This window comes from Fundulus heteroclitus, chromosome 7 (assembly GCF_011125445.2).
Source record: "Fundulus heteroclitus isolate FHET01 chromosome 7, MU-UCD_Fhet_4.1, whole genome shotgun sequence".
NCBI lineage: Eukaryota > Metazoa > Chordata > Actinopteri > Cyprinodontiformes > Fundulidae > Fundulus > Fundulus heteroclitus.
Window position 1 is genome coordinate 32,244,701 of NC_046367.1, and position 144,179 is coordinate 32,388,879.

Sequence of the window (144,179 nt, forward strand, 5' to 3'; positions counted from 1 at the left end):
CTTGGATTTCATTCCACTAGAAAAAAAAAAAAACTAGTTCCTTCATGCAAACGCTAGATGGCAGAGTCGAGTCGTAACCTGCAGCGTGTTAATTGACAGTCTACCTGGCACACGTTAATCGGTTTCTCTTTCAGGGCGGAGAAAACAAATCACAAACTCTGTTTTTTTTTTTCTCTCTCACCAAGGAGGAGCCTGAAGACACGCCGTCATGCACCAAAGTGGAGGTTGGGGCGGCATTATAGCGCCACGGAGTTTAACTCTCCTGAACACAGCCAGTCCGTGGGCGATGCTCACCCAAAGCCACGCAGGAGATTGAACGCCGATCACCAAAGTTCGCTGATTGCGCGGAGCGGCAGGAGAAACCACGCCGGTGCGTCCCCCGAAAAGCCACGAAGCTCCAGGTAAGAGCTCCTCGTTTTTGGGAATGCACGGACAGATTGCTGCAAGACTTCGGGGGGAAATTCCTGAGACACACTTTTTTTTATGCCAAATAAGCATGTGCTTTTACTGTAACACTGTAACGTGACCTCATAGAAACCAAATGGCACAGGGATAGGACTCGTTCAGATACTCGTTGATACTACAAGTTAAGAAAAAAAGTCATCAAAACAGCAACTACCTAAAAAAAAAAACTTAAAGGCCAGGTTCTGTGTTTAGAAATGTGAAATAGAATTGCAGGGCCTTCCTTTATAAAGTCAATGCGAGGATTCGTTTCCCTGCTTTTATTTTGCATGCCATCTCTAAAGAATATTCCAGGAGTGTGAAGCAAGCATCCTAAAGCCTTCTAAAATATGTGAAGAGTGCGTGTTGGTACAAAAGTTTTAGCCCAAGGAGGTAGAACGACGTTCACATCCCCAGTTCTATAGTTTACAGGCATCATTGACTTTGTGGCAGGGTTGTGATTTAAGATCCGGACGTGTGGAGCTTTGTTTTTTGGTTCGTTAGAACGTGATTTTAATTATATTTATATACACATTTTTGTATGAGTGAGTCCTTTTTTAAAAAGTTGTGCATTTGTGAGTGTTGTACAGCTTTCTGCTCTGTCTGCATAATTGTTTTCTTGGTGCCGCCTGACTGTCCCGGGCCCCCCGGGGGAAGTCCTGCCCGCAGACAGGCAGCTCAAGCCGGCTGGGGGACATGTCAGGTCCTGCTGCACTTCTGAAGTCTGCTCGCTTGCTCGGCTTTGAACTGGAGCTCCTGGTGGAGGAAATCAATCCGTCTCTATCCTCACTGTCTCACTGACTCCCCTGCAGCCACCCCCCCCCACCACCACCACCAGTGCACCTCTTCACTTCTGCCACAGTGATCTTTCAAGTACACAAGTAGAAAGTCAAAAGAAGACAGAGGAGGGAAAGAAAAAGAAAAAACAGGAGGGAGTACAATTCATCTTCAAAAGACGTTAATATGGTTTCTGGGGATTAAAGGGATGAAGGCAGGACAGCTGACAAAGCCGGTGGCTGTAGTTAGGATCATCCAATACTAGGCTGAAGTAAACTGATAATGTGTTTACTTACTCGCCCCTCTGTCACTAAACGCTGCTCGGTGTTGGAATTCACACAATGGCTCTATTTGTTTTGGAGTGATTTCATAGGAAGAAGAGAGAGAGAGAGGGGGGGGGGGGCGGGGGCTCTTGTGTGTTTTATTTTCTTGTGAAAGTGGATGTTGAGATTTATGTTGGATCACAGCTGATTTTAATCCAACTCAGCTTGTCCATTTACCCAACGGAAAAAAAGCAAAAAATAAAATAAAAAATAAAACCCACAATGGTGCTCTGGAGGCCTGCTGGGGTTAAATATTTTATAAAGCTTGACACATCTTAAGGAAGTTTCAGCTTTACGCACAAAGTTTACTGATGGAGGTTATTTAGCTAGGTGGGAGAATATATTTCCTCTTACATGTTTTGGTTGGAGCTGGTGCCTGCAGGGGATCGTCTGGTGGCGCTTACTTTGATTCTGATATGTTATTATTAACGCTTAGGATTAGTTACAGTGGCTTGTAAAAGTATACATTTTAAACTGTCCCGTTGTTTTATTGCATTACAATCTCAAACTTAAAGCCTCCACCACTGTTTAATGATGTTGTTAATAATAACAATCTTTGAATAAATAAAGGAGGAAGGCAGTGTTGTTGCCATTGCCTCCCTGGCTGCCACTTAGTGGCGCCACTGAAGATGTTGCCATGTATTTAGCTCCCTTTTTACCATCAACTCGGACCACCTTCTTTGTCCTGGTAATGAGAAGCATCTTAATAACATGACAGATAACTAATTTACAAATTTTTTGCCAACTTACAAAAAAAAAAAAACATGTTTAGAGAATAATTAACTCTGCACATCACTCTGTTGTTACCTGACAACATTCTTTCACGTGGCATATATATTAAACTATTTAGCTTTAGTTTCAGGTATGGCTATTTTCTTGTACTGATGGTCACTGATTCTTGAGATAATGCTTTATCACCCAACACTGTTTTAAACTTCTTCTCAATGTTATTCTTGACCTGTCTGTTGTTTTTTCCTTGGTCTTCGTGATGCCAGTTGTTCATTACTGTGCGCCAAGAAACCTCTAAAGCCGTCATAGGACAGATGCATTCATAGTGACTGATGCATTCTATTTACTTTTTTAAGTGACTGCTGACAACAGTTGGTGGAATTTATTTATTTATTTAGGCCTATAACAGTAAGAAGTGTTGACCACAAATGCACAGTACTCTATTTACAGATATTGTCTGAAAAATAAACTTGAAAATCACGTATCATTTGTTCTAGTATACAATGATGCACTTAGTTTATGACATTAAATCCTGATAAAATACTTTTGAAGTTTTTGTTTGCAAAGTGAAAAAGGATCACTACGTTTACATAAACAATTTGCTTTATTTATTTTTTTTGGAGATTTATTGTTAAATTACAAAGGAAAAAGTAAAAGTCTGCGGCCTTCTTCTGAGTTGACACACACTATGTTGCCAAATATAGCTGAAGCTCATACAGCTCAAGTGCAAGCCACCAGAATTGACAAAGACTCCTAGATAGGTGTCAAAACGTTTTCAGAAAGAACTGAGTGAAAGTCTGGATACCTCCAATTTAATTTAGTTTGCCCTTACAATGACCTGGATAACTGAGAACTTGCACAGACATATATTGCCAAAAGTATTTGTTCACCCATCCAAATATTCAAAATTATTATCTATCCATACATACATACATACATTTATACATACATACATACATACATGCATAACTTTCTGCTTATACGGGATTGGGTCACGAGGGCAAAAGGTTCAGGAGGGAAACCCAGGCATCCTCTCCTCAGCGACATCCTCCAGCTCATTCTACAGGTTCTAAAGGCACTCCCAGGCCAGACAGGATATATAGTTGATCCATCAAGTTCTGAGTTATTCCTCGGGCGTCTTGATCAGATGCTAAAACCACCTCAATTGACTCATTTCAATGCGGAGAAGAAGCAGCTCTAGTTTGAAGAATCTCATTTCAGCCACTTGGATCTGGGATCTTGTTCTTTTAATCATGATCCATACCTCATGACCATAGATTGGAACATGGATGGACTGGTAAATTGAGAGCTTTGCTCTTTGGCTTAGGTCTTTCTTCTGCACAACAGACCAAAGCAGTACCCACATAACGCTCCACATGTGAAAGTAAAATCTGTTGGGACTCTCTTTGGCATTAAGCAATTCTTAAAGGGCACATTACCACAATGTTCTCGGTCCGAATCCGCAGGTCATCTATCTCATACTTTCTAGCCCCAAAACATTCCAGAGTCGACTGTCAGTGGTGTTATCACAAATCGGAAGCGTTTGGAAATGAGAGGAACTTAGCCACACATAAAGCGAGGGTGCCGGGGCAGCAGATGCTGAGGCACATAGTGCGCAGACATCATCAACTTTCTGCAGACTCAATTGCTACAGACCTCCAAACTTCCTGCGTCGTTCAGATTAGCTCAGAAACTGGTGTAGCGTTTTTTTTTTTTGAGGAGCAGGGCTTGGCCCCTTAGTTCCAGTGAAAAGAACTCTGAATGTTTCGTCATACCAAGAGATTTTGGACGATTCCATGCTCTCAACTCTGTGGGAACAGTTTGGAGACGGTCCCTTCCTCTTCCAAAAGACATGGGTGACTGAATTTTGTGTGGATGACATTGACTAGCCAACCACAGCCCAATAGAAAACTTCTGGGATGAATTAGAGTGGAGACTGAGAGCCAGACCTTCTCATCCAACATCAGTAATAAACTTTACAGGTGCACTTCTGGAAGAATCGTCAAAAACCTCCATAAACACGCCACAGAACCTTCTGGACAGCCTTCCCTGAAGAGTTGAAGCTTTTATAGCTGTAACAGGTGGACCAACGTTACTTTGAACCCTGTGCATTAAGAACGGGATGTCACTTAATTTCATATGCGAGTTGAGGCAGAAGAGCAAACACTTTTCACAATATAGAGGTACGGTATATTAACTACTTTTGGCGAATGTACACAAACACGTTTTTTCCTCAAAATGAATTGCTTTCAATTTATGCAACTGGTAATGCGCTTAGAAGATCAGAATCAGTAATTAGAACAGATAATTGGCAATTTAAAGATTTTAACAATATCATTTTGCAAAAATGTTGCCCCTTTCATTTCAGCCTAAACAGTCATCAGTGTGGAAATTAGGTCCCTCTTTGTCCTAACGTCTCATCTGTCTGCACTTACCCACTCTCTATTCTTTACATTTAAGCTGTTAATATATGTGTTGTTGCCGATAATTTGTATCCGATTGCAAGTTCTGACGAGCCTCGTCCTGTGCAGCGGTGGGATCGGTGTGTTGTGCGTGAAACGTTGGCTTTCTGAATCTGAGCCTCTGACAATAACCTGCAGGACCAGGGTGGGAATTATGTGAAGCAGACAACTTTATGAGGATAAAACTTTGATTTTGCTTGAGCGGCACATTTAAGTAGGCTGATATTCGGAACGTTTCAAAAGAAAATAAAAGGTTTCTGTTTTCTGATCATTGTCAGAAATGTCTGATAGTCTGCTTGCCAGGTCGCGCAGGTATGATTCAACATTGTGAGAATTTTGACCTGGGTTGCTGTGTAAGACTTGATTTTACATAGAGAGAGTGAGAGACTTATTTGTTTTGCCTTGACACCACGTTTTTTTCATCATTAATTTGGTTTTATCGTCAATTTCTTTCTCAGGTTTCATCACTCAACTAGAAACCTGGTTGTGCGATGAAAACTACTTGGTTAGCAGCACACAGGTTTGGCATTACGCAATTAGTTACTTCACACTGTCTCTCATATCGACACCATTTGATTTGTAAATGCTTTTGTTTCGGTGACAGAAAAGGAAATAAACATTTACTGTTTAAATCAAATGACATTTTAAATAAATGTAATTTGTTGCTGAAGCTGGCAATAATCCACTCGGATGGAAGTTGTTGCCTTGGCTGCGTGACTAAACGCTCATTGTTCCCAGTCTCCAGTCAGTGACGGCCTCAGACGGAGCAGGGATTCTTCGTCGGTTTCCCTCAGGGGGTTCCGGAAAGTCTTAGGGAAACATGAGGGATAGCTGTATTTCATTATTTTCTGATTTATTATTTATGATTTCATCAAAGCACGATGTAGATTTCTCAACTATAAACAGAGACTGCAAGGATTAGAGCTGTGCAGACTAATCCGGTATCAGAAGTGAAGCCCAATCACACGCTTCCTAAACTGAATTACTGCTGATGGCCACTGTGCATTGTCTTGAAAACCTCTTGACGTTCACTGATTTCTGTTGCGATAACATGGATGATCTGCAGCTATCAGTGGGAGCCTACAGTTACACATGGTGGCTGATTTGTAAATCTGTAGATGTAGAGCTTGATTGACATTACAACCTGGGGTATTTTCTTTTTAGATATTTTCTGTCCAATTCAAAACGTTGAGAATATTTATGTATTATGTCATCCATAATATGTGCCAAACATGGATACTGTAGCCCAGGATTTGTTTTTTTTTAGGTTTTTTTACTTTCCATTATTGGATGCATCACACTTAGAGCATGACAAAGATGATAGCCATAGGAGTCATTTGGATTATTGAAGATTTACAGATAACGTGTGTGTTGACAAGCCATCACAGGGTTGAAACTCAAAAAAGCAGTTATTTTCTGATCAGTAAAAGCACCAAGCACAGCAAGATAGGGTTGACAATATCCTCCGCATCCTTCTGTGGAGAAGTTTTTAGTGCGGGAAGAAGACTCAGGTAACCATTTTCAGAATGAGCAGGGTGTAAAGTCAGAGGAAATACAAAAGGTATTGAAAAGGAAACTGGACTCCATCTTATATTTAAAGTTTATGGCATCTGCCAAGGGATTTCCATGAAAGCCCACCATGAGGAAGTTTTTTTTATTTTCTTTTTCAAATTGTCATGAGGAACAGTGTTTCCCCAGAAAACTGGTTAAGCCAGGTGATGCTATGGTGGGCCATTGGGTTTTTGTTGAAAAATTTTAAATGTCTTCAGGGAACTTGAAATTATGACTATTCAATTGTTGAATACTGTGTATTTAAACACCAGTTATAGAGTCTTACTAAAAGGCTCACTCTTGAAATATTGTGTTAACAAATAAAACAAAATCAAATAAAAATTAGCTGTTTGCACTTAACTTCAATCTTAACTAAAGGTATAGTGGACAATTTTTCCGGAAATGTAGATAAGAAATGCCCAAGTCACTTTACCTGCTCTTCCGCTCCTGAGGGGGATAGCATGAAATAATCTCCCAAATATGCTCTGGTCTTATTTTCTTCTCCTGAGACCTTCCTCTTCTTCTCATATATTTGTTAGACAGTTTGCTTCTTGTGACATTCTGCTATTTTCAAAGTGTACTGCGAGAGCAGTCGTGCTACAATGAACGGCTGAAACCGAAGCTCATTGGATGCATAAAAGCTAAAAGTGTGCTTGCGCATCAAGAGGAAACTTGCCAGGAACGAGCGCGCACATTGGCACTGTGTGAGCGTGTCACATTGATTGGCATGTGGGACACCCAATAGATAAGATAATTCCCCCGGAACTTGAAGCCATCGTCCACCATACCTTTAAGTAATCTGTGAATTTAAAAACAAGCAATGTAATGTGGATCACATTTACAATGTTTATCCCCATTCAGATTTCATTTATTACATTTTTTTTGCATGGTTGCAGCAGGGTAGGTTGATATGGGTTCCTTCTTTTTTTTTCTTGCCACATTTGCTTCCAGTGCCTTTAAAACTACACAAAGCATTACAAGGTGCAGCATTGCGTAACTCAAAAGGAGGAGCAGTGTTGCCACCGTACGCTTATTACAAGCAACTTAGGGTTTGCAAGTTTCGAGCAACGATTGCGATTTTTGGACTTGTTTTTGAATGTGAATTAGCTTATTTGGGTTTGGACATCCCGTAACATGAGCTAAATTGAAATGTCCCGTGTTTGTCACTCTTCGCCGTGTTTTGACTGCTGTCTATACGGTCTTGTATATACAAGCACAAGCACTACATTGCACTCCATGCCTTACTTTCCAAGACCTATATAAGAAAGTCGCACTGAAGCAGGCAGGGACCGTTGGAGACAGTTTTGACAGTTTGAATCCAGCATGTATACATGGATTTTTTTTAAATAAAAATGGAGGACAAGATCTATCTGTTGAAAAAATATTGCAGTAAATGTACCTCTGCTTCTGATGCAACATGTTAGATTTGGAAATGTTGGCTACCTTTTTTGAGAATATCGTAGTTGTTTTTTGACTGATGTTCACTGTAAAAGTAACAACACAAATCTGGCTAATCCGTGGTATAAGATGCTAAAGACATATTAAAACGTTAACACTGTAATTGATATGTCTTTGCTTTAAAATAATAGTGAAAACATTCCTTCCAGCTTCTGCTTAAACAAAAAAAACTGACTGAGGTTGCAACAATGGAGTGATACACAAGTCCAGTGCCTAAGACAATGTTAAATGAGTTATGTTATGAGATGGTTAGTGGGTTGGAACCAATTGAGGGATCCAGTTACTGTTGCTCCCAGATGAGGGATGTGGACAGATGTAGACTTTGGTTTCAGAATATTGAGTTTCATATCTTTGCAGCCAAGCACCTCGTGGAAGGTTGCCACTATTAGAAGCAATAGCTGCTTCTAATGGTTTTCAACTTAAACTCTTAAGTCTTTCCTTTTTAAAGGGTTATCTTAGAGCCCAGCTTTGAAGATCCTCCTTCCTTTGCATGTACATCCATCCATCATGACCACTTAAATAACTTAAATTATACCCCCCAATGACAAGCAATAGGAAAACCTTCAGGTGTGCCACAGGTGGTGTGAAAATGCACACCTGTGGCGTATAATAATGAATCTGGCCGGTGCAAGCAAACAAGCAAACAATACAAATCACTAGCAGATTAAATTTGCACACCCTTCTTAAAGAAAGTTACATTCTTTGTGTGTTTAAGGAAACATCATAAAGGATATATTATCCCAAACATAATTTGTATGGCTGAACGATCTGCATTATTTCTCCAGTTGCGGTTCGGTAGGCGTCAGCCATAGAGAGGGAATCCTGAATCCAGATGAATTCCAGGTTGCAGATTAGGCTTCCCACCTACAGTCAATGCAAAACAAATAGAGACAGACGAAGAGACGGGGAGAGAGACGTTCTGCCCCAGCTGAGCTAAAGAGGGGAACAAGGGATCAAGGAGAAGAGACGATGAAAGACTGATCACCGGCAGGCAGAGAATCAAAGGGCCCGCTGACTGACTGGAACTGCCATAGGTGTGTGATATGAGACGGAAAGGGAGGCAGTCTGCGTAGGCACTTGCTGTCTCTTTTCATGCTCTTTAAGAGTTTGTTTTTTTCCCCGAACACTGAGTGAAAAGCTGACGGTAAGTCTGTAATTAAAGCAATTAAAAGATGAAAGGAGACGAAAAAACATCACACACAGGCTCACGCAAAAACATATTTCATTTAGGGCACAGAAATTATTATAGGTGGTATTTTGCTTTAGTATAAAAGAAAAGAAAAGAAATATCTACATTGATGTGAAAGAACTAAGTGTGCATCTGATCTCTCAGTCGTCATTGTTGTGTTCTGGGCCAATGTAACCAAATGGTGAGATGATAAATAATATTATTACTTGGACTGTCTTTAGAGACTCCCTAGAACTTACCCATTAGATGTGAAAGCAAAGCTGTGATACGGAGCTAATAAAGCAGTGCAATGTAGAAAACCTCTACTTTATATAGTATTTCACAAAAGTTGGTAAATATTTTATTATATCTTTTTATTAGGACAAAACTGAAGATATGACACTTGGTATACAACATATCACACCGCCATTAATGTCTAAACCGCTCGCAGCAAAAGTGTGTACTCCCATATTTTTTCATTATGGTGTTACTGGGAAGTTTTAGTATCAACTGAAGTGGTACTTAAAAAAAAAAAAAAAAAAGGACTTTCGAATCAATGTTCCTGATTTGTTGGTGCAAATTAAAGATTCATCAATGCATGGTTTGATTCCAGTCGGAGTTCAGCTTGCTCTGATAAACCTTTGTGATGTAGCCGGGAGGCTGTGGAGTAAATTGATATTTAGCAGGGAGACGAGGGCCAGCTGTTGTCTGGGGTTTGGGTCTGTCTCTAGTGTTGGCAATCACATTAACTGTGGGTTTATTTATACATTAAACTTTCTGTAGCAAGTCAAATATATTTATTTACAGCTCATTAAGCTCTTCATAAGTGAGCCATGGTGGGTCTCTTTTTCAGCGAGTTTCGGCTTCCTGTGGGCCTTTCAAACACAGAGAAGGACTTTGCAGAAAGATATACAGCCCCGTCTCTCTTTAGATCTTTTTTTTCCCCCAATTAACCAGTTCTATTAAAATACGTTTCTAGGCATGCTTGTAGTTTGAATCAGCTAAAGGTGAAAGCGAGTGGTTTAATTTAACTGACAGGCCTGCAACCCCACAACCCCTGCATTTACAATCTAACTACCTCCAAATCATAGTAGAGAGACAAAGAGCCTGCAGCACATTCCTCCTTTATAGCGCTCACGTTGAAATAAGACAGCTAGGGCAGTTGGAATGAGATCGGACTGGCTAAATTCTTACCCTTAGTGGATAATGTTTGGAACATAATTAGTATTTAGGAGGAGGGTGAGAAGATTATCACCATTATGGAGGTAATGACATGGTATTAAACTGGAAAGGGTAGTGAAACTTTTTGACTGTCAAATCGTACAAATACCATCGATGGTAGCCTTTAGTGATTTAAAGAAGAAATAATTGTATTAAGCATTTTATTTGTTAAAAGAATAAAAAAAAACTGCAATGCAGAGCTATTAGACACCAACAGTTGATAATTGGTCCATTAGGAACGTCTTAAAAGAGTATTTAAAAGAATGTAAACAGCTGCTAACAGCAGCAGGAATCTAAATAATTTATTGAATTTTTTGGAAGCAGTGATGTTCTAAAGTCTAACAGCTGCTGGGAGGAAGGATCTGTGATAACGCTCCTTTGCGCATCTAGGATGCAGCAGTCTGTCACTGAAGGAGCTCCATGCATGGGGTGGGAGACACTGTCTAACGGTGACATTAGTTTTGCCAGGGTTCTTATGTCTCACACAACCTGCACTGGATCCAGGGGGCATTCTAGAACAGAGTTGTCCTTCCTGACAAACTTATCCAGCTACTTCCTCTCAGCTGTAGATAAGCTGCTGCTCCAACCAAATATATTATAGAAGATGGCTGATGCCACCATAGAGTCAGAAAACATTGTTAGGATCACTCTAAAAGAACTCAGTCTCCCTAGCAGGTAGAATCCAGTCCAGTTTACTGTTCAGTAAGTATGTTCAGTAGGACCTAAAATTCATTTCACGGTATAAATCAAATACCTTCACAGTAACGGTATGTATTATGGTATAGATTAAAGGTTGAGGTCTGCTGTTGGGTAAAAGGGAAAATGTTTTGGTTCCTCCCACGTTGCTTAACCACGCAGGTGTCTCTCCGCATATTCAAGTATGTGCTTCGTCTTCAAATGGTAAAGCAAATTGCTTTTATTGCCTTTGTTTGCTGTCACAGTCACTTGACATATCTTGCAAAGTACTGTTTTCTCTTCAACCTCTGATCTTTTAAACCTGAACCAAGTCCAAACTGCTGACGTAGCACCATTTTTTATACCAACTCCTCCAGCTCAGCTGTCTCAGTGCTTACAACCATGTTTAGACAGGTGCGATGATGTAACAGACAATAGGACAGTAGAGCGCAATTATCTACCTTTGGCCAACTTCATATCGTTTCTACAGTCTATCGCATATACCACACAGCCCTAGTATCCACTACTTCAATTTGAGTTATCTGAATGATCATTGATGTCGGTGTGATGGGTCTGCTTTGGTGGAAATCCACCTCCAGAGCTTTGGTTTTTCCTGTGTTGATTAGGAGATGGTTTCGCTGGCACCAGTCCATAAAGTCTGATGGAGTACAGACAGTCTGTCAGGAAGTACTCAAGGAAAGAAAATATAAAGAACCCTTACTCTAAAGAACTAATGCTGTGCTTCAGTTTTCAGTTCCAAGTTCGAAAACCAGTCAGGACATAAATATAAGCTAACAATGTATTTCTCTGGATCTTCTACTTTAAATTGCTATTGCAACATATTCACTGAATGAGGTTATAAAGTATGGGTTGAGATACAAATCGTCAGAAGTGCAAAAAACTTTTTTTTTCTACTTCCGCTAATTAGGCAGGAGTTATATTGGATTAAAAAGTCAGGGTTGGTCCCCCCCCACAATCCAAAAACATGACTGTTTAATCTGTCTCTCTAAATGTGCTTTAAGTGTGAGAACGTGTGTGTGAATGGCTGGTTCTCCTGCTTGTCTTCGTGTTGCACTGTTATGGACGACCTGTCCAGGGTGTACCCCACCTCTCGCCAAATGATCGCTGGAGACAGGCACCAGCCCCTCCGCAAATCAAAATGTTTTTTCTACCTTTCCTGGTGTGTTGTTTCATGGAACTGGTGCCGGTTTAGATGATAGACTATGATTATCTGATAAAGGGGAAATCCATAAAGTTTGTGGCTTCTCTCCTTTTCATGCCCAAACCCACTTCACTGAAATTCTCCTGCAGGTGAAAATTCTGATAATTAACCTCCATGATGTTTCATGACTAGTTTATACTTTATGCCCTTACAACATTGTGCAAGGTTTAACTTGAATGAAGTGGGATTTGGTTAAATAAACATACACTGAATTGTGAATAATATGAATATGTTTTCTTAGACGTGTTGAGTGGTGATAGTTACATCTCATCTTTTGTCACTGGCTCAAACGTATTGCTTTTTGCTGGTGTTGTGCATGCATGGAGAAAAAAAAGCAGGGCTTAAACGTTGTCAAACTGCATAACATGTGTTTGAGATCTTGTGCAGGTTTGGCAGGTTGAGCCCTGGTCTGTAAAGGGATAGAGTAATTGCCTTTTTAGGGTTTGAGCTCCTTACCAGTGCACTGATTATCTTCAAGACCAGCGTACGGCTGGAATGGATTATGTTTGTATGTGTGCAAGATTGTGTTTACGGCAGACTTGAGTTGATCCGGTGGGGCAAGAAGGCCAGTGATCAAATTGAAAGTGCCATCCTTGTTGGGTAAGCTGGATACAGTGACTAAATGCAATTAAAAACCTCATTTAAATAGAAAATCTTCTGTGTATTTACAGCTTTTTTCAATTTCATGCTCTATGACATTTTAGCCCAGCCTTGTCATGTGTATTTTCAGTGTTAAAGGTTTGGGTAAATTTAGGGGCCATGTTAATTGTCATATGCGATAGCAAGAATTGAGCTAATTGGAAAGGAAAAATAAGACGAAAAGCAATAAAACATTGTTGATGAAAAGCAGAGCTCGCGCTCCAGATGTGCCAGAATCCAAATGCAGATATCCGACTGTGTATTCTGCTAATAGGATTGTCATCAGAAATTGAGGTAGCTTTCATGAGACCACAATACATTGTCTAACTACATTTTTCATCATCCACTCTGTTTTAGTTCTTAGATGCCTTCCCTGGCCACTAATTGGGATAATGCCTAGTTGAGCCATCATTATTGGACTCTGTTATAAATACCCTTTTATAAAATTATGTGATGATGAGGAAAAGCCATTACCCAAACAATTCATCTGTAACGATGCTTAATGATATATAGGTAGTGGGACGCGGAGGATATATTTCCCACAAGAACTGATGAAGTGAATTAAAGTGGGAAGCCTGAGAGAAACGCACGGAAAAGCTACCTTGCTTGTCTGAAACAAACAAACAAACAACACCTATAATAATTATTTGTAAAAAATGTGTCTGAAGAGTAAAAAGTGAAAAAAAATGTCTGCAAAAAGATAGTTGTTGATGTTTGAATGGAAAGTGTTAAGTAAGTGATGGATTCTTGATCAGGGTTTCTAGATTACTAATTTTACATATCATTTATGTATTGGGATTAATATTAGTCTTATACTAGTAAACAGGCACTTGTTGATACTGACGTCCAATCAGATTAACTGAGGCTCCAATAAGCATGGCCCACCATTATTGGACTGTGACAGATTAGAGAAAAACTGCCTGGCTCAATGAGTCTTGAGTTTAGGCTTAGGGTTAGGTAACACCAGCCGTATGCCGGTTCTGTAATACCAGCATACAGCTGGTATTACATGGATGTAGTTTACGACTCGCAGTATTCACCTGAGCAGGATATGTCAGACATGTTGTCTAAATGCATTGAGTGACTTAAATACAAGCACAGTTGTTGCACATCCTCCTCGAAATATCTCACAGACTCCCAGTTACTGAATCTGTCTTTGGTGTCATAAAATTACGTCACATTTGTTCCAAAATCTGACATTACCCCTTATAGTTCATAGTTGTCTCTGACTACTTCCTGAGATGAATCCTGGCCATAATTTTGGTGGGTTCTTTCAGCCCTCTATTCTGCGGTGGGATTTTGCAGTTGCCAACAAGGCATAGAGATCATGTGTAGATCACAGAATGAAATGATAATCTAAATATGTTTATGATTTACCCTTCTGTTTGCAATCTTTGTGTAAATACAGCGAAATGGGGGTATTTTTGGAAGAAATTACAGGAACTGGTAGTGGTAGTGAGCTAAAATATCTTGATGGAATGGAGATAATATAGAATCATCCATATTTCATGGAATAAATTAGTGATATGTAAATTTGAAATTCTAATTTGTGCTCTTTTTTTGGACCAGTTGTTATGAGACCAGAAACAAATATTGCTCAGTCTTTACATATTTAAGATAGTCTCGTAAAAATCTTGTCAGGCAATTAGAGCTTCTGATTTGCAGTGAGCAACGAAGAATGATAATGTGGGGAATCTAGAGTATTTTCACTTTTCAATCTCTGAATTTCAGCTTTTGCATGCATTCATATCTATGCATTCAAATTAGCCTTTCTTATTGTTTGTAATACCAACCTCTGCTGCTTGGTTGCTGCTCTGGGATATTTACTGTCCCAGCAAATCTTATTTTCAGTTGGTTAAAAATACCTCTAAAACTAGACTCATGTAATGAAACACATTAAGGAATTACTGATACAGTAAGCAAAGATGATTTTAGGTCTTTCTTAGCCTTTTTTGTTGTTGTTTAAACTTTTGTGGTCGCCAAGTTTTTCTTTTGTATTTTTGTGATTAAAAGAATACATTGTCACCCCTTTGCTATGCACCATTTCATTCTGGATTTAGTCTGCTGTAATTAAACCCGAGTAAATGAAAAGCAGACACGAGGCCACAGCTAATGAAGAGAGCGAGGTCCCAGAGACGGCTCTGATTCGATTCAGCATTTGTTGTAAAGTAAAAACAGCATCCTAAAATAAACAAACTACTATGCTGAGAACTGTGCAGCGCGCTCGCTCAGATGACACACACACACACACACACACACTTGTTAAGGGCACGGCTAAAAACAGAAAGGTTATTTATTGGAGATTATACAATCGTTAGAAGATTAATACCCCTGGGGAGGCTAAAAAGGCTCAGGCTGACTTTCATCTCAGACCTGCCCCAACAGAGAGAGCTGAGGTTAGAGAGACAGGGTTGAAAGAGGTAAGCAGACTGTCAGAAGATACAGAGTCTTCAAACACAGTTAAGTGTTATGTGTGTGTGTGTGTGTGTGTGTGCACGGGTTTGTGTGTTCATCACTTTAACCCCATAATGAGTAGCCTTGAGGGGGTCCATAGCCATTTGGCAGCTCTTCATTTCCTGATTTGGGAAAAAAAAGGCATCATCAAGCCTTTTATCTCCTCAGTGACACAAAAATACATACACAGGCACGCACTCACACAGTACATACCGGTTGTGGTCTTACCACAGGGTTTTGCGCAATTAAGCCTATTTTGCCCTCAGAAGTGAACATTGTTTGCATTTACAGTCAGTCCATCGATGTGTGCATGCATGAGTGTGTGTGTGTGCGAGCATGTCTGTGTGTATATGTGTGTGTGTGCTTGACGATGCTGCAATTAAGCCAGATCAAACCACTAGAGTTGGAGCATTAGCCATCAGTTAAGATCTGAAGTTTCCGCCATGGAAGAGTGAAATCCGAGGTTTGGAGCCAGACAGACAGATTTTGACCTTAGATTGGAAATAATTGCAACTTCCTCTCTTCTGTTTCTCAAACACGCACACACCCAGAAACACATAGACATGTTTGATGCAACTTCAGGTGGATTTAGAGACCAACTTTTGATGTGAACTAATGTGAGCTAAGGATCCACAAAACAATTAACACTTTTAAACCATTGTATCAGCATTTTTAAACTCAATAAAGAACCTTCTCTGTGATGGTCGGGAAGAGATTGGATTGATTAATATCAACCGGTGCTGGTGTTTGTAGATGCTTGATGAGTGCATACAATCTGCAAAAGACCCCGGCTAGATTATTTCACACTTAAAAGGCTGTCGTGAAACATGAGATGCCACAGTCTTCAGTTGATGTCTAAAAAAAGTTTGCTGGAACCTTTTTAAAAATTAAAAGTAGTAGTTTCCTATTCCTCGATTGGCACAATCAGTGTTTCATCGTTTAGTTGTAATCTGCATTGGTAAAACTGGAATAGGATAATTTACAAACAGCTGGAAATCACTTTTTGAAGTAAAAATTAGGCTAACCCGACTGGGCTTTTAAACCTGTGTTGTACTGAACGTCATGGCCACCAGGGGGCGACATGTGTTGCTCAGTATTGTTTTATTTGCTACAACCCACATAATTCAATGTCTCATTATATCTTTACATACCCAAACTATTTTCTATTATTTTCAAGTGGTATATGATCATATATATATATATATATATATATATATATATATATATATATATACAGTTGTGTTCGAAATAATAGCAGTGCCTCAACAGCAGCAAGAAAATCACTGGTGTTATTAACATTTCAAACTCTATACCCCAGATAAGTTTCTGGGGGGTAAAATAAAGGTATAGAAAACCAACAAACCCAACAGGACAGCCATGCATACTGTGGATTCTGTGAAATTGAATGATTAACTGAAAAGGGTGTGTTCAAAAAAATAGCAGTGGTGAGTTCAATTAGAGAGGGCATCAATTAGGGACGGTATTCTGGGAAAAAAGGGTGTTAACAGGTGATCCGTATTTAAGGATCAAGACAACTGGCATGCTGGCTGTGCATTTGTCCTGAAAAAACAAGGAAAATGGGTCGTTCAAAACACTGTTCTGAAGATGAGCGTTTCCTAATAAAAAAATTGATTAAAGAAGGGAAAACATACAAAGAGGTGCAGAAAATCATTGGCTGTTCAGCCAAAATTATCTCAAATGCCCTGAAATGGGAGCAACAAACTGAAAAACGAGGAAGAAAAAGAAAGACAACCCCTCGAATGGACAGAAGAATAGCCAAACTGGCGAAGACTCAGCCAATGATGGGATCCAAGAGGATCAAGCAAGACCTTCAGTTGACAGTGAGTACTGTGACAATCAGAAGACGTCTTACTGAGGTTAACCTTCCAGCAAGAAGCCCCCGCAAAGTCCCACTGCTGAGAAAAAGACATGTGCAGAAGCGTTTACAATTTGCCAAAGAGCACATTGACTGGCCTGAAAAGAAATGGCATAATATCTTGTGGACAGATGAAAGCAAGATTGTTCTTTTTGGGTCTAAGGGTCACAGGCAGTATGTCAGACGCCCTGCAAACACAGAATTCAAGCCACAGTACTCACTGAAGACCATTAAGCATGGTGGTGCAAGCATCATGATATGGGGATGTTTTTCATACTATGGTGTTGGTCCGATTCACCGCATACAAGGGATCATGGATCAGTTCCAGTACATCAGGATCCTGGAAGAGGTCATGCTGCCATATGCTGAGGAGGAAATGCCTTTGAGGTGGACCTTTCAACAGGATAATGACCCCAAACACACCAGCAAGCGAGCAAAAGCATGGTTCCAGATGAACAAGATTCAACTGATGGAGTGGCCAGCACAATCCCCGGACCTTAATCCCATTGAAAACTTGTGGGCTGACATAAAAAGTGCAGTGCATGAGGCAAAACCAAGAAACGCTGAGGAATTGTGGAATACAGTGCAATTATCCTGGGCTGCAATACCTGTGGAACGATGCCAGAAGTTGGTTGACTCCATGCACCACAGATGTGAAGCAGTCATCAGAAACCGTGGTTTTGCAACAAAATATTAGTTTAGGATACTCAGCTAGGTTCACTTATCAAGAATTTCTTTGTTTGTACAGTACATTTTTGAGTTTCCAAGGAAAGATGGCAACACTGCTATTCTTTTGAACATGCCATTTCTTACTTTATTTGAAATATTATTATTATTATTTAAGTTTTGATGACTTTGCGCAATTGTTTTGCTTTGGAATAGAATGTACTGTGTCCCCAATGTATCTGTGTTCATTAAAGTACAATTTCTTTGAAGAATTTTGACATTTACTCATTTTTCTAAAGGCACTGCTATTATTTCGAACACAACTGTATATATATATTTAATTGATATATGTTTTCAAGCCATAATTTCTGGAGTAATATAAAGTGATGAAGCAACAAATATCTGTATTAGAACAATAATGATTTATCCACAGTAACAACATGCAGATTATATACTTTATGCTTGCATAAACTTGCTTTTCATAGTTCAGATTATTTTGAAGTGGATATTGTTAAGAGATTATAACTAGCCAAAGTCTTACTTGCATTAACTAACTCCTGTAGCATTGTCAATGTCAAAATATTTTTCTTTGGGAGAAATTTGCTTTGGAAAGAGGGTTTTAATGCAAATTGCATTCAACCATTACTATTCATAGATAAAGAAATACAATTATTCCTTAGAAAAATAGCAGTAATCCATTAACAAAAAAACAGCATACACTAAAAACATTTCACTAAAAACAATTGGTTAAAATGGGTTGATGGAAAACAGTAAAAACAGTTCCAAATGCAGTATCCTCCTGGTTAAAAGAGCACAAAAGTAATCCATGCTCCCCCTACGCCCTTCATACATGATAACAGAACCAAAACGGCTAACAAAGAGTTAGTTAATTAGAATCAGCGTGGGCTGGCTCATACTAAAAGAGAGACTGATATAATATAAGATTTTAGCAAAACTTCAGATTCTAAGTAAGAGTTTCAGGATAGATCTTCATCCAAATACCAGTGTGCAAATTAATATTGTTGCTATCTGTAATCCAACATTTGTTAGCTGTTTTAAGCATACAATAAGATATTGAACTGATTGGGCGGCGTCTTGCTGCAGTAAATGCTCACTCCTGGCACAAATGACATGTGCTTGATGGCAGAGGCCCCTGCACATTTTGGAAGCAATATTATCGCAATCTGGTTACCTAATATTGTGTGACCCAAACCTAAGTATTTATTTAATGAAATTCAGGGTAGAGTGGCTGCTTGTGGAGAAGAAACTGCTTTTATATGAGCTTGAAGAAACCATTACCAGTTCCAGATGACATATAATAACTGTTCGCTTGCCATTAGTTTTTCTACAACAGAGTTATTTTTAGTGAAGTAAAATCTGTGTCTTGCATCACTGGTATGTCATATGTACGTGTTTTACACCTGTTGCCCCTTCTCATTCCTGTCTTTTGAACTAAATTTTATGGATGAAAGTTAACCTTTGTTTAGCTAAATTAGTTTAGTATTCACAGATTGTCAGCAACTATTTTGCTTGTGCTTATTCTTTATTTATTTTTATTTTTTTTGCCTCCGGAATGGTTTAGTTTTCTTAAATGTTCTCAAGATGGCGAGGGCAAAATTCAGTCTCTGAATACTGAAACCATAGATTGTGCTCATAAATACTATTTCTATGAATGCATATATTTGTATAAAAGAGTGGTTTTTAAAACTACAGCCTATGAGATTTACATTTCCACCTTTTTTTTTTTTGTTTCAAACATGTAGATTATGAGAAAATAATTCTAATTATTGCTCCTTTGGTATAGAAACAGATCTGTCACAACATGTACAAGCCAGACTGAAATTTAACATTTAATCCAACAATCTTTTTTTTTTTTTCTAAAACAATATAAATGTCTAAAAATAAATAATTTCTCACCAAAATCACCCAGATAACATAACAGTGACTAGTCAGGTATTTTTAAACCTCTGTCAAATGATATCACTGGCATCCATATGAGCCCTTTTTGGCCAGCGGTGATATTTGCTCATAGTTATGACTCAGAAAAATGCCATGGGCAGCTCTACTGCGATTACTTGTTTATTGGCATTGACGTGATGCTAGAGAACAGCTCAGTGCTTTTGGCCACACACATGCACAACATTCCCACTGACAGCACTACTGTTGGCAGGAATGTTTCACTTCAGGGATTCACTGATTGATAATAATAGTTTAAGCACAAGAGGCTGCAGGCAGGGAAGGTTCATAAGAACTCAGTGAGAAGAATGTGCATTTGCTGTCATTTCATGCGTTTTTCTTTTCTCTTTATTTTCTTGCCTTTCAGGGAGAAGACACAAAATGTCACAGAGCAGAGATCAGAAGAAGTTCATCTTCCTGTCCTTAATATTGGTAAGTTGTTTGCGCAGCTCTTGGCCTCGCATGTAATCAACTTTCTCCTGCTCCTGTGCTCCGATGTTCACTCCCATGTTACATTTTCCTCTTGCCCAGTCAGGCTTTGGTTCTCAGGAAACTCGTGTCTAATCGCACCCAAAGTTGATCCTACATTTGGCACTGCATCATCCAGACTTTGTGGCGTTATGTCCCAACAGCATGCGTAACTCTTAGCCTCTTGTAGCAATTAGTTAATCTTAGAGTTTTGCAGAAAGCAGCTATCTTTAAAATCCGTGATGCTCTGCTTGTTTCGATGTTGAAACCCACTGGCACGGCTCCTGACAGGCCCCCTTCGATTCACCCTGCCTCCTCCGTTATGCTCTCTCTTCTTGCAGAATAAACTCATCAAGTCTGAACCACAGGATGTTTTTTTTTTTTTGTTGCTTTGTTTGTTTTGTTTTTAGTGCAGACTTTCGGTTGTCTAAATGAATGTTTCAGAAAAATCTGTGACAGAGCTGTGTGTGTGTAGAGATGGTAAGAGGAAGACGGCTATTCCCAACGCTGAAAAAGTTTGAAGAAAGAAGGTTAAACTGCCATGCAAAGTTATAGGAAGCAGAGGTTTACCAGTAGCATCTCACTTAGTTCTAAAGCGACCCTACTGTGGGTTGAAAAGCCAAAACGGAGAAATGTTTCCTGTCTTTAATATTAAATTAAACATAGACATTTGCAATAAAGCATTACAAAACCCTACACAGTAAGAACATAAATCCATCCTTTGTTGCAGTAGCATATTCAAACGTTGAAACATATGCACATATCCAACTTGAAATTTGAGTACATTTATCCAGCAGATTAAGACCCACCATTAAAAAACTATTTCTTTAACCAAAATAAAAAATGCTTTTATCCAGCCGCATTCTGCAGCCCTAACACTAGATGCCGCCAAATCTCTCCGCACCTCTCCTTTTGTTGCTCCTGAGGCTTCATTCACACCAAGTGCACTCTCCAGGCATGTAAACCTCCAGTCAGTCTGTTTTGGATTTGGTTTATATTATTATCAGGTTATCTGGCCGGAGAAGAATAGACTCATACACATAAATGAGCACTTGTTCAAACAGGTCTTCAGCTCACTGACAGGATATGGTTGCGAGGGACAGTGGAGAACGAGGGAGATGTTATTAAAACAACAGAGAAAAGACAGAGAGGCTTAGTCATGCGCTCATTTATTTTCCCTCTATCATCTCTGGACTGCAGATGATTGTTAAAAGTCAGTTAGTTTGTTTGGAAATGGACAAAGTATGCTGGAAAGGCTATAAATACCAGCTGCTACTTATTACGTTGAGCCACAATGACACAGTACCGCACAGCGCACACACATACACACAGTCACGTTTCCACTACTGCAGGGGACATTTCATTAACTTAAATCTTCTGAAAATGTAGCCCGACTCTAACCAAAACCACAACTCGCAGAAACCTATTGTTAACACAACCTTAACGCCAAAAACCCCAACCTTTTTTTTTTTTTTTTATCCAACCTTCACAAGAAAATTTAAAGATTATTGTTTTCGTGGACTTTTGGAATCCAAACATGAGGTACATTCCCACCATATAACAGCGTGAACACATCTGCATCTGCACGACGGGAGTAAAACCACCCCACCGGCTCTGTTCACACAACCGAATGCTGCTGTTGTGCAACCTTCTCATATAGAGCTCACAAAGCAGACAGCGATTTAAAAAAAAAATAAAAAATCTCACATCGGGATATGATTTTATTGTTGTTTATTTTCTGTGCTATTGTATTTTTTTGTCATTTAAATTCAGTTTGCCGATTGCTCGGGGTCCCAGTTCTGTTGAATATTAAATGCATTGCCCAGTGCTGTTAGTTGATTTCACAGGCCACAGGTCACTCTGGGATGTTTGACTCATACAAACTAAAACCTCGATACAATTTTTTATTCATAACCATCTGCACAAAAAAATAACAACAACAACAACAAAAAAGATAGTCCCTTCATGGTTTGTTTTTTCATTTTATATACAGAAAACAAATCCCAATTTGAAAAGCAAAACACGAGATATTTATATATATAGATATATCTTGTGTTTTAGATTATGGCTATGGCCAAATTGATTCATGCTGAATTTAGCTGAACCAAACAGCTTCTTGATTAGGCGTATCTTATAAAAGCTATAAAAGGGGCTAAGCCGCCGCTTAAAGCCACTGGAGTGTTTTTAAACTGGTATCTTATGGAGGGGTAAATAGGAAATGGTAAATAGGAAATGTACAGACGCTGCAGTTAGCTGATTTATTCTTACTTTAGCTATCATATAAACAAAAGATAATACAAAAACGGCCTGCTGCATGGCGACAGCAGTGGTCACAACCGATTTGCCTTTTCCGGCGAAGGACATCGTTTCCAATCTTGTATAGACTTTACACACATTGACTTCTACAGTTATTATTCAAAAATGCCTAAATTAGGACTCCAACCGCCTCCAGTGTTATCGGAGTCTTGGTGAACGCAAGGTGCAGGAAGGCAGAAATTGGAAAACTTTGTGTGCAACTTTAAAAAGTGACGTGCACCCTTATGCCCCACCAGAGAGGGCACTGCCCTGAAACGTCTTCAAAAGATTGTAAGACTAATGAGCTGACCCATGTCTGTTCAGGAAAGGCGATGCTTGCTGCATTGCTGCAGTTCTCTCACAGTGTTTCCTACCGTGCTCTTCACTGTGGGTGGTAAACTTGGGCCCTTGTCCAGCCTTGTTTGCGCAAGTTTAAGCAAGAAGCTGTTTTCATGTTGCCATTTGCCGACTTAAGAAGATCAGCGCACATTTACATTACTTTCCCAGGTTGAAGAGTGGCTGAGAGAAATTGGCCTGTGTCACTTCATCATAAGACCCCTGGGAAACAGAAATTGCTTGATTAATTAAAAGACATTCTGAACAACTTCAAAACGTTACAAAACACATTTAAAATTGCCTAAGCTAAGTTTACAAAATAAAGAATGTTATTTATTAATTATTTGCCATAATTCTGGTGCTGCTGATTTTCCAAAAATATTTTCTTTCTTTAACAAGTTAAAAATCAGGTCCTGTCCATTTCCAGTTATTCAAAATTACATAATCCAATCAATCAGATTCATACCATTGCCATCAAATTATATACAACAGGCAGGATTAGAATGGGTCCGTTGGATCGAAATCATGATACAAAAATTCAAAATCAGTTGATACGATCATGCCATTAGGCGAACCATTATCTCTTTCCTTAACATGCATACGACACATTTAGTACATTCAAAATTATCTGATCAAATACTACAAAACGCTGTCTTCCTAATTTCGAGTATTTCTCTCTTTGGTTGCAGTAGGGCCACTAATGCAGCTCTGATCACCTCCGAGTCCAGCCTCAGGTGGTGCTTGTCAGTCTTTTGATTCTGCCAGAGTGTGCTTTGCGTTAATAGGAGTGTCTCATTTGTGTTTGCACAAGCTCTGTTTTGCAGCTTTTTACATTTGTCTCCACTTAGCATGTTCTCCACCTGCCTGTCTCTGCGTTCCCCCAGGTGTCTCGTCTGTTTGTTAGCGCCGAGTACTCCAGCTGCGGAGAGTACGAGTTCTTCAACCAGACCAGCAACAGCTGCCAGGCCTGTCCACAGTGCCAGCCGGGACAAGAGCCGCATATGGTGGGAGCACTCACAAACATGCAAAGATGATTGAGGGGATCATAATTGCGCAGCTTTTACCGTGTTTTTTTTTTTTTTTTTTTTTTTCATGGGCTTAGACTCTCCCGTTTAAAGTCTTCCAGGAAGCTGGGGACAGGAAGCTTGAAGGATGACCAACATTTAAACTTCTAAATACCAGAAAAAAAAAATGGAAATTATGACCCTAGCATGTGTCAGTTTTGCTCAGACCACCCACAATAGACACAGACACGTACGCACGCGCTCATAGCTGTACAGTGAAGGGTACCTTAATTCAAATGCACAATTCCTTTATGGTTTATTGCCCTCATTTACTCCGGTGTGAAGGCATGCATTACGCTGAATGATTTGCAGTAGTCCCACAGTGATTTAGGGCTCGTCAGTCAGTCTGCAGACAGCCAAAGTAAACACAGAGCAGATAAATGCTTGAGTGGGCACCCCGGGGTGCCACACCCTCCTCAAAGAGACAGTCAAGAGTGAACATGGAGACGTAGTATAATTATTTGGGGACTGCAGGAGTATTTCTTTGATTTAAGATGTAGTTGTGTCCTTTTATGACACCTGAATGTGCAGATATTGTTTTATTTATTTTTTTGACTTTAGTGGCTTATATTTGACAGTTCCTGGACGGGAAATGGGTGGAGAGAGAAGGTTGCATTTCCCTGCCCCTGCGTCACCACCGCCCCCATGAATATGCACATTTTAATGGATAAATCCATGACAACCCAGATACAATTCTGCATTTTTTTCCCTATTCATCAAATAAAATAAGTAGCGGCTAAAGGCATCAAATCATAGCAGTTGTGTTTATGAGCACATGTAGAATCCCGTTTTGGTTAAAGTGCTGCACAATGATAAGACATGAAACAGGGAACAGTAAAACAGTGAAAAAAAAAAAAATTAAGCAGCATAATAATGTTTAAATAAGAAAAAAAAATCCAGTCTGGTTTAATCCCGGAGATGAAAAAAATATCATTAAGTACTTTCTTTGGTAGCTCAAACACTATTTACCTATGATCATTCATGGAATTATATAATTAAGCAAGAGAAATATTTTTGGGTCAGAGGTGACAAAACCTAAGCTATTCTGTCATGATATGTTGGACTTTGAGTTTAGTTTGAGTTTGAGCTTTACATTATACCCATTTTATGTAAGTTTAACGAATCAGAGCAGAGCCCAGAAGTCAGAACTCGGTTGTTGGAATGATGTCACACCAAAGTTGAGCTTTTTCTAGTTGCAAGTAGGACAGCAGCTATGCGCAAAGTGGGATTTGCACATAGTTTAGATTCTTTGTACTATTTGCAATAAAAGCGGGAATAAAAAAAAAAAAATTCTGTGTTCTCCAAAACTAAAAGAAATGGCTCATAACTATAATACTTTGTGTGTCCCTGTTTTAATGAGGTACAAAAAGTGGAAATAAGCAGATTATTTTCGCAATTGTTACATGGTTTTCTATACACAGCGGCCATTATATTAAATCCGAAATCTGGGTTTACCAGGGACCTCTGACATTCCGAGTTGACTTCTGTTTTTTGTTTTTTTTTTGCACTTGCAACAATACATTTCCGACTTCCTCGTAGAAATTGAATGCAACATAAGCTTTTAAAGTGGGAACCTATGAGATAAAATAGAACATACTACTTAAACATGATCTCATTTCTGTCCTTTAAAATTAAAAACTGAACAATTATTCCCACTGCTAATTAAATATCATATGAAAATATATTAATTTATAAACAAAAGAGTTGTTTATAATATTTACTTCCTGTCACTTATATTTTTGGAAACACAAACAAGCAATAATGGAATGAAAACCCTCTAATTTTACAAAAAACTTGAGTTACTTTGCTACTGTCTCTGGCATTTCATTAAAAATACATTCAATAGTTGGAACATAATGATGGAAAATCTTAGAGGTTAGAAATGGTTTTTTTTCTAAACTTGTTGTGTTGGTAACCAGCCTATACAGGATTTATTGCTGTGGCGCACGCAAATAACTTTTTTTTTTAAACAAATGATTTATTTATCTTCAAAGAGACATCAGATATAACAGATCGGGCCCAGTTTCTGACATAAAAAAAAAAAGTATTTAGAAACGTTCTCAACTGTGTTTGACAAGTTTCTGGACAGGCCAGACAATTTCTCTCTCCAAAGAATTTAAATGAAAAACATAAATGTAACACAAGGTTATTGAACAAGAATCATCATCTAAATAAACCTTAATTTTCCACATGTAGTTATTTCTGTTTTCCACTCTTACTCTTTTAGGTCCTTATATGCTCACATTGACTCATCTTGATAAATCAAGTGCTGGCGCAGATATAAACACCATCGCTTTTCTGTGAAAAACTAATGTTTTGCAACTGAACTCATGAACTGATTCTTTTCACACTCCGTTTCCAATACCCAAAAAGCAGACCTCATTGTCATTTTTGTGCTTGCTTTAGACTGATAGAAAAAAAAACTGCTGCTTTTTGAACCTCAATTTCCCTTTTCCTTCAATCATACAACCGTACATGCATCATACATAAGTACTTCCCTCGACAATGTGATGAGTTCCAACAAAATGATCCACTTCTCTCTTTGGAGAACGGGTCAGTGAGAGAAGTCTGCAGCAAGCCCATTGGTAAGGAGTACTGTAGCCACTAGTAAACAACATTTTCCCTAAAAAAGCAGAATAATGAAGCCCCCCCCCCCCCTCCCCCTATTGCACTTTCTCCAGCTGCTCTGATCCTCAGTGTGCCACAAACTTTAATTCACATGTTCTTTCATTTCCCTGAGGTTTTCTTGCATGTGGGTGAGAGTGTGTCTTGACATGCTTTTAATCAAGGGACAACCATCCTCGCAGCAGAAACTTCACAGAGAACATGCCCACACACACTTAGGCAGATAAAAGCCACACCGTTACAAAGGCATCGCAGGCTCCCTTTAAAGGGGTTGCGTTCAAATTTTGATGTTTTTTTTTAAGATGAACGTAAACACATTTAAATCAAGCTAACATGTCCTCTTCTGTTGATTTAGTGAGTGATGCATTTCAGCTTACATGTTGTGTTAAAGCCACTTAGCATCAGAACTGGAGCGCCTTGCCAAATTATTCCCAACCTCTTAAATGTTTTTATTTTTTGTTGTTGTTTTTTTGTCACATTTTAACCACAAACCTCAGTGTCTTTTATTGGGTGCATAATTGTGTAGTGGAAGAACAAGATATATGGTTTTCACATTTATTTACCAAAAAATATGAAAAGTTGGAATCAGCCCTCCTCCAACAAAGTATAGTATATACTTTGTTGAAGTATATTCCGCTGCAGTTACTGCCGGAAGCCTTCTGGGGTTTTTGCACGTCTACAGTTAGAAATCCTAACATCTCTGGCACAATTTCACCAACTTCCAAAGTTCATGAAGCGGGTCAAATATCTGGGGAGATGAAAACTTAAGCAACACTTAAAATACTTGGAACCTATTTTATTCACAGACCAAAGTGTTTTGGCTTGTGGACTTCTTCCGGGTCATTGCAAATCAGCAAACTAGTGTTCAAATAAAAACGGTACAATACAGTTTAATAGTTTTAAATAAAAAGGTTACAATACAGAAAAAAATCCAATAAGCTAATCACATATTCACACAAAAAAGTTTGGCCATAGATTGTTAATTAGATTTAGATGTGGGCTTTGACTAAACAATTTGAAAGCAACAACATGCTTTGATTTAAAGCCTTCTATTGTTGTTCCGCTGGAATATAAACCTTTTATCTCAGTCTCAACTCTGTCAGTCGATAAACCGTCCCGCCTGAAAAAAGCCTCCCAACTGCGTGATACCTCTGCCACCATGTTTCATTCTTTAGGTGGTATGCTAGTTTTCTGCCACAGATAGCTTTTCACATTGCGTTTCACATAGGAGAGATCACAGTAAAGGACAAATATATGCCTCCGATTGGTCCATAAAATCCCAATAAGATACATTAAAGTTTGTGGTTGTAACATGGCAATATTTTAAAGAGTTCCAGGTGGATTATTATTTTGTATACTCCCGTGTGCCCTGGCAGTTTAAGCTGCACCGCGACTTTTCTTTGATTCTACCTGAGGCCTTATCAGTCATTTGCCATTCATGTTGATTTTATGTTACATCCCTTCCCTGCCAACTTTGAAAAAAACCCATGTAAGAATCTCACAAAGGCGTCTGCTTGTTGGGTTTTGTCCATCTCCAGAGCTCAAAGGAACATTCAAAATGCCCACAAATTTGCTTTGAAAAGACGGAGGCTTTCAATCACTCTGGAACTGCTTTAAGGCAATGAACAGAAGCAGAGACACAGTGAGCCTGCAGACAAAAGATCCAAGTTCAGCTTTAACGCAAACTGACACAATCCTGCTGATAGCCCAGTGCACAATTACGCTGAAAGGGCGAGAATATTGAATTTCTTTTACAGCCACCCTACTCTAGCCTACAGCTAGGAGGCACAGGCCTGTTTAATAGACAGATGAAAGTAAGAGGGAAATTAAAGATGAAAGAGGGGGGCAAAGAAGGGAGAAAGAGTATGTTTTTGTAAATTCAAGCATGTGTGATTTTGTGTGTGGCCCATCCGGCCTCCCCTCAGAGAGGAAGCGTCATTTGAAGAAGATGGATGCTAGAAAACAATACGAGGAGTTGGTCATCTTAAACACTACCATGCATGGAAAACTGTGCACACACACACACACACACACACACACACACAGTAGACCTCTGTGACCAATCAGATTTCTCCCCTGTCATCTTAGAAGAGTAAAGCCAGATTTGTGCTAAAGACTGATCTGGAAACAGATGGGTGTTTTTAAGTGTTTACAGTGCACATTTGAATTTGTCTGTCCACATCATAGTAATGAATAATTCCACTGATGGGAAAAGCACATTTTGAATGACGTTAGAATTCATTTTTTTTTTTATCAAACAGTTTCGGATGTCTGCGGGTATTTAAAACGCATACATGTTTTGCAGACCTGTGGTTACGGTGTAAAGGACGAGGACTTTGCATGCGTGCCGTGCCCGCAGGGGAAATACTCCAAAGGAAAGTATGAGATCTGCAGGCGCCACAAGGACTGCGATGCCCTCTACAAAGCCACTGTCCGTGTGGCAGGGACTGCTGAAAGTGACGCTGAGTGTGGACCGTGTTTACCAGGGTAAGGCACACTGATGACTAAACCATTGGCGGCAACTTCAATATCCAAGTCGCTCCAGTGACCCCGGTACTGTTGATTTGGGACCCCTGACTGCATATTTTAAACCCAGTGTCACTGATTTGGGTTTTAAGTTAGACAGTGATTTTAAATCAGATGGTCAGAGCGGAGCAGTTGTTAGATCATGTTTTTTATCACTTAAGGCAGCTGGCAAAATTTAAATTCTTTCTGTCAAGACAGCTCCTTGAAACAGTGATCCATGCTTTTATATCATCCCGCCTGGATTGCTGTAATGGACTCTATGTTGGAGTGAATCAGTCTTTGTTGTTTTCTCGTCTACAGCTGGTTCAAAACGCAGCTGCGCGTCTGTTAACAGGTATTCTAAAGACGGAGCATATTACCCCTATTCTGGCCTCACTCCATTGGTCACCAGTGCATTTTAGAGTTCATTTTAAAATTCTTATTTCCGTTTTTAAGTGTCTGAATGACCTTTCCACGCTGTACCTCTCTGAGCTTCCTCATCCCTACTCGCTCACTTGGCCCCTAGAGAAAACTCTGGGTTTTACCTCAAATGGAGACTGAGATTCACTTATCAGGCTCTTTCTCCTCAATACTAATTTCCAGTTTGCTTTACGGTCCAATCTGCCAGCGTACATTTTGATTTTACGGACCATAACACCTTAAAGACAAAAAAGTGCCTCAGATTCTTTCATAAAGGTAGTAGTTTTGATTTCAACATAATATGAAATGCATCAAAGCAAATGTCCCTTCCTTTTACCTGTCTTTTATTGAACTGAAAGGTGCATTAAAGTATCCGCTGTTGGTTGAAGTACTCACATTGTAACTTCTATGCATTTAATGAACAGGAAAAAAAAATATTTTTCATCATCTGATCTGCCAATCACCAATCATGCAGTTCTGGTTATGCTTTTAGTTTGTTAGTCTTGTTCCAGTTAGATAATTGTTTTCCTGCCGGCCTGTCTTCAGCTCAGTTAGTGAGTTTATTTTGTCATATCTGTTCGTTCACCATGTTTTGTTAGGTTATGTTCCCTCCTGTCCCAGTCATGCCTTTGCTCTCTCTCCCCCTCAGACTAATTACCTTCATCTCCTTCACCTGCGCTAGTTGCTTCACCTGCCTTTCCCTCTGTCTACTCTGCTATTTATTCCGCCAACTCACGCACACTCGCCGTCAGGTCCTCCGTTATGCTCCCCTGTTCTGGTATGCTCGTTGTTCACTTCCTGGTCCTTGTTTTCAACCTGCCCATACTTTTAGGTTAGCTGTTATATTTATAATAAATCACTTGCATAATTCATCATGCTACTCCCAAGTACATACCATATTCTTACATCTCTAACCCTTCATTTATTTCGGTTTAGCTACGATAAACTCAGCAACTATTTTTTAAATATTGTTTACAATATTGCACTCGGCAATGCTATACGGTGTGTGTATCTTCTCTTGTTTATTGCATTTCCACTACTTATGCTGAGTACTGCCCCCCTGTGTTTTTGGAGAATACTGCGCCTACGTCCATGTCAAGTATATAGTCTATAGCACTTCTGTCGGCTCGCGCACAGTCCACACAGACCTGCGTGACAACCTAACGCGCCAGTATAACTCAGCCTTAACATCTCTGACCTACTTTTCTTGCACAGTTTTCCCTCTGTCAAATAAAAAAAGCCAAAAAAAGAACAAAGAATTTACCTAGCAGCATGGGTCATCCACTCTTAAAAAAGAAATTGTAATCCAACTACACATTTGTTTTTGTCGTAATTTTTTTTCCACTCAGGATTAGGAATTGTTAACTGTGTAGCATGCTCTTGATGTTTTTCAAGTTAGGCTTTTTCTATAAATATTTCACTGTAAATGTTTTGCTACTTTCTTCCTGTGCAACTTGCTGCACTATAATCCCTATGCAAGATCCCTCCATCTCTGCTTTACAATGAAAGAAGCACACTTTTCATCAGACTTTAAATCTGTTTTGCCTCCTAAACAAACCTTTCTTCAGGTAAAGGTGTATTGGAATAGACTCTTTCATGTAGATCATGTTTGTCCAAATGTTTTTTTTTTCCACAGTTGACAGGTATTATACCATTCCAACATCTGTAAAACATTGCTTTCCAAAAACTAAAGCCAACTGTCTCTCAAAGTTGTTTATGTTCTCTACCGGTCCTTCCAGCTGTTATTTCCCATATGTACTAGAAGATTGAAGGAAATAGCCTCCTGACAAATGTTTAGTAAAGCTTCTGCTTGCTTTGACGGGACTATATTTTATTTTTAGAGTAGCCAATTACTTTGGGAATTTAGGATATGGGTATACACGAACAAATAAACTGTAAATTACAAAATTTACAGTTTTAGCCTTGAACACGGTTTTAGATTCCACAAAACATGTGCCCCAAGTCTAATACATCATATAATTTGTGTGATTAAAATAACGAGAAGGTTCTACTGTGGAATTGGGAGCCAGAGAGCATGGAGCCCTTCAGATCAGCACAATCATGTTAATTAAATCAGCCACACCTAAATAAAATTACTCCTTAGCAGTGATGGTCATCAAAAGAGTTTAAACTTTAAAAGCACCCAAACATTATTCTGTTATTTCACTTGTCTTGAATACAAGCTTTAAAGTTAACAGGATATGTCCTGACTTGCTCACCACCACCAACTAAATCAGGATGAGTTAGGGCACTGATGCAGAATCTTGTGGAAGTCTCGCCTCAGGACTAAATTTACCATGTGAGAGGACACCTTAGAAATAAATAGCAGATTGCACGAGAAGTGCCAACATAGGCTAGCCTTACATTTTTTCAGGTCAAAACCATAAGATTAAAAGTTCATTGGGATTTTTTTGTGATAAACTGACCCAAATTAGTCCATGATTATGAAGTGTAAAGAAATTAGTACATCGTTTTCAAATGTTTTTGTAAATAAGTCTAAAAAGTGTGGTATGTGTGCATATGTGTTTAAAGCTTTAATCAGAGTAGCCCATGAGGTCCTTGTTAATTATGGAGCTGTTAAAAGCCATGTATAAAACCAGGATCCCCTGATGGTGGCCTGGTTTTATTGTAAGAACCCTTTCAGTTTTATTTGCAGCATTTTTCCTTGACTTAGAGTCTCTTGCTTTGAGTAAGGTTAACCCTCTTTGTGAAGCAAGCAAGGGGGATTTAAAAAGAGGGTCATGCATAAACATGACTTTGTAAATCTGACACACTGAAACCATATGGATTTTTTTTGTATGCATGGAGGTTTTGTTGAAAATCAGCATTGAAATATTTTCAGTGCTTAAACCTTCTGGATGACTTACATGGACGGTGTCCATCTGCATGGCTTCATCCTTTTTTTCATGTGGAAAATTATTCCCAGAGTAACAGAAAGATTAAATTATTGGACTTCAAAGTTGCTCTACAAAAAATGGTGCTCAAAACAAACTTGCAACTCCATTTAAAGGACGTGAGCCCCAGTAACACAAATAAAAGTGGAGGCGCTCGCCTTCTGAAACGATATGGTGGTCTGTCAAATGTTTACATATTCTTATTGTCAATAATCCACTGGTGAATGGCTTGGATTTTGAATCTGTATCATCAAATTAAATTCTTTGTCACAGTGGATGAAAAATTTGAGCTTAATGGATGAAGAACAAGAAAAACACTGCAGCTTACTCTTGATCTCAATACTTCAAGATTAGACATAACATTGGAGGCCACATGTATGGATGGTTGATGAAAGCACATTCTTTCACATCCATCTATTCTGATTACACAGGGTCCAGATCTTGTATTTTCTGAATTCAGCCAAGAATACATGGTAGCTCAGAAATGTTTTCTGAGGTTTGACTGAGAAAAAATGCCCCAGGGTCAAAATGACTTCCTAAAATCTCTAAATAGGAATAAGGAATGAGGAGTTCAACTAACACAGCATAATTCTCAATGCCAATGAGGTCACTAGCCTATAATGTCACTGCTGATGTAAACTGAAGGACAAATAAGAGATAATCCTACACTCAAAAATATTGCATTTTTAAAACCAACAAACCTGGATCTGGTGCATGCAAAACTCTTTTTTTACAGTGTGAACAAATATGCATTTATTCAGCATCATTCCTGTACAACTAATTTTGCACAATATTCTTTAGTAATCAACTATAATGGCAGGCTAGGTTTCTACCTTTGTCTGCTCTAGTTTTCAGCTTTAGCCTATCTCAACCATTTATAAGTGTTTATTATTAGCCACATTAGCCTCCAGTGCCTTTAAAACTAAACTAAGGTGCCATGAAGGACAGATTTGTATAGTGATTGACTAATAGTTGTTCTATTCACATATCCTCCAACATGAGCTGTAGACCTCCTACAGAGTATCAATGACCTTATTGGTTGTTTCTGTGATTAATGTGTTATTTTACTGGTTTTTCAGATTAGTTATATGGCCTTGTCTGGGGTGGTTAATAGTTAAGTACTTCCACTTTCAGAGGATGGACTGAACAGTGCCCTGTGAGATTTCCAAAGTTTAGTTTACTTTTTAATCAAGCTCTGCTTAAAATTCTTTGCGACTTTATTCCTGACCTGTCTGATGTGTTCCACTTCTATAGAAAGTTCAGCGTGAACATTTATGGAAGTAGAGATGTTTTACTTGTGTTAAAAAGTGAAAGAGGAGTATCAACACTTTATTGTTCAGTTAAAACAGAAAAAAACACACAACTGTTCTTCCGTTATTGTTTCAACATAAACGAGGAGAATCATGTCTGTTTAAACTCCATTCATTGCTGCACCTTCTCAATAAGTAAACAACTCTGTGGTCGTTTCCAGATTTCTGTCTGCTTTATTCTTGGAAAACATATTTTGTTTCTAGATAGGCCCACATGAATGGATGAAATGAAACAGATCCCAAATGTACCTTCCTGCTGCTCTGTTAACAGAAACTGCACAGGAATTACTGATGGCCACAAGGCAAACTGTGAAAGAAGCTGAAACAGCTCCTTAGAAGGTGGGGTTTAAACCGAGCTCTGAGTGGACAGTGCTGTGAATGGATCATCCACAGCCCAGATGGGCTTTGTTATTTTTTTGCGTGAAGAATGCCATGAACAGTCAGGGAAATGCGTGTGTCACACGGTCATTGCGTGAGAGTTGATAGCCCTGGTCATGAAGTAATTTCTTCACTAGCATTCTCTAGCAAACATCTGAAACCTTTATAGCACAGCGGAATGTATACAAGATAAAATTTTACACTGTTGGATTTGATCAACTAAATAGGTAACTTCTGGAAGCAGTTCATTGCACTGACTTTTACCTGGGGTTATCAGAATAAAGGAGTGCTGAATGTTTCAGATTTTCGTTTGAAAATATTAATATATAAAATCTAAACATTTTGATGATAATGCACTACTTTATGTTGGCCTATGACAGAAACTCCCAACAAGGAAGGTTGTGGGTTAAATAATGTAACAAAAATATGGAAAAAAGTAGGGTTATGAATACTTTTGCGAAGGACTCCAGCTGAATTGTGTTCTCATGCTAGGCTGATCCAAATGTTGAAGGAGCTGTAAGTAAGCATTTACTATAAAATCCACCTAAATTGTTCTCATTTGTCACCTGGGATGGAAGTAACATTCCTCATAAACAATTGGTCCCCTCCATCAACAATGTCTTTCTCCTTTCAAACCTAGTGGTACGGTCCGGAATGACTTTGGTTCAGAGTGTAGGCGGTGTTTACTTCCTGGTTCCTCAGCCAATCATGTGATAGTTCACAGGGTTCCCAACACAGAGCACAGCATTTGGTATTTTATGTTGGCAAAAGAGCAGCAGCCTGCTAACATGGAAGCCAGTAAGAGAAGCGGGCCAGAAATAGAACACAACACAACATCAGAGACACATCCTATGTAAGTAAAAATTCACAACAGCAACAGACCATTTAAAAAACGGCATATTAGATTGTTGTGATTGGCAAACTGGTGTACCAATTTGAGCCGCAAGGTGTCAGTATTACTTATAGCTCCTTTAAATACTTTTTAATGCTGGGTGATCAGTTTTGATTTATTCAACTTACTTTGAGCTGAGATGTGCTCACACGCTATATGGCGCACCTGCAGCCAACTCCAGCTTACCTGCAGGTTGTATGCCTGCTGTATGAAATGCGGACCTCGTGCCCTCAAGTGTAAAAAGATCTAATAATGTTCATCTATTCTGTACCTTGGCATCTTTCTTACCTCTCTTCCCTCTTTTTTTCCTCCTGTACAGCGTGACCTTTTCATGACTGATGGCATTATCTGTACCAAGCCATTTTTAGTGCCTGCAGGGCGTCAATTATGCGCACTTTTCCACATAGTCAAACTTTTCACCTGAGTTCCTTCTCCATACTCATGCACCGAGTAAGTGCAGAATGTGGAGAGGTCCCATCAGCTGACTGTTATTTGTAGTTTTAACATCAGTTTTTGCAGTTCTGCATATTGTTTAGTGGTAAAATAAAAGATTGGTTGTGAAACACAAATAATCATTCAGGCTTTATCATTTGATGTGGTTACATTTTTATCTTTTCAAGGTATTACATGTTGGACAACAGGCCCAGGAACGCCTATGGGATGGTTTGTCACTCCTGCCAGAACGCACCGAGCAACACTAAAGAATGTAAGACCTACTGTTCTTGGCATATATATTTAGATTACTTCTGTTTCCTTGCAAACTAATTTTTCTACCACGGTCTGTCTTCCATTCTAATGCATCAAATGCAACAGGCTAACTGCTCTTACAAGCAACACATTTGGCTTCCTCTACATTAGAGGCTACTGAATATGAGGTGTTTGTGCACACATGGAAAGGAAATAAGCAGGACAGGTTATGCGGAAGCAGATGTTGAAACTCAGGGCTAAGTTTGGAGAATCAGAAACAGCTGGAGGTCGCAGGTTTTGATGAGCTTTCCTGGACCCTGTAGTAACTATTCGACCTTGTGGGCAAGTTTCACTTACAAAAACAAGAGTTTACACATCACCTTCCCTGCTGGTCCTGCTGTGTTTCTAGCTCCTCATGGGTGTTTGACAGCTCATCGATAACATCACTGTCTGACTAATCCTCCTGCATACCTCCACACTATCTGCACATGGATCAGTGTGTATGCGCATGAGTGCAAATCCAGCTCAAATGTTGTTGCAGGTTTTTAAAGCATTGCACACACTTGCAGAAACCTTCTAAAATGTGATTGCTTTTCTTGAATTTGTGGACACGTTTCATAATTCCAGTAGCAGTTTGACATTTTTCTTTTACTCAGATAAGTTTTCTGTAAAGTCACCAGTGTATCCTGTTGGGTGTGTTGTGTATGTAAACTTTTTAAAACTGTGATTGCTTTTAATGTTGGGTTTTAGATAAAACTTTCTCAACACTTTTGCATTTACGTATGTTACAAGTACAAATCTTACTATATTGTATTGGGATATTTTATAGTAGGTCAACAAGTTGTACAAAATACTGACATGGCAGGAATGGGGTTTTAAATTTTTGCCCCTTTTTCTGTGGAAATCACTTTACTCAGATTTGATGGAGAGGGTCTAATAACTTAATTTTTCAAGCCTTACCTCTCACTTTGGATGGGATTTAACTATAGACTTTGACTAGGTCATTTTTATACATAAATATGCTTGATCTGCACCGTTCGCTTCTGGCTTTTTGTTTAGAGACATTGTCTTGCCTGAAAGCGAACCTCCACTTTTGCTGGCTCTAAAGCAATTTCTTTGAGGACTACTACCAGTACATAATTATGTGTATCTTGTAATGATTATTTTTTAAATAACATCCTCGCAAAATGCACTTACGTTTTTGGTTATAAAATTACCAATCGACTGAAAAAAATTAGAGGGATTAGATCTTTGTCCCAAGAAACAGTAGTTGCATTAAACCTCTCTGTTCTCTGGTTGTTGTCCTTGTTCTTGCATAAATACCACTGCCAAATTGAGCATGTGTATGAACCCGAGATTTGCTGAACCTCACTTTTTTTCTGATTGTTTGAACAACGATATTTATGGACCTGTAATTGCTCAACGTCCCCCCACAGTGCAGTTAAAGAATCCGGAAATGAATGTTATTGCTATTGTGTCATATTTAATGAGTGTGTTTTGAAAGATGAAAACCCCAAAAAGCGGCCTGGCCCTGCAGAGAAGGCGGGTGGGAAGCAAAAGCAACAACACAATAGCACAAATAATGTCTTTAAATACATTTTAATCACACCAGCTCCATGGCTTAGTGTCAAGTTTACGAGGCAGATAAAACTGAGTTATTACTTGTGTATTTCATTAAATGTTATTAGTAAGGCCTTAAACATTGCTTGTTAAAGCAAACACTGCTCGCTCAGAAAACTACCTGTTTTCTTCCAAACTGAATTCCTTTTACCAGGAAAGTCAAAATCAATTTCCCTAAAGGGAAGATACCAAATTGTCTGAGATCCGAGTTTTATTTGCTTTGGGTGATGGCGGGCTGACACTTGCTATGTAATCTGTAAATTACCCCGGCTCCTGCCTAGTTCTGCTTGTGTGCTAATTAAAATTTTGGTGGGTATGAGAACGGTGGATGATTAGCATGTTTGTGCTTGCCTTGATGCTACTCTTTGGCAGCTTGTGGTCTAAAGCTGTAGGCACTGCTCATTTTCCACTTTCTCCTCCTAATTTATATAGCCTCCAACATCCAAATCTGTAGCTGAATACATTAGGTGTCATGTCACCTTCAAAACGGAACATGTCATTCTACAAAGTTAACTCCTGCTTTCTACTAGCTAAAAATAACAAAGCCTTTAGCTTTAACTCAAAGGGCAGGCATCATTTTTTATAACTTTTCTCTTTGAATTACGTTCATGGCTCACAGTAGTTAAAAATGTTCATGCCTGAAGACAAGAACTATGTAATAAAAGCATAAAAGAAAGGGTGTGAGCACAAAGCGGTCCATAATGCAGTGGAAAGTACCAGTAGATTGAGGACATTAAGTTTTGAATACTAATTTCAGGCTTCAATGTGTAATACAGTGTCAACCTAAGACAAAAAAAGTAATAGCAAAGACTAAAGCTCAGGTTTAAGTTTATAAAATCACATTTTATTGGGTTTTTATCTGGTGGCCACTTGGTAGGCAGGATAAATATTATTTGAGAGCAGTAGCTTGGGCACACAACAAACCAGCACCCTATGGGGGAGATATAAAAGAAAGAGATAGATACATTTTTATTGGTAATTGTAATTATACATTCCAACAAAATGTCTTCTGCATTTAATCCATCCCTTAGGAAGCAGTGGGCAGCTTTTCTTTTTGCAGCACCCTGGGAGTATTCTGGGGCTAAGGGGTCTTGCTTCGGGTCCCATAGTGGCAGTTTGCGCGTTTTGAACCAGGGACTTGCAGCATTCTTAGAATGCAAGTGCACTGCTCTTGCTCATGAGGCCAACACTCCCCCGTAAAAGTGCTCTGTTACAGCCAAGCCTATATGTAAGTCACCAGTAGACAATGACCAAATGTGACAAAAACTGTAAATAGTAAATACTTGTATAGCGCAGTCAGTCACCCATTCACACCCTGACAGTGGTGAGGCACATTGCAGTCACAGCTGCCCTGGGGCAGACTGACAGAAGACAAGGCAAACTTATTTATAAAGCACTTTTCAATAATAAAACTATTCAAAGTGCTGTACATAAACAAACAAATAAACAAACAAACAAACAAACAAACAAACAAACAGAGGAGTGTCACAGAGGAGGTGTAAACTTAAAATACTAGAATACTAAAAACATTCAGGTAGATGTTGCAAATTGTGCGCCTGTCTTGTGCAGGTGCTATTACTCTGACCACTGACATCTCACCTCAACGTTCTTCAGACAACTGTGTCACCAGAATGCTTCAGATTAGGGGGTTGTGCAGTGCTTGTGTAAATTGAGTCTCATAATGTGTGTATGTTTTAGTTGAGAGGATAAAACTGCACAACATCAAGGTAGCTGTGAAAACATTACATCATGTAGGACGTTGCCTTTTGCACCACTCAAACACTATAAATCCCCATAATAGCAAGTTGTTTGACCCTAAATAGTCACTTTAAACCAATACTACACATGTGGCAGATAGAAAGAAAGTTTACAGCTGCAGTAACATGTTTTCTCTATCATTTAGCTAATAAAATTATATAATGCCGTTAAAGCTAATCACTTTGGCTAATCACAGTAAAAATAACGGTGAAAGACACACTTTATACTCACGATCAACCCCTACGGTTGTCTCATTGGTCTGTCCAAGTCGCTGCTGTTACACATGCTACAACATCCTAAATATACACATGAAGGTGCCTGGCTTTGAAGATTCTGATTAATCTAAGTTTAGTATTTTTAAGATTTCTTGTTTTTCTGGCTCCAAAAAGATATTTGTCTGTTCCGTCCAACTGAGTTTCTTTCGGGTATAAGTCCCTGGTTCAAAACACGCAAACTGCCACTATTTGCAGTGTGTTTTCACCCAGAAAGAACATGATTAGGAGCTCAAACCACAAGACACTAAAGAGAATTTCAGTCCAGACTCATGTCCTTATTCAGAGTGGTATAAAAACATACCCCAAGTTGATGCCTCCAGCCACAGGCACTGGCGCATGAGTTTGTATGTGCTTATGTGGTGACACGAGGCCCGGAGACCACGGGAAGTGGCGAGGCACATGTCAAAGAGGCCAACAGTATATCAGCCTGGTGAAATGAAAGACTGATTAAAAGGCGTGATTTATGAGCTGCTGGGAGTTTACAGCTCCATTAGGAAAGAGGAAGGAGACCTGATGAAAACTCCAGAAGGCCAAACCAAAAAGGGAGGACTGGGAGCAATATATTGACAGATGGAGTTGTGAGATCCGCATTTTGTCCACACTGCCCAATAAAAGAGTTTGTGTGCTGCAATGGGAGACCGTATCATAGTGAAACATCAACTTTAACATCTGCCAGTGCCAATAATCTGCTTCTGTGAAATGTTATTGGTTGTGAAACGATGTCAGACAGCGGTATTTAGGGGAAGAAATGTCAATTAAATACGATGCCAAAGCTAACATACCATCACTGGGGTATGCTGGTACGTGAATGCAATCGGGAATTTACCATAGTGGGCTAAATATCTCACTTATATCAATGTCACTGTCAAATCTGCTGCGTGTGTCTGTAAAGGCAGCGACCCTTTTTGAAACTTTTAAAAAGCTTATCATGTGAGTCATATAAGTTTGAATATGAATCTAAAAATAAGGTCGAGACTTATCTCAGCTTCCATGCGTCCTTCCGTTATCCACCTTAAACGTCAGTCAATGTTTGTAAACCCATATGCGATCCTGACAGGTGCTTATAGGGTGCCTGCGATTAGTGGAACCCCTTGAAAAGGAGAGTAAAAGTACAAAGTAAGCTTTATACATGCCATGTGATTAGATTTTGTAGCTTTTATAGATATGGTTTCAAATGCTGCTTATAAACACAGCTTGAACATATTCTGGTAAACAGAACCGCAGGATTTTGAAATGTTGAGATTATTATAGCATTTATAAATACCTTGGTGACTGTATCAATTGGCTAAAGTAACTATAGCCAACTATTAAAAACTTCAAGAATGTTTTTAACATGCCACACACACACAGAGAAGTAACTAATGCCTAAAAAATACCTCTGAGCTTAATCTTGCTATTGTAAATTATATAAAAATAGAAGGGTTCTGCTGCAGTATGCAGTCTAATCAGCTTGGGAAATCAAATGATAATGAAGCAGACTAAAGTCAACAAGATAATTGTTCATCTAAACCTCCTTTATGTATGATTTATAAAGTGTAGCAGATGAGATCAGTGTTTGTAAATTTCATTTCCATTTCTAACTGCAGTTTATATACACCATCACAAACAGGCTTTGTTAATGTCATTGCAAACTGGTTTTTATGAATACCAGCTGTTTTAGTAATAAGACATTGCATATTGTGTCTGAATGCAGTTGCAAACAGTGGGTTGTCCTTTCATAAACACAGCTGCAAATGGAAGGCAGAACTTGGATGGTGGGTGTGCTCTGACCCATGATTTCTGGCCACCAAGAGGCCCGAGGCCCCCTTCCCACATCCGTCTCTCGGTTCGCATATTTCACGATCTCTGATCTGGCCATGAAGACATCTCTCCCGCTACGCCATTTGTCTGGTTGTAAATAAAATTATACACAATCTCCTGAAGTGAATAGTGCACAGAGGGGGATTGAGGTCAAAGAAGAACCAGTAGAGCATTGGCCCAGGGTTTGACTGTGGGGGGTTGTTAGAACTTTTAGGAGTAAAAAACTACTTTCTTGGAAAAAAATCTTACAGTCCTAAATACTTTGATTAAAACACAAAAGGACACTGTTAGTGGATTATTGTAATATAGATGATTTTAATTGCAGATGTTGCAATGAAAGCCTGTACAATTAAACTATATACATGTGGATATTTGAAAATGGGAAGCTTATCTGAGGTGGAGAGGTCTGCCTTGGGTTTAACTTAATGCCACAAAAGTCTGGAGATGCTGGATTTCTGATGTAAACAGCGTTCCTTTGCTTGAGGCACATAACATTCACTATAGTTATATTTTAAGGAGGTGCATTCCTACTTTACTACTCTAACTACACCGTTTCACTTTATGTGTAACTTTTACTGTTTTTTTTTAAATGTACCATTTAGCATTAACTATCCCCTTTATTCTCTCTCTTAAAATTAATATGCTTTCAGACTGTACCAATAGGGCCCACAACCTGACAGAAACAACATCCTTAAAGAAAGAAACTAAAGTATGGATAAAGTTGTGTTGTTTATCTCATACTAAATTGCCACCAAGCAAATCCATCCATCCATCCATCCATCCATCCATCCATCCATCCATCCATCCATCCATCCATCCATCCATTGTCTTTATCTTACCATATTGGTACTCCAGCACGTACACCCATTCATTAGAGAGGCTCCAACCTGCCATTACTTGACCCTTAGAAACACTCTTCTCCTCTCCCACTTAGACATTGAGGGTTCTGGGCAGTCACACGGAGGGGGTGCGCTGGCAACAGCTTCCTTCCGAAAGGGGGGTGGGCTGTGCCGTGCATCCCCTTCGGCGCTCCCAGTTTTTAAACGCACTTGAGAACAACATGCAACAACACAACATTTGAGCAGGCGTAGGGAGGGTCGGGGTCTTCTGCACACCCCCGTTCTCCGATGGAGGCAAGGAGTCTGGGGCCTGGAGGAGGTGCGGGCCACTGTGTCCGGGGTCTTGGCGGGGGGCTGCGGTGTGCAGTCAGCGACCTGCCAGGTCTGGGGCTGATGCCTCCGCTCCCCCCAGGGGACGGGGGGCAGGGATGGCAAGGGCAAGGTGGGGGGAGGGAGTGGGTTTATTAGGTATTTAGGGGGAGGGGGGGGCTCTGGCCGGGTGGCTCGTGCGGGTCGTGTTGGCCCGCCCTCTTGGGGGGGCCCGGTCCGGGGGGCGTCTGGTCGGGGGCCGGGGCCGGGGGTCGGGCACAAGCAGTCGTATAGTCGATTTGGGGTGACCCCCCCCCCTTTGGTCAGTGTTGGATGTGAGTGTTATGTGGGAATGTGTGTACAGCGTCTTTTTTTTTTTTTTTTTCTTTTTGTGTGTGTGGCGAGTGGGGCACAAGGGAGGGATGGGGTGAATGAGTTTTTTTTTCCAGGTATGGGTGTGGTCCGCTCCCTCTCCCAAGAACATCTCAAGTCTCCGATAGGTGCGGAGCCCATCCCCCCACGTCCTGCCCTCCTCCACTTCGTTGGCGGGCGCCTCGGCCCCCTGGCGCATTAGTTGGCTTCGGGTTTGGGGCGGGTTCCCGGGCGTGCGCCGGCCCGCTCCTGGCGGCCTCTTCGCGGGGCCTGGCCCCCCGGGGGGCGGCCGGGGCCCTCGTCGCGGGGGCGGGGCGCCCCTGGGGCCTCTGGCCCTCAGGGCCCATGGCCGGGACCACTTCAGCGGGGCTGGCTGCCGGCGGAGCCCACGGGCTCGTCTCCGCGGCTCTTGAGGGCGTCGGCATTGCGGTGGCTGGGGGATTTCCTCGGGGTCGTCTCTGCTCCTTCCTTGGGGGGGGGGGTTGCAGATATCCTGTGTCGGCCCCTCCTGGGCGACCTGCTTTAGGGACCCCTTTGGGAGTCCGGGGCTACGGGTCCCCTGACGCCTGCCTCTGTGCTCGGGGAAGGTGGCTCTTTGGTTCTCCACAATCACTATCAAGCTATTTCTGGATAATCTTCACCTAAACTAGTGCACTTTCACATCTCCCACAGGTGCTGGGTCCCAGGTATTAAGTGTTCACTTATATACAGTAATCTTATAATTTATTTATTTATTTATGTTGTGTCACTTTCTTTTTTCAAATATCACATTACACATGTCAGCTTACATAATAATATATATGATTTAGCAATGGCATCTAGGTGTTATTCGAGTGTATCTGTTGCTTTATGTCTGTTGGTTGTGCTGTTCTTTTTGTGTCTCTTTCCAGGTGATGGAGCAGACAGAGGACGTTTTATCATTCTCTTCCTTTTATCTCCTCTTTCTTTCACCTCTACTCTTTTTTTTTTTTTCTTTTCTTTCACTTTTTGTTCTTCCTTTACTCTCCCATTGTCATGTCCATATAATTTGAAATTCTCCTTGCAGGAATCATAATAAAGCTAAAAAAAAAAAAAAAAAAAAAAAAAAAAAAAAAAAAAAAAAAAAAAAAAAAAAAAAAAGAAACACTCTTCTATCCCAGTTCTTACAAATTGCAACCACCCCAAAGGTTTGCTATTATAAAAGGCATATTGCCAGTCTTCCCGGCAGCCAAGGGACTCCAAAAACATTTCAATTAATGCATAAACAGTCAAATACCGGGACATGTAACATGTGCTTATGTTTTTTTTTTACAGGCATGCAAACCAGCAAACCCAAAGTAAAACCACCGATTGATCCTGGGAGCACTACAGTCTTCCCTCATCGACATAAAGGTATGAGCAAACTTACTTTGAAGATATGTGTCTTTGAGTGGTTTCTGATCATTCAGTTTTTTGTTTTTCTTCTTCTTTTTTTTTGGCACCCATGTGTCTATTATTTTATTGCCTGCCAATTTAGAATTACCCGGACAGGGTCATCTAGCCACAGCACTCATCATTGCCATGTCAACCATTTTCATCATGGCCATCGCCATTGTTCTCATCATCATGTTTTACATCCTGAAGGCCAAGCCGGGTGGGCAAGGTGAGTTAAGCGCAAAAAAGGGATTTGCACGAATTTGTTTTAAGTCAAAGGCTTTTGAGTTTTACGCCATTTCTCTCTCTCTCTCTCTATCTCTTTCTGCCTGTCTGTGTGTGCGCAGCATGTTGTTCTGGCCAAGTTGTAAAAGTCGTGGAGGCTCAGACCATCAAACAGGAAGAGAAGAAAGATGTCCCTGGTGAGACAGGCTACACAAACATCCCCCATGAATGAATGGCAGACTCTGTTTTTGCTCTTTTTAATGTTCTTCCTTTGCCATGATCGGAAGTCTTCAGTTGTAAAACAAAACAAAAAACAAAAAAAAACAAAGGTTTGCCTACATGGAAACTTGTATTGTGGTTAAAAACCTCAACCTGGCTGTGATTACCCTTTGTCATGCTTACATGAAAAAAGGGGTAATCTTATTACATACAAGTGTTCATGATTTTAACCTTTCCCACATTCCTGCCCACAGTCAATTTTGAACACATCACAGCATCGTACAAAATTTGATTCTGATTTCTCAAAACCCCGGTTGTCTAAAAAGACCTTTCACCGATCTGACTGACTGAATCGTTTTTTTTTTTTTTTTTTATCTCTTCTCGTTTCTAATGTGACCACAAATTCATTAGGCCTTGTTCACCCATGGAGGGCGTTTTGCTTGAGATGGAGTTATTAACGTTGAATCTTTAATGGTCCATTTGGTGTTTATAGCCAAAGTCTATTAGTGTCATATATTAGACAACATCTGGAAGGAAACGTTGCTGCAGTGGGTTGAGTGATTTGGCATTCCTCAAGTCTCCCCATTTACACGCACAGGTTCCTTAAAGCTGTGCTGGGAGGGACTTCTGCCATGGGTAATTCTTGAATGAATGTATTAATGATGCATTGATTCATAATTCAGCTAACCTACTGTATATCTAAACAATTACTGACTGCAGCAGCTTTTCTAGCATGTCTGACTTCTGTATTTAATTGTTGTATATGCTACTGCTTCTGTAACGATCTTTTGGCGGATCTGAAAAAGCCTCTGACTGAAGATATTCTCTTGTTGCATGATAGTATGATGAAAAGGATTCGCAGAGTCGTCCGTAATGGTCTTCATTTTATGAAGAATCCTTATAGACTTGTAGAAGATATGCAGCATCTGGCTGCAAACACTGAACAACCTGGGCTTCCTCAATAAGTGCAGTGTTCTCCGGTTCAGTTTGTTGTTCAGTTGAACATCGAGGTATCTCCTCTTCCGACACCTCCACTTCTTCTCCCATCATGAAAATAGTGTTTGACCTTTTCCTATTTCTTCTGACACCTATAATCATCTGCTTTGTTTTATTCACTCTCGAAATGAGACGATTGTTACCACGCCATGCCCCCAAGCAGTCCACCAGCTCTCTGTACTGAGCTTCTTGTCTGCCTCTGATGCATCCCACAGCTGAAGTCATCTAAGTTTTTTCAGAAATTGAAAGGGCTCTGTCTTATACTGGAAGTCTAAGGTGTAAAAAGTATAAAAAGACCTTTGAGTCTCACAAACCGTGGTCTGTTTGTCAGGGAGTCTCTGGTCAAGGCGACTGTTGAGGCCTCCACCTGAGTCCTCTGGAGTTTCTGACAAAGCAAATCAGGCTGAACTGTGTTAAATGCACTGGATAAATTAATTAACAGGATCCTCACAGCGCTGCCCGCTTTGCCCAGATGACAGTTAGTTTGTTGAAGCAGGTATCGTTGTAGTATTGGTCAACTAGTAAAAGTAGGATACAAACTTAAGTTAAACTGAAACTTAGTTAACTGACAGTTTTCTGTTTTACCCTGTGGCTGAGTTGATACGCTCACTGAGGAATACAAACCAATGTAGAGATGGTAGACTCACTGTCTTTTATTCTAGACACACTTTATGAATGAAGATAAGGCTGACTGAAACAACATCTTAAGTTATTTTCAAAATTCCAAATAGTCAGGTTGGATTCGGCTCCAAAATGAAGCCTTATTGAACATTACATTTACTAACTTAGATGTTTGTTTCATATTTAAATAATTTGAATGGCTAAGACTGAATTCCCTCCAGAATTCCTCTTTTTTTTTGTAATTATCTTATTATTGTCAGAGGTTATGGCAAGGCATTACCATATTTCTCAGATCTCCCAAGAAACAGTAATAACAAAATAAAACAGGACAATTTAAACTAACAATAATAATTGTTATTATTGTTATTATTGTTTATTTCAGTGTCTCTTTTCCACAAAGGCAACCTACTTCGAGCATACTTTAGTAAACGTTTCGATTTGTAAGTTAAGGATGTGATCTTTTCCATTAGAAATATATGACCCATTGTTTCTACCCAGTCTCTGAACGTGGGAGGTTCTGGGATCAACCAGTGTCTAGTGATGCTTTTCTTAGCTTAGTGCCTATTGATGTTTGGGGTGATGATGTCCGATTTACCTAAGATAAATCCTCCAGAATTCCTTTTTACAGTGTTTTTATTGGTCATTTTTCTCACAATATTTGCACACCCCGTGTGTGGGATGTCACTTTCTTCGTGTGTGTGTGTGTGTGTGTGTGTGTGTGTGTGTGTGTGTGTTCTTACGCACCTATACAACAGTGGACCTTGGCGTGGTTACACAGTCACAAAGAGGGGACTACAAAGCAAACAGGGGACATTTTTCAGGTCCCCTGTTTGACATGCTTTAAATCAGGTCCAAATCATCTCTAAATCCCTTTCGGACATTTTTTTTAATTTTTGCAAAGAGTGGACCTGAAAGTGTGTGAGTGTTAATGACTATACTCAGCAGTGCCTCTGCTGGATAAGGCATAGTTTAACAACTTATTCACACATGTCGTTTACACACACACACCATTATAATATGAATGGGTTGTGGCCCAAAGGAGTCTTGTAGACTGTAGAGGGTCAATTATGCAAATTACTTAAGAAGGAAGTCTCTTGAAACATAGTTTGATCTTTTTTTTTCTTTTCTTGTGTTTTAGCTAAACTTTGTATTAAAATAAAGCATTCAAAATCAGAAAAGTAAAATTGATTTTGATTCTAAAAATGTCAACAACAAGAAATAGAAACACGACGAGGATAGAATCAGAGATAAAATATTCAGTGAATACCTTTTGTATTAAATAATTATTCAAGAATAATGGCACATCTGACTTTGGCCACAGCTTTAAACCTGCATTTAGAAATGCACATTTTAGATATTGATTCCAATTCCAAAAACAGAGATCACCCTTGTCCTGTGTGGAATAATAGAAGTCCACTGTTTGCTGGTACACAATGACACAAGTTCCCTTTTAGATAGCATGGGGTGATACTGACTCTACCAATTGTGTGAAAATAAAAAGAAGCTAACCTACCCCTATAAAACACTATACTTTATTTGCGAAAAGGCATTATTTACACAATATAAAGGCTGAGTTTTAGTAAATGAGAATTAAGTAAGATACTTTGTTACTTTTTATTATTACAAGTATTTGGCATCTGTCTTTACAGCTTTAAACATGTTTAGTCCTACAGTACTAAAATGACAAGTTTTCACAAGGACTTGATGTCAATATTTTTTTTAATTGTATTTGTGTACTTTGGTATACATGTAGGTTTTTTGGGTTCCTAGCATTGATGCTCAAAATGTCCAGTATAATTCTCAGTACTTTTGGAGCCTGTTTCTCTTTGCTGTTATTTTGTTGTACATACAGTATTTTACAGCTTTCCAGTCTCTGTCATTATCCCTTAGAATCTGATTTTCATCTATGCATCTCTGACAGTGCACTTTTCCAGGCATCTTCATTTCTTTCAGGAAGTCTTTGAAATGGCTTTCAACAATGTCTCCCTCAGTCTTTGACCAGGGCCTTCTGGATTTTCCTGTAAACAAATCATTAAAGTTACTAAAGGTATGGATAAATGAAAGTGACATATTATGTCAACAAATGTAAAGAGATTACATATGTACATTTTTCTTTAGTCAATGATTTAACATACCTTTTTTAATTTTATTAATGCCACCCATTTTGTTTTTAGAAATGGCTGCCCCTTCTTCAGGAGGTTCTTCCTCTGAGTGTACTGGAATAACAAATATGGCAATATTTATAATTGACTGAAGTGGTTTGATTTTTATTTAACCAGGATATGGTTCCATTGAGACAACATTTTTCCAATAGTCCTGGCCAAGAGGCATCAATAATTATATACAGAAAAAGTTATATTGTTGAAAGAAAACAACAAACTATAAAAACAGGTACATTTTATTTAAATTAGCCTCAAAACCTTGTTGCTTTGAACTAAGAAAGGTTCAGTTAATTTTAATGAAGGAAGTTCTATTAGGAGTGTGCTGAATGATCAAGAGTCTTCTTGCCCAACTCAGTCTGGGCAAGGGACAGAAAAAAGCAGCAAACTGTGAATGAAAATTATACTAGTCGGAATTTCTCAGTGCAATTGGAGTACAGATATAGGATGGCAGAAGTACAAGAAATGCTTTGTAAATGAATGTTATCCAGTGGGAATTACTACCACCAGACAAATCAGGCCACCTTCACACTGAATATAAATCACAAAGGGGTATTGTCATTTTTCAGTTTGTGTTGAACCTTAGAGAAGAGAGATAAAGGGACTCTAGCATCCTAAGACTTTGAGATATACAAAAGATCTCCATAGTCCAACACAGACATCCAAATTACAGTAAAAACTTCCTGTTTATCCACACTAAAAATTATTTCTAGGGGCTCGGCTACCAAGTCAGCTGACATTAAATACAAAGACTCTATTAAATGACATCCCTTAGATTTTCTATTTTCCAAAAAATTGAGTGCTTCAAGTACATCAACAGCAGGGAAAGGTGCCAAATTTTAATCCTCACCAAACAAAACTGGATAGGTTTTCTTTTGTTATGATGCAGCAGAAACAGTCCATTTGGAATAAAATAAAAATCCAAATTGTATAAAATGCCTGTGAAAGAAGCAGAAGGGGTCCTATATCACCCAACAGTTAAGATAAGATAAGATAAGCTTTATTGATCTCACAATGGAGAATTATTTTTGTCACTAAAGGAGCTGCTCAGCTCCTCTACAGTCTGGTGCAGGGGGTGGAAGGTGTTGTCCATGATGGATGTGAGGTTGGACAACACCCTCCTCTCAGCCACTTCCTCCACAGAGTCCAGAGCGCAGCCCAGGACAGAAGTGGCCTTCCTCACCAGCTTATTCAGCCTCATTCTGTCCCGCTCTGTGCTGCCAGGAGCCCAGCAGACGACAGTGTAGAGAAGAGCTGAGGCCACCACAGAGTCATAGAAAGTTTTTAGCAGGGGCCTGCTCACACCTAAGGACCTCAGCCTCCTCAGGAGGTAGAGGCGGCTCTGGCCCTTCTTGTATAGAGCGTCGTTGTTATGAGTCCAGCCCAGTTTATTGTTGACGTGAACACCCAGGTATTTGAAACTCTCCACAGTTTCTATGTCCTGCCCCTGAATGTTCACAGGTTAGTGAGGTGGGGGTCTTCTCCTGAAGTTGATTACCATCTCCTTGGTTTTGCTGGTGTTTAGACACAGATGGTTCTTCTCCCACCAGTCCACAAAGTCCCTGATTACCGACCGGTCTTCAGCAGCCTGGGGGGTGGGATGCCGTCCGGTCCAGAGGCTTTCCTCTGTTTCAGCCTCGTCAGCTGACCTCTCACCTGCATTGGCGCGATTGTGAGGGGGGAGGCAGGCAGGGCCGAAGGTGTGGATGGGTCGGTCGTTGATAAGAATGGCGGTGGGGGTGTGTGGTAGATCTCTGGAGGGCTGGTGGTTGGAGACGTGTGGGGAGTTGATGGCAGGAAGGGGGCCAGTGTGGGGGGAGTCAAACCGGGTGAAGAATGTGTTCAACTCATCAGGTAGACGAGGTTGTGATCTGAGCGTCCCAGTGGGGAGAGGGGGGCGGAGGTGTAGGTGTTTTTAACATTGGTATAAAAAAGGTCCAGGGTTTTATTGTCCCTTGTTGTACACGTCACGTACTGGGTGAGCGTGCAGAGGGTGGAACGGAGGGAGGCATGGTTGAGGGAGTTATGCAACATTAATGTTTGGAAATTTCTACATAATAAGATTATTGATAAAGGATCATGAAAGTATCAACTCTTGACAATTTTTTTGAATATATTATTACATGCAGTGGAAAATATTAGACATATAACATACCGTTTTGAACTGATGGCAATGAGGGTTTCTTTGTGCCACAAATTTTCTTTGTTAAAGTAGATGCGTTTTCTTCAGAATGTGCTTCCTCCAAGTGTCCTTAAAAAACAGAGGGGAAAAATATTGTGGTTGAAAGTGATTTATTTTCTAACATTCCTCACTACATGCAATGACATTTTTAGAGTGATATCATTCATACTCATGTCAACTGATGGCAGTGATGATTTCTAGCCAACAATTTTTTTTGTTGAATTGGATGCATTTTCTTCAGAATTTGGTCGCGCTGAAATAACACAGACAGCAATTTTTATAGTTGAATAAAGTAATTTACATTGTTAGTGTTATACACTGCATGCAACCTAAGATCTTGCCTTCTTGACATGTGGTAGTACTCTGCACAGACTGGACATCTGCATCTGAGTCGCAATACTCCTCTTGAGCTGCAACATGTTTATAAATACTCATCCCTCAGGTTAGTGCCAGTCATTTCTTGGTGAATACTGAGTATACTCTCTAAGTTATCCATCTCATCTGTTGTTTGTGTACTGGTATGTGATGAACAGAGTATGTCCTGTGAAAACATTGGAAGAATTCATAAATATTAGGGAGGCTGGTATTTAACAGGTTCTTGCAATATCTCTCACATTTCTCTCCATGTATCACTGACTGACTGTTAAATAAGTGTTATTAATAGGTGGCAAATAGGTCCTAATAATTTATTTTTATATATATATATATATATATATATATATATATATATATATATATATATATATATATATATATATATATACTGTATGCATTTAAATCAGAATGTGTAGTTATAAATATATTTTTCCACATGGTAATCCAAAGTATCTGATAATTTTATTTTTATGCATCCATAAAGATTTGTATTTAAAAAGTAATTTGACAAGCTACAAACAATTTGATAAGTTCCAATTTTTTTCACACAATTTACAATTTTTGTGTTCTCTAATTACATATATGAGTTAAAATTCTGCTGTGTGTCTATCCAAATGCCCTTATTGAGTAGGTACACTTTAGCCAAAACAGAAGTGCATCAGTGGTTACCATGATACGTTCTGCTCAAATAGTGCAGTCAGTAAGGAAGAAGATAGGAAAAGGAGCCTGAATACTTTGTGAATACTAGTCTGACTAGTCTGCCAGTCTGTCGCAGGGCAACACAGAGACAAACAGGACCAACCATTCTCGCACACACTCACACCTAAGGAGAATTTAGAGGAGCCAATTAACCTAACTGTCATGTTTTTGGACTGTGGGAGGAAGCCAGAGTACCCGGAAAGAACCCACGCATGCACAGGGAGAACATGCAAACTCCATGCAGAAAGACCCAGGGTTGGATTTGAACCCAGAACCTTCTTGCTGCAAGGCAACAGTGCTAATCTCAGCACCACTGTGCAGCCCAGATTTTATACAAGATTATACAAAAATCCTTTATACAGACACAAATTCCTATCTATAAACACATAAAGATAAAATTCTCACATAGTTTGGTTCACAATGTGGAAAAACTGCAACTACATATTTAAATTTAGAAAGCACAAAATATGAGTGAACTTTGGTCCCTAAGAGTCATATTCAATAAACATGAGCAATTTATACATTACAGTCAAATCTCTGCCAATGATAAGTATTGTCATACAGTAAATAGACGTAATTGTACACACCACTACTTGGGACTTGAAAAAACTTACTGTATGTGTATCTTGTCCTTGGTTTTTTACTTCATGGTGTTGTTCTGTTTGTTCTCCTGGAACATTTTTCTGCTCTGACTGGATCTGGAATGAAAAACACACATTATCCATAGTATTGCAGCAAACAAGAAAAGCACAGCAAAACATTTTATATAAAACCATGCATGAATGCATCCTTACCATTTCACCAATGCATAATTCCTCTGGAATGTGACTCAGGTGAGTGTCAGTCATTTCTGGGTAAACACAGATAACACTCTGTGAGATGTCTGTGAGATCTTTTCTGGTAGTTGTGGACTGCTATGCGATGAATGGAGTTGGTCCTGTAAAAACATTGGTAGAAATCAAAGTACATACTATTTACCAAATACCATTTAGGCCCCTGACTGCTTTGTGTAATTATCAGTTGTATTTTCTGTGAAAAAATACCCTGTAAATATCAAGTCTGCTATATATTATGTGATGTTACTTTAAAATGTGTTTATTTTTTATTTACAGTAATTTCACCATGGTAACACATTGTGACAACAAAGTTTTCTTGATTCAGGATTCCTGACATGCTGTGTTTAAAGACATTTTTAAAATCTAGCATTTTAAATATTTTTTTTAGTTCATTACAGGTTTCTACTTAGAACATTGATACCACATCTCTGTGTTGAAGGGGGTGGTCACAGTTCTGTAGCAGCACAGCCATTAATCACATTTGCATCAGAACAACAGGCCTGCAAACATGTTTGCACCTCACCCCTCCCCCTTCCCATTCCAGCATGCTTTCAGCTCAAAACAGAAAATAAGTATTGGCACAATGGAAGTATACAATTGTAAGTTTCTGTAAAACAAAAATTTACAAACTAGAGATAAAAACCCCTGGATGGAAAAAAAAACTTTTATGGTCTAATGTATATAATTAACAAATTGCAAAATTATGTTTCCTGACACTCCTAAAAAATTCAGGTGAAAACTAATATTAAATAGGTCCTCTGGATGCATTTGTCTTTATTGAAATGTTTTATCTCTTTTCCAAGACACTTCTTACGTCTGTGGGGTTATTGATAAACCCAGCCTTGTAAGCAGTGGCTTTGATTTCAACAAAGTTTCAACAAAGAAGAACCCATCCAGAGGACCTAATCCTTGTAATTTTACTCACAAATGAAGGTACACAAATACTGGAAATCCTATAAAGCATTAACTTACATTTTTCCACAGTGTTATCCAAAATGTCAGATGATTTTATCTTTCTACATATATACAGACCTGTACTACCATGACAAACTATGTCTTTAGAACATTTTGGGCAAAATCTTACATGGCAATATATCACATACTGTAATACTAAGCTGGTGTACAAGGGCTGAATTGAAATGTTATACCTGTATAACACAGAAAACTCCAGAGAGTCTGATATACTAATTTAACAAACATACCTTTCTCCTTGTTGATGAATCTTTTGTAAAATGTGTCTTTATCCCTCCCAGAAGAAGTGAAATGCAAAGCTTCTGTTTCTGGACAAACCCTTTTATGTCTCATTTTTCTCTAAAATATTTAGGAACAATCACATGGCAAGTGGTTAACTAGGGAGAGTTTGTAAAAGATAACAAAGCGATGTATATATGATAAAAACATTCATTAGAAGTTAGTTAAAATGTGAACCTTACCTTGTTGTGGTTTGACAGATGTAGATAAAAAGTTTCAAAAGTAACCTAGGTAAATTTGCCTACCTATTGGAAGGCAAGATGTATACATAATAAGATTAAAATGGCTGCAAAAGGAGAAAAAACTCTCAATTGTGACTTTTGTCGCAACTGTTTCACAAGCCTCAAAAGAAGAAATTCGTCTTCTGCCCTGAAAATATACCCACAATCCTGACAACTTGCCTGGACAAGGATTGGTTTTTAGAAATGTGATGTGGATGACCATGACTGGGAACCTGAAACAGAGGGCTCCAATTATGAGGAGTTATAAGTTAATATCTAATATATTTGTAGTACATAACATTTAAATTTTTTAATCGAATATCTCTAAAATTTCAAATCCTAAAAAAAACCTAGAAAAACAGAAATTCCAAACCCATTATTACCAACTGTTAGTGAATCTGCTTGTCTGGATTGGTTTCTAAAAGCTTTAGTCTTGTAAATGTTTCTTCTTTGGGATGGATGTATGGATTGGAATGAAAACACCAGCACATTTCCCCTGTGTTTGGACGTAAAGAGTTGTCTTTTAATAGACCCCTTGCAACCACGTGACTCCGTTACCCAGAACCCCTTGCGTGGCGGCCATATTGGTTGGCACGCCATTTGACGAAATGACGAGTTCTCCAGGTATTTTTCTTCTTTAGATAACGTATCACAAGATCGTTTTAAGAGTAAGTTGATGGTTGATGGTATCAGATTGCCAGATCCACACAGCAAAAGCCTGAACAGACGGAGCGAGTCTGTGAAATGCTGGCCAGGGGTTACGTACCGCGATACAGCTGCTTTATAAACACGGCAGGCCAGTACGGACAAGAGAGCACGAAAGCCATGAAACCACTGGACGGCTGCAATTATTTTATATCAGGAAAAAGGCTCCAGCAACCCCCGCAACGCCATGAGGGATTAAGCGGGTCAGAAAATGGATGGATGGATGTTCAGACATGTTTGTGTAACAGCAGAAAGCAGAGAGGAAGACCCGCCCGGTAGGTTAAAAAAACATCACTCACTACGGATTATTTTGGTGTTTTTGTCTTGTTAAAATGGGTGGGGGTGTCGGCGACATTGCAGCGTAAACATAGAAGTACTAGCGCCCGTGAACGGCCGGAGGGGAGGTGGCGATCGTTACACTGGCCCGAGAGCCGCCGCTGTCTGAAGCAGCAGACAGCGGCGGCTCTCCGGCCCGTGTAGCGATCGCTACACGGGCCGGAGAGCCGCCTATGCCGCCGCGGCTGCTGCCTCCGCCGCCGGACAGCCGCCGCTGTCTGCTGCTTCAGACAGCGGCGGCTGTCCGAAGCTACACGGGCGGCTCTCCGGCCCGTGTAGCTTCAGACAGCCGCCGCTGTCTGAAGCTACACGGGCCGGAGAGCCGCCGCTGTCTGAAGCAGCAACAGCTACACGGGCCGGAGAAGCCGCTGTTGCTGCTTTAGACAGCGGCGGAGGGGAGGTAGCTATCGCTACACGGGCCGCTTCTCCGGCCCGTGTAGCGATCATCACCTCCCCTCCGCTGCTATTTAAGTAGAACAATGAGCAGAATTAAGTTGTATTTACCGGAGATGAAGTGTAGACTGCAAATTCTCTCGTAGTATGTTGGCTCCCCCAGTCCATTGGGAGGGTCTGCCTGCGCTCTTTTCATTGAAAATATCCAATACTTTCTTCTTTCCTCATCCTTCGGTAAACGACAGAAACGTACATCTAACGATTTGGAATGCCTCTCTGTGCAACCCGGAGCACAACAAGTCATAGGCATTGCTTAGATTCCAAAAATAAACTAACTAAAAGTACACTCTAAATCACCCGTTTTGTCATGTAGTAGACGGGCTGTCAGGCTAGCCTGCCCACCAAGATGGAGGCGCGCACCCCCGATCACGTGACTGTGACGTCAGATGCAAGGGGTCTATTCAGGAATGGTCCTTCGGCACATCAACATTAACATGCCGATTAAAGTACCCTACCTAAAGGTTGCTATTGTTCAGCTGGAGTACTGTGACGGAGGTTGTGGTCACCTGTACCAGAGTGTGAATTGCTTAGAAACTGACTTGATTTTAGACTCTATGCATTGAAAGCTCAAGTCTTAAGCCTCTTCCAAACCTTTTGTTTGGAGTTTTAAACAGTTTGGTCTATATCGCAGTACTGACAAGCAAATCTAAACTTATATTCTTATTTTGTAGTGACCTTGAAAATGTGGCAAATCTTTGCTCATTAGCTCAACAGAAGTTTATCATTTCCGAAAGTTGCTTGAGAACCCTGTTTGCAATTTGTGTTGTGTTTAGGAGCCAGCATAGTGACAATGAAGCAGGTTAGGGGTACTGTTGGCTGTTAAAAGTGTCTGTAAGAACACAGAGGCAACTTGATGGTCGCGGCTGCCACCATGCTCAGTGGGTGTTACCCAAAAACTGCCATGAACCTTTTCTGGCATATAAATATCTCCATTTATAAGATGAAGACATATTTTATTCTGTAGCACAGCTATTTGATAACTGCCATCCAAAAACTTTGGAGCACCAAGCAACAGGCCTTGATAAAGGCATAAATCAAAACATGGCAGCTACTCCTTAAAGAATATTAGGATAGGATAATATAATAATATGGTCATGACTTCAACAACACATCTAGCACACTTTGAGCATTGCCTGCCATGAAAATCAAGTTTAATTAAAATTGCCTATTTTCTAGACATCTACAAGAAGCTTGCTCTGGTGGCTAGGAAGCCAAAGAGTACTTTTATGATGCTGTGGGCTTGCTCTATTTTGGACCACCTGAAGAGTCCCCGCTTCATTCTGGAGATCAAGCTGTAGATTCAGGTTCAAACTGGTAAGGTTAAACACCCATTCCTCCCACATAATCTTTTAGCATTTCTTTGTAATAGGGTGTGGGCGTCATGACGTAATGGCGTACCGTGCATGTGACCTCACCATCTCAAGAGCAACGCCCCTTGCCGCTTTGGTAGGACAAACAGGTAGAGAGCGCCCGTAGCCACCAGCCATTACACCATTACAGAAACAGCGATATGACCGACTTTGCAGCCGTTAAACTTTCGCAAGACGATGTCCCAGGCGCACGGTTTACTGGTCGAACTGTCGAAGAACACACCAAGCTTCAGCTCAAACGATAGCTTGAGTGTCGAGGGCTTAAAAAGACTGGAAAACGGGCCGAGTTGATCGAACGGTAAGTCGTTGTTGTTTTTTTCCTGCTCTGCGTTCATGGTGTCGTCTGCCGTTTTTTTTCTGTTTGTAATCACCGTCCAGGAATCGGTATATGTTGCCAATAGGTAGCTACAAAACAACTGTTTACATCTCAGAATCTTTCCCTTAAGAAATTCCAGCTGTACCTCTCCAGCTGAAATGATGACAAAACAAACAATCATGGTCAATTTAGGGACCTAAACCAATATCGCGAGGCAGGATAGACACGCAGACATGACAAAAGTGTAACAAAGGATGGCTCATTTCATCGTGAGCTGTTCGATGTATGATAAGATTTAAGCTTCAATAAAACACCAAAAAACTCTTACCTGTTCACTACTTGATGTTGCTGGAATTGGGTCAGGATGTTCTTCGGTTGGGCCCTTTCCTCCAACAAAATGCTTGCTACATATGTACGTCAATTTGGTAACTTTTTCCGGGTTGAACTGTTGTGTAGGCCGACCGCACCGGTGTACCCAGCGCACACATTTCTCCTTGGCAGTCTTGAATTTCGGGAAATTAATGGAGAAAACATCCTTCATATGCGGCCGATCAGCGTACCTCGAGTCGCTGTTGCACGTTCCATAGCAACAATGTTTAAAAACCATGGTCTTAGACTTGGAAAAAGCAGTCGTTTTACCGAGTAAAACCAAGGGTAACGCACAGCTCTTTTACAGCGAAACAGCAGAGGACACATCAAGCTTGCCCTACCGCTTACCACGTGATATGACGTCTCGTGATGTCACATTCTAAAAATAGCATTACTTTGCGTGGCCGCCATGTAGATTGCCTCCTTTACCGCTACTCAGACTGCTGGCTATGACTACCGCGTACTGTACTCCCTTTGCTGTATTGTGGGCTGTAACAGCGCAACACATGATCGCCATGGGAAAAACATAGAAAATGGGTTAACTTTCCACCGCTTTCCTGCCTGGAGGCGCAACCACGGAGTCGTCAGCTCGCTTGGATCGTGGCTTTAAGACGACCGAACATAACTTTCCACAGTATCCCAATGTCAATGAGAGTGTGTTCCCTGCATTTTCATTCTGGTAAGTTAAAGATGCACGGTTTTATTTTATAGCCTACATTGTTTCTTTCCTTCAACCGCGACACCACATACATGCACATAAATACTAAAACGGCAGCGGGAAAAGGCTCAAATATATGAGAAACCCGGAGGGTTTAGGGAGGGTTGGCAGTTAACGTTACTAACTACACCTTTGAAACACATAGCAGCCAGTTAAAAGTACATTACATGCGTGAGTGGTTGTTAGCACTAACGGTTAGCAGTTACTAAACTAGCAGGTGCCAGAGCCTGTCAGAGCACAGCTTACCTTTGTACGAGTTACTGTGTTCCCACTGTTTGCTGGCTTTATGATCTGCAGCTCCTGAACCCATCCATTCGTGAACTGCACATGAGACTCCAAGGACTTGTAGCTACGGAACTGTTCTGAAGTATAGGTGCTCACACCACAAACAAGGTCAAAATTCCAGTCCCTGGCTTCTCTATTTAATGTGTCCCGGTAAATTCCAGATCCTTTTCAGGATTTAAACATCTTTTTTTTATCTATTCTTTCTCAACTCTACTTCTACGTCTCTTCGTTCAACGTTGTCAGAGTTATGTTAACGTTCGCGTAGCCATCAACATGGTCGCCACGTGCCACAATGCAATGCGGAACCCAAGCCCTATAGATATGAGAAGTGCTGTCATTCACTGCTTGACTGCTACTCTTGCTAGGGGTGGAGCAGCTGATATAATTATCTCCACCCACAGAAAGATGCACTATTGAACTTTTTGACAAAAATTTAAAAAAAGAGGCAATCTTGTTTCAGGCTTTGGAAATCAATCCCAATAATGTTCATTTTATGCTCTTCCTGGTAGATCAATATTTTCAAATTTGATTTAAATTCTTCCTTAAGAGAAAACATGTTTCATTATGTACCGGTGAACAATATTTCTGTACTGCAGATTGATGAAAAAATACATTGTAAAACTGATTTTTTTATATTAATAAAATACTATACAATGAATCGTGTGGCTGACCATTTTATTCAAAATATTTATTTAGTACAAAATACTTTTGGCTCGGGGTTATGTTTTTCGCTGTAAAAATAACAGGTCATATAGAATAGTTATATGAATTTAGGATTTTGGCTGGATTGTGGCATGTGACTATCGCTGTAGACCATTTAAATGGGGACTTATATCATTATGTGCCAGCCAACAGTGGACTCCTTTCATTTAATGCCATACAAGAGGAGACTGTCTATTCTGTAGGCCTAAAGGAAATTTTAATGACAGCTTGACAGTACAGTAATGCCTCATATATTTATTTGGGTAGCACTTTATTTGAACCTTAATACTAGTAATAGAATATACTACAGCTGTGTGTGAAGAGAGTGCTTTATTGAATGAAATTTCTTATGTTATTGTCTTCACTTTTTTCATTCATGCTATAGTTTGGATGGCAAATAAACTTCTTACTGAAAGGATACCTACTTAACTATTTCCTGAAATTACTATATAAATAAATCACTTTAAAATCAGTACCTTAAACATGCCCAAATACCCTCAAGAAAGTGTTATGGCAATGTGGTTAAAAATAGTAAAGAGGATCTATTCAAAATGTTTACATCACCATTCCACACATACAAATGGCAAATGAAAGCTGGGACTTATAATTATTATGCAAACCCGTTTTTTTGGCAGTAAAATATAAAGTATTATTGGCTGGATTTTGGCATGTGACTGTCGCTGTAGACCATTTAAAAGGGGACTTATATCATTATGTGCCAACCAACAGTGGACTCGTGTCATTTAATGCCATACAAGAGGAGACTGTCTAAACTCTAGGCCTAAAGGAAATTTTAAAGACAGCTTGACAGTACATTAATGCCTCATATATTTATTTGGGTGGCACTTTATTTGAACCTTAATACTAGTAACAGAATATACTATACTTGAGCCTATACATTATTATAGACATATATTATCAAGTTGTGTGTGAAGAGAGTGCTTTATTGAATGAAATTTCTTATGTTATTGTCTTTAATTTTTTCATTCATGCTATAGTTTGAATGGCAAATAAACTTCTTACTGAAAGGATACCTACTTAACTATTTCCTGAAATTACTATATAAATAAATCACTTTAAAATCAGTACCTTAAACATGGCCAAATACCCTCAAGAAAGTGTTATGGCAATGTGGTTAAAAATAGTAAAGAGGATCTATTCAAAATGTTTACATCAGCATTCCACACATACAAATGGCAAATGAAAGCTGGGACTTTATATTTTACTGCAAAAAAAAAACGGGTTTGTGTAATAATTATAAGTATTATTGGCTGGATTTTGACATGCGACTGTCGCTGTAGACCATTTAAAAGGGGACTTATATCATTATGTGCCAACCAACAGTGGACTCCTGTCATTTAAAGCCATACAAGAGGAGACTGTCTAAACTCTAGGCCTAAAGGAAATTTTAATGACAGCTTGACAGCACATTAATGCCTCATATATTTATTTGGGTAGCACTTTATTTGAACCTTAATACTAGTAACATAATATACTACACCTGAGCCTATAAATGTATTATAGACATATATTATGAAGTTGTGTGTGAAGAGAGTGCTTTATTGAATGAAATTTCTTATGTTATTGTCTTCACTTTTTTCATTCATGCTATAGTTTGAATGGCAAATAAACTTCTTACTGAAAGGATACCTACTTAACTATTTCCTGAAATTACTATATCAATAAATTACTTTAAAATCAGTACCTTAAACGTGTCCAAATACCCTCAAGAAAGTATTATGGCTATGTGGTTAAAAATAGTAAAGAGGATCTATTCAAAATGTTTACATCACCATTCCACACATACAAATGGCCAATGAAAGCTGGGACTTTACATTTTACTGCCAAAAAACGGTTTGTGTAATAATTATAAGTATTATTGGCTGGATTTTTGCATGTGACTGTCACTGTAGACCATTTAAAAGGGGACTTATATCATTATGTGCCAGCCAACAGTGGACTCCTGTCATTTAATACCATACAAGAGGAGACTGTCTATTCTGTAGGCCTAAATGAAATTTTAATGACAGCTTGACAGTACATTAATGCCTCATATATTTATTTGGGTAGCACTTTATTTGAACCTTAATACTAGTAAAAGAATATACTACACTTGAGCCTATACATTTATTATAGACATATATTATCAAGTTGTGTGTGAAGAGTGTGCTTTATTGAATGACAATTCTTATGTTACTGTTTTCACTTTTTTCATTCATGCTATAGTTTGAATGACAAATAAACTTATTACTGAAAGGATAACTACTTAACTATTTTCTGAAATTACTATATCAATAAATCACTTTAAAATCAGTACCTTAAACATGTGCAAATACCCTCAAGAAAGGGTTATGGCAATGTGGTTAAAAATAGTAAAGAGGATCTATTCAAAATGTTTACATCATCATTCCACACATACAAATGGCAAATGAAAGCTGGGACTTTATATTTTACTGCCAAAAAACGGGTTTGCGTAATAATTATAAATATTATTGGCTGGATTTTTGCATGTGAATGTCGCTGTAGACCATTTAAAAGGGGACTTATATAATTATGTGCCAGCCAACAGTGGACTCCTGTCATTTACTGCCATACAAGAGGAGACTGTCTAAACTCTAGGCGTAGTAACAGAATATACTACACTTGAGCCTATACATTATTATAGACATATATTATCAAGTTGTGTGTGAAGAGAGTGCTTTATTGAATGACATTTCTTATGTTATTGTTTTCACTTTTTTCATTCATGCTATAGTTTGAATGACAAATAAACTTCTTACTGAAAGGATAACTACTTAACTATTTTCTGAAATTACTATATCAACAAATCACTTTAAAATCAGTAACTTAAACATGTCCAAATACCCTCAAGAAAGTGTTATGGCAATGTGGTTAAAAATAGTAAAGATGATCTATTCAAAATGTTTACATCAGCATTCCACACATACAAATGGCAAATGAAAGCTGGGACTTTATATTTTACTGCAAAAAAACGGGTTTGTGTAATAATTATAAGTATTATTGGCTGGATTTTGACATGCGACTGTCGCTGTAGACCATTTAAAAGGGGACTTATATCATTATGTGCCAACCAACAGTGGACTCCTGTCATTTACTGCCATACAAGAGGAGACTGTCTAAACTCTAGGCGTAGTAACAGAATATACTACACTTGAGCCTATACATTATTATAGACATATATTATCAAGTTGTGTGTGAAGAGAGTGCTTTATTGAATGACATTTCTTATGTTATTGTTTTCACTTTTTTCATTCATGCTATAGTTTGAATGACAAATAAACTTCTTACTGAAAGGATAACTACTTAACTATTTTCTGAAATTACTATATCAACAAATCACTTTAAAATCAGTAACTTAAACATGTCCAAATACCCTCAAGAAAGTGTTATGGCAATGTGGTTAAAAATAGTAAAGATGATCTATTCAAAATGTTTACATCAGCATTCCACACATACAAATGGCAAATGAAAGCTGGGACTTTATATTTTACTGCAAAAAAACGGGTTTGTGTAATAATTATAAGTATTATTGGCTGGATTTTGACATGCGACTGTCGCTGTAGACCATTTAAAAGGGGACTTATATCATTATGTGCCAACCAACAGTGGACTCCTGTCATTTACTGCCATACAAGAGGAGACTGTCTAAACTCTAGGCGTAGTAACAGAATATACTACACTTGAGCCTATACATTATTATAGACATATATTATCAAGTTGTGTGTGAAGAGAGTGCTTTATTGAATGACATTTCTTATGTTATTGTTTTCACTTTTTTCATTCATGCTATAGTTTGAATGACAAATAAACTTCTTACTGAAAGGATAACTACTTAACTATTTTCTGAAATTACTATATCAACAAATCACTTTAAAATCAGTAACTTAAACATGTCCAAATACCCTCAAGAAAGTGTTATGGCAATGTGGTTAAAAATAGTAAAGATGATCTATTCAAAATGTTAACATCAGCATTCCACACATACAAATGGCAAATGAAAGCTGGGACTTTATATTTTACTGCAAAAAAACGGGTTTGTGTAATAATTATAAGTATTATTGGCTGGATTTTGACATGCGACTGTCGCTGTAGACCATTTAAAAGGGGACTTATATCATTATGTGCCAACCAACAGTGGACTCCTGTCATTTAATGCCATACAAGAGGAGACTGTCTAAACTCTAGGCCTAAAGGAAATTTTAAAGACAGCTTGACAGTACATTAATGCCTCATATATTTATTTGGGTGGCACTTTATTTGAACCTTAATACTAGTAACAGAATATACTACACTTGAGCCTATACATTATTATAGACATATATTATCAAGTTGTGTGTGAAGAGAGTGCTTTATTGAATGAAATTTCTTATGTTATGGTCTTCACTTTTTTCATTCATGCTATAGTTTGAATGGCAAATAAACTTCTTACTGAAAGGATACCTACTTAACTATTTCCTGAAATTACTATATAAATAAATCACTTTAAAATCAGTACCTTAAACACGCCCAAATACCCTCAAGAAAGTGTTATGGCAATGTGGTTAAAAATAGTAAAGAGGATCTATTCAAAATGTTTACATCAGCATTCCACACATACAAATGGCAAATGAAAGCTGGGACTTTATATTTTACTGCAAAAAAAAAACGGGTTTGTGTAATAATTATAAGTATTATTGGCTGGATTTTGACATGCGACTGTCGCTGTAGACCATTTAAAAGGGGACTTATATCATTATGTGCCAACCAACAGTGGACTCCTGTCATTTAAAGCCATACAAGAGGAGACTGTCTAAACTCTAGGCCTAAAGGAAATTTTAAAGACAGCTTGACAGTATATTTATGCATCATATATTTATTTGGGTAGCACTTTATTTGAACCTTAATACTAGTAACAGAATATACTACAGCTGAGCCTTTGAAGTTATTACAGACATATATTGACAACTTGTGTTATAACAGAGTGCTTTATTGAGATATTTTAAAACAATAAGTTATTGTTTTCACCTTTTTCCTCCATGCTATAGTTTGAATGATACATTATATTTATTAGACAAAAAGATAACTATTTTCTGACTTGACTACATCCATGAATTACTTTAAAATTAGTACCCTAAATATGTCCAAATAGCCTTAAGAAAGTATTATAGTCCTTGCTTAAAATTAAAATAAGCACACTGGTTTTATAAAATGTTATATATTTGAAAGACATTATTTTGTTGGTAATACTGCAGCCCTTGATATCAATGCCAAATTACTTCTGAATTACAGTTTAAGCTTTATTTATTTGAAGTGATAGTGGTTTTTTATAAAATGCTTGGATCACAGAGAAAGGTAATCATTCAATAGAAGAAACTGGTGCACAGACAGATCCACTGCATTACAACAGAGGCCCCCTCTTGGATAAGTAGATGTCGTTTAAGAATCTAAGTCCCCTCTTTGCAATTTCTCTAAAAAGTAAAAAAAATAAATTTGAAGGTAATATAGTGTGAAAAGATCTTACAAGAAAATTTTGTATGATATTTATTTTACAATTAAATAACTAGAAACACATGTCCCCACTTGACAGTTTACACTGACAGTGCACTGTTTGCTAGATAGACGTGTATGTGTGTGTGTGTGTGTGTGTGTGTGTGTGTGTGTCTGTGTGCCGTAGGCTGACAGATATGCAGAGTGATGAGTGTATCGTGATGGAATGTGAAGTTTCCAAAGCTAAAGCCATATGTTGCTTTAGGCGCCATTTCTCCTGACAATGATGCTCTGTTCAATTTCACTTCCAGACTGACTGACTAACCACTTACATGTGGTGTGAAGAAAACACACACACACACACACACACACACACACGCTAATAACTGTAGCTGCAAATTTAATATAACTAAGAAAAGGAAGAGTTAAAGTAACACAACGGTGTGGTTGGTCGATTTTTGTTAAAAAGGCTAAACGTTCTTACCTAGCGTTGCATGTTTTTGTGTGTGTGTGTGTGTGTGTGTGTGTGTGAATGCACTTTGGATGACTGGTGTGTGTATGTGGGAGGGCAGCCCATTGCTGGGAGCTCTACCGGAGCTGGCTGTCAGTCATGTAGACACAGACATAATCAGACTGTGAGATGAAAGATGCAGACGCTTTAACACACACACACACACACATCGCACACCCTTTGTTCCATCTCAGATATTCACTCACCTCACCTTACTGCGGCAACTGTTCCTTCCAGATGTTGTCGAATATATGACACTAATAGACTTTGGCTGTCGGTCCCCATCAGTAGCCATGATGTCAGTGTCATTTAGTTTAACACATACCATAATTATATTCTACATTTATTCAATTGACGTTATTTAGTGCGAAAAAGGGCTTAGCCTGAGGAGTTGCTTCTGTTTCATGTTCTAACACAGGGATGGGCAACTGGCGGCCCGGGGGCCGCACACGGCCCTCGTCATCACTCAGTGCGGCCCGCGAATGGATCAATAATAATAATAATAATAATAATAATAATAATAATAAAAAAAAAACAAAAAAACTTGTAATTATATATTCGACCGATAGGGGGCGCGCCGTACCCAAACAATAGCGGGCACGGGCCGCTTTGCAACAGCGAGGAAGAAAGTCAAGAGCCATGGCCACTAGCAGTGGCATAAAGGGAAAACTTGACCGAGAAAGTCACATTTGTCAGACAAAATGGGAAGAAGTACGGCAAAGGTTTTTGCGTTCTTTAGAGGTACGGCTGATTTATTTGTTGTGGTCTCTTGCAATCCACACACAACAATAAACCGTGAGAGCCAACGTGAGTTTTGAAACTGCAAAGCATCTACACAGCACCGCGTTTACAGACCAGTGTGATGCATTCGCGAGCGTCAGAAAGCTATGGTGCATTCAGGAGCATGGGACATTAGATTTTTCAGAATAAAAAGCTAACAGATGTGCATAATCAAAAAATAACAGAAATACAATTATAGAGCATTCAGTATTGTAAGAAAGCCCACACAGTTACTGGATAGACACGTCATTGTTTGAGTTAAGTTCTGTGCCGTTTTATGCCTCTTTCCTTGTAAAGTTGAAATGTCCCATGCTCCTGAATGCATTGATGTGGAGGAGTTTAAATTCCTTTTTTGCATTTTTTTTTTTAAAGGAAACGGTTTGTATTTTGCTTAAGGACATATTAAAATGCATTTATATGCAGAAAATAGTTATATGTTGGTGCAGTAAACATACAGATATAAATTCATCTAAACTTTGCTCTTATTAAGAATAATTTGTAGCGTATTTCATATCCGATTATTTGAAGTGCGTGGTCATGTGGCCCTCCAATGGTCGTGCTGAAAAAAATTTGGCCCTCTTTATCATGGAAGTTGCCCATCCCTGTTCTAACATATCCTAATATTTAGTTGAAATTGAATCTAATGGGTGTGTTTCATTCATAAAACTAGCACTTTTTGTTCATTTCTAATTATTTTGAATTCAACATGTTTTTTTTTTCTCACAGACAACGTGGTGATCTTCTCAGAGAAAGATGAATACGACAAATTGAAGGCATCTCCTCAGAAGACGGTGAAAAGGTGAGAGAAATTCCTGATGAACTCCCTGACAGAGATTAGGTCTTAGTGGTCGTATGAAATGAGAAGCCAAAATCTACTAAATTAAAGCTGCTGTAACACCTTATTGGGTCCAAAACTTACAGCCACATATGCTGCATGGTAGTATCTCTGTAATAAATGATACATTTACAGGTACCTCCTGATGGAGGGTATAGTCAGATTATTAATATTATACAGTTTAAACCGGATATTTCCATAAAAAACAATATTTTTTTGTCACTGTCTGATATTGAATCAAACTAAACGTAATTTGTTTCAGGTCAGTCATGATTACTCAGATTATTTCCATTTCCTCAATGCAAGAATAATGAGAAAGATGACGTTTTGTTACTGTCTTTAAAGTCAAATAGCGTAACATATTTGTTTGTAAAGCGCTTTACAAGAACAAAGGTCAACAGAGTACTGTACGCATACAGCTGAAAATAACTGTACAATTGTAACGTGTTGTTTACCTATACTTCATTAGTATTTGGTAGAATTTTGGTGTCTCCTTCCACAAGTTTCTCACAATAGTTGAACTTTGTTAACCATGACAAACCTGCTGTAACCATGGTCGGTACAAACCTACCTTGGGAAGCCTTGGTCACACACACCTTTCCAGCTCTGCACATGGGACTGAGATCAGGGCTTTGTGATGGCTACTCCAAATCCCTAACTTTGCTGCTTTTAAGCCACTTTTAGGACTAAAATGGCAGTATATTTAAGATGATTCGCCATTTGGAAGCCCAACTCAGGCCACAGTGACTTTCTGGCTGACGTCTTCAGATGATGCTTCAATATTTCCACATGATTTTTTACTCATGAGTCTTTTTGGCAGCAAAACACACACAACATGATGCTGACAACCACAGACTTCTCAGTTGGGATGGTGCTCTCAGGCTTTCAGGTTTTGCCCTTTTTTCTCCAAATATAACTTCATTTCCAAACACATCCATTTTAGTTTCATCCGACCACAGGACATTATCTCCAAATGAAGGTCTGTCTTGCCGAATGCATTCTCAATGTATAATCTGGCTTTTTAAAATAGGTATTGGAATAATTGGTTATTTCTCTTTGAGTAAGAAAGAAGCATGCAATTTAGACTTCTTCCTGAGAGGACTTCCCAAATGGTTTGCTACAAACCTTATGAAAGTAAACCTTTATATGCCGTAGTGTTCTTGGTGGGGAAGCCAAATTGTAGCTATTTTGGCCAATACTCGGTCACTCCCTGCCATGTTTTGTGATAATATGCCAGTGAACAATTCATATTTTCAGCTCTGGTATACCGAATGACTGTAAGTATTTAGCTATTTTCACATTCATAACATGTCAGGCATCAATCATGCTAAAATATCATTACTATTTCAATTCTGATTAAAAAATATATATATACTACTTGTATACTTTATATGCAAGTAGGGATTGATCCCACAAACCTTTAACTGTATAACAAATTCAATCTGAATGTGTACATCTTCAGTTTTCTAATCCATTCAGATATTGATAAAATTACTCAGCACACCATAATTCATCCTGTTCTGCCTATTATTAAACTGCCAAAAAACAAGCCTCTGCAGTAGTTGTGTTGCTGCCCCCTGGGCATTTCTTCCTTTGTCTGTGAGTACACACAGTTATATGTACTTGCCTGTGGTAACATAATATCAGTTGACTTTTTTTTTTCTTTAGAAATTAAGTAATAAAGCAGACACACCATTATGTGGCTTTGGTGCTGCCTATGAGGTAAGGCAGCACATTTAAGCCCCGCAGCCTAGAAAAGATGAGAAAGGGAGGCAGTTGCCAGGGTGCATAGGGCTATTTATTCAAAGCTTCACATAAAACCACCATCAGGTGAAAGCATGTCTCCGCAGACAACAAAAGAGTGATGGTTTTCTCACCGTCCTCTCTGCATACCCCTCAACCCTCCGTGCGAGGACAATGCTGCTTTATAGGCACTGGTGAATGCCCAGAGGAGGAGTGTGGAAGCGAGTGTGGAACTCTTCGCGCTGGTATTCCAATTTGTTTCATTTTGCAAATGCTTTAAGTATGTCTGCTTTATTTGTTTTTTAAAAGTAACAGAAGGGCAGTAAATTAAACAACAAATAATGCATACACACATATGCAAGCAAACACATTTCCATCAACGGCAGTCAACGGCGTAGTAAAGCAACGTGCCAGAGGCTGTGCTAACTCACCGCATTAGTTGCCAGAGAGGGTGTTAGATATCTGGGGAAACAATGGCATCTTGTGCATAGGTGTGTGTTTGGGAAGACAGAGCATAGACATGGAGACAATAGCATTCAGTGTGCATCTCTGTCAACTGGGTGCTTTTGCAAGAAAATCCAGGGTAGAGGGAAAGAGAGAGAGAGTATCGGTGATAAAATTTGAATATATGGGATTGTGTTGTAAAAGGAAGGGTTGTTTTCGGAACGGACATGGAAGCAAAACAGCATCCTCTGCCATTTGTTCTGTGAATAACAGCTGCAGGGATTTACAGATGTGTTGTAACAATTAGGGATGCCCAGATTTTGCGGGCAATTTACAGTTGTCCAATTTTTTTTAAACCTAAGACATGCCTATGTTCATTATGATTTCTTTGTAGGAGCAGCTCTAAATGATTACAAAGAACTTGTCTACTATTTGCATAAATTGAAAACTGAACAATTTCATTTGTATGTGCAGTGAAAACGATGCATCGTCCGAGAACGAGCAGCTGTTGAGTCGCAGCATCGACAGCGACGAGGAGCCGTCCGACAAGCAGGGATCGGTCGAGAGCAATTCGCCCAAACACAACTTGTGCCTCGTGGACCTGGGCAACAAACCTGACCTGTCTCTGCTCTCGCTGGGACTCCTGGACCGTGGCCGCACATCCAACGGTGCCCCGGTGGTTGCAGCCAGCCATGCCATTAGCATCCAGAGTCCCAACCACATCAACAGTGTCAACCACATCGCTTCCAGCAACCACATCAGCACCATGAATGGGATCAACAACAATAAAACCCCAGGGGTAGGAAGATGGAGATTTTGAAAGACTGCGCTGCAGTTAAAATAGGATTACGAACAGATTTACAACTCGGGGTCCCTTTAACCTCATAAAGATGTTTTTCTTTTTCTTCTTGAATACCACACAGATGCTACAAAGTCGGAGGAAAAAGATATTAGAGCTGTATGCTAGAGCCTGCAACGTGACCGAGGGTAAGTCAGACAAATGAGAAAAGCTATCTGCCAAGCCTTGTACTTGAAGCTTGCATTGCTTTGGAAAAAATATTGATATCCCTTGATGTTATTTTTCATATTTTGTCAAGTTACAATCATAAACCTCAATGCATTTTATTTAGATTTAAAAGTGTTGGGCCAACACAATGTCCATAAGTATGCACTATATAGAAATATACACCAGTAAATCTGTATATACCTCTACAGAAGTTATTAACTTTCTGGGGTTCAATTCCCAACCATGTTGTTTCTTGTCCACGCCTTCTCTCTCTGCCCATTTATTATCCAACTGCAGTGATAAACAGCCACACGTGCCAAAGGTCTTTTAAAGTATGTGTTTGAAGGCTTTTCATATCTAAGAGATTTGTGCCACTTTTGGAGAGTGTTTATGCACAGCAATGTTTAAGTCTTGCCACAGATTCTCAATAGCATTCAGGTATGGAGATCAACTGAGCAATTCTAGTACAATGTGCTTCGATTTTACCCACTCCATTGTGACCTCCTCCTAGCTAAAGGGAAAGGTACAATTTTGGTTGCATTTGGCCTATTTTGCCATATCCTCGACATGTGTTGTGGCAAACTGCAAACAGGCTTTTCATGGCATATTCTCAACAATAGCTATCGTCCTAGAAATTGTTTGGAGTTTACAGTTATTAGTTGTCGTGTCAACACATTTACACACATGAGCTGTGAATCTCTGCAGTTGCTGCAAAGCCATCATGGACCTCTTTGCTGCTTTATGGTTAAAGCTCTCCTTCACTGTCAGCTTAGGTGGATGGCCATATCTTATTATGTAGCAGTCAAGTCACACTCTATGTATTGTTAGATGGAGGACTGAACAGTGCTCTTTTTCTTCAGATATTATTCTATATCATAAGCCTGCTTTAATTATTATTATTTTTTTACCATTCTCTTGTGTTTCTTGAACTTCATGGTGCAGAACAGAACAGGTGGAATTATACTGAGGACAAATCACAGACAGGTGGACTCAATTTACCACCTGGGTACCAACTGGTTGCTTGTTTTCAGATTTGCATATCTAAAATGAAAATATGTTTAGAAAGACAATTTTAATTTTTATTAACAATCATGCACTATTAGTTGAGCTATAAACTTAAAACCCCAATGAAATACACTTCATGTGACACAATGGAAAAAAAGTCCAAGGGGTAGGAATACTTTTGCAAGGCTAATTTTATATTTGCTAAATTAGGTTTGTTTGCTTCCCTTTTTTTTTTCCGTTTGATTAAACAAAACTCAAACTCACACCTCTGTCCCCTCCTCAGGCCTGAGCCCCACCGAGCTTCCTTTCGACTGCCTGGAGAAGACCAGCCGCATGCTCAGCTCCTCCTACAGCAGCGAGGCGGCCGTGGTGAAGACGTGGAGGCACCTGGCAGAGAGCTTTGGCCTGAAGCGTGATGAGATCGGGGGCATGAGCGACGGCCTGCAGCTCTTTGAAAGAGTTAGCACGGCCGGCTACAGCATCCCGGACCTCCTCACTCGGCTGGTGCAGATCGAGAGGCTGGACGCCGTCGAGTCTCTCTGCGTGGACGTGCTAGGAACCAGTGAGGTGGTGGCAGTGGCTGGACGGCAGAGTATCAACAGCTTCCACAGCCAGCTGGTGTGTCCTTCCCAGTGCACATCTCCCTCCCAGCGCTGTGCCAGTGTCTGAGTATTTGGTGGAGCAAAGACTTGAGACAAGGAGGTCTTTAAGTACACATTTAGTGTGTGTAAGGACAGAGTTTGCTCTGACGTCATGGAAGACATTGCATACATGTGTACATGCTACCCCATCACATGAAGAATGCCAGTGGGCGTCTTGTCCACATTCATTTATCTTTAAAGAAGCTAAAAGTCCAAATAACTCAAATTAAATGACTTTTTTTTTAAGTTTTTGCTGCAAAGTATGAGAAAGGTGTAAAAAAAAAAGAGAGATATATGTCTGTTTATTAGTGCAGAAAAAATGTTAAATCTGCAATTTCAGTATGGTTCTGTTCTGCAAGAATTGAATATTTGCATTAGTTTTCTGTTTTTCTTTCATTAGCATGTTGTTTTCCCCAAAATGTGGAATTGTATGATGCTGGAAAGCCTTTGCGCTGGACGCAACTTCACAATCTATTTTCAAATGCTAAGCAATGAGATATGATTTTTATACAATTGCATTTCCCTAAATTAGTACAGTATATCATCAAAAAGTTAAATTATTCCAGTAATTCCATTCAAAAAGTGAAACCTGTATATTATATAGGTTCATTACACACAAAGTGATATGTGATATATATATATATATATATATATATATATATATATATATATATATATATATATATATATATATATATATATATATATATATATATATATATATATATATTTTTTTTTTTTATATATATAGCATTTAATTCAGGTTTTTTTTTTTAATACTGGAATGTTGGCCCACGGAAAACTGTACCCATTAACCATATAGTATAGGCACTATACTATGTGCATGAATTACTGCAGAACATGGAGGTAATCAGTCCGTGGCTTTGCTGACGTATTAAGCAAACAGCTTAGCTTTTCTAGCAGCATTAGCTAAACTGCATTGTTGTGTCTGGTGTCACTTAACTTTCTCTTGACGATCTTCCATAAATTCACGATGGGCTGGTGGCCAGGCCAGATTGCTACACCATCAAGCACAGCCCCACAATGGTCATTAAAGCTCTCTAAAATTTCCTCGAAGACAGCTTTGCTGACTTTGTGCTTGAGCAAACACAGTACACCAACACCAGCAGATGATACAGCTCTGCAAATTATCACTGATTGTGGAAACTTCACACTGGACTTTATGCCATCTGGATTCCGGGTCTCGCCACTCCTACTCCAGACTTTTTCCCAACATTTAAAAAGAATAGTTGGGACAATGGATTAATAGTCTTGTCATTTTTCTCCTAAACCCAGATGATTCACTTCTGATATTATCTCTGGTGGAGGGGGGCTTTAATTCCTTATCCTAACAATACTGTAATTATTCCTGTTGCTAACCCTTTAGCTTGAACCACACTTTTTCCCTGAAACTCAACTATCCAGCATTATGCTTTGCTACTACACTGTGAACAGACTGATCATCACATTTCAACTAAATCGTAGGTGTTAACTTGCATAAAGCCACACTCATCTAAATTAACAGAAAAAATTAAAATACATCACTATACAATACATGAGTTTTACTTCTTGAATGGAATCGCTAAAGGGAAATTCACATTTTGAGGAGATTCAAATTTTACTTAGATACTTCTGTATTAAAGGGTAAAATTTAAGGGCACATTTATTTTTTATTTTTCCCTGGTTCTCCCCCAGGCGCTGATGTGTTTTCTCATGGTCTTTCATTTTTGAGAGGACATCCTAAAACAATGATATTGGGACTGGGCCATGGTTGTACTTTGCCTGAACTTTTGGATGTGTACCCAGACCTCGCGGTTCATCCAGCACTTGATGTAACCAGACGCTTTTGTCCGCAGAAAGAAAGCCACCCAGTTTGACCGGAGCCTTAGTTAGCATTCATAATTGCTCCACTGACCGGGCTGTCACCACACAAGGAAGGAAGGAAGGAAGGAAGGAAGGACATGTATCTTTGCTTCTTAGGATGCAACCCCTAGGGCCAGATGGAAATGCTCAAACATCAGCCAGCTCAGCATACACTTGATAAAATGACTTTGGGCATCTGGCGAGGCCAAGGTGTTATGTTGAAATATCAATTGTGGATTTATCCTCTGATTAAAAGGCAATGCAAGCATGCATATGTAGCGCATGGAAAAGTTAAACCCACCACCTTAAAAACAAAATCCCAGAAAACACGGATTCATTTCTAGCAACTCGTTTAATGTTCAAACAACCTGGATGAATACAGTGCTTTGCCTGTGACCATATGTACGCAACTGTCTACAATCTTAACACACATTCACAGACTCTACCACTACAGCTACTTCCTCAACAGTGACCCAGGCTCTGACCCCCACCTCCATAACTGCCTGTTAGTCCACTTATAGCCCAATCTTGTGGTCTAGCATTGCCGCCATCCCTAATTATTTGGCGTGTGGCTCCCCATGCCCCTAATAAGCTGAAATGTTGTGGTTTACAGAGCGGGTGCAAAGTGCCTGTGATTTCCAGCACCTAATTAAGCGTTTAGGGCCACTTAGCTGCTTAACACCCCGGAGAGCAGCAATAAAAATCCTGCAAAGCAATGCCAGGACAGATGAATGGCCTCACTGGCCCCAGGGTTGCTGCGTTCGGAACGGTGTGGTGGAGGCAGCGCTGCGTTTGTCTTTCACTGTCTGCTCTTATTCAGCTTTTGTGGCTGGCTCAGTCATGCTTAGACAGGACTTTTAGCTCCCCTCGCCCCTATGGGACCAATAGACTAAACAAGAACAATATGCAGTTGTGTGGGTTTTGAGAAGCGTCTAATGCTGGTTAGGTGGTGCGTTCATGGTCCAGAAACTGCGCTTGTGATAAGCATCAGGGCAGCTTTCAGTGTTCGTGTGTAACACCTAACAGCCAAGGTGTTCATTATTAGGGAAGTTGTCTGCAATTGTATTCATCGGGTTTTGTATCAAAAACCCACCAGAGAGTTCCAAAGTCCTAGCAATGCCAAAAACTGCATTGATCTCCATTCTTTGGAATGGATAACCTGATCTTAACCTGATCCCTGGTGTTGCCTGAATAATGCCCCTATTACTGTTCTGCACAGAGGATTTCTTTTCCAAAAACATTCTTTTTTTCTGGCTATATCGTACGTTACAATCAGGTGCTTAACTCTTGTGCTTATTACTGCACATGAACTATTATTTTAAATATTCTGCTTCTTCAGGACAGCCTTTTGGTGGAAAATTGTTCATCCTTTTTATTGTTTTGGACACATTTGGGAAAGCGTTACCTGTTAAGAGTTTATTCTCATAAATTTTGCCTGACATATTTTATAATGATATATTATGCAGAAGCCATTCCTGAATATCTTACCTCAGTAGCACATAAAGCATAATTCAGTGTGTAGAAACACAAAGTGTTGTTACGGAACCAAATTGTAACTGTGTATATATAAATTATTATTGTACATAAAGTATACCTTATTAAAGATATATGGTGTAATATGCATTTTTCTTAAGCTAATTCTATTTTATTCATACTTCAATATAAATTGAAGTATTAATAAAGTGAATACATTTTATTCACTTACTTTATGAATTCATGAATAGATTTGGCTCATACTTTATCTATGAATAAATAAAGTATGAGCCAGGGTGTGTGTGTGTGTGTGTGTGTGGGGGGGGGGGGGGGGGGGGTTCTATCTGAATTTTTTTTTTTTTTTTTTTTTTTGGAAAAAAGTATTAAATTAGGGGCATGTTGCAGCAGTAGCTCTGTCCATGGCTTTGTCCACAAAAATGGCACAGTTAAACACAGAAGCTTTGAACTGGGTGTACTTGCTATCTGAAGGGACAACAAAAATGGTACAGGGTTAATGGCAGGAAGAGCTTAATCAATGGCTTTGTTCAAGAAAACAACTAAACACAGAAGGAATGAGTAAGAGGTACTTTATATGTAAAAGAAAAATACTCTACACCTAATTATTGGCAGCAATGGTTCAGTTAACGACTTTGTTCAGAAACGATGCACAGCCAAAAGGATGCATTGAGCCAGGGGTGCTTTCTTGTCAAAAACAAACATGCACAGTGGTTCTATGTGAAGGGGAAACAGAGCAGCTATAGTGCATCAATGGCTTTGTCCAGGAAAGAGACAGCTACACATGGAATAACTGGGTCAGGGGTGCTTTCAATTGAAGAAAAAAAGTTAACACATGACAACTCATCAATGATTCAACAATGTTTATCGTGAAACAATTGTGTACATCTTGCTACCTGTGTGAAAAAGGAGAGATTAGATAGATTCCTTTATTTAACCATGTAAAAAATCAAAACTATTAAAACCCCTTTCCCAAGAGAAACCTGGCCAAAGTACAGTCACAACAGCCAATCATGCTTTTTATTCATTGCCCCATAAGTCATTTATAAAAATAATAATAATAATAATTCCCCCAGAGATAAAGGAGTTCTCAGTGTCAAGTGTTTTTGTGCATCATTCCAGGTCGATGGGAGAGAGAATTTAAAAGCCCTTTTTCCCGCTTCAGTTCTGACTCTCTGTGTCTGCATCAAGATGATTTCCTTAGATCGCAGGCCATATCGTTCAAAGTTTCTACACAAATACAGACATAAATATTGTAGATAGAAGTCCAAGAATAGATTTGTAGATAATAGTCAGCCAGTGGGAGAGCCTATAAGCATACAAAGATGGAGAATGTGCAGTAGCATTTAAGGAGCAATGATGTACACTATAGCTGCAACCAGTGACAAAATGCAATGCACAATAATAAACACTATCCAATTTCTTTAAAAACTGACCTAGAGCTTGCATAAAAAGCAGGTCTATATAGTCCAACAAAGGTAAAAAAAAAAAAAGTATAGGTGGATATTCTCTAACTTGCAAAGAAAAACATGATCGATTTCTAAAAACAAAACACAGTTTCAACTTTGAAACGAGTTTATGGATATGCAGTTTAAAAGACAGATTCTCATCAATTAAAATGCCTAGATATTTATTAGATGTGATGATTTGAATTTCGACCCTATGCACAGTTGACAACCTGGGAAGGTTAGAAGGAAACTGTTTACCATTAGAAAAAGGCACTTTGGACTTCGATTTATCTGCATTAAGCACTAACTTAATACAGTGACAAAAACTGACCGTAACAGTTCCAGTGATTTTTGAAGCCGTGAAAGAGGAACTGTAGAGTACAGTGTCATCAGCATACAGAGGAGACGTAGTATCAGATAAGTTGTCACAAAAATAATTTACATGAATTTTAAACAGCAGTGGCCCAAGTATGGATCCTTGAGGGACACTGTTTACAATAGGGGGGAAGAAAGAATAGGACCCAGTACGCTGGACACACTGTGTCCAACAATGTGTCCAACACACAACTTAGAGATCGGCCAATAGTTATCAACTACTGAGGGATTTGCAAGGGAAAACACATGCAGATTTACATTTCCTCTGAATTTCATTTTCAGAAATTGCTAAATTAAAAATATCACATAGAGGTTCTGCTATAAAATGGGCAGCAAACCTCAAAAAGAAGGGCTCACGATTATCAGGCCCAGCAGGTTTACTTTGATCCAGCTGCTGTACGTGTACGTCTACGTCAACTGGAGTCAGAGCTAATCCCTTGGCATTAGCAGGTGGTGACTGAATATTACTTCTCTAATTGTTGCATTAATGAGGATCCAATGACTCAAATAAGGTTCCCAAGGACACAAAGTGCTCCTTAAGATAATTAAGAATATATGGTTTATCAGCTAGAGTGTGTGTATCTTTCATAATGTAAACAGGCAATTTTTCATCAATCTCATCACCAATTGAAGACTTTACTGCTTACCAAAATTCTTAGGATTCTTTAGATTCCGAGTAGTTTTGTCAACAAAATAATCATACTTAGCCCTTTTCACAAGAAAAGTAAAACTATTTCTGAGTTGTTTGAATATCAGCCCGTCATCTTGGGATTTAGAAGTTCTGGCCTTCGCCCAGGCAGCATCCCTTGCTTTGAGGAGAGAGGACAATTCAGGGCAGGACCAGTTCTCATGACTTGAGGAGTAGGTGTTGGACCATAAAGCAGACAATAGCCAGGAATCATCATGATGAAGTGTGAAATGATATTTTAATGAGTCAACTGGAACAGAACAAAGGAATCAACACGAGTGATGAGGGTTGCATAACAGAGGACCTACCGCTGAATGAGACTAAACTGGTAGACTATAAAGGGGAGAAGACGAAAGGAACAGCATCTGGCAATTTACACAGGTTAGTGGAATTAAGGGAATTAGATTGAAGGAAAGATAGTGTGATGATCTGACTGAGGCACAAGGAGAACTGAATCTAAAGGGAATGTATGAAGAATTACTAAATAAAGCAGAAAAACCTACCTAACTCAACTGAGAATGGGCAGGCAGGAAAATTAGGAATAAAACAGAAACATTTATAAACTACTAAAATAAATAATGAACAGAGAACTAAAATAATGACAGAAACAATACTTTACAGGTAATTAACATAACTCATCCCCAGGAGTGTAAAACTAAATTAAAATGAACAGAAACTAACAGACTAATAGATAAGTAAGGTGGAAAAACATAAACCAAAACTGCGGGTTCCTTGGTAACACAGAATAATCAAAGTCCTGGGAATAATGGCAATCATACAAATTTGGCTTGAGCTAAGTCCTTGATTTGAGGTTGCAAACAAATCATCTTTGACACATAATGATTTGATTCTACATACACTTTTTGTCGACTTGATTTACTCTGTTGTTTTATCTGCCGTGTCTATAATTACCAAAGCATAAATCTAAGAAGCAATTGATTGGATATAACCAAAGAGAAATGTGTTGGCCGTACTCACACAACAGCAGCACATGTAGAGTATCTGTAGCATTTATCTACACATTTTACCATCTTTCATCACTGACATTTGTCTGCCTTCACTGCTGGCACAGATAGTCCTAATGGCTACATAATCTCTAGTCAATCAAACATTTAACTAAAGGGTATTGAATGTGACATCTTAACTGTTATAATCATCCAGATTGAAGATGACTTCATAGGAAAAATGGTGCAGGGCAGGATTAGAAGACTGCAATTTATTTACCCATAATATTTTCCCTTGAAACCCACTTTGATCTCTTTCACTGATGTGCTACTACATTAGGGCCAAGTTACTTCTTTATTGTGCTACCTTACTTGTACAAGGGATCAATTTCATAGAAAACTAAGTAGTTACATGACTCACTGTTTCTAAGGAATAGCAAATACAAATTTTGTAGATTCTTCTTCTGATTCTGGAGGAACCTCTCTGACATTTCTCATGCTCTCATCTAATCTTTTTGCTAACGGCTCCTCCAGTGGCAGATGTCACCTTCGCACAAAGCCCCATTATCTATCTTTCATGCTCTGAAGGGTGTGTGCTGTGGTTGTGCCAGAATTCCTAAAGCGTTAGCTAAAAAATTAGGTGTGTGAGCGGAGATCGTAAGGTTACTTCAGAAAAGCTCTTTCTGTTCGTGAAAATATTCACCCATGCTGCTGTGAGGCATCGGCTTAGCAGTGATGATGATCGAATTTCAAACATTCAGGATTGCCCACAAGTTGTTCTCCCTTGAACTGTCTTGTCAGTCCTGGCAAACACACAAACGAAGCATAAATGTACATCTGCAGGGTCTGCTTTTTGCTTCTTGAAAATCTGCCATGGTTCTCTTTCATACAATTAGGATGAAGTTACAGTCTCTTTTGGGCAAGGATCCTGGAAGCTAATACTGCCACCAGTCTGCAACACCTACTTGCACACAAACCTCCCTGTGGGTCAAAAATCTGATTTTATGTAGTTCACTTCAATTAGATGTTTGTCTAGTTGGCGAGAATACCATTGTGTGAGATGGCTAATTACGTTCGCGAGACATACCTGGGGCACAACTATGCATTTGCTGTTTCAAAGTTATTAGCTGAAGGAACATGTTTAAAAATAAGGTTTTCCACAAATCATAATTTTATGCATTTATCCTTACCTATCCTTATGTCTGCCTTTCTATGTGGTTAGATCTATGTACCTGTTTTTCAGTTGCCTACTAATTAAGTCAATAAAATGTTATTTATATAGCACCAATTCACAAAACAGACAGTCATCTGCATTGTCCATGGGCTTGCAGCAATCCCTCATACTGAGCATGCATGTAATGATAGTAGAGAGAAAAAATCTCTTTTAACAGGGAGGAATACCTCTAGCAGAACCAGGCTCAGCGTGAACGGTCATCTGCCTCGACCGACTGGGGGTTAGAGAAGACAGAGCAGAGACATAAAATTAGAGAAGCACACATTGATTCAGGAAGCCTTTCTATGTTATATGGTAATAGTGGATGATCTGCCTCCTGGATGATGTCACAGCTAACAGAATGCCAGACCAGGTGTACCTAATATGGAGAGAAAAAAGAGTACAAAAAGCTAAAAGTTGAAATAACAACAAACATTGCAAATTGGAGAACAGTAGGAGAACTCAGCAGAGTGAGAGAAATACATCTTGATGTCCTCCAGCAGCCTGAGCCTATGGCAGCATAACTACAGAGATAGCTCAGGATAACCTAAGCCACTCTATAAATTTTATCAAAAAGGAAAACCAGCCTAAACTAAGCCTATTCTTAAAAGTAATTGGACACTACTTTGTGTTGGTCTAATATTGAAATGCATTAAAGTATGTGATTTTTAACATGATAAAATGTGGAACAAGTTTACTGATTCAAACTTTAAAGATTCCTTTGGCATGGTTGTGTGTTTATGCCACTGATCACATTTTTTATTGGTTTGATGAGCCACAAACAAGTAAATATAACAAAATCAGTCTGCTCCCAGCTATTATTGCAATCACAGACTGGCAAAGGTGGAAAACACATCTCCTATGTCTGAGGACCATTTAGGATAAGGTAAAATACCCCGGCTAAAATCAAGAATGACAGTTTGATTCAACAATTGCAAACCAGAAGAAAAAAAAAACGGGAAAATGAAGTAAAAACAAACTTGAAGACGGAAACTGTTGTATTCCCGGCCTCTGCACCCTATAAAACCGCTGACATCTGGTGCCACTCAGCTCCATCACAGAATTGTTCGTATACAGCCAGGTATTTTACCAGACCCTTTGCGTGCTTAGTGCATTACCCAAGTGGCATATTTATCCCTATTGCGGCTGCTGAACATAATATACATTTGGTGGTCTGCCGCATGGGATTGCTGATTGACTCGACTTTATGGCTTCACTGAACTGGAAGCGTTGATGTTCCCAGCAGTCGGCCTCCTCCCAACTACCTAATAACATTTTAACAAGGTACCCGCCAGACCAGAACGAGGGGACACTTTAGAGTAATTTTCCGAAAATCTGGTCGACTCAGGGAACCCGAGCATAAGTCAAATCAACAAATTATGCTGCGTTGTGATGCTGTCCAGAGTGCGCTGGCAGATTTAAGCCAATTAAGAACCACAGACCAGACACACCTACATGCAAGCTGCAGTCTGGACGCAAATTAAGCAATGAAAGTAAAATAAATCAACTGATTTCATTTCCTGCAGCAGACACATTAGTAACAAAGCCTCGTTTAGATGACAGAACACAGTCAAGTCTGCTTCAAGGGCCTACTGTGTACAATCAGACTGGAAGGTGGTGGAAGTAGTCACACCTCATGATCACGTAATCAAGTACATTTGATTTGTGGTTGGGATCTACCTACCCTTTGACCTCCCATGGAAGTGTATGCAGGTTTTTTTATTATTTGGGTTTTGTTAAACAAAGTACAACACAGAGCAACATGACATCCTGTGCTTCAGATGATTTGTTTAGCACATTTGAAGAGGTGTTGAGGACAATATAGTTGGAGGACGATCATTTAATTTACCCTAAACAAGGCTGTCCCAACTGGGCCTCCCTAAAATATAAAACAGAAATTAATAGCATTTTAGGGATTTTAAAAATATAAAAAATAGAAAGCCTACATTAGCCACAATTAGTAGTTTCATTGTTTTCCTAACTGAAAATTTTAAGATACATTAGGCTCGACTTTGAAAGACGTTTTTGTAAAACAGAATCACCATTACCACACGAGTGATAAGGCGCATACAACAGCAGAGCAACAGTGCCAATTGTAAATATAAATTACTTTTTTTTTTTTGACATAAAACTTTTTAAAGTAAATATGGTAAATAAATGTTCATTTACTATGCGGAAAGAAATGTGTGAAGTCTCTAAATTTCCCTCAGAAATGTTGCTATGCAGTAAATTTATGGGATTTGAAGGAGTAAACAGGTGTAGAAGGCCGATTTCTCCTCCCTGCAGGTATATGCAGAACGAGGGCTTCGGGGGCAGGAACAACCCATGGCCTGGGACAAGGACACAAAACAGTTCAGGCCATTTGATACCAACTTTAGTGTTGTCGGCAACCAGATCACAGATGTGACCCAGATCATTGTTTGTGAGCATAAAGTTCCGAAAAGAAATAATGAGCAACGTACCACAAAGTTTACTTTGTGACCATCTTCTGTCAGTATCTGTCTACATCCACAAATTGAATTACTAAATAAATCAATACCTGCAATATTTAAACTCGGAATCGGTAATGATGACTAGCTGGTGCAGCAACTTAGTATGTTTAGTATTAGAATTTTAGCCATTGGAAGAAAAAAAAGATTGTGATTCATTCATTCAAAATCCATTTCAGCCATCTCATGTAAAGCATTAGGTTGAGGTAGGGTTTTGGAGCCAAATACATGTTTGTTGTTAGGAAACTAATTCTTGATAGACTTACAGAACTTATGGGGCATGAAAGAGAGTGATCTGGCAATAATGTTTCGATAGCTGTGTTGCTGTAATGCAGTTAAACCCTTTTGAGTCAAATAGACTGTGTTTTCTCTGTACCTTACATTTTACACAACCAATACATTGCCCGATGTGACAAAGTTGTGCAGAGAAATTGAAGCTGTGACGCAGGCCTGTGGACTCCAGAGAAAATTATTGTGGTCAGAACTGGAGCAAAGATGATGATGTCATGCAGCCTGCCTCTTATCTGTTGCTTCTTTGTGCTGGCTGGCTGTTTTCCACCTTCTGCTCTGCTCCACTCAGCCAATTGGGTGAGCAGCTTCACCTGCCGCTGTTCTAATTACCTGCAACTTATTTCACCTGTGATTCTGCCCATAAATACCTGCCTCTCATAGCCAGCCTCTGTCAGATCGTCCCACTGCCAAGTGTTAGCTACTTTTCAGTGCTTGTGTGCACCTCCTGCCTATCCCATGTTGCTGTGTGGATCCTCTGCTTGCCCTGTCCTCCCTGGATATCGCATCAGCTTTTGTTTCTGGTCACGACCTGGACTGTTTTTTTTTTGTTTTTGTTTTTTTATGTTTTGGATTCCTGTCTCACCCACTGAACTATTCTGCCGGTCCAGTCTGTCATCCTGTCATCCCCGCTAGAAGCAGCCTGCCATCAGTTATGGTAGTTATCCTGCTCACCTCTCTGACTCTTGCCCACCATCTTCCTTCTTTTGCTTTTGAATCCTAGATATTTTTAATAATTTGCCTCTGTAGTGAATTACAGTCAGATCAGGCTTGTTCCAAGGGCTTTTAATATCTTGAGCAGGATGCAGGTCCATTAAGTCTCCAATGCCACTGCTCTCAGGGAACATTTCCTGACTTCCCATTATTCACTGAACAAAATCACCAACTAAACATGGTGCTTGGTTGTGGTCCACTGCATTTGGTAAAGAAACTGTTGCCTTATTTTGAAAAGAGCAAGTTCCTCTTCAAGTAATCCACTTTGACCTTTTACTGGCAAAACCTCCTTTATCCTTATTTTGATCCATCCATGAGGACATTTTGTTTGAAAATTGCTAAACCATCCATATTTTAGCAGGGATATTTACACTGTTTGGGAAAATGTATTTTAATCCCCCCCCCCCCCTGTACATATACAATTTTCTCCAGCTACTTAAAAAAATGTATAACCATAAATAAGCAAAACTAAAGTATTTTAGAGGCAAGCTGTACATAAACATAATTTTTGAGAATTGTTCTTCTGCATATTTTCCAGCCATAACAAAAGACATTACAAACAAAGTGATTTGGGGTAAGATTAAATTGGTCAAACTAGGATAAAGCTGGTTTCTGGGTCTTTTAGACCGAAAACAAAAAAGAAAAACCCTTAAAATACCGATTCAGCTCGTTTCTGCATGATGTTTAATACTATAATCTAAAAAATATAACAAGTTTCCATTTTTATCCAAGGCAACGTTTATTTTCATATGCAAACAGTTTCCAACAATCTGGCATCACTTAAACATTTGTAAGTCAAATATTTAAAGCAGGTTTTCTATTTACTTTGGCAGAACTTTCATGGCCGAACTTTAACTGCATACATCTTTTCAGTCAAGGCCTCCAAAAAACAAAACACACACACATTTTATATATATATATATATAGTTCCAGCTTTATTATGCACATCTTAATATTGAGAACATTTCTACCAGATTGTAAAAGGAGATTCTTAGATTGTGAAAGTCTGATGAATACAATAAGCTCTAGTATTTTACAGCATTACCTTTTCTCTTTATACGCTGCAGTCACATTTCTGCCCTTGATATAAAAAATAAAACGGTTCTATATACATGTAACACGTTCCAAGCTTTGAGAATTTAAATTATTCATAATCTAAAGCGTTTTCTTAAATTTTTCAGTTAAGGAGTTTAAAAAAAAACCTCACCGTCTTTAGACTTTTCTCTAAGCAGGGGCTTATGGATGTGTATTTAATTTAGAAATTGTTGCTGGTACCTTAAAAAAAACTCTTAATGCATCCGTTTTGAATTTAAGCCATCCCAGAAAAAACCCAGCGGTTTTCAACAAGTACCTTTTAAATACCAACTATGATTACTCCTAGCCATCTAATCTCATCCGTCAACCAGCAATGTGTCTCACACTGAGATGATCACTGTCAACAACTAAGCTGCGGAAGAAATAAATAGGAGGCCTTTCCTTTATAAAAACCATATGGATTTCAGCACTTTATATGCCATCCAATCTTCTGATCTTTTGATGTTTTCAATGAAAAGGTTTCACAGTCACAACTGCTTGTGCTGCAAATCTGACGTTTTCTAAGATCACAGAGAAAGACATCAGAAAAATAAGGCAGATAGATAGATAGATAGATAGATAGATAGATAGATAGATAGATAGATAGATAGATAGACAGGCATTGTCTTAGAATACGTGCGCTGGATTAAACTGCCACCATAAAATACAATAAATACACATTTAATACATATAGCCTACTGCTCAATCAAACACATATTGCATCTGCCATATACAGTATATTCCAAACCAGAAATAAGCCACCAGATCATACAGGAGCATCGTCATACTATCCTCACACTATATTCCTACCTTATGAATTAAACTGATGGAGCTAGGGACAAATGACTATTTTAATCTATTAAGGTTGCAAAGGGGAACTCTATACCGTTTGCCTGGTGGTAGCCATTGGAATTGTGAATTGAGAATATGTGTGGGATCAGATTGTACTCTGTTCAAGTCTAAGGCAAGGCAAGGCAAGTTTATTTGTATAGCACATTTCATTACAAAGACAATGCAAAGTGCTTTACATGATTCAAATATAGGAACAATAATAAGGCAATACTCTTCATAAATAGACTGCAACGAGCAGTTATCAGTCCTCCCTATAACCCTCATTGCAGTCTGGACCAATAATTAGAGTTTAGACTTTAGTTGCACAAAAAGGTTCCCATACCACACTGACATGTCATACCTGACGAAGCTTCCCAGTACGGCCTGATAAGCTGCTGGTCAACCTTGAAGACCCTGAGTCTACATAAAAAAAACAATCTCTGCTGTAAGCAGGAGCACGACATATTAACGTGAAATTTCCAGCTGAATTGATTAACTAGGTGGACACCCAGATATCCGCAAGAACAGACCAAAGGCATATTTCACAAAAGCCGAATTTGGAAATCCAGGATAGGGGGTAAAGCCAGGCTTTTGTCATGATGTGATCAATATGTCTTAGCTTTATCCATTTCAAAAGCCCAATCCATGCTCAGCAGGTCCGACTATGTCAAGTCAGGTGTAAGTAATCCAGCTAAAGGCGTGTCCCCTGCTGTCTACAGAAGACCCTGAGGTTGAGCCCAGATTCACTGATGGATAAGTTGCGAGCACCAATCTTCAAACCAAATAGGCAACAACTTTTGATGGAGCCTTATGAGGAACGCAAGCACACCAGACTCAAGAAAAGAAACACTGCTGCTATTATAAAGGAAAACACATTTCTTTGGAGCTATTGCAACAAAAAATGTCAAACCATTTTCTCTGATCCATCCGGTTCTAACTCTAGAGGGCGCTGTTTTACTGGCCCATAACTCCTGAGTCCTGAAGCAGTAGATCAGTAAGGAGGGATGAAACTTTGCAAATCTATTGTTACCTCATATCAGATTATAATAGTGGCATTAATTAATACAAATATCGTTTGCATTTAAAACACTAAGCATAGACTAAAGCAAATTAAAATAAGTTAATCTAGGATATCTGATATGCAATGAAATTTCTTATTTGTGGTAAAAAAAAAAAATATTTCCTTTAACAGGAAAGAATATGTTTGGATTTATTTATTTTTTTTCTGGAGGAGTCTGTTAAACAGCAGTTGCAGAATTTCGTGGAATATGCACCATGCAAACCACAAATTGGAAAGGGTATAGAACAGGATTTATTTCAGATTATAAAAATTACACCACATACATTTCAAAACATTTCATGACTACTGAAGTTAAAGCTACGGGCCTGTAATCATTAATATTGGATGAGGGAGATTGTTCTGCAATCTGTTCCGCAATCTAGTGCTGTTTGTTTTCGGGCTTGCTATTTGCTATTCTCTGCTTGGCTCCATTCCATTAATTGAAATGAGCTTCACCATGGACTCTGCCTTTACCCCTGATTGTCTCCACTGGTTCCACCTGCTGGTACACCTTTAAATACCAGCCTTTCTCTGACAGATTGTCTTCACGCCTTGTATGAATTGCTGTCCAGTGTTAGTGCGCATCCTCAGTTCTGATCAGTTTTCTTGTCTTGGATTCCCAGTTTGCCTTGCCCTTGCGCAATATCTCATAAGCCTTCTGAGTCTGGACACGACTTTGAACCGTTTTGACCATGATTCTAGTCTAGCTCTTTGTTCCTGTCTGCCTTCTCCTGCCTGCCATCCTGTGTATGACCCTAGCTCGCATCACAGACCTGCTCTCTGCCTCCAGCCTTGTCTGCCTGTTATCTCCTGCTGTGAGTAGCCTGCTCCTCTCTGGACATTTTCCTGCCTGCATCTGACTTTGTTCTTGTTGTGTTACTTTCAAAATAAACCTTTTACACCGTCTTTTTGGTTTGAATACCAGGTTTTCTGACTTAGAGAGCATTATATATTGTACAATATATAATCTGTTATTGTTTCAACACAAACATTAATTTCCAAATGGGTGGAAAAATGTCCCAGTCTGTGTATAATAAAAGAGCCCTGGAGAGTCTTAACGATAACCTCAGACGACGCAGACGCTTTCTTGATCTGTAGCTTGCTGCTTTAAGCAAAGATTTGTATATAGGGATTAAATGCACTGTTTTGATCAAAGGCGGAAAGCGGTGGATTTGATGTAACACTGTATGCATTTTTTTTATTGTTTTCATAGCATTTATCTAAAATGCTGCTTTCCCGGGTAGCGCTTTTAACATACTGTTCATGACCAGGGATAACTCTAATTTACAATTGTGAAAATCAGCTATCATGAAAACTGGGGCTTCAGGAGAATGCGTTATTTGGTGCAGGACATACAATTTTATATATTCACCTCACGGTTAAGAGAAGATAATGTGTATGTTTTTCACATCTATGTTTTTTTTTTCACTTTTGCTCCAAAGAATAAATGCAGTGAGGACCAGGTGAAGTCACAATTGCCAACAGTCCTTTCACCTGCTGGTCATTTGAAGGCTAACACAGCTGCTTCTGACCATAGTGGACAAATAATATCAAGTAGCTTTCAAATACCAGCTGTGATTACTCCTGGCAATCGGAACTCATCCATCAACCAGCGATGGGTCTCAAACTGAGATGGTTAATGTCAACAGCCACAGTAAGTTCTGGTAAAAATAAATAGGAGGCATTTTCTTTATAAAAACCATATGGATTTCAGCACTTTACATGCCATCCAAATCTTTTGATTTTTATCATCAAAAGGTTTCAGTCAGAACTGCTTGTGCTGCAAATCTGACATTTTCTATGCCTTTTAATCATCAGAAAAAAGAAGACGCAAAAAAAAAAAATCACCTTAGAATGAGAATCAGAAACAAACACACTAAAACATTTAAATTGTCAGCTTATACCTTATCTCAATAAAATGCTTTAAATATAAAAATCATTTGATAAAACAATGCATTTACAGAGGAAAGGAAAACAAAGTGGAAATGTGTGTCCTCTGAGGTTGTTAAGGATGAATATAAGGTTCAGGGGCAGAAATGTTGGGTCAGTTTTGTAGTTGAAGGCGGATCGAAGAACGTTTAAAGAAAGAATGGTTTCTCCAGGGGAAAATTATCAAAATAAAATATTCACAGTCAAACATTCAGACATTTACAATACCAGGAAAATGTTTGGACTCACCTTCTCATTTAGTGGTGCTTCTATATTTTCGTTACTAACTCTGGGAACCCCTTCAAGACAGTTGGGAAACCTTTTCAGGATTTCGGCATTTCCTTTTACTAACCTCATGAGGCTATATAGAAAGCGCTATAAGACGAATATCTAAAAAAATAAGTCAACTTTTTTGGCAATAAACTGTATTATTGTATCAACCATATCCTGGTCATTATTTTGACAAATTAGTGCATATTTGTTGAAATCCTGCTTTTGAGTCTAAAACCATTAGTGTGGCACCCTCCTAATGTTAAACAGTGGTCTTGCATTGAATTTAGAATCCTTATTGCTATTGGTTCAAATGTTTTTGTGATGCAATTTGGACAAACTGATGTCAGTAGCTCTGCCACTGTGGGTTTATGACGAGACATTTTAACATTTAATCAGTAAGTTTAATTACCATTAAAGATATTTATGACATAATTTTGACTCTTCGTAATGCCACTGTAACTAGTATGAATTTTGATGTAAGATATAGCTATTGCCAGTCTGACTATTCAAAAATAAATCACAGATATCTATGATGACAAATTACATACATGGCAAAATAGTTTGAACTGTACTTGGCAAAACCGAATTACAGATATTTTGAATAAGAGTTTTGACTAGGCAGAATGATATTGCATATATCCATAATTAATATCCACTCTAGCGATTAAATGTTAAGTGTCTTGCCATAGAGCTGTCTCACAGGCAGACAGCTGCTGCCCTGTCCGGAAACCCGTCTCCACTGCCTCAGCAGCACCGGCTTCAGGCATTGCTGAGTCGGCACCTTGAGCCAGTATTGTATGTATCACTATAAAAAATATAAAACTAAGTGTCATCAATACACTGCTTTTCAGAGTAATAAGGTGGAAACAAGGTGACAGTTTTATTGAAAATGCTCTTCCTTGTTCCAAAACATTTACAGGAAATCAATTCTGATCATGGACACTCATACTCAGTTTGACCATTCTAATGTATGGTACATTTCTTCAATTCAAGGCAACTTGGACATGGCTGATGTGCGTGCACACACACACACACACACACACACACCAGCTACAACAGGATGTTGTGAGTCATCAAAACGAAAACAAAAAGTTAGAAAGCCTTATATGATCAATTCAGGGAGGCCTGCAGCTTAATCACAACAAACCAAAGACATTTCTACTGTTGCAAGCCTGAAAAGAATGCAAACAAACACACACGGGCAAGTTTCAGTGAACCCAGCAGTCAAATCTACAGCAGGAAGCAGTTTCGCAGATAGGGAGGTATTGTTTACCAAGAATCAATCAAAACTAGTAGAACACTGTATTAGCCTGGGCTGTCCACTGCTTTTCTGTAGAATTTAAATAAGATGTGTGACTTTTATGTTGTAACCTTATTAAAAAGTACGTTTTATAGTTTGAGTCATGTTTAATTGGAAGCCTTTAGGTGTGAACCCCTTTCCTTCTGTTTCCAACATTTCCATTTCCCCCCTCATTACTACTGGCAAACAATATTAGACTTTGCTTTGAACCCAAACACACAGTTCAGGCCCTAGTCGCTACTGACATATGGTTCTGATTTGCATTAACATATAGCTGTTAAAATGACACGGTTACTAACTCCTCAGAACTCTAACTTGCATGAAAACAAACTGCAGATGTAATCTAAACCTCATCCACCCCCCCATCAAGCCTTTTTTCTCTCTCCATAAAACAGGCAGAAAGAGGGAAAAGTTCAAGGTTTTAATGCACCGACTTCCAAATCTTCTTGCCTGACCAGTACTTATGATTGATGTGAGCTCAGACAAACCCTTACTTACCACATGTGGTTTTCATGTGGGGATGATGTGGAGAGAAGCAGCAAATGGGGATGGGATTGATTGAAGTAAATAGTGATAGTCAGGACAGTCTATAAATCTGACGTACAAAAGGGGAACACATTGGCGATGTCACTCACAAACAATTTCCCGACGCAAAGTGAATCACACAATTTGAGGGAACGTAAATGGAAGAACTGTGGCACATGTGGATAAAACTGGATTTTTTTTTTTCCTCAGCTGTTAAAGTTGTCTGTTGCTGTTTTAGTATGAGTATAATAATAATTTAAAAAAAAATCAGGATCTGCAAAGCAAATATTTACTACATTTGTTCAGTTAAATATTTGAAGCATGTGTCTGTGGGGCATGCAAGGTGTTCATTGTAGCCTGCAGTGCCCTGCAAAAAATCTTTATACTATTTTCAAATTTTGTCACATTACAGTTCCACATTTCGCATTGCTTAAGGCAAGTCTCAAATTTCCATAAAGCTGTATTTCAATCTAAATTGTGTTAAATATGTCCTTAGCAACTGTAGTTGGAAAAAAAATATGCAGTTCTCTCTATTTAAAGACCTTTTAATACGGTCTTTTATATCCATCCAATTATCAGTATTTTACTCAGTTTCAGCATGGTGTAAGCTGTTTCTACAGTAGGGTTTTGCAGATTTTTGAGGGCTATTTATCCTATCTAATATCTCACAGATCTGGTCTTCGTGCTTGTCAGAATGCCCCTAAGCCTCCACTCATAGTTATATAAAAGTGCAAGGGAATATTAGAACCAAATATATTTTTTACTTACTGTTCAGTAAGTCACTGTACAACAAAATATCCATTTGTGCCAGGAGCCTGGCACAATTACACTTCCTCGCTGAAGACAGTCCTCCATAATGAATGAGCAGGCCTCAACTCTCCTCACATCTAAATTTGTTATGAAGACTGTAAATTGCCTCGACAAAGACGTCAGATAGAAAAGGGGAATATAAAATGTGTTTAAATACTTTTTTAAAGACCTGTATTAGATTTAGTATGAAAGTCAATCCTTGAGGTTTAGCACTTTCAAATGAAATGAAAAACATATTTGCTGAAATCTGCTGAAATGTTAGTTGGGCTCTAATAAATCAATAAAGATAGAAATTGACACAGCTTTCTCTGCCACGTTTTTAGAAATAGGACCAAAGCGCAAACTGCGCGAGCTGAAGATTTATTAAAATAATGAAGACTTACAAGATGAAGGGATATAAGAACCAGGTAAAGATGAGACCAAAAATGTCTCGAACCTAACAATGAATAGCTACGTTTACATAGACAAAAGTAAAACGGAATAAAGGGCCAATCGGAATAAAAATGTGTCATGTAAACAAGTCAATCGAAATATGGCGAATGGATTAAACGCAACCGGAAAGAAAATGTATTACAAATAAGAAGGGTGGCTTATGCCAACTGATAAACCCATCGACATGTAAACGCTTCTCAGGATCAAGTTATTCCGATTGTGGCACACTGACCCGAGTGCTCATGTGCGCCTAACATAAACGTAACGTATTTTTGCATTGTTGGGAGAAATACAGCAGGAAGCAAAACAGTCATGGTTCCCGATATGTTTCTATTCAAAACATTACTATAACGTTATTCACTAATTTGCACATCACCGGGGCTCTGGCCTGTAGAAATAATAATTATAAATGTGTTTTTAGTAATATCTTTTAAGTGTTAGTGTGTAGTGTATGTGGTATGTTTTAAAGGGTTTTAGCGTGGTGTGGTGTGTTGATTGGTTTACTTACCTTCTTGTGTCCAGGAGTCGTTTAATGGTTTTAGAATTGTTGGAGAATTATTTATTGTAATTGTGTTTGATGTAGGATTTTGTCTACTTAATTGATGAGTTTATTTTTACATAACTATTGGTGGGTTTTGAATGGAGGAATTTTACATTGGTTTTAAAATAACTAATGTTTGTACATCCCTGGTGGTTTTACCTAGTTGGGTGTGACCCCTTTAAAAAAGGTAACTAGTTCATTCAGGGTGAGAGAGTGTTACCTGCTGTTCTGCTGCTCTCTGCTATTAGGTAACCATGACTGCTATACCTCCATGCACATTATTGTTTTTTTCACTTGCACTTTTTGGATTATTTTTTGAGCTTGACCTTTCCTTTTTTTTGCCGGTACCAACACTGGTAATTCCACCGCACGTGCCAGCCCGACCGCATTGATCCACACGGTGGGATCATGTTGACATTCAGACATCACCAAAGCATGTTTTAAGGACATTATTAAAAAAAAAAAACTGATGCTGCTTGTGCAAGAAACTTTGGGAACTGGCTCTGGCAGCTCTTAACAGGATCTGAAATGGGCACTTAATCAAGTGTGTGGGTTTGATGCAGATGCAGCAGTCCACCCCAGAAGCGGTTAGTCAGTGGAACAGCAGTCCTGAGACAGTCCAAGGTCATGCACAGCCTGAACAGAGATTGGCAGAGGCTTAGAGGCACAATCCAACAGGCTGAGCTACAGAAGGACTAGGCAAGGAGGCTGTGTCAGGCAATAGGCACAGGTCTCGTCCAGAAACCTAGAAACAGCTGGAGAGTCCGACAAGGGCGAGGCAAAAAGGCAGAAATCCAAAAAAAAAAACTCAAACATGTCACTCACAGGTAGACAGGCTAGGAACGCTGGATGGTCTACTCACACAAAGCTTTTCGAGAATCTGGCACCAGAGCTCAGGAGGAGGCAGGCCTAAATAGCGCTACACACAGGTGACGCCAAATCAGTAATCAGGCAGAAACAGGTGCAAGCAATCAGGAGAACTTGCTGGAACAAGTGCAGAGTGACGTCAGCAGCCAACAGCAGGAACAGAATCACAACAATCTCTGTGAACATGACAAAAAGAGCTCAAAATGGTTATTTATACAGTAACGTTTCAACCGTAATTAGAACCTTGTGCAAGTCCATCCTGTGTGCTCGGAAGACCAACAAACGTGTATAATACTGCTCTGTTTGCTATTTTTTGTTGATCAGCAAAGTTGTTCTTCTGTGTTTTTTTATAAAGAACGTTGATAGCTGCACATGTCAGAGTGTTTTTATTCTGAATAAAGCCAGGTGCATATACAAGTACGTTATGATAAGATTAATTGATTTTGTGCCCATATAAATGAAATAATCCAATTACCATTATTATTTTTCTGAATACATTCCAATCCGATTGTGAAATTTTGTGCATGGAAATATACCTGTAGCTAATATGGCTCAACTAGTGAACTATATAGGGGAGGAGATGGAAGCAACAGCAGATGGAGTAAATTACACAGGTGTGAGGAGTGACACAGTAAGGCAGAAGGAGAGAAAGGGCAATAAACTGGCAGGGGCAGTAGGAGATTTGAATCTAACAGGGAAACATTTGAATAGCGAGAACTAAGGATGAGTTGGCAGAAAATAAGGATCTAACAAAACTACTAAAACCTAACATAATGGGCTGCATAAAATGTCTCAGCATATTATAGTTAAATAGTTTTCCTTTTAAATAGTCTCTAATATTTCTTCAGCTTAAACACCTCGTTGATAATAATCAACATTGAGTTGTTCCTGCAGTAACACGTTCATACAGAAGAATGTTGCTGTCTATGTGACGTGGTCACACTTGGTATGATGCCGTTCCTCATCTATAAATAAAAATCTGAACTTTGAATTTCCAGCCAGTCAGTTGATGATGAGGATCACTCAAGCTACTTCGATTCACAAACTAATATACTGCAGCTATGTGCTGTAATTACGTCCGCTTAAAGTCTACTGCGGGCAGCAGAAACCCACTCCTTCAACCCAAATGTATTAGCAAAGAGCAGCATTGCATAGCTACATTTTTATTTATTGTTTTCAGATTCCAAAGCAAGGACCCTCCCGAACAAGAGAAAGAAAGCAGTATACGCGAAGTATCAAGAGAGCAGTTATGTAAAATTTATAGAAGGACCCAGCGGAGCTTCCGAATCCCTCATCTGTAGTACTCGTCCACTACTCCACATGTCTGGTCTGCACTTTGGCCTTAATGGCCGTCATTCTTCTGCTGTCTCCTTTTTGAATTAGAATCCCATTATAAATCAGAACACCCCAAATGTCCAGAGGGGCTCGATTTATATACGACATGTAATAAAACAAAGCTACATTTGGGTTTTGCATTTCTGAGCTATGCTTCAACTCATGACATGCACCTGCATTTAATTAAAAAAGTCAGCAAATAAGAGGAAGAGGACTCATCTCCCAATTAGACCTAATTCAGTAACTTGTCAATCCTGAGGAGGACAGAAAAGCAATCTGGAATGCAGACTGTGGGGGAAAAAAAAGTCCATATAGACATTTCAAGGGAGCTATTGCAAGCATGTGAAGATTATTTCAGCAGAGGCTTCCACAAAATATGTCAGGATATGTAGAGTGAATCAAGGGAATATATTGAGATTTATGATGGAGGGAGCCATGAAACAAAAAGGAAGCAGGAACTGAGGACCCTTTGCCATTTTTAAATATGATTTGCATCAGAGCCAGAAATCTAAACGCATCCAAGCAGCTGTATACAGTTTTAATCCTGACTGTGTATAAAACCCAGCAATGCCCATTCCACATCTTATTACGGGCTTTTCTGATGGTTTTTCCTCCCCTTAAACATTAATCAATATTGGCAGTTGTGGGCTGCATTTCTTGGGCTATTGAGTTTCCAAACTTTATTTCTGATCATCCATAGTGAGTGTGTAAATGTTGTGGTGGTGGAACAGTGGGTGTTCCAAAATGCTCCAAGATACAGTGTCAGCATGCTGATGTTTAACATGTGTGTTTACCATGGCCATGGTCTTGGTTAGGCTTTGTTTAGTAACCTGTCTCTAGAAATTTATATGACAAACATTTCTGTTTGGACCTTCCACCAAAAATGACTAACAGAACAACACAAGAGTTGAGCCATACAAAATTAAATGTTGGCAATGATAAGCTGTGTATATTAACATTAGTCAAGGCACCCAGGAGCACAATACAACAGATGAAAAGAGCATTTGTCACTGCAAAACAGCCTTTTCTGATTTAATCAGATCTGTCTCATCAAATTTCATGTTTTTTTCCATTTCATTTATTTTAACAGGGACACTACAACTAAGACATTGTTACCGGTGGGCAACTGATGCAGCGTGCATAGAGCTTCTGACAGACTAATCAACAGCCACCCTCCCTGGTCAGGCTTTAGATCCGGGAAAACAAATTTAAAATGTATAATTGTTTGTGCTTGTACAAATTCAAATCCCAATGCAAAGGTGTAATACATAAAAAGAAAACACATCTCAAAAATAAGATTATTAATGTTCACAGTGTTCATGTTCTTTCAGCCAATGCTTCAGTTTTTGGTGGAAAAAAAAAAGTCCTAAATAAATTTCAGGTCCCATGCATCATTCTAGGTTCTAAATTTCGTTCAAATCATTCTACACTTTTTTTTAAAAGAAAATAAAAAAGTTGAACACAGTTTTTTTTTTAACATTTTAAAGTAGAAATGTATTAGAGTTTAGAATATATAAAGCAATGTTGTAGGGTCACAAGTCATTGCAATACCATCATTTTTTTTTTTAGCAGTTGATGTTACAGTTGAGTAAATGCAACATTCTTTGTACTCAGACAGACACTATTTGTTGAGCCTCAAAGTAAACATTAAAACATTTGCCTAACGCCAAAGGCATACCTGCATGCCACAGCTCTGATGTGGCACATTTTATTAAAGATAAATGTGTGTATTTTATACCGTGTTTGAAGGATCACTGATTATCATCGGGTAAAGATGGAAAACATCTAATGAATGGACCACCATTCAACAGTATCATACTTTAGGTTTCGTGATGTAGTTGTAAAGGGACTATTGCTATATTGACATAAATGTTAAAGTTGACTGTGTTAAACCCTTATATTAGGCCTACAATGTACTGTAGGTTTAAGGCAAAAGAGAAATGCAAGACAGAGATGTAAGAAGCTTTTTAAAAAGAAACTGTATATTCAGCGACATTTTCCACAACATGTCTGGAGTTCATTCAGACCATGAGAGAGAGAGAGAGAGCGCAAGACTTTAAACAGGAAGCCTTAACGAAGTACAGCAAAGTTTCTCCGTTTCGTCCTTAGACCTTCCAGCCTGTTATGGAACAACATGGATTTAGAGATCCTGGCAGCCTTTTAGAAATCACAGTGGTAAGATAAAGGTCAAGAATCCTGTAAGAGACAACACATGGAAACTGGTGTTTTTTTAACGCTAATACGTGACAACATAAAATGCAAAGGCCTGTTCAAAACTGCAAATCTGTAAGCGTTTCTGCCTTGTTTAAAAATAATAGTTAAAACTCTGTTTTACTGCAGGTGACTCAAGTCACAGCGTGCAAGCGCCACATGACAGCAACTCCTGTCACGCGGCACAATGAAGGACGACAGATTGCAAGTTTTTGGCATTAAGGTGCTTTTTTTAATGAACTTCTCCTCCATCATTATTATTAGACTCAGATGCTGAAAAGAGGACAAAGAGGAAAACAGTGGTAAGTGCTCATGGCTGGGCAAAAAAAGCACAAAAGTCTAGCACGAGTAACAGGAGGCAGACTGCACAAAAACAGGCAGGGTGAAAATTACTTAATAATAAATAAGCGACTGCAGCAACCTGCCCAAAAGCCTACTTTTACAGAGGTACTCACACCTGCTGATGATTTATTAATCAAGGGCATTTGATTAAGAACACCTGGCCACTACTTTAGCCCTTAGATCCTGTGCGAGCAATAATAGAGAGTTTTTCAGACAAAGTTTCTTTCTGCTTGTTTCATGAACCATGACTGTGTGGAATCTGCTGAGTGTTTTGCTACATTTAAGCTTAGATTGAAATCATTTTAGAAAGTGGTAAAGACAATTTCTGTTATGTCTCGATACGTAAAAAAAAAAACAGAGTTAAAACGGGGTCTCCATTCATTTTAATATGAATACATGTTTTGGTTTGTGAGGAAAAGAAATATATCTCTAATACTTAAATGACCCGTAGCTCATACATATATAGACTGCAACGCTCTGCCGGACAGTGTATATTTTATTTTTTTTTAGAACACTGTCTGGCCAAATATTGTAGTCATTCTTGCCGCAGCAGGAATGCGGCGCTACACAGCGTGAAGCTCCACTGTTATATTGCAACTTTAATTTGAAATGTTTGCTCTTAAGTCACCTTCTGTGATGGTATGTGGTTGGAAAGAATATGTGTGTTAAGACAAGCACTTTGGGAAAGATGCCAACTCCTGAAGGGTCTAGTCTGGAGCCTGCGATGCAGCATGTCGGTGAATCCGGCTCTCTGGACTCCAGCGATGCTGACTTTGCCGTAGGATTTAACTTTTCTTCCACAGTTCAGCACGGAGTAGAGAAATCTGTCAAAAACACGCCATAAACAAAAAACTAAACCCAATATACAGGAAATGGCTGTTATGCTCTGATTCTTTTGTTGAACTGTGAAAAAAAAAAACGTCAAGGCCACTTCAGTGATGATCAAATACCTCTGCTGGGAATACAAGTCCACCTGAGAAGAAGCCAACAAGTGACTTCGTCAGACTGTCAAAGCTGATTAAACAATGTACGTAACCACCGCTACTATCAAAGAGCTCTACATTTCCAAAGCAACATGGGGCTGATGGTGTGGAGATAAACAAGATTCCACTTTTCATCTTCCATTTCCTTTTCCCCAGCTGGCTCGCAAAAGCTATTTGACCTGAAATCATCTTCCTCACTCCAGTCGCGCATTTCTTCCCAGTCCTGGCCTGCTTTCATCACTGAAAGGTCCACAAATTGCAGCAAAAAAAAAAAAAAAAGGTTCCCCCTCAGGGCCTGGGGAGAAATGCCATAACTTGAAAAACAACCTCCAGATAGCAGAAGAGGACGGAACAGAGGTTGTGGGCTGAAGGAGCAGGAGAAATCTGGACGCTTATCCGTGACAGAGACTGTGGGGCGATGAAAAACAAGTGCAGTGTGAGGCTTACAGACTCAACTACCATTTGGTCCTCACAACAGCACTGAAACTATTATGTAACCCTATGGAATGTAATTGAAAACTGCACTTTTAAAATATTTTCCTCATAACATCCTCAGTGAACAAATGCTGCCGTACAATGGCCACATGCTGGACAAACCGAGGATACGATTTCCCAACAAAACCACAGTAACAGAGTAAAATAGCTCTGATATTCAGATAAAATATGAAGATACTCAATAAAAATAGATATTCTCATCGATGCCCAAATAATGACTCTATCATAAGTGGATGCTTATTAATTTACATTAAGGGCCTAGTAAAAGTATACTTAAGCAACAGTGGCACAGGACTTAGGGAGTTCGTCCTGCAATTGGCAGGTTGCTGGTTTGATCCCCCACTCCAACTGTCTCAATAAGTGTGTCTTTGGGCAAGACACTTCACCCACATTGCCTGCTGGTGGTCAGAGGGCCCAGTGGCGCCGATGTATGGCAGCCTGTTTCTGTCAGTCTGCCCCAGCTACTAACATAGCTCACCACCGTCAGGGTATGAATGCGTGCGTGAATGAAATGCTTTGCAGTCGTTGGACTAGCTAATACTGGCATCGATTAAAAAAAAAAGGCCCAACTTCAGTATTTAGATTACGACCATGCAGTGCCTTGCAAAAGTATCCCATTATTGAGATGTGTGAACTTTTTCACTTTTTTTTTTCAAGTCCAAGCCATTTAACCTTTTAACCTCTTCACATTTTGTGATGTTCCATAAACTGTTATGCGATAGAACAAAGTAAACCATGATCTTTTTAAATAGACGAAGTATGACTCTCAAAAGTCTGAAAAGTGTGGAGTGTGAATGTATTTAGCTTGGCTGAGTGAATACTTTGTAAAAAAAACAAAACAACAACAAAAAAAAAACTTTTGGCTGCCACGGATGGATGGAGAGAGCTTCCGTTACAAATTCTTACCACAGATTCTCAGCTGGATTTTGACTGAATATGGTTTAATCTAAACCAGTCGGTTGTGGTTCTGGTCGCATATTAAATGCTATTGTCCTGTTGAAGGGTGAACATCCACCCCAGTCTAAAAAGGTTTGAAGTGTGAAACTTATACTCAGCTCTAGCTATCTTCCCATCAACTCAAACCAGCGTTCCTCTTCCTTCGTTAGGAAATCCATCCCATTGCCAGATGCCTCCACCATGTTTCAGTGGGTGTAGTGTTTTTGGGCTGTTGGTGGTTTTCTGCCAATTCAGTTTTTTGCTCATCTGGTTAGAGACAATAATTTCTTCCGCAACAATCACAGATAAAATAACAGACGAAGAAATTCAATTAGTTTCACAATGAACTCAGTATTTCCTCTTTTACTCTAATTGACTGTGTTAAAATTTTTTGGTTGTGAGAACATAATTTTTTGACAGGAACAGACAACATAAAACTCATGTAAAAGCTCACTGTATGTCTTTCAGTGTATAAAAAAACTAGGCTTTAAATATTGCATCTTGTTGGCACTGAAGCTAAGGACATGGAGTGTGCCTGCAGCAATTACTCTCCTCATGGGTGGCAGACATTAATAATAAAATAATAATAGTAAAATATAACTGTTTTTGCTTAAGTTTGAGAAAGACAGCTCATACTCACATGCTCTACCTTTATTGGTGACTAACTCAGTAAATGCTGGTATCTAACACCAACATAACCGAACAGCATTTGAAGAAATAAAAAAAAAAAGATGAGTTACACAAAAACCCTGTCTTTGTGTTAGAGCCACTGTCTAAGTGACTCAGAGCCCAATAAATGAGGCTCTAACAGAGTCGTCACATGTCGAGGCTAATCAGCTGACAATAGCAACATCTAAAGAAACAACAAATCACGATCATAATCCCAGTTTTATGTCTTATTATTTGTTCCTTTTGTTCAGGAAATTGTGGCATCAACAAAAGACTGAAAGCAGACTTTATATTGAAAAACCTTTGCAATAAAACTTTAAAAATAAAAGGATAACCGTCCTGAACACATCACCTTGAGGCACCTTTCATTGCATAGGACCCCCTGGAGGCAATAGATGCCTTACATGTTTCACTTCATTTCCTGCTCTAAAAGGCCCATCAAGTACCCACCATCCGCATAGAAGATCCGGGAGCTGTAGTTGGATGAGAAAGGAGCTTTTCGAAAAACAAAGGTTCAAATAAAAACATGTCCAACAATATAACTGAAGTCAGGCTTTGGACGAAAAAACAGGAATCATAGAAAACTGCTGTTGAAGTGTATGCCACACATAATAATATCTGAATAGCAGGACAAGATAAAAACAACACACGCATAAAATGTTTACTGCAGAAACCAGATATTAACAGTTTGTGTGTATTTACACACAAACCCCTTTTCCTCACTGTATGACAGTAAATCACACTAAACTGTTCTTGTGTAGGGTCACATTTTGCTCAAAAAATTGAACCAGGGCAGTTTATCCACTTCATATTAACATTTCAGGTCCAGCGATGACATACCAATTTGTTTGGTAGGTTGAATTTATCTTTTCCCTTAGTAAACATTACAAAACTGTTAGTTTTTAACCCACAAAACATCCTTTTTATGTGTTAGCTGGAAAGGAAATGTTAACATAAAGCAGACGACTACCCTGGTTCACTTTTCAAGTATTTTTAGAATCAGTTTTTAGAATCGCTTCTTTTAATTCACAAGTTTACGTACATGAACTATGAACTATTACTATGCATAAACAATTTAGGAAAGCGCAGATGATGTGGGGTGATTTTAAAGCTTCTGATTGGCTTAATTCACAACATCTGAGTTAAATACAAGCACACCTGAGGGTGTATTTTAAGGCAACTGCTAGAACACGCCGCTTCCTTGTGTGACAGTCAAGACATCAGAAAGATAATTGTGGACATCCATTCTTAGGCACAAGAATGAACCAGACCAGATGCCTGAAGGTTTTGCTTTTCTCTGTTCAGACAGTTGATTGCAAGTATAAACCTCATGGTAACGATCATCCATTATACACTTAAGGAAGGAGACTGGGTCTGTGCCCAATGAATTGGGAATGTTTTGGTGCAGAACAGGAACTAATCACCCAGGAACTTAAAGCCTGCGCAAAAAATGGTTTTCCAAAATAGAGAATGACCTTTATCATGCTGCCAAAAAATTTTCGAAGTGGCTTTAGGACAGCAGAGCCAGTGCTTTTGTGTGGCCATCACAAAGACCTGATCATGATCCCTTAGAAAAAGGTAGGCGGAGAAGAAAAGGTGTGTGATCAAGTTGGCATAAATCAACTGGTCCAGCAACACCAGTTATTTCAGGGCAAACTTGCCCAAACTCCAGCAAACTATTGTGGGAAGCTTGTGAGAGTCATGCACTTTAAAATGCAATTCAACCATGCACTAAGTTAAAAGAATGTAAACTTGTGAATTCAATGGAAATTAAAATCTCTGAAAGTATTCTGTCATTATTTTGGTATTTTAGAAAATAAAAATAAATAAAGGTTCAGTCAGATTTAATTTCCGTGAGTGAGGGGGGGGAAAAAATGGTTATGTGCATCTGGTTTTAACTGTGCACACATATTTGGGACTATTGTCATTAAATGTGTTCCTGAAAATCCGAACAGGCTACACATTTTATCTCAGCTCAGTGTATTCATCTTCATCAACAGCCGTGGTGATAATCTACCCAAGTGCCAAACTGTGATTTATCATGTCCCTTGGCACTGTGAGTGTGGTTTGTGGAGAGGCGCTGCTCTGCACTCTCCAGTCTGGATGCTTAAATCAGATTTGTTAGTGTTTCTCTAGCCGCGTTAAATGAGCTGCTCCTCAGTAAAGACTTTAATGGTAAAATAATACCGTGTCCGTAATTAGAGGAAATCCTGAAATTCTGTTGACTGGTGGTTCATTTAAATAGAAAACAAACACACACACAGAGGTGCCGCAGTACCTCGTTGCTGGATTTTCCACTTGCTGTAGTTTTCTCCTTAATCTGAGGTTTAAAGCCCTCCGTGTTGTTAACCTTCCCCTTCCGACAGCCTCTTACTGAGGAGCAATGTTCGTATTTTCTCTATAAGACATCAAATGAATAAGGAATTCAATATTTTATAATTATAATTATAGTTACAATCACCTTAAGTTACTGCATACTGCACACTATCATCTCTGAATATCTAAATGCACATTTCTGTAAACAAGCCTCAAACCATCATTCTTCAATAAGCACCCCACTACCTCATTATCTTTATCTGTGACTTTCCTGAATGCTAAAAAAAAATTTAAACTCTTGTTCATTGCATGTTTGTCAGTTTTTTTGTCTTCATTATGAGTAATCTGAACTGTAATGTGAAACAGAGTAACCAAAGAGAAATTTCACTGCGGTGACAAATAAAATATTCTTCTTGATTCTTCATCACACTCATCACGTCATTGATTGGACATGATTTGGTTTGGATGGCCCTGGTCTAGGTAAGGATTCAGCGTTGACTCGGCAAAAATCAGAGAAGAAACAGCAACAGGAAGTCAATGAATTGAAGTCTATCCACCTTATTTTCAACGGAAATACGGAGACAGTGACGTTTTTTCGTGCGAGACATCCGGTCGATCACTTCCTGCCACAGTTTAGCTGGCTAAAAAGCGATTTAATGCAGCAACTTCGTACCAAATTACTCGTCATATGATTTCAAGGAAGACCGGGAGTGTTTGTACAGTTAAAGGCTGTCATAATAACGGGTCTAAAAGGAAGGTTTCTGTGGAGCAGGAGAGTTTTAATCATCCACCGTGTACAAGAGCTGTGGATACGAGGCGCCGTGCTTCCTTTAACACTGATACTCTAAAAAATAAACAAGAAATAAAGTTACAGCTTCATTCTGAAGCTAACTTACGTTTTAACGTAACAAGCTTGCATCAAGAGTTTTGAGACCACACATCAGATTGGTACAGTTTGTAGAGTGAACGTCGGACTTGCTTTGGGTTGAACGGACATCAGGCTCCACAGATACCAGGTCATCAATGTTGCTATTTATTAATACCGAGCAACCTTTTCTACTGTGGAGGTTCACCTTGGTACATTCGCATTGAAGAGCCATCTGCACCGAGTGACGACACAAAATGGTTTAAAAAGTCCTCGTACGTTATACGAGACCACGTCTTCATGTCACCCTCTCAGTCATGAATAGTTTGAGGCTGTGGCACTGACCTGCCACTTCCATCGCTCTGCAATTTTTGGAAATGTTGCTGCGACAGTTTATCATTTCAGTCGAGCCAATGTTATTTGGCCTATAGAAGCGCTAAAACGGAAGTCGGACCCATAGTTACTTCCGCGTTCACAAATAAGGTGGATAGACCTTCAAGTGTGATGTGGGTCAAGACAAAACTATCGATCCTGAAAAAGATGGTGGTCCTTATTTGGAAATGAATGAAGTTTGGAACCACCGGGACCCTCCCTGGCTCTGGCTGCTCAACCAAACAGTAATCAAGAAAGCATTAGTCTGTGAAGTGACCAAGAACCCAGTGATCACTAAGACAGAGCTCCACTGTTCCCTTATGTAGATAGAAGAACCATCCGGAAGGTCAACCATTACCAAGTCTGCAAACAGACTTCTATGGTAGAGTGGCGCAACAGCAACCACTCAGAGGAAAATACATTTTGCTTCAAAGCACATTCAAGTTTGTCATAGAAGGACGACTTAAATTTCTGTTCTGATGAAAATAAATAAATCTCCAAACATCACATGTAGAGAAATATAGCCCTGCTCCTCACTTGAAATAAAGCCAAGCCTACTGTGGACCATGGTAGTATAACATCATATTGTGGGGTGTTTTTTTTTCCCACATAGGATTAAGGGGAAAACTAGTTTACATATTTAAATCTCTGAGCTTTCAGCAGAAAAGGGGGATCTATAGAAGGTAGGATGAGAGCTGCTGGACAAAGAGGATCCACAGCTCCCAATAGGGCAGCATTTCATCCTACAACATGACAGTGATCTGAATCACACAACCAAGATAAAGAAGGAATTGCTTTCAGGAGCAGTCTGGGAATTTCTGAGTGACCAAACCAAAGCCAAAGCTTAAATTTCACAGAACATCTCTGGAGAAAGCTAAATAAAATGGCTGTGAAAGGAAGCTGTCCATCCAACCAGACTGCATTTAATGGGTTCTGCAGAGAAGAAAGGGAGAATTTACCCCAAAACATGTGTATCACGCTTTTAGAGACGTACTCAAAGACACAAGCTGTGATCACTGCCAAACGTGCGTTTAAAAATGTTCGGATAGTGGTGTGAATATTTAGAAAAACGCTGCATTAAAAAGCATTTGCTTAAAACAAATGTGTACATCTTTCTAAAAAGCTGATTATGTCTTGTCATCATGGGGGACTGTGTGTGGATCTGCGATCAAAGGTACCCAGATGTGTTTAAGAATCAGTTTGTAGCATAAAGTAAGGAAAAAGCAAAGGGAGTAAATACTTTTTGATGTAACTGTATGTGAATATATGTTTTTACCTGCAGGCTCTCAAGTCGAGCTTCTGACCTCTCTGACTGGTTCTCTGGCATTTATTGATTGCAAAAACAGATACAGTTTAAAAAAAAAAAAAAAAAAAAAGGGGTCACACAATCAGTTTATTGCTGCCCACATACATTTTATTTGGAGTCGGTGCTTTTAAAGCTGGAACAGATTAATTGAGCGAAAGTTTAAGGACACAAAGTTCCCATCTGACACATAAATTGACAAAGCAAATCCCGATTCATGGTTGGACTCAAAAAGGGTATGTATAAAAGTTTGGGAAGCTTTGCAAAAGTGTGCAAAAGTTTACTGCTAAGGCTTATCTTCAGGTGGACTGAATTTCCAAACTGTAAATCGTGGCTTCTCAGCCTCTTTTATTTAAATCCACTAAGCTGCATTTCAGAAAATCCATAAAGTTTATTGAAATCCCTTTCCAGTAAATCCTCCATTCTGTACATAAAAAAAAAAAAACTCTAACATGCAACTCAAGCTGTCCAGGGATGAGATGTTAAGTTTAACGGTAAGGGTTTTGTTTTATAGGCTCCTGGGTTCACCATAAGGCGAAGGGGAGATCAAACTGTGACTCTGGATCTCTTGGGCTGCAAAAAGTTATCCTTGAAAGTATTTTTTTACATATCTTTAAAACAGATGTCTTTTACACTTAATCCATTTAAAATTGAGCCTACACATATTCACAGTTGTTTTTCTTTTTAAATCTCCTGGCAGCAATTGTAGAGGCAAATCACTCATAATTTTAAGGCCGTTGTAAATCGGTGTAAAGAGACATCGACTCTATAAAACTGGACAACTTAATTTGCAGTGAAATCTGTTGTAACGCTGAGTTTGACATTTTTTTTTACTTTGTATTTGGCCATAATTTAGGAATCAATGCTTGCCTGTTGCTCTCATGTGTGAATGTGTCCTCTATGAAGATGATGTGTTCAAACTGCAGATATCTGCTGTTTGTACTACAGGTCTTAATGAGCTCATCGGTTATTGTACTTCCATCCATTGTCTATGCCCGGGGTTGGGGGCTGGTACCTATCGCCGTCATTGGGCAGGAGGCCGACTATACTCTGGACAGGGTGCTAGTCCATCACAGGGCAATACAATCACACAAGGGCAATTAACAGAGACCAATTAATCAAATGGTCATGTTTTTGGACAGTGGGGGGAAGCCAGAGCACCTAGGGAGAACCCACGCATGCAAAGGAAGAGCATGCAAACTCAGAAAGACCCCAGACTTGGAGTCGAACCCAGGACCTTCTTGCGGCAAGGCAACACGTCCATTACATTAAATGTGCCTACTGTCTGCGAAGATAACATTTTATTTCAACAATTCAGACATCAAACCAGAATCAGGATTTACATAATCTGTTGTCTATTTGCAAAAGTAAACTATATTATAATTTTTGGAAAAAGAAAACATTAAAGATGGGCGCATTCAAAATAAATAAAAAAAAATATCATGAAGAGAACGCTCACACAGAATGTAAGACTTTCCCAGATGAAGAGTACTCCATTTGGAGGTAGAACAGCATTATATGTTGCAGTCCCCTCCCGTGGAGCAAGGTGCTGCTCGCTTTCAGATCCCATGACGCAGGGGAAACCGTGTGCCACTTTCACTTTGAAATTTATACAAACAAATCAACAACTCGACATATAACATTTACAACAGGATCCGTCACCATTCCCCTTTATTTGGGTAATATAATCAGATCTGATAAACACATTCTGAGATTGTAAAGATGGGATAGAAAACATCTTCGAGGACGCCTCCCCTGTTTACTCATGTTGTCATTTAGCTCCGTGCCATTTGACTCAAACTATCACCCTATCATGAAAGGCACTTAGTTAGGATCTTCTTGAATCAAAGTCAAAGTATCTTTATTAGTCTCCCTTGAGAGCAGTTTTCCTTGGATACAAGGATCAGCTGCACATCAGCTCCACATCTCAGTCACTAATAAAAGAAGTATCACTAAAATAATAAATATTCAATAACAACATTAGTTCATAAATCTCAGTTCAACAAAAAGGTCATATTAAAACAATGCAAATCAACATATAAAAATATCATAATTCCAAGCACCACTGCCCTCCCAGTGTACTGCTGTAGATCATCAGAGACCATGGATGTACCTACCTATCATCCAGTCACAAACTGGGAGGTCCTGCAACACCACAGCGTCTGTCTACAATGAAAGAAGCTCAGCTGATATTTACCGCTTTCCACATGGACACGCTGAATTAGCTCTGGAGAAAGGCTGTATGGTCAAATAAGATAGATTCGGACAAAGTGATAGAAAAAATGTTCAGAGGAGCCAAGGAATTTTTTTTTTTAAATTCCTGTCAAATCAACAGCTAAATGATAGAAACTTGTACACGATTGGGTTTTCCAACCGACCTAAATGCCGGACAGATGAAAACTGGTTATAGGGTAGATAAAGGGGGCTGCGATTTTAGAGTGAGGCCGACCAGAGCCATACTGAAAAATAGCAAATGCATAAAAGTGCCAGGAAGAAAACCAAACCACCATTTCCGATAACAAGAGCTGGACAAGTTTCCAGCCAGAACATTTACAACAAGAACAGGACCTTGTTTTGCTACTTGCTGAGGGACAATTTACCCAGTGTTAAACAAGGTGTATTTATTTAAGTGCATGCATATAATTTTGACTACGCGTGGAATCTAGAAAATCCACAGCAAATTCCCACTTATACATCTATTCTTGTATTTCTTTAATCCATTCAAGTTCTTTGTTTCTTAATACCATGCCAGAAAAAGAGGACAATTTAAATGTATCATTAAAAGCTGATCGTTAACATGGCTTTCATGTCAGTGAGTTTATGTAATCTTTGGACTGACAATGTATCTGACCGACCTTTTTCAGTGCCCTAATGCGAGAGTTGATCAGTTTTGTAGTACAGCCAGCCCCTGTTAAGCTTCTTCTACCCTTTCAGTTGCTTTTCTTTGTTGTGCATGTCCATGCTCCCACTGCTGTTGACTTTCTCGTTACCCTGGTGTATGGATACACATTTATGTTTAACGAGCAACAATCTTCCTTGTTGAATGCACCATTTAGAAGAAAAACACAGGTCAGGCAAAATCCAATTATTTTGGCGAAGTTGTTCAATTTCTTGAAATTGTTCTCTTATGAGCGCAAAATCTAAATTCAGCAATGAAACTCTTGCTTATAATTTGCAGCTATTTATAGGCCGTCATCATTTCTTAGGAAACCGTTACTAGGACTGAGGAAGAGGAGCTACATGAGCAAGGAAGTCTACAAGGCCAGGTCTGCAGTTCCTTGTTCATTCTTAACACTGCCATCCAGAAGGGGGAAAATATTACATTTGCATAGAAAAAAAGTCAGGAAAAAAAGCATTGAAGGAATTATGTGATGCATTTTAAAGCAGAGCGGGCAAGATATTTTACCAAGCAAATACATTTAAAGAATTTCTCTTTTTTTTCTGGGCTTACTTGTGTGAATTTAAGTTCTGAGCAATGGGTATGCATAAAAACTCACATGAGGATGCAGAATCAAAAAGTCATGTCAACATTATCCTTTGGCACCTCTACCCTGAAAACCTATAAAACATAACGAAAAAGTAGGCCAAGTATCTGCCAGCAGATAATATGTTTTTCCTTTATAATGTTTTGGCCTTGAGCTTCCCCTGTGCTTACAAACATAAAAATAAAAAAAATAAAAATGCAGTATGTGAAAAAGTTAAATATCCTTTAAGGCTAAGAAAGTAAAACCCACACATTTCATAGATTTATTACACACAGGGTGAAATATTTCAAGCTTTTCTCCTTGTCATTTTGACCCTAATGGCTTGCAGATAATGAAAACCCAAACTTCAATTCAATATTCCTTTAACTGTGTTACTTTAATTTCAAATATAAAAGCGAACGTGCAAGTCTTCACTCTTATCCTTCAAACCGCGGTTTTAGAAGTAGGGCAGTTCAACTTTGGCCGATTCTTTAGCATGTGAGGCGTTTATTTCCCCTTAGCCTGCAGCGCCCTCTATTGGCACAGGTCAGCGCTGACCGCTTGATTTTCTACTCATCCAATTAAGAAACCAACATTTTTCAGATTAAAAAGCCACAAAGAAAAGTAATCTATGCAACTTAAATCGAATCAAACACGTTTAATATAAACAGTTGTTGTTTTTTTCCATCTGAGCTGTCACACTACATGCTAGATTTCGTTTGCCATTGGTCTCTGTTTAGATTCACACTAGGCTACTATAAAAATAAATAAATTACAAGGTTTGGTTATAGTTTACTTCAACAGAGCCAGACAATCTTTGTAGTTCTTATAGTTGCCCTAAGTGATACTGTCCCAGGATTTCTACATTCTATCAGGGCAATTTGACTTGTTTAATCAGCCTTTTGTAAAGCCACATAATCTATTCCCAAATGTATATATGTATATATTATCTATATATAGAATTTCCATTGAGCTGTACAATGGAGCTTTCCATAATATTGATGGATCTATGGGAGAATTATGCGCCTGTCAGCTTATGTGGGAAGTTGCTCAATTTCTGTTCCGGAGTTTTGGCAATATTCCTTTTATGTACTTTTAATATGCTATGAATTTGTATTTTAGGCCATTTCTAATGAAACTTGCTCACCAAGTCTTTTTACCCAAGTCTCTTGTCATTTCTAAAGACAATGCAAGCACGTCCTAAATCAAGTCCCATTGCCTTCACGTTGGAATTTATCAAAACCCTAGTTTAGTAAATGGGTAATTTCATCCCAGGGTGATACTAGTTTCCAGAGGTTATTCATTATTAATGCAGCCTAAGAGGTTTCTTTATTTTCAGATTGTAATGATGGAGTATAAATAACGCTGTTGCTGTAGCTGTAGCATTTCCCACATTGTGGAATAATGTGACCTTTGAAATTAGACAGGCATTTTTAATGTCTGTTTTTATCCTTAAACACCCATCTTAACACCCTGGCCCTAAATATGTTATGGAATATTAGTTTTATCTATTTTTCTTTGGTTACTTTTAGTTGATTTTATGTTGTTTTCACAGTATTATCGAGACCTCTCTTTACCGTCTGCAGCTTGTGCAGAACTCTGCTGCTCGTTCGTTAACTCAGACTCAGTAATATACGGAGTAATATACATCAGAGCGTCCCTTCACTGGCTCCCTGTACGCTACAGAATTAATTTTAAGCTTTTGTTATTTGTTTTTAAATGTTTGAACAACTTTGTTCCACCATATTTATGTGAGCTGATTCAGCCTTACTGCTAACCCCGACCCCTTAGATCAGCTGATCAGCTGCTGCTGACGGTCCCTAAAACTGGGCTGAAGCTCACAGGTGACAGAGCATTTGCTGTTGCTGCTCCCAAGTTATGGAATAACTTACCATTGAGTATCAGACAGGCCTCCTCTTTTATCTTTTAAAATCTCTTTAAAAATGCACTTTTATTTCCTGGCTTTTAATACACTGTGATCTTGTCATGTATGGCATTTTAAAATACTCTTGCTGTCAACCTGTTTTTCAGCTTTTGATGTTGTGTGTGTGCATGTTTTTAACTTGTTTTTTAAACCTTTTGTTGTTTTCATGGATTTGCTCTAGAAATACAGCTGATTGATTGATTGATTGATTGATTGATTGATTGATTGATTGATTGATTGATTGATTGATTGATTGATTGATTGATTGATTGATTGATTGATCACAGTAACCATTGACCAGTTAATGCCAGATGGGCTGGTCTGTGTATTTCAGGAACTGTTCAATATATCCAGTGAGGTAACTGTATGGATTAAAATGCCTTTTTGACGTTGGAGGTCAGAAGCTAACGAGCAAATCAGTTTCACATAACAGAAAGTCAACAGTAGGTCAAATATCCACTCAAAGTTATACATTTGTTTCAACTTCTTTGACTGCACTTGCCTCTAATTTCTCTCTTAATTATTAAATACTTATCTCTTACCTGTATATTTAAACATATCCACTTGCCTTTAATTGCTGCCAACTCTTACATCTTTATTTAAACAAATTTAAACAAATGTGTAACAGGACATTTTCTGATTTAGCCTTTTTCGGCTGCAATGTAATTACACCAATGCGCCGCTTGGCGGCAGTGTTTCACGGAAGTATAACAGCCTTGGGACTTCTTTTCTGAAGGCTTCAAGTAATTCATTTCACCAGGTTCATTACCTAAGTCAAGCAGTGAAGGTGTGTGCCAGAACATTTGTCAGCTACCCAGCTGTTATAAAAGACGCTGTTTGAAGTGGAGGCGTTTTATTAAGTCAACTTCTACCAGTTAAGTAATGATTTGTTCACACATTTAAATAGAAATGACAATGACTAAGTTTCTGAACTGGAATAATAATAATAATAATAATAATAATAATAATAATAATAATAATAATAATAATAATAATAATAATAATAATAATAATAATAATAATAAATACTGCACTCCAATATCACTACAAAAGTTGATATAAGTGGTAATGACCCTACATTCTCTGAGGCGCAGTCGGCCATAAACAAAGACATTAAAGTGTAATGTTATCAAATTTATCAAAAGATTAACCTTGTGGCATCCAGAGCGTCCCTCTAACACACAGCTTAAGTATTTAGCCATTAGAATTGACACAGAGTGCTAGATTTGCTCTATAGTTGGATAGTCCACTACCAGCATTAAAGATTAATGTCCTCTTTCCCCAGCTGGCTAATTAGCAGCGATTGCCATTCATATACGTTCGCACGATTCGATCACTTTGTCCCTGCAGGCCTTACTTGTGACTGAGAGAAATTAACTACCAAGCATAATAACGCAGATGATCATTAGATGACTTTTTTTTTTTTCTTCTGTCCATTTTATGGGAAAATTATTACTTTTTGTTTATGAACAGATCATTTCTGCAAGCATTGTGGATTGGTAGGTTCAATGATCAACCTATGGGTAACATCAGATGTTAGTTTTTCTTTATTGCTTTGATGCAGTTGTCAACTCAAACTCCATGTTTGTTTAAAGAGTTAATACACAGGCCTAGTAAGAGGTACTCAAGTCTAACCATGCTAAAACGTTTCATATATGAATCAAAAGCAAATACTGCCTTCAAACAATACATCTTACAACCAAGTGTATCAGCTCTTACAATCCATTTTACACAATGGACATCAAAATACAGCAATCGAATCAGTGCATCATTGCTTGTCATTACAGCCTACCATATAGTTTTCACGCCAGTGCCTTTTTACTTAAGCTGTGTCGAAGTAAAGAATTGGATCCAGAATCAGAAATGCTTTGGTGTAAATTTTACTGTACTGTGACAGTTGCCCAAATCGCTTCTTAAACTTCAGCCCTTCCAACTGCACCTCCCACACAGACCCCTGCACCTCTTACCTTCTCTCTCACTCTCATCTGCGTTAGACCTCCTGCATCCATGCTGGTAAAGAACAACCCAGGTTTGGCACCTTTTACAATTAGACCTGTAGATTGATTGCTAATTTAAGTTTTGTGTGAAGGTGTGTCAAACAGGCGCTTTGGTGAGCTCATAGTGCTCTACGTAGCTTCCAATAGTTAGGTATAGATCATTTCTGTTTGGTTATCACTGCTAACAATGAAGTTTGGACTGCTTAAATGCCACCTGTGTCAATCCAATGAGACAGGGTTAACACATTTGCAAGAGGTGCCTTCTGCTGTGCTCATGTACTGATGATGAAAACTGAGTGGATCCCAGTTTCTGGTCAAAGCAATCAATAAAAACTTATAAAGGGCAAACATGGCTTCCCTCCTGAATTATATTGCAACTAAAACTGCACTCAGACATTGCGCCATACTCGAGCTGGTCCGGATTCATAAATAAAACATGGTATTCTGGAGACATGTAATGTGTGTTTTTCTACTTTGTAATTCCACAAAAGCAATTCAAGCAAGATGAGATAATTGAGTCTGATTGTCGCTAAACAGTGGGACGTTTATGTGAAGTGCAATTCCGTTTTTTTATTGTTCCAGACTTTATGGGCCCTTAAGGCTATTGTTTTAGCATGGAGCTCAACTAATTATTGCATTGCACAGTCGTCTTTGCACTCTGCGCGTACTGTAATGTGTGTGTGTGTCCGCTTCTGCGAGAGAAATTACTAATAGATACAGCAGTAACGGGAGGGTGGGGGGGGAGTTACTGTCTTCACATTCTGTTTTCTGACAAACAGCACAAACATGTGCCTGCCCATGGGACGCAAGCAGACAATAGTAATCAGGCCCCATCATGGAATTAACAACATATTGCCATGTTGTATTGCACAGCCAATTATCTCCAGTCTCACAATACAGAGCCATGCACCAACACACTCAAGTGCTCTTACATGGCGGTGGCGGTGCTCCGCGGTGAAAATGATTGCTTTTCAATTGCCATGACTCCTTGAATCCTCAGAGTGGTATTATGTATGCAAATGCAAGCTGTAAAGATGGCTCCGCAGTTCAGTGGGGGCAACCTCAAACAATCACTGTGCCTCAGAGACTCACAAAAGACACACATTGCAAAGCAATTTTACAAGCTTTTACATATTAAAAACTGATTTTAAAGTCTGCAACCTGTAAAAAAAAAAAAAAAAAAAAAAAAAAACTAACCCTGAGAGTTATTTAGAGAGATATTGACATATGGGCAGCTTTGTTTGTTGTACAATGATATACATTTGTAAGAATTGTTTCAACTCTTTAATGATTTCCAGGCTGGCAAGGAGCAGTGAGACCACAACGCCAGATTACTGCATCCTATTGTTCAGAGTCCTTTTTTGTGGTGCAAATCCTGAAAAAGTTGTGCAACTGTCAATTCTGTTGACCTCATTATCTTTGCTGCTAAACAGTAAATCTAATAATGCAGCCAAGTCTCAGAGTTTGCTTTCAAACTCTCAGTGCATGGAAGTATTGGCAAATTCTGCATTATTGCCTTTTGCAAAATAAACACTCATTTACAATGCTAACAAGTCCACGATTGGCAGCTGAATTTCCTATTTAGCTTATCATAGACAAGTCTTTAATTGCTGCAGGAACTTTTTTTTTTCTTGGTGGCAATTCATTGCCAATATTGAGGCAAAGTTCCGCCAGTATAGGATAATACTGCAACACCATCTACAATATTTACTTCCCTAAATGCTTGTCACAGGGCAGCAATCTATAAACGCGTCATAAATATCCCCACAAATGCATTCCCTACATGGGATTTTTAGACTTCAAGTATTCTGACTTCCTGTCACATCTAGCTGTGCTGCAGTGCTCGTCTTTGTTTCCTATATAAACAGGAATAATTGTGGAGATTTGGTTTCAGTTGTGTTAGTGTTTATTTCTTTAACAGTGCGATACAGAACATATTTTTTAACCTGCGACTTACTGTTTTAGTTACTGGGATAGGGTTCTAGATTTATAAAGTAAGATTATGCAGGTAGCTATCTTGGCATCCACATTTGGAGAAGTATAAATCTGAATTAGTTGATCCTGCAGGCAGAAACAGCTGTAATCACTAACCTGAGAGGTTACTCACAATTTAAGTGATGAGCAGTGGAGTTGTTGAACCTTAACAGGCAGGAGGTAGGCAGATTTAAAGTAAAGTGGAAAGTTATTGAAGAAAGAGCACTGACAAAAACTTGCAGAAAGAATTTTCTAAGCTATTGAATAGAAAATGGAAGACTAAAATGATTAAAAAAAAACTAAAAATCCTAAGGTCTATGACACATGTATTGCTTGGAAATCTAAACGCTATTAATGCTGTATTCCGTCCTTTTATAAATAATATACATGGCTATGTCCCTTTGATATGAGCTTTTTCTCTTTTCTGAATGCAACCAAGGCTAGAGCTATCGCCAAAATGAAGTTTGTGTTCTCTCATAGTTTTCTTTGCTAGTTTGTCTCTTTCCTGTGCACTCAATCCCAGCTTGTTGCGGCTGCTCATTGCCTTTTTCTGATGGATTTTTTTTTTTTGTTTCCTGTTGAAAGAGAGTCTATTCCATCCATTGTCAGCACATGCTAATTCAGAACGAGGGATTGCTGCACAGACCTGATGCAATCTACTGGCTTCTGTAGCTACATAACTGATTTACAAATTGGCAATATAAGATCTGGTGAACATAAATACAATCAATCGTAAATGGCCTGAATCGGACTCTAGGTACATGCTTTGAAATGAATCTGACTCTATGATTGAATAGTATTGAAATTATTTTGATTCATCTGAATTATAAATTTAGAATATGTTGAATTACACAAAATCAGTTGTAAACTGAACATTTGCATGTCTTGACAACTGCTTTACCGCAATATGCTTTAGCAAATTGGCTTTCGGAGTTACAAATACAACTGAGATGGATGATTGGAGATGGATGAACTTTCAGTCAATCCAACTTTCCTCTTACCCACTGTTTTTTAGATGTTAACATTTAAAAAAATGTTATCATCATCTGTTTTAGCAAACTCAGTGCTGCAGATGGCAATCTGATCTTCATCAATGGAGAGAGGGTGGAAAGGGTGTCCAAATATAAGGTTCCTGGGAGTGCGCATCTCTGAGAACCTCAACCAGGTAAAAAAAGGAGCAACAGCAATTGTTTTTCTAACCTGGTAAGGGATGTAGATAATGACCAGCACTCTTCATTCTGCACATTATCAATCTGGGTCTGCTCCCATCAAATCCGTTCGGGGAAAAGAGGGACATTCAGCAGAACTTTCTGAGTGAAGAAACACCTAGTGCCCACTTACTAAAGGTTGGTTTTAGCCAGTCACAGTATCAAAGGAAATGTTCTTAAGCAGCAGGCGTCATTAGGAACCACAACTTACAAGTTTTTTCTAGGCGCGCTTATTTGGATAGTGACACTTGTGACATTTGTGGATTCTGATAAAACACGGGATAGCAGCAGCTACCCGTGTGTTTTCAGTAGATTCTCGTGTGTTTCTCAATGCACAAATACTGTGAGAATTCAACTTGTGGGCAAGGTTATTGTTTTTCCTATGGAAGCTGAAAAAGACTGGGCAACTACAGGACATCCTGATTTCATTTCATTTCAAAGTTTATTTGGTAGGGACAGACACACATTGACATAGACAAACTGAACATGACAGCAGTCCCATGTTTGCATCATAGTGCAATAGCCACTGCTAATTCGCAGCACTTGTCTCTAGATGGGCTTTTTTTAAAAGTGCCACTAAAAATGAATGTAATAAGCATTTAAAATAACTCAACATAATATTGACATATTACATATAACATAATATTGGCATATGACATATAACATCTAAAAACATACAGTAAAATATGACAACATCAAAAATGATTACAGTTCTGTTTTTGGCATAACCAGAGTTTTGTTTGTTTTTTAAACATACTAAAACTGGTTACAGACTTTAAATCACCAGCAAATGAGTTCCACATTACAGATCCTCTCACGGACAGAGCACTTTGAGCAAAAGTGGTTCTACGAAAGGGGACCTTACGATTTCCCTCAGAAGCCGCTCTAGTAACTAATAACCTTTTACTGCTGCTCTGTTGAAAGCATTTTTTAAACTGTATCTCCACATGGTTCCTCTGCTGCTCTGATGCCAACAGGCCCTTCTCCACATTGTCTCCAGCGCACATAGAGTGGCAGAAATTCAAATCTGAAAGTGGAGGATATCTACAACACATGGTTCCTTAGTAAAGATAAACGCATTTTCAAGGACCCTACTCATCCATGCCACCACTTATTTGAACTGCTGGCATCTGGGAGGAGGTACGGAGCCCTCCACACACAAACAGGCCAAATTATTATTTTTTTCCACCCAGAACCGTGGCTGTTCTAAACATACATTGTGCAATACACTCAAAAGACACCTAATGAACTGACCTGGGTAGGTATGATTACATTTAAGAATTGCACAATCCTGTAAAATAGTGTGCAATCCTGCCCCTCATGCTGTTTTAAACCTTTACAGACTGTTTTCATTTTCCAAGCGTTTTTTACTGATATGCAAGACGTTATTGCAGCTAAACGCTTCTACAACAGCTCTATATCGTTCTACGGTTTTTAAATAGTTCATTTATTGTTACATTATGGAGCTGCTAGAACAAACTTAATTAAACTGTACACTTGCCCGATGCAGTGACAATAAAAGTCACAAAGTCAAAAACAGCTTTCGTGCAATATACGGGTTATTCAAGATAATTAAAAGGCTTAAAAGGCTTTATTAAAAAAAATCCATGAAAGCTGTCATCTGTGGATATATAAATGCATAAAAAAATCTAAAGAAACCAAAGACTTTAGTATGTACTTGTCAAATAAACTTGTCAAATAAATGACACTATAAAGCTAAAACAAATGCTCTACCCATAAGTTCTATCACCCAAACCAGCCGCTCTATCTATCATAGTGCCATACCAGAATCAGGCTCTATGGCAACAAAAGGCCTGAAGGATTTATCCTCATAATAACTCTTACTGTTTAAGACCCTGTAATAGCGTTGTCATATGATATTTATTAGATTAATTTCTTTTGATTTAATTGATACATGAATATTTTAATATTTACCCCCTATCCACTCTAAAAGGCCTTTGGTGCCCAGGGAATCTACTTGGAGAAGAATAAGGGTAAATTAATTTCAGTGGAAGCCCTGGCAAAATCCACTTTTGTGCTAATAGAAACGTATAAAATGTTTTAATTATTCAGTTGATTCACAGGTAATTTCAACTTTTACACTCGTCTAATCGTTATGGGCCTGAAATGAAAAAAAAAAGGACTTACTGATTATAAGTAGGAATAATCCTGGCTGTAGGATGGTGGAGCGCTAAAGAAGTCTGTAACTGTTCTCCTGGTAATACTCCGTAACACCTCGGTCTGATACGGCAGAACATTTAATCTCTCTCTCTTTGGAAAATGCTCCTAGACTCATGAAATTTATACCTTTTCATAATATTATCCAGCTTTCCATTTGTGGATAAAATGGTCTATTTGAGTGTATGAATTTAGCTGTCTATTAATGTGAAACCAATTTTACTTTCCATAGTGCAGGTTTAGCCAATGTGTTTTTTTTTTTGTTCTTCTTTTCTTAAGAGCTCAAAATTCAGATTTTATATTTTAAGGTTTGCTGCATTCATTAGTTTTACTTATTTTACTTATTTTTTTGTTGCAAAGCACAACAGTGGCATGTGGTTGAGATCTAAAAAGTTGTGTAACGACAACTTAAAAAAGTACTCAACTTTTTTTCTTCTACCTGGATTATTGAGGAGCATCAGGTCAGGGTTTTATAGAGTTTTCCACTGAGAAAAGATTTCTCCTGTTTTGCTTTTTGTGTCGCCGTTAATTGTTTCAGACTTTTAACATCAGACATCAATTATGGGAAATTGTCCATAATCTGAAGCAGCAAAACGGCAATATACCTTCCTTATAATGACACCATATTTCTTTTCGTCTGTATTATCTATTTTCTGAAATGCTGTGTTCGTTTTACAACAGAAACAAACAGAAGCACGCCTTCTAAAAGTTTTACAAAATATTCTCCCAAAAGTTTTGGGGATAAAATTAGATGTTTTTTTGTTGTTGTATGTGTATGCGTGTTGTATGTGAGATTGGTTTTCCGCTTGGAACCCTGCCATATGACATTGTTCCCCAATGTCGTTCTTATTGAACTATGGACAGTATACGTAACTGAAGGAAGTGAGGCCTGACGTGCTTTAAATGGGTTTTCTTTGTGACCTTCTGGATGAGTCCTTGATGCACTGTTGGATTAGTTCTGGTGGGTTGGCAGTCCTGGGAATATTGACCGCTTCTAGGTTTTCTCTATTAGTGGATCGTGGCTGTTACTGTGATTTGAAGAGTTGAAGTCCCAAAGCCAAATAAGTTGTAATTGTTTGTTTGTCTCTTGGCCTGGAAAAGGAGAGTAACCGGTTCCCATAATGTGGCGTGGTCCACACAGGCTGGTCAGTTGGTCAGAGAAGTTTAAGTGTATTGTTCGTAAATGAGGGAAGGATCCAGTGGGAAATGGCCAGATAGGCAAATGTCTTGACTGCACTAATATTTTAATGTTTCAGCCAGCACTTATGGTCATGATTTAGAGCTATAGATATCCTCATTACAAGTGGCTGATATGAGCTTCTGTAGGCTGTTTAGACTCGGCTATAAAGATAGGATGAGAATTTAATACCCTTGGGGGAGAGTGAAGTAGAACCACTCCCTCTTTGCATCAAAAGTAGTCTCTTGTAGTGGTTCCTGTCAGGGCAGGTTTTCTGGGCACGTCCCACTGGAAGGAGGCCCCGGGGTTGGGCGAGAACTTGCTGGCGGATCTTTACATCCCTTAACGCCAAGGAACACTTTGGGATCCCCCAAAATGTCACAGAGGGGAGGGATGTCTGTGTTTTCCTTCTGGAAATGGTATCCCCTAGCTGATCCTTGACTAGCTGAAAGCATTAGACAAATGAGCGATATGTAATTCTTTATATGATTTGACAAAAAACATTGAAGTCTAATCCTGTGTTTGTTTTAAGCACTGTTTATTGGTGTGGGTCTAGTAGCCTACCCTGTTGTCAGGTTTCTCTCATAGCTGCAACCTCAATGAACCCGTCTCCAGAATGAAATTGGCCCAATTGTGCTTGGAAATGCTGGACGTCACCATTTTCGAAATGGTCAATGATGTTGCGTCAGAGTCCCTCCTTCCTCTTTTTAATGCAAGTGGCCCCAATTGCTGGCAGAATGAATCAGGCCACTGTTAAACAGATAGTCCTTGTAGTCAGCCTCTTGAGTGGCTGAATACATTGATAAAAGTCACAAAAAGTGAAATCTGACCTCCACTCCCACTCAGAAAACTCACAACATTCTTCCTGTGTGCTTGTGTTTAGGAGTGTGGTTGAGCGCCATTCTGCATTTTTCATGACCCAGAAAAGACCCAAAAAAAAAAAAAGTTCTTATAACTTAATGAAGTTTCTTTTGGAATTTATTTCATGTGCATGAGCTTTATTGTATAAATGCAAAGTTTCTTTTGTTATTACAGAATTTAATTGATCACGTTTTAAAAAAAATACTTTTAGAATGGAGAAATTGCAAAACCCTTCATTAGATAAGATATTTAGCTATGGTGGGTTGAAAGCAGAAATCAAAGTTGGTTGTGAGTTAGTGTGAAGCTGTCTTTTCTAAGAGTAAGAGCTTAATTAGAAGGGTCAGTATTTTCATGCTAGAAATAAATACATCCCGACGCAGAAATCTCACTCCCTTTTGTGATAGGCCATTGACTGAGTACACGAATCTAACATTCTCGTTGATCATTTATAGCTACAAGACTGATCAGTTCTATTAGTGAGATTAAAGATTCTGAATGCATAAACATAATCAAATGACCTTATCAGTTCCATAATTTATTGGCCCACCATAAATCAGTCTGTATCTTTCTCCTCAGCTCCTCAGCAAGCTTCCAAACCCCACCCATCAAACAGCTCTGTAGATATGTGGTGGTCAAGGTAATCAGATCCCAGCAGATAGAAATGCAGGGCCACCAAGTGGAAACATCCCGAAAATGTGCTCCTTTCTTACCCATTTTCCCCAGATAGATCTTTAACCTTGTTTGTGGTTAAAATGGTTTCATGTCATAGAGTGTAACCTATGTTTTTTCTTTTTTTGCAATTTCTAGGTTCCAACATGTCAAAATATTAAGAAGAATCACACATATTTCCTGTTTGTTTCCTTGATTATTTATTAGTAATTTAATCCGGCCTTTTCCTGTCAGTCCGTCTGAACAAGCTCGCTATGACACTTTACGGATAGACTTGGAAAGAATATTAAATCCATTGGATTCAACTTGTGTTCACTTGTCCACTCTGGAGTCTCACATTACTCTAACTAATCCTTAGATTTGAGCTGTAAATTGACCTAACTAGCACCAAAACCAAAAGCTCCCTATGATTATTATGATGTATTATTATTATTATTATGCCATGGCTTTGCTTCATTATTAAAGAGGTCTGAAACATTATTTGAAGACAATGACAAGGCAAAAAAAAAAAAAGAAAAAAAAAGAGGACTGAAATACCAAGATGGAAGAGCATGTATTAGTGGCAAAGGACTACATCTCTGAGAGGACCTTCTTCAGCAACCCTGGCAGTGCTGTAATTCCTGCAGAGTCGAGTCATGTGCGCGTTTTCTGGGCAGTCTCAGGGCCCAGCAGTCCTTTTTTGGGAATGTCATGTTTTAACAACTCCAATGCCTTTTTAATTCCTTCTTCTTAAAAGTCTGTCTGGAAGTAATGGAATGTGGATGAGGCAGCAGGCCAGACGCTAGTATTTGGAAATAAACCGTCTGTCCAATCTTGTTGGCCCCATTTCCAGGGACGTGGGAGCAGCGAGACTGCCAGTATGCAACACACCCGCTCGCTCACTCACACGCATGCACAAACAAGGAGGGGGCATGCTTCCAAACACACCTTACAGAAACATTCCCATTTGCCATTCACAGCCTAAAAGAAGCCCACACAGCTCATTTCTAAGCACACTCAGACGCATAGTATGGTAGCAGCCCGTTTTGAAATGACGCGAACAAGAAGTACTACAGACAGTCACAGGGTGCAGATCAAAAGGGCAGACAAATAAATACTTTCCCCTCAGTCATTTTACTCTATATGTGCAAGTGTGAGTGAAAGAAAGAGATGAAGGCTCACTTAGGATCTAACTCTTTTTTTTTTGTTATTATTTCCACAGCAGTGCTGATGAGTCTGATGGAATGATTGCAACTGAAGTGAAGGAAGCTCCTGGGAGACCAGAAGAATTAATGGACCATGTGTGTTCATATTATCAGCTGTGTGTGTGTGTGTGAGAGAGAGAGAGAAAAAGAGCTTGCGTGTGTATTGGTATTAAATTTAGTCTCAAAGGGAAGATCCGCGGAGGAGTGAGTGTGGTGAAATAAGCTACCAAAATAAAATAAGACAAAAGAAATAAGATCAAAGGAACTCAATTATCCCCCCAAGGCACAGCGTTTGAAAACTGACAGGGATAACAAAACCTCCCACATCTAGGAGGGGAATGCTGGTGAAGACCGAAAAGACTGAGCTTGATTGAGGTTTAGTGGTGTCGTAATATTTGAGAGAACTGGGAAGACGTCTTATTCGGGACAATGCCGAGAGAAGCTTCTGCATTCTTAAAGGGAGCCTCAAAATCAAGATTTGTGTTTGTAATTACATTTTGTTTTGTTTTGCAGTTTGTCCACAAAATGGACCTTTTGGCTCCCTTTTACTTCATCCTACAAAAGGATAAATAGTTTCAGACATATTTATTTTGTTGCACTTTGCAATGGTATTGACACATCTTGAAGCTTTTTTTTTCTAAATAGATTTTGTCAAATTAGTAAAGATATTTATTAATTATAGCACTAAACATCAGGGACCAGGACAGTTTTGAGATAAACAACAGGATGAGAGAAGAGGATTAGAGCATGGGAAATGACGGGGAGCCAGTATGAGGTCTGCGACAACTCAAGTTGAGCATTGCACGAATAGTTTCTATGGTCTAGAATCTGAAGTTGTATATACGGTCCTATTTTTATTCAGAAAAACGTCTGCGGCTGTGTAGAACCCCAGCATGTCCTCTGCATCAACTAGGTTTGGCGTGACATGACGCATACACAAAGTCCTTAGTCCTTAATGCGCCCGTCCAGGGTTCAAATCCCGTCCTGTGAACTTTTGCAGCATGTCTTCCGTCTCTCTCTCTAAACCCCATGTCCTGCCTGCTAACTGTCAATTAAAGGCCACTAGTGCCATAAAAATGAGGTTCGCTGCTACTTTCTCTAAAAATGGGGGCTCCACTGATTCCCCGTGTTTTTACATTCTAGTGTCATTGTAACGTTTGTTCTTAAGATTTAGTACATGCAAAGGTATTGACAACATTGGTGGATATCCTTCTTCATGGTATGTTTGAAATATGGTGATTTGTGAAACATTGGAGCTGGGACCTTTGGTTCTGTTTTTTTATATATTTATTTTTTTTAAGAACGCATTTTCAGCTTAAAATACATCCAAAACACATGAAAATGTGTAAATCAAGCAAACATTTGATAATTTCAACAATATATCATGAACTACCTTTAATAAATCAGAATTAACTAGTAATTGATGAATAATATTTTTTTTAAATCAATGTGCAAAAAGACATTGCAAAATGTTCTCACTGTCCAAAAATACATTGCAGTCATTAGGATCCAAATGCTGTCATAAACTGTGACCTACATTATTCTGTATATGAATTTTTGCATCAGGAAGGTAGCGCATTCTGCATATATATGGAGAATACAGAGGAACAATTACACAATTTACTAAAGTTCTCGAAACTAATGAACTAATGTTTTATTTCTAAAACAACCCGTGGATCGTTCCCAGTCAGACATGGAGGACCAGTCAGAAAGGCTACTTGCTAGCAAAACTGATCAGAGGAAGGACAACTTATGCAATGAGTACAGGGTTATCAGTGCGCATGATGATCACCAGTGCATATTGGTAGTAAAGTTGGTCTGATCAGTTGGTTTGATCAGTTAAGACTGTGCAAGATGTCAGCAATGTGGGAAAAAGACAAATCACCACAGACAATATAATACTTGGGACATTTATTTGCAGGAAAAAAAATATTTTAGGCTGTGGTGTCCCTTTAAAAGCAATTATATCCTAAATATTGTTGGACTAAACCCAACTATGACAACATAATGTCCTTGTTGTTTCAACCCCTTTAGGTAAAATAATTCAATCCACTACAAAAAGCCTTCATGAATAATTTGAGGAGCCCGACATAAAGACTGGAAATACATGGATGAACAGGACTGCAAGGTGGAGCAGTTGGCAGCACAGTTGCCAGCTTGACCTTTCTCAGTGGGCCTTCCTCTGGGAGTTTGAATGTTCTCCCTGGGTTAGGGTTAGGTATGCATAAATTGTCTCTGGGTTCCTCCCATAGTCCAGAAACATGGATATTAGATTAATTGGCTACTCTAATTTGCCCTTGGGTATGAGTCCATGCATGCACAGCTATGTTTCTTGTGTGCTTCTGTGTTTCGCTGAGACAAGGGCTGGCTACCTGTTCACGGTATAACCCGCTTCTTTACCTCTCACCATTGGAGAAGGGCACCAGGATCTTGCATCCCTGCAATAATTGAGGTATAGAAAATGCTTGGATGCATGGAAGAAAAAAAAAACATCCCTGATCCGTACACAATACCGTGGGTTATACTAATAGTCTAGATTATTTTGAACCAATCACATTTTAATATGCTTGCTTGGTGCATTGTTAGTACGATTTCATGGATCATATCATGTCTCATTTGTCATCATTACAAGAAAACAGATAAGATGAGCTCAAGTTACTTTGCCTACACCTTTCTAGGTAATCCATGAAGTGATGCTCTCACAATTGTTTGAAAATCTGATGGTCAAATTGTCCTGCATGTAAAACCTAACAGAGAAAGCGTTTTCCCGGATAGCTTTTTACAATTTCCCTTGGTGTTGTCTGCTCTGCATCATAAACTCTTTCTCCTGGTCTCTCTCTCTCTCGCACACACACAAACACACACACACACACACACAAGCGAGGGGTGTGCGTGGGCCGACAGAAAGCAGAGGAATCCCTGATAAGCCAGTGGCCTGGCGGACGACACAGAGAGAGGAATGGCAGCTATGTCGGGCATTCACAACACTGTGTGGTGTCACCAAACAAAGCCTTCCCTTCTCCCGCCTGTCAAAGACACCATTGTGTCATGAGGAGAGAGCCTTTATATCACATACACATTCCACACACGCTGATCTCCAACATCCACTCACGAATGCACACACCAACACTTGCAATCTAGAAAACTATATAACGTCAATCTACATACTATTCAGATAAATCGGTCACAGAGGGATATATTTAAATCATTTAATTATATCAATTCTGGTGATTGTAGCTGAGAGCAAATGAGAACCCCAAATTCATTATCTTAGAACGTGTTTGTAACATGAATACAAACCATTTTCATTAAAGAAGCCTTATGTCATGGCCATTTTATGCCCTACTGCTAGCTTGACAGCAGTCCAGCAGACAGCCACTGACATGTCACTGACAACCATGGTAAGCCATAAAAAGTAATCGGTACAGAATCATATTAATGGGAAGTTTGGTGCAAGGAAGAAGTGGGGAAGAAAGAAAAATGCACAAAGGACAGAGCCTTGCGAGAATCGAGAAGCAAATCCTTGCATACAAATCTGCATAGAACCCCCAGTCGGTCGTGGCAGACTCAAGAGTTTTGGGGGCTTCATAGCCAGCCCATACAGACACATCCAGGAAACAAGCAATAGTTGTTGCACTCTTTGTGTCAAGCCACTCATAACTGCCCTCTCTTTCATCCTAAAGACTTGAAAATTGGCTCAGAGCTTATCTGCTTAATGGTGATTCTCGCCTTGATGAAGCCACTGAAGCCTTTTTACTTTTCTCTCACATAAAACCCCAAGTCAGTCATGGCACATGGCCGTTCACACTGAGCCTGGTTCTGCTGGAGGTTTCTTTGTGTTAAATGGGAGTTTTCCTCTCCACTGTCGCCATATGCATGCTCGGTATGAGGAATTGCTCTCAAGTCAATCACACACTACAAGTGAAGGTCCACTACCTTTATATTCTATAGGTGGAGGAGTGAACGCTGCGAGTCAATGACGTGATGCAGTCTGCTGGGTTTCCTTTGAGAAGCTTTAACCATCTGTCCGTATTATTTTATAGAACAGACTTTGTAAATTGTCATATACATGGGATGTGTTGTGAATTACGGCTAAGTAAATAAACTGAACTGAATCGTGAACCAATCTCTTCAAAAACCTTATAAGGGCTAAAGAAGATAAAAAGGCTGGACTGTTGTTCAGCGGTTCAATGTCTTCCTCTCAGATGAACGTATATTTTCATTTCATTTAGGAATTAAGTTACCAGAGTTTGAGGGAAGAGCAGAGACACACAGAATAGAAGCTATGGAGCATTGTCGAAAGGAAGCCACAAGGGTGCAGATAACCTGAAGGCTGCTATTAAAGCAATATGAGCTTTCTTTCAAGCCCATATTGCTTTAATTGCATATGCTATACACAGTATATATAGTGCATGTGCTATACACAGTATAGCACATGCACATACTTTGCAGTAGGCTGGTATTGCTGTATTAAAAACCATCTCCTTATTTGTGTTATTGAATATGTTTTTTCTTTCAGAAAATGAATTTTTTTGTTAACTGTAAGCCACGGTTCTCTGAATTAACAGAAATTAATGTTTGAAATATCATTGTCGTTAATATCAGCCTTTGTGAAACGAGTTTCCTTTTATGAATTAAATTATATTTAATTACTACATAGACAAATAAACGTTTCGATAATATTCCCATGTATTGAGAGAAACCTTTATTTACAGGCTTGTGTTTATGTCTGCGTGTGAGTGAGTGTGGGAATACAATTTGACCTGACAAAGCATGTATACAATAATTAACTTTCTTACATTTTGGGGTCTTTCGCCACAAGTCATTTGTGATGGGAGGATGGCTCACCCTTGCAGAGAGGCTGGCTTTTTTCAGCATTGAACACCCAGTGAGAGTCACCTGCGTGGGGGTGGGAAATAGGGAAAGCTGCCTCTCTATCACTGGAAGTCTTTTTTTTTTTGGTAAAGACAGCTGACGTACTCTCATTGGGGGGGGGGGGGTTACTGACAGTGAGAGTGTCTAAGGTTTGTTTCTGTAATTCTGTGTTGCCCTCTTCCTGTTGCTCTGACAAGCTCCTCACTGCTCCTGCCATCTCCACCTCAGCCACAAAGGACCCATGGGAAGGTGGACATGACAGGAGGGTGGGCCGCCCATATGTCCCGTGTCTGAATATCCAGCGGCTCCTCAAACACCTGTCAATCAATGTCAGGAAGGAATGAGGGTTACAGTACAGCTGGAATGATCATGTTTGGTCGGCTCAGACGATAGAAAAGCAAAATATCGAAAAGTTTAAAGTGAGGACGAATTAGGGTTTGAAGGGGGAAACTGAACTGAATTTTGTTGTTCGTGGGCATTTATGTTGAACATTTACAATAAAAAACAAACATACACTAAAAGACAATCACATATTGTGCAATAAAGATATTAGATTAAACTGGGATTTGCACATTATTTCACGTTCCTACAATAATCTATATGCGCACTGCAAAAAGAGAACTAGAAATAAGTAAAATTTTCTTGAAATGAATGTATTTGTCCTTGATTTGAGCAGGTAAATAAGATTATTTGCCAATGGAATTAGTATTTTTACCCCTAAAATAAGATAATTAGATATACTTCACTTGAAATAAGATAATGGAGATGAGTTGTTCCTATTTTAAGGTAAAAAATCTTATTCCATTGGCAAATAATCTTATTTACCTGCTCAAATTAAGGAAAAATTCTCTCATTTCAAGAAATAATTTCTTATTTTGAGTTCTATTTTTGCAGTGCGAAAACGGTGCTCCTGATGATCTGTTGAAATTATGGGTCCGGCCTCCTTGTCAACCACACGGAGAGCTTCCCAGCAGGGAGGCCGCGGCCCCAGAGGAAGCTCCCAAATTCACTTCCCTAGCTTACAGTGACAAGGCACGCTGGGCCTCTGAGCCTGGACAAGAGTCCCGGCTGAGTGGCTCTTTGTCCAAATGAGGGGTCCGCTCAGATTGGTGGATACAGACCCAGGGAGAAGTAGTAGCTGAGCACAGGAACAATGCAGCAACAGCGAAGGGTCAGCAGGAGGCAGGAGAATTACCTGCCAATTAGGCAAAGTTAATGTGAAGACTGATGGGTGTCAACCTGTCAGAACCCGGGGAGGCGAGGGATCAGATGGCTAAACTCCACGTTATCCCCCAGATTACACTCTCCGCAGACATGATCACACACACAGGCACGGGCACACACTCAAAGCCACTCATGCATGCAGCACTAAAAGATTCCACAGTTTGTGCACAACTGATATGGCTGATAATAATATAAACGAATGGCCGTTGCAGATAAATCATGCAAAGAAAGAAAAAAAACAAAGGAAATTATGAGGAAATCAAATGTTTAGATGCTGATGTAAGTAAAAGTTTATGCAATGTAACTGTTTGCCTCTTTGGAGTCATTGTTGGATTATCTCCATTAAAAAAAAAAATACAATGAACCAGCTAGATGTTTTAAGGCTGGTATAGTGTGTCCTCTTCATTTACCGTGGCAAGATTCATGTGGGGCAATGTACCCACATTAAAAAATAAATAAACCGGTTGTTTTTACTGAAAAACCTTGGCAGCTGTTTTTACACACAAAAAAATATAGTAAAAATGTAAACCACTTTACAGAACCACTTGTATATTTTACATTATAAAACAGTGGCCAGCTTGTTATCTTTATATGTATATTTAACAGCTATGTTTTTATTATATTTTTGTGGCACTAGTCACTCTTTTTATTGAAAGTAAGGGGGACTGAGAGATGGTTACTCCATCTAGCTCCACACTGAAGTTTCTTGGAGCCCATGGAGAGTGTGCGCAATCATTGTCATTACAAGCAGAATGCAAATCTTTTTGGAGAGGATTACCACATTTCAGCAAGCATTGATGATGTGGAATCTGGAGGTTAAGCTCATTGATTCTATTTACTTGATTTTTTTTGTTTCCATTTGCCAACTCATTTCCATGTTTGTTGTCCCTTTTTATATTCTATGTCCTGTTCTCCTCATACCATGCTGTATCTTTTCATTATTAAAGAACTCTACTCAATGTAGTCAATGTTAGTGTCAATGTCAGCTTTATTGATATAGCACATTTAATACAGACACCTCTGTCCAAAGTGCTGTACACAACGAACAATATACATATATAAAATAACAAATGCACAACATGAAATAAGAAAAATCAAAAATTATCACCGTTAAAACACAGAAAAATACAAAAATGATAAAAGATAGTAAAATAATCTGCTCAGCTTGAGTTATAGGTCAGTGCAAACAGGTGGGTTTTAACAATGACTTAAAAGTGCAAAGAGACTGGGCTGTTCTAATTAAAGGGAAGCCATAGAAAATGTTCAGTCCCCTCTAGTTTTCAGTTCTAATTTCTGAAGTCTCAGCTTTTGGGTCCTCCGTTAAAGTGAACCATCACAGTCAAAGCACCTACTTTTATCCTGAAAGAGACTGGATTTGAATTTAAATCTTTTTTTAAGTATATTTTTTTTTATATCTGAATAAAGAACTCTTCAAATAATCTTTTTATCTATCACTGATATATAGAGTCCCTTAAGGTTAACTTTTCACAATCCGAACACATGTGTATCATATTTAAAAGAAAAAGTTTAACTGACAGACCAACAAACAGAATGCCCTCAAACTACAAGCAAAATGTAGTTTGGATTGACATCAGAATAGCTTAAACACACAATTTTAAGACAATTTTGCTGCATTAGTACCTCATCAAGAAAGCAGGAAAACCCCAACATGCCAACAGCTTCTACCCTGATGTTATAAACTGATTACAGATGGTTTAAAACATAGTTTTGATTTGTGACATTCAAAAGTTATTATCCTTTTATGAGAAAACAAGAAAAATGGGAACATACAAAGAACAAGTGGCTCGCCTGAGGTGCCATTTGATTGAAAATTGCTAATGTTTGGAATTTGTAATATTCGTTGTCTTGATTTTTTTTAAGCAACTTTGTTGACTGTTATTTAAATCATAACTCAGCAAACGGATAAAATAATGAACGCAGTTTTAATTTATTTGATATTTATTCCTTCAGTAAAACCGAGATCAGAAGAAATGCTTTAGCAGAAAACATTTGAGACTATGTAAGGAATTTATTTAATTCATTTACTTTCTGCTACCTAAACAAACATGCCAAGGGTGTTGTTTTTTTTGTGCGACACATCACAGTTTGTGACTTCACAGTCTCCTCAGGAAACCATCTGGTACTTGTTCCATTTGAAGATAAAAACCTGGTTCCTGTGACAGCTATGAAGCCTGAGAACAATCTGGGTCAATAGGACTGGGACTGCCCCTCGATGGCTCTGGTATGTGTGGTATGATCTTTACAGGCAATGAGGGACAGTAACAGCAGGTAGGGTCACATAGCAGAGACCGGGGTGATTGACAAGCAGGTGGCTGAACAAGGAATTCCTTAATGCTGAATGAACTGTGTATGTTTTCAAGAAATCACTGAAAAACATCCCAAGTATTTAAAGCTGCATTTAGATTAAAAATCTAAAATGATCTCAAAGCCTTCTAAACTCATACATATGTTCTTGTCTACAAATGTCTAATTTCAAATACCAGGGAGAGGCAGGTTAGGATCCTGGACAGTTCGTCAGTCCATCAAAGTTCAACAGAGAGAGGACAAACGATCATACCAGCACCCACTCACACCCTGAGAGCATTTTTTAGAGTTAGCAATTAACCTAATAGTAGTTAAGTATATTGGTAAGTAGCCTCATTTTTGGGCAATGGGAGGAACCTGATGTATCTTATGGGAATTATATGTTCATGCAAATCCCATGGAGAAAGGGCCAAAGCTAGTACTTGAACTCAAAGCGTTCTTGCTGCGAGGTAACAGTACTAACCACCAACCAAAGGTGCAGCCGATCCAGCTCCAATACAGAGTTGCATGATGCAGCTTGTTAGTCACTCATTACAGATAAAGCAAAATATACACCATCAGAGAAGGTTATCACAACAAGATGTCAGTGGGGGCTTGTCAATGGTGGCACTGGGCACTGTCCCATTCAAAACTGGAGGAAGAATGTGTCTATGGTTTACAATAGGAAAAAAAGCACTTTATTGTCCCACAGTGGGGAAATTTGGGTGTGACAGTGACAAACAAGTAGACAGAAGACACAAGACTGAAGGCATGCTGGGGCGTACTGTGGGCATAGCTGTGCGGACAGTCCGCAGACGTTATACCCTTCATAGCTGGGCACACCTACGGTCTACATTTGTTGTGACAAATTCCTATATTTCCCACACTTTCTGCCAGTGGGACAAATCAGAAAATGGAAAGTAGGGTGTTTGATAAGCGAGTGAAGCACCTAAAGCCATTTATTTTCCAGCAGACACCCACCGCACACCTGTCAGTGCATCACAGAGTGGCTGCGATGGCGCGGGTCTTTGCGACCGCCTGCTTGGAGCAGCTCATTGTATCAAGCTCGTTTTCACATATAAAACAGTTTGATGTTAAGACTTCTTCCCGCCGAGCAGTTTATAGTTTGAGACCACGTTAAAACAGAACAGAGCTCTACGTGATACCTGTCTGCGCAGAGTCCACCTCGCAGACTCCGCCCGCATGTCCACGGACTCATGTCAGCGCAATTATGTGAGAGTTATTATGCACAACATCAAATAATATGAAAATAACAAACAAAACAAAAAAGTTAGACTATACAGCAGAAGAGAAAGAATTTATCAGGAAGGGAACAATGCTGTGCAATTATTGATAAATAATAAGGTATATTCAGGTAACATGTGAAATGTGAAACGTTCAAGTTTGAATATTCAAACGGAAAACTGCAGCCGATTTACAGAACAATGGTAACAACTGTGCTATATGCATGACTGAAGAAAGGGAGTTTGTTAGTGTTGGATATAGCACTCACAAGCTGCCTGTTCCTCACTATTTGTCCTCCAGACACTCTACTTTTGTCACATGGTGGCACAAGCACCGACAATTGGAGATCAACGATAACAGTTTCACAGCCAACAGTCTCCATGCAGGCATCACATCAGCAAGAGATGAACGAAACCAGATGTTTATTACATGATTATTAATCAACCCGCTGAAGACTGAACCTGAGACTTTGTCGATATTTATTTATTCTGCATGTCGGAAGCCATAGTTGAGGGTCACATTTAAACAACACAAACTCCTTGAACAGGCATCATCAGAGATTTAACAACAGTCAGCTTGGCCTTGTATAAAACTTTAACCTTGAACAGGAGACCGAAGCCAGTCAGTGACGCCCTTGAGATTTCACTGGACATTCCTAAAATGATCTGCAGGCTTGATTTGTTTTGGTGACGATATAATTTTTCAAAAGGTAACTGCTGCTCTGATGCAGATATTGACTGAGCCTCCTAATGAAAATGTGATTATCACTAAAAAGGGACAATTATATGTTCTGGTGGTAAAAGATTCATTGTTGCCACAGATTACTTTCATTAAAAACTGAAAGTAAAAGAACCAAATCAGCGTTGATATATTAAAAACCCTTCTAACCAAATATCTATTCTGCTTTCCAATATGCAATTGATACTAGATATTAACACAGACTGTAAAAAGACAAATAACATTATTCCTTACTTTCATTCAATAAATAACACTAAACTTTCTTCTTTTTAAGTTAGTTAGCATAACCAAAATAAATTATATTTGCTAAATGGCAGGCTAACATAGATTTCTTCTAAACTTTCTTCTAAATCAAATACATATCCTTGTTATGTTGTGGAATTGCCTTTTAAACTGATTGACTTCAGTGACATGTGTTGGATATGCAAGCTTCTCACATTAGTTTGCTGGACTTTTGGCCCATTGCTCCTGCCACGACTGACATAACTAAGGCAGGTTTGCTGGTGGCCATGTTCACAGCCATTTTTTTAAGCAAATAGGCAGTAGGCTTAGGGTCATATCCATTTGGAACTTCTAATTATGGTTCATCCTTAATACAACATAATAAAACAATTATATATGAAACACACACCCGATCATATGTAATGAATATAACTATACTTTAACATAATACATAGTTTTGTTTCTCCTTCCCAGTCAAGATACTTCTTCTCTGCTGCACTTAATTCAAAACCTTTCCTCTTCGCTGGCATTTTTTTTTCTGTTGTTGACTTTTTTTATTGTTTTGTTCTTTATTGTATGGGACTTGAGACAACATGTGTCGTGATCTGGTGTTATATATAGACTGAACTGAATTTTTAGCGTTTTCAGTATGTCATCATTTCATCATCTCTTCTTTTGCTCCTGAAATGTCCTGTATGTTAATCTTCACATACCTTGCTAGTCATATTTTTGTGTTTCTTTGTTTCAGCCGCAAATCCCAAAAAAAAAAAACGAGTTCATTAGAGGGCCCTTGACAGAACAAAAAACGTTTCCTCAAGCATGGTAATATTCTAAACAGTAGGACATATCATTTCTGGCAGCAACACTTTCTTGGCTCTTGGACCATGTTTCTTAGCTTTTCCAAACAGCTTGCTAACCATGTTGACTGATCATACAATAAAAACCTGATGCCACCTGTGGTACAGAGAGCACAAACTGTCTTGGTAGCTGAATCTTCTTTCAATCCCAGCAGTGCTGTGGCAAAGCAGGCCACAGTAGAGACTGAGCAGAGGAAACAGGTGTTGGCTGCTAAATGCGCTTTCACCGAGCAGAGGAATGACAGCAATGTACTGGTTTCCACTGTAGTTACTGGCACCTTACCCAGACTGAGTCAGACAGAAACAACCGATTGCTGCTGCTATGGCTACAAACCTTTATGAATGGGCTGCCTCTAACTTTATTGGAAGACTTATTAATTTTTTGATTTATCCAGCCAAATAAATAACTCTGCTTTTACACGTTTTTTTTTTCACCGCCGTGATTTGATCTGAAAAGTTTGCATCATAGCTGATAATTGGATGATTTGCTGCAGTTTTGTATTGAGGTCACCTGCTGTACTTTTTCTGCCAAATGCTTGACATTTATGTTTTGATGTAACAGACTAAAAAGGGAAGGCATGATGCTTTCTGGCTTCTCTGTATGTGGGCAAGCGGTGGAATGTGACTGGCCTGTGTTATGGGTGGGTGTTCTTGCTGCACACTGTAAACAGTCTAAATGTTGATCTTTTCCTGCGGGGTAACTGTGTATTGGTTTTTAATTTAACAGCCTTGCCTTTACAGTCAAAGCTCCGGCAAGCCTCATGGATGCCATTCACTCCTCATTCCATATGGGACCGCAAATATAAACAACCATGTTGAAGCTGAAATGGCTGCGTTTTGCAATGGACCCTCACTAAACATCCTGAAGCAATAAAAGTGAAGCCGTGATCAAAGAACTGCTCAATGTATTCTGACTAGCTCTCCCACACCAACAGATACCAAAATCTGCCTTTGCGTGGGAAAACGATCTCCAGCTTAAATATGCATCCAATTCAATTCAGTTCAGTTTATTTTTACAGTTCCAATTCACAACAAATGTGCCCTTTAAAAGGCAAACCAGTTAATTCAGTGACACAGAAATGTGTAATTATATCCAAAATGTAAAATAAAACCACAGCTTGGTTGCATAAATGGTTGCAAATGCTGAAGCTAAAAAATTGTTTGACCAGCTTTCGATACATTTACAACGTTCTTTCTTCTTAAAGGAGCATAATGTAAATTTCAGGATTTTTGCAGAGGTCTGCCCCCTCTGGCGACAAGTTGAAATGACACCAGAATTGTGCACGTGCATGAGAGAAGAGGAAAAGCATCTACCGCTGCGACTGAACAGGTCTTTTGTTTAAAGGCATAATGTCTTCTGAGGTAAGACAGCTAAAAATATTGAAGTCAGCACGTGTTCTCTCCCTAATCCATCGATGGCAACAGAGACTCAACAAAGAAGCGAGGTGAACGGGAGCGCACAGTGTGTCACACCCACGCATACACCCAGAGAATTCAGCCTGAATCACTCTCTCATAAACTGATTAATCCAGCCTATAAAGACTACTGGGATGAATAAAAAATAACCCCTTTTACATGCTGAGCAATTGTAAGGGCATGTATGGTAAAGAAAATAAACAATATTTAAATTAAAAACGTGTACTATGTACCTTTGAATAAATATATATCAGGGTCCAACATCTTGACATGGTAAAGCTTACTCTAACTTGTAGTGTGCATATCTGCTGTATATAGCCACCATTAGGTGATCCCACAGATTTTCCTTCACATTTTCCAACTTTTGCTAAGCCATTGCACAACTTTAATTTTCCGTTATTGTGTCAATTCAGGTATATATTTGCAATTACTCTAAATGTTGACAAATAACAGCTCTCTTCATCTTCAGCTTTCCATGAACCATCTAAATGATCTAGATCAAAACTCACTGACATTTACAACTATGCATGATTTTATCTGCCTTGACAAGAAGTTTTGGCCATAGGAAAATTACCACCACCTTAATTAATGATGTGTGTGGTGTTCTTCATGAAGAGTATTATTTTTTTTGCCAAACTTACCTCCAAGTATGGTTTCCTCAGATTATAAGGCATTTCCCCACAACCCTTTAAAACAGTACACTGAGCTCTTGATCTTTATTTAGGAAGAGAAGGATGTTGCTTTTCAGTCATATTTCATAGTCATGACCAATGGATAATACGAGAGACTCTTGTCACATGAGCAACACAATCAGTACTAACAAGGAATTGCTGCAGCTCTTTCAGAGTCCTTTGTAAAATAAGGATTGATCCACCTCTGGGCACAGAGAAAGCAACAGGGTAGGGTTGTGCATTTAATATAACGTTGTGTTTGATGCTATGATTTGAGTCAGTCCATTTGAAAGACACATTTCCAACATTTTTATTTCTTTGCTGATGTCTTGAAGCTAGGGTTGGCGATTTTTCCAGAAGTTTCCCCATGTTCCTTTTTGAATAACTGCACATGTACAAGACTGTGTTACCTTGCTCTTCCGCTCCTTCGGGTGGTCGCATGAAAAAAAAAGTCCTAAATCCACTGTGGTCTTATTTCTTTCTACTGAGGCCTTCCTCTTCTCATAAGCATTAACACGGTTCGCTTCTTGCGACTCTCACCCATGCTCAAAGTATACGGTGAGAGCGTGGAGATACAATGAACGGCTAACCGCTAACCTAGCCGCTAAGCTAACCAGATATATAAACACTAGAAGTGCACATGTGCAGCCACCATGCAGAAACTCGCACACTGGCATTACGTGAGCCCGTCAGAATAATTGGCATGTGGGACAACCAATAGATAAGGTGATTCCCCCGGAACTTGAAGGACAGAGGAGAGTGAGTGTATAACGTCTAGGGGCGAGAGCAGGAATAAAACTTTGACAAATCCAATTCAATTCAATTTTATTTGTATAGTCCCAATTCATGATACATGTCATCTCAAGGCACTTTCCAAAGTCAAATTCAATCCATGCCCTTTGGACCGAACGACAGAGGTTGGTTATAGTTTTTGCAGGACTGCAGCTCCCACAGAGAATGATATTTAAACCTACTTTTTTGTGAATACATAATGTATTAAATACTTTCTGGATGGAGGGACAATTTTACATCAGTCTAACAGTAAGTGTTTCTGAACAAGATTAGCTTTAAGATGTTGCTTCAATATTTACACATGCTGTTCTTTCCTCATGCTACCATTTATTTTGTGAAGGGCACAGTCCCTTGGGCATGAAAACACCTACACAACATAATACTGCCACAGTCCAACTTTACACCCATGATGGGCTTGCTTCCCTTTCCTTTAAAATGTCTCGATTGTTATTAGGACCACATCCTTACATTTTTGTTTCATCAACCCACAAACAAACCTCTAAATATGAATTACAAACTGTAATTTAGCTGTATAGTAGGTGGGCAATCCATGTCTATAACTCTATTTTTGACTCCGCTATCTATTTAAAATAAAAAATAAAAATAAACCCCAAAGAAGCATGTTTGGACATTATGAGCATATTTCTAGTGACTGTTCAAACTTAAATACATATTTAGCCTGGTTCTTTGATGAAAATAATGATCTCCTACAGCTTTTAATACTGACTCCACCTAATCTATGCGTTTCAACAAACTCTGCTCCTTGGGTGTGCTCAACTGTTGATTTAGGAAGAATCAGGTATCCTTCCAAAACCCAGAAGATTTGGCGAATCAAGCACAATCAGCAGGGCGAGTATTCTGTGACGGTCCCAGCACACTTCATTAGGCTGCCCCGTTGACGAAAACACAGCGTTGAAAGCTGAGCCTTTCATCAATACCCCTAACACCCTTAATACATGTTCAAGGAGGGGAAATTAGCTCTAATTACCCTTGTGATTTGTAGGCGTTGAGTAAGCTTGCTGGAGTCTGGGAGAATAGTTGAATGGAAATGGCTGCCATGTGCATTTTTCGACTTATCTTTATTTTTTCCTCCATCCAGATCTCTGAATTTATACACATTTTTGTTCGGACAGCTGGAGTTGTGTTGCTGATTGTTTGACTAATCATCCGCTCAATTACTCTGGAATGTGAGGCTGGGCTTTGTTATGACTGATCAGCTTTCTCTCTCTCTCACTCACTCTTGCTTTTCATCTCTTTTTTTTTCTGGACTCTGACTTTGTTTGGCAGCCCGTACCATCTGTTTTATATATATCTTTCACTCTGCTCTTATTTCTTTTGTCTAGAGTTCTGTTCAGTTCGTTGCAATTCATTTGAATTCAGTATATTCTGTTTTGGTTGATTTCATTCTCATCAGTGTAACACTGATAAGTTACCAAATGGACTTCCTTGGTCGTAATTAGGTCGGACATTACACTTAAGAGATTTCAAAAGCACTGTCAGACAAGGTTTACTTTATACCCATCCTTTTCACGCAGTTTCTTGCAATAGTATTTAGACTGTTGAACATTTGTAGAAGTTGTCAAGTTACAAAAACAAATATAAACATAATTTATTAGGATTTTATACGATAGACCAAGACAAAGAAGGAAGTAATAGTTTCCTCCTTTTTACAAAAATCTAAAAAAAAAAAGCGTAGCATCGTTTTGTATTTGATGACTGCATTCAGAAGTAACCTAATTACTAATTGCTAATTGCTGCAGATGTGTGTAATTCAATCATATCATAAAATAGCTGTTCTGTGAAGGCCTCAGTACGACCAAGGATAGCAGCAGACAGGTCACTGATAAAGTTTTGGGGAAGTTTACATCAGGGTTGTGTCATTAACTACATTTCAAGCTTTGGATATCTCACAGACAACGGTTAAGCGGCAGAAATCCGCTGTTCAGATGGGAGAATCTGGTGAAAGTACTGTTAATAAGTAGCTCCATAAATCTTGTATTTATGTAAGACTTGCAGGAAGAAAACCATTGTTGAAAGAGAACCATTAGTAGCAGTTTGAATTTGCCAAAAGCCATGTAGAGGATACAGCAAACATGTGGAAAAAGACAGTCAGGTCATAAATGACCAAAATTCTGCTTTTATGTGCTAAACATTATGCGTGAGAAGAAAAATAACACTAAACATCATGCAACCAAAGGTGCTAGTAGCTTCTCTGGTTGCATACAGTACAAAGGTTTTCCGATTAAATTAGCACACCACATTCGCTTATTATATTTTATTTATGTGTTTTACACTTTGGTTTTGCTCTATTTTTCTGTAAACAAAGCACTTTTGTGTATATTTACCATAACAAGACCATGTGACAGAGAAAGACGATGTTGTGCATGATGGCAAACAGTAAACAAGGACAAGCAATGGAGCGCGCGGGCATCTGTACGATGTTATGATGACATCATAATGAATAAAGGCAATCATAAGTGTATGTAAAGGCTGGTTCACACGGCAGGATTTAAAAATAATCAGCTGATTTTCAAAGGCTGAGAGACACCACTCGTAACGATAAAAAATCTTAGTTAGAACGTGTTTGTTCGTACAGTGTGTGGTGTCCGGTCAGACGACAAGCACAACACGCCACACGCGAACAGATTTCGCTTAAGATCATTCTGATGTCAGACCGCAAATCTTGCGAATGCTCTCAAGATCAAACGTGAGTTCAGAGTAAATAAACATGAACGATGGGGGAGAATAATGCCGATACTCTGTGGACTGATTTTAACGAAAAAAAAAACATAACAAAAATAAAGGATTTCAATTCACAATAATGATGATGTGCTAAATTAACGAATAAAACCAAGGAATAAAAAAAAAAACAATGAGAAAACCCACCTCTATAATGGTAGAGATAGTCCAGTTCAAGGTGGTAGCAAAACATGTTTAAGATGATATGTGGGTGGTGAGCTGCAGATATTAATTTAGGAAAAATGAAAAAGAAAATGAAACTATTTCCTGTTGTCATCCAGTATAAATACAGCTCTTTGTCATAGAAATTACATGAAGGCTACTGATGGAAAAGGCAATTATATCAACAAGGAGATGAGGACCAGAACCAGAAATTGACTCTGAGTATATACTTTTCTCTTTTTGTTAAGGCTCAGTGCAACATCAATGCATGGGGTTGTGTATGCCTGGGCTTATAATTGAGTTTTTCCAATTTAAGCGTACGTTTGAACTTGATTGCAAGCAAGAAAAAAAAGATAAATATGAAGCAGATCTCTCTGGATGGATGTACTTGATTGTATCTCCCTTAAATAAAAGGGCTTCAGAATATATGTTTTATATTCTACCCCAATCTTGAGCTGCTTAAACAATCAATTAAAAACTACTTTGAAGAAATGTAGTACCTGCTCGAAAGACTGACAATTTAAAATTTAATAAAAAAGTTTCTCCTAAACATGCAGTGTTTCCTAAATTTCTTATTGCCGCCTTACTAATTTTTACAATTATGGGAATGTCATTTGATCCGACTTTAAGGAGCGCGTTTGAGTATTGAGTTTGTGTTCTCTTCCTGCAGTGGAAGTGCCTGTGGTGATTCTGCAAAGCTGCCAGTGGGATGCCTGTTAGCATGTTAGTGCACTACATGCAGATGAAGAGGCTACAGGCTAATGCTAATGAGGTACCAGGCTGAAACCTGCAGCCTTTCATTTTACTCCTGGAATGAGCCCAAACATTAAAGGAAAACAAAGCTAAGCTAAGTGTATCAAAGAAAGTAACAAAGGTAGTACATTTCCTTCTTCATCATAAGAATGTTGCTTTTTTTCCAATAAATCCTTCATTGAAAAACATGTTTTTTGTCTACTTTAAATTTGTGAGATAAATTAATTTGTGGATTGAACAGCTCAACTGAGTGGATTGTAGCCACAGAAAACTGTGGGAGAGTGGAAGCAGAGTGATGTGATGAGTGGTGTGGGGCAGCAATTCCCTCAATGGATTAGCAAGGCGTGCCATCAACGGAGGCAATCTTAATACAGAGGGTAAGTAGAAAACATGTTTAGTGGCATCTGCTTTCATGTGAGTAAAATTGGGAGACATCTGTACCATCCAAATTATAGATTTTTAGGTCATCAGTTAATAAAATATTTCTTCCACCTTTCAATGTCCCCTCATTTGTTGCTCCTTCGCCAGTTTGTGGTACGGGACAAACTTTGAATAAATGTTTTGCACTTAAGCGCTTCACTCACATGTTGTCCCATTATTATTGTGCTGCAGTCAGAATAATAACAGACTTTAATTTGAGTTGGACTTATCCATGTGTCTTAAATAACAGCCTGGTTGTAATCTTTGGGTAAGTGCAGGTAACATTTTATGGGGTCTGTTTGTTGCTTTATTTTTTTTATTTTTTGGTTCCATAACCTTCATAGTATTTAGAAAAATGTAAGTTACTGCAAGGGATTCCAACAATTTTGTCATATTCAAAGTTTTTTGCCATCAGGTTATCAATGGTAACGTGAATTCCTGAAAGAAAATCATATGAAAAAAGCTAGTTCGATTTTAAGGCACATTTAAACGTTTTAAGTCTGTGTTATTGAACTTCTGATCAGCTGGAAAACAACCTGTTTGAGTATTTATGTTTTCTTCAATCATTCATTTTTTTTATCTCTGCTCTTATTTGTTCTTTTAGCGTTGTGAAGCTTTATATGAAGCCAAAACATGACAAATTTCATCTCAAGGCTCTTTATAAGGCAAACAGGTCTAACTAAAGTCCAGTTATTGTGTTTATAATGAAGTGTGGTTGATATTAAATTCAATTTACACAAATCCTTCCAAAACAGTCTAATCATACCCAGATCTGGTTACATACAGTACAATTATAAGAAAATGCAGTCAAATCACGTCAATGTTCTTTGAAATACACCAGTAGATACACCAGTCAATGATTTAACACATTTGCCAACCAAACTTTTCAACTCTATTAATGATCAATTATCGACCATGCTTAATCGATCCAGCACTATTTGCACCCATCATCTGCTGCTCTCTGCTAGCTGCTATAATTGAATCATTTATAGGAGTATGGCAGTTATGTTTGATAAAAGGTAAAATGTATTGTGGACTAGTAGAAATCTGTGTGTAATCTTTAATGGTTGAAACAATGTCATCGGAATATAAAATATATACCTTTGTGGAGATGAAAATAACAGTAGTGTTACTGTTGACAGATTCAAACCAGATGATTACGCTCCTGTGAAATTGTTTGATGAGCCAAAGCATACAGAAAAGTTACATTTCAGCAACTTCCACATACGTTCCACATGTTTTACACAACTACTCTATACTATGGCATGTTGCTATGAGAACATGTTGGACATTTGTGTGAGGGCCATACACTGCACTTGATTTACTGTTCAATTTTTTTGTGCCAGTGGCAAATGTAGCAGAGAAACACAAGGCTTTCTTTGTTAATTCTGTGTGAAGCACGAAAAAAACATGAACTTTAACATGGACAGTGTTTCAGTGTTACCTTTGCTGCATCCAAAAAGGAATTCTGTTACATGATTTGAATAGACTGTCCCTGAAAAGTGCCTTTTTGTCACCTAATGTTTCGTTATTGGGAGAATTATAATGAGTAGATAACAGCAGTACTAAAATAATCATGCAAATTGAGGAAAATTAGGTATCGGAAATTGTCTGAGATAAAAAAAAAAAATCTAACTTATAAACAAGTCATCTCCCTTCAGTTTTGTTTGTCTTTTCCTTTCAGTGCATGAGGATTTGTTGATTCTCCATCTGGACATGCAGCTGCTGTGTTCCAGATTTAAAGTCCTGCTGTTTCGTGGCGATGGAGAATGAGATACGTGGGAGCTGAGGCTGGAATGTTAGTGGGTTGGTACTGCTGGTCATACCACCTGGTCAGGCCACTCAGGAAAAAGGAAAACACAGTAGACGGGCTTCAGTCACACCAGGAGACTTCATACTGATTTAGATTGAGGTGTTTGGGACTTAATCTAACTTCAATGAGTAAGAGATTCACATCTTATCAAGGCTAAGATTTTTCCAGTACAAGCATGTTCGTTGTCATGGATACACCAATACCAATAGTTGGGTTTGGAAATCGATGAATTTGAGGAGATGCTTGTAGTATAGATAATTTATAGAGCAGGAAGCACCAGTTTGACATATTGCATGATAAAAACACAATTCCATGCCCAAGAAATTAAAATACACTTCGGCTTCTACTATTTTCACTACTTCAAGTGGTCCATAAAGCTATTAGAAGCTGTGAAATCAGATAGTTTGCTCTTAAAAATATTATCAGGAAAAAAAAAATCAGAAAATGTATTGTATTTCTACATTTTCTGTTTAGATTTTAGCTTTAAAAATGTTAAATACATGTAAATATTTCCTTTTATAGTCCCACAGATGGGAAATTTGTCTCTGCATTTAACTCATCCCTTAGGGAGCACTGAGCTGCCAACACCGAGTGGCGCACAGGGAGCAATCTGCGGTCAAGGGTCTTGCTCAGGGACCCAGTTTGATAGACTGAGTTTCAAACCAGCGACCTTTGCAGCTTCTCCAAGATGAATAAAAAAAAAACAGCTCCCTAACCACTGGGCCTCACTACCATCTACCAAAATGTGCACAGTTGCATCAGACAATAAGATGATATTTCCTAGATAAATTGATTCTACCCTCTGATTCAAACATTGCTTTTGCGAGAAACAATGTGTTTTTTAGGCTGATAGTGAAATACTTTTAATATTCCAAGAGGATATACGGTGATACAGTATCCCATTCTTTGTAGTAATTTCATGTTTTAGATTTTATTTCAGACTAAGATACAGCATTAGGCTCTTATAATGTGGGTATTATTAAGGAAAGTGACATAATATGTCATAAGATCGCAGATCCTTCCTCCCAGAAACTGTAAGACATTATAACGATCCTTTCTCCCCAAAAAAGTCTTTACATCCCTTTTCTTTTTGCACTGTTTTTTTATTACTGTGGTCTGTAGGTGTTTTTTTTTGTATACATACACACACACCCACACATTTTAGACATTTTCTTTTAAATCATTCTACTCAGTACACTGCTTTAGGTTTTGTGTATGTAATATCGAATAACTGTACAAAATGTGTTCTTATATTGAAAGTTTGCTCTTATTGTACAGTCTCTTGTACAATATTTTTTGCTTTTATATGTTTTACCCTTGTGTGTTTCCATTAGCTTTTCACTTTGCTCCTGGTACAACTCAATCTCCCCACTGTGGTCCAATAAAGGATATTTCTATTCTATTCTAACTGCAACCGAAGCAAACTCATGCATAACACCTTAGTTTATCGGTTGTGTTTATGCACATGACTAGTCTGCTCCTGCCTCACAAACTTCCTGTCCAGACAGGAAATGCATTCTTTTGTTTCCAGTCTGGAAATGTGTGTGGATGTTTTCAGTCCAATAACTGCCTTTGGAATGCAGCAGCAAACTCCTGCTGGTCCTGCAAAGGAGTTTGTCCACAATAAACGGATCTGTTTTAGACTAGGTTACACATGTTTTCTTGAATTCTGTTGTTTTTGTTTTTTTGCTTGGTTTTGGCTCTACTCGAAGTAAAGAAACATTACGTTGCTCCCTGTTTTTTTAATTTTTTTTATTAATTTATTACTTCAGCAAAAAGCAACAGTATATACACTACACATTTCTGAAGGCAAATAAGCATAGGAGCCATTTAAGCAAATAACAGTTTAGCATAGTAAGACAGTACACACAGACACACAGACACACACACACACACACACACACACACACACACACACAGCAAGCAATGTACATTAAACAAACATTAACGATACAAAAATAATGTGGATCATAATCAAGCTCTTTAAACAGAACTGCTTGGTCTCACATTAAATAAAAAGGAATAGATTTGCACCAACAGACAAATGTTTTCTATTTCTAAAGCTAGTAGTCTCTTGCTATCATTTGAGTGGTCGTGACAGGTCACCGAAGCATGATTGTCACACCAGTCCAAGCCTGAGTTCATCTCCATTAGTGTTGAGAGGACGCTTACACAAATGAAACTGTTGCTAATATTCTTCATCTATACTTTACATTACAGTGCTGGTGATGCAGCCATACTTTGATAAAGCCACATAGTTAGTCCGTTTTTGGTGTGAGCAGATAGTCCGTCTTCTGTTCATCCGTCAGAACCAAATGGACGCCTTCGCCTTGGTCTGATCAACAGCTGCAGAGAAAAGAGATAAGGCAAAACAGTTTTATGCAACTTTCTGTTAAGTTTTCCATTATATCACCATTTAGAATGATGTCATACAACTATAACTTTGTATAAAAAAAAAATTGAAGACATTCTCAGGACAGTGGAAGACCGACAGCTTCAACTAAGCTTACTACTAGCATTTAGCCAGTCTGTCAGGTCCAACCATTTTAGCTGATTTTAGATTCTCTGAATGAACTTAGACACAACTCAAGCTGTGAATTTGGTTTAAACTTTTGTCTGTGACTTTTGGTAAATTTGTCACGGATTCTCAGCTGAACAATGTCTGCTGACAAAACTAAAATAAGGTAAATCATCCAACGGTCAGTCCGTCTCCAGACTGAAACATGGAAAATCTCTTGAACAAACCATCTTTGATGTTACAGTCTGACTCCAAATCAACAGGTATACTCCACTCTTCGCGGACTCAAAGTGGACTGACCAGTCCATAACTATTGAGGCAGACTGATAAAGCCAGCAGCTCTCACCAAAGTGATTCCGTACAGTAACATGAACTTGTTTTGGCTGAGAAAACAGTGGCAAAATGTAATAGTGCCCTGTGAAAGTGTCAAATTTGTCATTCACTTAATATAGCATGGTAAACCTCAGA

At 38.8% G+C, this 144,179-nt stretch overlaps 2 protein-coding genes and 1 long non-coding RNA gene across 5 annotated transcripts in view; 1 reads left to right on the forward strand and 2 right to left on the reverse strand.

Annotated features, from left to right (window-relative positions):
- Nucleotides 1-207: 207 nt before the first annotated feature.
- edar (ectodysplasin A receptor) lies at nucleotides 208-72,004 on the forward strand. 2 transcript variants are annotated; one of them, XM_036139507.1, is made up of 12 exons: nucleotides 209-401; nucleotides 19,986-20,050; nucleotides 23,602-23,721; nucleotides 28,712-28,893; nucleotides 35,426-35,511; nucleotides 43,759-43,836; nucleotides 43,961-44,086; nucleotides 44,205-44,279; nucleotides 66,400-66,472; nucleotides 69,170-69,494; nucleotides 69,619-69,682; nucleotides 70,990-72,004. In XM_036139507.1, exons 2-12 carry the CDS (start codon nucleotides 20,000-20,002, stop codon nucleotides 71,373-71,375), a joined length of 1,566 nt encoding a protein of 521 aa, XP_035995400.1. In that variant the 5' UTR covers nucleotides 209-401; nucleotides 19,986-19,999; the 3' UTR covers nucleotides 71,376-72,004. The 2 variants fall into 2 exon arrangements, with proteins under 2 accessions (XP_035995401.1, XP_035995400.1); XM_036139508.1 differs by lacking the exon at nucleotides 43,961-44,086 and having other exon boundaries at nucleotides 208-401.
- Nucleotides 48,073-53,473, reverse strand: LOC118563742. 2 transcript variants are annotated; one of them, XR_004931404.1, is made up of 6 exons: nucleotides 53,372-53,473; nucleotides 52,128-52,270; nucleotides 51,948-52,031; nucleotides 50,429-50,512; nucleotides 50,233-50,328; nucleotides 48,073-48,134 (listed from the first exon to the last, which is right to left on the reverse strand). It is a non-coding gene; the product is annotated as an uncharacterized LOC118563742 (long non-coding RNA). The 2 variants fall into 2 exon arrangements; XR_004931405.1 differs by lacking the exons at nucleotides 48,073-48,134; nucleotides 50,233-50,328; nucleotides 50,429-50,512 and adding an exon at nucleotides 50,534-50,800.
- Nucleotides 72,005-142,931: 70,927 nt separating the features above from the next.
- The window catches only part of vgll3 (vestigial-like family member 3), a 4,210-nt gene continuing 2,962 nt past the window's right edge, over nucleotides 142,932-144,179 (reverse strand). The window contains exon 5 of the mRNA XM_012850122.3: nucleotides 142,932-143,539. Coding sequence (XP_012705576.2) covers nucleotides 143,499-143,539 — 41 coding nt within the window. The 3' untranslated portion in view covers nucleotides 142,932-143,498. The remainder of the gene's footprint in view (nucleotides 143,540-144,179) is intronic.

Excerpts from the sequence above, each read along its gene's own strand:
- edar (XM_036139507.1), top strand. The coding sequence starts at position 20,000 with ATGTCACAGAGCAGAGATCAGAAGAAGTTCATCTTCCTGTCCTTAATA. Across the intron at positions 28,894-35,425 it reads TGTGGACCGTGTTTACCAGG|GTATTACATGTTGGACAACA; the intron begins GTAAGGCACACT and ends TATCTTTTCAAG. Across the intron at positions 69,495-69,618 it reads ACAACAATAAAACCCCAGGG|ATGCTACAAAGTCGGAGGAA; the intron begins GTAGGAAGATGG and ends AATACCACACAG.